The sequence below is a fragment of the Euwallacea similis genome, chromosome 7 (genome assembly GCF_039881205.1).
Source record: "Euwallacea similis isolate ESF13 chromosome 7, ESF131.1, whole genome shotgun sequence".
Taxonomy (NCBI): domain Eukaryota; kingdom Metazoa; phylum Arthropoda; class Insecta; order Coleoptera; family Curculionidae; genus Euwallacea; species Euwallacea similis.
The window spans coordinates 482,561-613,416 of record NC_089615.1 but is presented as its reverse complement, the minus strand read 5'-3'; the positions used below and the strand labels follow the sequence as shown (position 1 = coordinate 613,416).

Below are 130,856 nucleotides of genomic sequence, written 5' to 3'. Positions count from 1 at the left end.
AAGTACTGCCAATTTTTCTGCTGGTTTAATTGGTCAATAATTTTTTCCGATGAAATCCTGAAGGACATTTGTTTTAGCATAAACAAAACGCAATTTGGTGGTCACCGGTCACTAAGTCTGGGCAGTGGGCAGGTGCTTCTTGGCATCTGCTTCCTTCCGGAGGCCAACGCTATCTGGCGTTGATCTTCGATGTTATCTTCCCGTGCGCGGTTGGTAATTAGCCCCTGGGCCATGCACGAACCGTTAGGGTTTGGAGTAACAAACGACTTTAAAAATCCTCAGTCCTTTTGTACGTTCTTCATTATTGCTAGTGAGGTAAAAGTCAATATTTCCCAAGCGCGCCAATGGATCTCAAGTAGGGGGTGGAACATTTCGCTTCTATCTGATTAAAAAAGCGCGGACAATTTATTTCGCTCCAAGCCAAATTTATGGCCTATACTTAAAGTTGGCCGGGGATTTCTGGGCATTGTTTTGCCATTTATTTTATATAGGGTATATCAAAAAATAGTCAGGAGGTACAGGGTGCAGAGGAAATTTTACTCATTAACCAACAACACACCCTCTCTTCACAATTAAAAAAATTAAGTTGATTGTGACAGTAATTTGAAATGTCGGATATAGGATCATATGTGACGCCAGTTAATAGGTAAAGGAATGCTAATAGCAAAATTTCATTATTTTTAAAATAGCTTTAGACATAAAGTCAGAAAATAATAAAAACGATTTTCCTAATTTTGGAACATACTGTATATATTGAAATATTGAGTAAATTAAGGAAATTTCACATAATATTTTCTCAGAGGTCATATGCCCTCGGACTAGTTCCATATACGATTTTGGACGGCTCGACCTGCAGTCTGCGATCTCAGATGATAAGAGCGGGAATTTGAAGCCCTGCTCCGATCTTTTAAAAGTCCATTTTATATATTTCACAAATTTGTAATTCAAAATATTTATTGTTCTTCCGCTCGATGCCCCTGTGGCCCACCCCGTCAAAATGACAAATTTTACGAATATTTCTTCGGCGTCGCTTTCGACAGTTCGCCATGTTTTACATGAGAAGGGAATGCGAAGCTGGATGCCAAAATCTGAATAAATAACATCGACGCATGTAGATTAAGTTTCTGTTTACGTGGCAATTCAACGGTGACATAAAAAGTTGTAATTTAAGGAAAAAATCAATTTAAAGTGTTTAACGTCGGTGCCTGATCAAGGTTCCGATAAGCGCGGGAAAGCCGTTAGTCGGATAAAATTCGTTATCCGGCCGATCAACAAAACAAAAACGCGCGATCTGTCTTGAAAATTATAAATTATATAAAAATAGCCAATAATAACAACGGGTGGCGTGTCTTAGAACAATATTCGTGCCCCTCGGGGTTGTAACGTTAAACGGGGTACCTACATTATAGCGCACGCGAATTACCGATCGAGAGCGCAAACAAATGCTTGTTCACGCGAAACAACTGCCACTTACTACAACTAAGTCAAGTTAGCCTGATTAACACATTCTAATTTTGTTCTAATCACCAAAAATTTGTTAGTCACATTTGTCATGTCTCTTGTCATCTCTTTTGTTTCGGTTTGTAACTACTGACAGTCTTCTCTCTGTCATTATTGAGCAATGAAATACTACGGTTATTCTACAGGGTGTCCCAGGAACAATTTGAATAGGATACGAGTTTGGGCGTTCCTAAAAACTTCGCTACAACCGAGAGTTGTCGGGGACAAGTTCATCTATTATCAATTGTTGTTACTAATGACTGCTAAAAAAACATGATTCAAAAGATTTCGGCATAATTTTCCTAGGGTTCCATCCGGTTTTTCTTCCTTCCAGCAGCAGCAAAGTCTATCAGATTATTATTTGCCATCGAGGAACGATCTCACGACGATACATGAGTGCAGCGCATCTGCGTTTGGCTTTTTCTCCTCCAAAGTCCAAGTCGAATAGATATTTTGTAAACTGTTGTAAACCGAAATGAGTCGCAGAATTTTCTGTTTATTATTATTATCGTAAACCAAATGATGTTTTCGAAAACTTGAATTTCGACACCCTGTATCTCAAAAATTAGGCGATTGTTAAACAACAAATTTCACTTCGTAATTTATCGTGAACTTGTTATGCTCGAAAGTATAAAACTTTCCAATTTTAGGAAAAAAACTCTGCTCCACTTGAGTAAATGTCTTACAATATAGGAAGAATGCTGTTTTGCAAAGTTTTTTGTTTAATGCAGTAAACCATCCTGCAACTGTTACTTACTTAGTAACAAATATTTTCCGAAAGAGCAACTATTTCTACTAATCGAGCAAAAAAAATCTTAAATATATTCTGTAAAGTAGCGGATTTCTCAGTGTGTAACCAGCAATTAAACGGATATATACTTAGAATTTTAGTCGGTTTTGATTAATAGTGTGATAAGCTCGAGGGGTTCTGAAGTCACTGATTCAGAAAATTTGCGAAATGTGTAGATAAAATTCTTGCAAAAGCCATCAATTTTGCAATCGGTGTATGATTTAAAAACCAACGACCCTGACTGGCAGGCTTATTGCTCCATTTAAAAATATCTACGCACACATGAAAAACGCGGAGTTTTATATATGCAGGAAAATAATATTGAATGGGTGCCTATCCGAGCCTAACTTTTTGCAATTTTCACTAAATTAAGAGAAAAACAACCAACCGCGTGCGTTATCGGGCACAGTTGTCAATGGGCCATCATCAACCGAATTTGCCTGTTTTGTTTGCGATAGTGGTCCATTGTCTTGCCAACAAAGGCCCATCTACAAATTGCATTGCGAATCAACCAATCAGAAAGACATTGTGCCGATGCACTGTTTTTTGTTCGATGCTTAATTAATAAAGTTCAAAAATAATAGAACAGTTTGATATTTTTGTTGCTGTAGGCCTTCCGGCCGACGTGTTCACTCATTTGTGTTGTTCGAAGATATCGAGTTATTATTGTTGGTTATGGACATTGGTATGTTACATATTGTCTGTATTTGAAAATTTAAAATATGCTATCGTCACAACTCACGTAATGAACTTTGTTTGGATTCTCTGGTTTGATTCAATCCAAAATCGGAGGGAAAGGGGGATGGAGTTCAGTCGTATGTGATCCTGGAGGGAAGCCACCCCGGCACCTTATGCTCCGAGTCGGACGAATTGTGTTTAATATTTTTGCTCTGATAGAAATGTTGGAAAAGGTTGTTTTTTCTCTTAATAAATCTCCATTTGCGTAAAACCAGGAAGCCGATTTTTGGAATCTGAAATCGATGTCGGAGAATTGAAATCGAACTCGTGTATAGGGTTGATCCGTATATTTAGACAGCACCTACAACTTTTATTATAAAAAAAAAAGTTTAAATACAAAATTTATAGAGTTTTATCCTAGACCTCCAGAAAATGTTACGTAACACAACAAATGAATCACACAAAGTTAAAAAAGGACTCAAAGCCGGTAAATTCGTAATATATTTAAAATAATGGAACACTCTGCACAGGTTGATCCAAACTTAAAGTGCCAAACTTCACCAACGTATTATACATTTAAAAATATAATATTCAAAAAAACTCTATGCAACATTGGCCAAAAAATGCTTCGTAAGGAAAATACAGGGTGTCAATTTTTCTTTCCGATGCAACAATCCGGAGTAAGAAAATAAAAATCATTCAAAGTACATTTTTTAATAATATCTAATAAACAAAAAAAAAGATAAGCTTAAAAAGAAATCAGCATTCCTAGTATTTCATAAACAAAGTAATACTGAACGTACCGAGTGATCATTTAAATTTCATATCTAGCCAGCTGTGGAATTTTACATAAGAGAAATAGAAGATAAAAGTAGGTCGTAGATTGATGATGTGCCGCAAAATAACCTTAAAATGAATTTTTGGTAAAGGAGCCGCGTCAGGTTATGTTGCTTTATTTATTTTTAATTTGTAAAATTTGAATTAAACATTATTTTTTAAGAACACAAGTCTAATTGTTTGAAAACTTCACAATAATTGCTGAAAATGTTGACCATTCACTTCAATGCACTTTACCCGACGCTTCATACTCTCGAAGATATTGCTGAGAACTTTTAAGGTGACATTTGTACACTCTGCTCTAATCCGTTCCTTAAGGTTTTCGATTGTGTGTACTGGTTGTCTAAAAATTTTTATTTTTTTAAGTTGAGAATAAGAAGTAATCCAGTGGCGTAAGGTCTGGGGATCGAGTTGGGTAGATATGGTCTGTATGTGAACTTATCAAACAATTGACATAATATTCTCTTAGATAATTTAAGGTTATACGAGCTATATGAGCTGTGGATGTAGGTTACTTAGGTAACTACAATAAATATACACAAAAGATAATTGACATACGTTCTTTTCTTCAACAAATTGCACAGCCTATTAGATATGAAATTTAAATGATCACTCTGTATTTTAAACAAGATGATCAGTAGTATGCTTTTGTTCATTCACTTGTTTTTCATATTCTTAATTGTAAAACATTTGTAGCTTAACAGTTAGAATAGTCAGTTTAAAAATCTAAGTAAAAATGTCATTTTTCTTCACATTGAAGAGTACGCGAATATCCATTTTTATTTTTTTTATCGCTCAAAGATACAACCAGTGTATTGAAGCGGGGGGCAATCATTTTGAGGCATTTCTAGTTAATCAATAATTTTTTTATGTTTACGTTTATTTTTTATTTGTTTATCAGACAATAATAAAAAATGCTCGTTGAACAGTTTTTATTTTTTTACTTGAGAATGTTGCATCGGAGAGAAAAATTTACCCTTCATTTTCTTTATGAACCATTTTGCGACCAATGTTGTGTAGAGTTTTTTAAAATACTTTTTAATGTACAATACGCTGGTGAAGTTTGACACTTTAAATTTGAGTCACCCTGTATATATTTTTTAAAAATTGAGTGGACCTTTATTTTCTGATTTTAAAAATATATGTACATATAACATTCAATTAGTCATTTTTGTGGTTTTTTCAAATCGCAATTGCCATGAATAAATAAATATACCTAACGTCATTAATAATTTTAGTAATTATTATTTACTCGGCTGTCACATTTTCTTATTTTCAAGCGTAGAATAGGTTATTCGGAAGAAGAAAAGTTAGAAATAATGAAGTCTATAAAGAAAGAAGTCAAAATTTGGAGGATTTAAGAGAAAGAATTTAAACAAGTGTCGATTCATTAAATGAATATCCTAAATTTAGTTGCAATGCTTTGTTAAAGTTAGAGGAAGATTACAGAAAATGTTTTGAAAATAAAAGCGGACACGTTTAGTATTTGTGAATTTTGAATTTTCGTAAATTATTTATTTAAAAAAAATGCTTATCTTGGTTTCATGATATTAAAATGTAATTTACTTATATTAGTTCTAAATTAATTTATTGTTTCCAAGATGAAAATAATAAATTAACTGTTATTGTTATCGTTGAAAAGCCCTTAATGAGCACTTTCAAAATATACCAAAATTTATCTACGTCTATATTAAAAAAAAAAAAATTGGGGTCATTATCTCGAAAAGTAGGCCAACCATAAAATTTAGAAAATCGCACACATCAAGAGTCCAAAAAAGTGTAAAATTTTTATATGAAACATTTTTTTCAAAAATCTCTAATTTCTGATTTATTATGAAAATTAAATTTTGCCATTTTTTCAGGTTTTCCCCAATACACCGGAAACTTAAAAAAAGTTGGCAATACTGTTTTCGAATATTAATTAAGCCCCGAGTTTGACACATTTTTTCTAATTTAATTGACCTCGTAGCTCTCACCGTTTAGGAAATAGCAATGGTGTCCCATGGCATTTGGAACGTTCTGTATAGGGTGTTCTATTATAAATTTACCGGTTTTGTGTCCTTTAACTGTGCACGATTCATTTCTTGTGTTACGTATATAAAGTTTTTCTTTTTTTTTTTGAGAAAAGTAATAGCCGTTGTCTAAATATACGGACCAACCCTGTACATACTATATCGTTTTATTAAATAAGAATTCGAAATCTTTGCGAATAGCAGAACAGAACTGTCTCACATTTGATTCGTTTGCTAATTATTTTGACTTCGAAATAGGTCTACCGAAGTTTCAGGAATCAAAGTACATAGCAGGTATGTATTATGGCGAAAGCTGGCCAAACACATCTCGAGCTGTCGTATTCCTTTGTATTCTGCTATATAAAAGAATGGCCTGCTAGATGACTTTCTTTGTTAGAGTTCGACGTTGAAGAATTGTAAAAAAGCATTTTTTTGCGACTGGAATAGGTTTCTTGCTCAATATATAGAACAATCACCCTTAAATTCGATAGTCCAGTGGTGGCCTTATCCAAATGAATATTACTTTAAAAAATCAGTTAATCTGATTTAGAAAATTCTAGTTTTAAAGTTTAATTTATAAAACTTCAATTGTTGCAAAGTTTAGTATAAAAAACTTTTATTTGGTGTTTAACAATCTGATTTCGTTTTTAAATGCGTTTTAAAGTCGACTGTTAAGCACCAATTTTTATTCAAAAAAAGTTCAAGGCAAAACCGCATGAAAATTCCTTGATTTATGGCATCAAATCATGATTAGTTAATGTTGCAGTTAAGTAATAATGTTATAAGGTCGGTGGTGTGCATGGTAAAAAGCACCAGACTCACGCTATTACAAAAATAATAAATTCGCTTTTGAAACCATCAGGCAACGTAATTCAGGGACGTGCCTGAATTAAGTTTTACTTCCATCTAAGTAAATAATTATTAACTGATCAAAATATCAACTCCCGACTTCCTTGTGTTATTAAACTGACCATCATCCTTTAGAGCCTCGGGCAGATTTTGGGTGTTTTCGTGTGTCATAATTACAAAGTCAGACCGCCATATGCTGAAAAAAGTCTAACGGATACGAATATGCTAATCACTGTATAAATTAATATGGTGTTCACATGCATATGCATTTTGGTGTGCGTCCTGTTTGGCCGAGAATATCGTCAGAACTGGATATCGTGCCAACGAGTCAAACATTTGCATGATGATGGGTCAATGAAATTTGCTAATAAATCAAATAGAAAAGTAATTTAATTATTTTAATTACTGAAACAACGTAGTTTTTATTAAGTGTATTTGGTGCGTTAAGTGGTTGTATCCTTGCCTGACTTTAATGATCAAGTTAAGCGTATAGCTGCCTCCGCTGGATGTTCTCATGCCTGGCTTCTCATCACTATAAACCTAAAACTTACAGGGTCTATTGCATTTGGACAATGCTTTACCGGCATCGAAAACTCACTTGCACGAACGTAGTATAGTGGGCATATATACATAATTTTCCTTCTCTGTGGCGAGTTAGTCAAGTTTAAAGATTGTTAGATAATTTCCGAAATTAACACTATAACCACGAAGTAGCGGCTGTTTCCCTCTCTGTTCGCGTTTTGTTCTGCCTTAGAAAGCAGACAGACTGACACTTTGTTTGGTTGATGGTGTAACGTCGTTATTTTCAACAATTAGACAAGCTAGATTTCCTGGAAGAATGAGAATTTGCGATCATTAAATTCAGATAACGCAACTTGAAATTCGTTCATTTCGTTACTCTTAAACACCCTTCAATCTCCCTCGAAATATAATTTTATAAATACGATCCTCGAGATTTCCATTCAGTATTCAGTGAAATAAATCAGGTTTCCTTTTAAATCCCGGAATCGATCTCGAAATCCTTCGGAAATAAGTTTATTCAGCGAGGTGTGATGTCCACTGAAAATACAAAGACCCTCTCGAATAAGCTCGGGATCGACCCTTGTTTTCACACCACTTAACAATTTGGACATTCGATTGGGAACATGTTATAGTTTTGCTAAATCCGCTTATATTTCTGAGTTAGGAGATCATTTACATTTAAGGATATTTTAGGTATTTCAAGAGTGAGACAGTAATAAAAATGATAAGTTTTAACGTTGTGTAATCATGAATATAAAATAATGCTGAGAGAATAGCAGCCTTTATGGAGGAAAGCAAATCATGCCCGAGCGCTCGGGTCATGAATCAGATCGATCTTAAACAACAATAAATAAACATTAATATAACATTAAATTGCTCGTAAAATTATAAGTATATATTTCAGCGAGACAGCGAGTCCCAGGCTGCATTACAAAGTAGAAAACATTTAATATTGGTATATCGATGTCACGATTTCCGATCACGATTTGGAGATCTATCTGCACTTCCCAACTGCAGCAACAATCCCGCGGTCTACTGCTAAAAGGAAGCATAGTTTTCTGTGATATCATCGATGCATAGATATTTTATTGGAAAACTCTCGAAAACGACTGATAATTTAGGCGGAACTCAACTATCATGGTCCCGAAGAAGCAACAAGGCTCTTTTTGTTGCCATAGGCTACTGTTTCAAAATTTAGAAACGTGAGGCAGCACAAAAATCTTTTTGCCTCCACCTGAACTGCCAACTGAAATTGGCAATATTTCAACGTTATAGGGACCAGAGAAACATAAGTGCGTTCCATATATAATATAAAAATTTCAATATGTTGTTTCGTTAGATGCGCACCTATAGTTAACGCCAAATTTAAAGTCTCGCACGTCATCTATGGCGAAATAAAATGGCCACGTTGATTATGTTTATCTCGGAAGCAATATATGTCTAACTACTTTAGTTATCATTATCATTCGAAGGTAAAACGTATTAATTATTAAAAATATAATGAATGTGGTCATATAGGTATATGTATAATAAAATATAAACATAAATATAATCAAATATGGTCAGAAATTTTGATGTGACGTCATTTAGCTAAAATTCGATAATTCCACTGAGATGTAAACATGACCACTGGAAAAATTTTAAACCGACAGGGTTGCCGTCAATCGCTAAACCATGTGTGTTTATGTGTTGATTATTTTGTGAGATTATCTTATAATACCGGTGAATGTGTCTATTTTTGCTCTTATATTTTTTTCTTTAGAAGGTTTTGTGTTGTAAATAATTAAAAACATTTTCTTATTAAATCTTACGATTGACTGTTCTGAAACAAATTATATGTATATTACGTCAAGAATTTGTTCGGAAGTCTGGCAACAGAGTAAGGCAGCGCGACATAGAACTTTGATGACGTGTGAGACTTTTAATTTGATGTTTACTACATGGGCTTATTTACCTAAATTTTTTACTGCACTATCGGAATAACTTTTATTCAACGCTCCAAATAACGTTTAATGTGAAGTACCAAAGAAGTGATGACTTCTAGAATTCAACTGATTGTTTCGAATCAAAAATGATTTTAAGTGATGGTTTCGAAACTAAATTCATACTTGTCTAAACCACATCTGAAAATGTGGGATAAAAGGGTCGTAACTCTGTTTCAAACCGGACCACTGCCTGAAGCGGTGTTTCAGGTCCCTCCTCTAACACCCAATACTGACTTGTACCATTGACTCTTTAACACCTTGTAGAAGACACAATTCTAACAATGTTCAATGGTATTAAACCGCGAGGAATCAATTACCTACAATGTCTCAGTCGTTACCATCAACCCCAAGAAACGACATTATAAACATGTTTAGTACTTCAAGAGTACGTGACGTGGGGACACCTTCCGTGTATTTCGCGGATTCCACGGTACCACCACGTTGGTGTTGACGAGCGCTCCTCCCAGCGCAGCATGGATGCTGGGAAGTACCCGACCAATCACCAGCTGGTTGGAAAGATATCCGCCCGCTACACTGGTACTGTCGAGAAGATTTAAACGAGATTTCTCGGTATCAGCCAAGCGGTCTGGCGAAGATCGTGCGTGAGCACCATACAAGTACCATTAATTTCACGTTTGTCGCTTTGGATGGGACGTTCGTGAAATACCTATAATGGTTCCGCTGATTTTTGCTGATTAGACTTAATATGTTTATTTATAATGTTAAATGCACGTATGCGTGTTGAATTTATTACCTTAGGCATTCGAAGTATGTGCAAAAACTTATTATAAGAGAATTTAACAGAGTTGTAATCGTTGACGTTTTTCTTTTGTGCAGCTACCAAATTACCCCTAAACCCCGTGAATAAAGAAAGTTAAGTTTAACGGCAAAGGTGTCAAAAGATAAGAAACCGGTCATTAATTCTATATTATAGCGAGTACAGTTAGGTATTTAGGGACCAAGGTATTTGAGATTTCGGAGAGCGATACGTTAAAGCCACAGGACGGGATAAAAATCTGAAGGTTGTTAGGCCCTTTTCGTAAATATTTCCCGTGTACACCCCATTCATTAGTTTTCAAATTCCCAGAAATTAACAACGTCAAAATGGTTCTTTACGTTTTACGTGATACAAAGGTACAATAATTTCTTCCTGCGCTATCTATACACAAATGGGAAACAATGAAGATAGTGGGGGATAAAAATAACTAGAGCGAAGAGCACACATTCAAAATTGCCGGGTAGATAATGCGTTTTGTTCATCATTAAGATAGTATCTGTATCACGAAAACTTTTAATGGACTAGCCGACAAATTTTGGTCTAGGGTTGGCAACGCTATTTGTGTACATCGGTCGTGATGATGATGACACAGGAAGTGTTAATTATTTATCCTGATGGAAAATTGGCGAGAATAATATAAACTAATGTGGTGGTGAACAAACTAATTGCGATGGCAGCTTAACCTGTTTAATGATTGTGTTGGAATCGTTACTGAAATTGGACAATTTTGCTTTCAACTTTGCATGGTGGCTGGGTATTCGTTGAGCAATTTTGGTTTCGTTAAGTAATATGTTTTGCGCCTTTTTGTCGTCTTCTGGAACGAGAACGTGCAGCTAGCTGACACCAAGTTGTGAATGGCTCACCAACGGAGACGAATCGACGGTCGCCTTGAAGTCCCGGCCTCGGAATTTGGACCACAAGACCAAAGTCACCAAGAGCATCAATGTCGGCAACATGTCAGTTTTTGCAATGTAAAATACCATAAAGATTTTTTCCTTTTATGGTGAATTCCTGATCAAATTTCTTAAGTGAATTTATAGGGTCGTTCAAGTTTCCATTCGCTTAGTGCAAAACTGGATGGATATATCATTAAATAGGAACGCAAAAGGTAAACCAAATGCTCTATAAATTTAAATTTAGAAGGCGACGTTCGACGTCCCTTTTCTTTTCAGAAGTTCGAAGTTTAATAAATTTTGAACAGGATTTTAGCATAAAAAGTTTTTTTTATAAATCCTGAGTATTGATCTTGGGAGTTATTGATTAATTATTTTTTGAAAAAAAAACATAAAAATTAAGAACCACACGATAAATTATTCATCATTCTTATGGTTCCTAGACTAAATTAGAGTCACATAATAAAATGGGATCAAAGTTTCTATGTCGCGATTTAGAATGATTTGGCTCGAGCTATTCCCAAATTTATTTTGCAATTGACTTGAAATTTTCAGTCGTCCTGAATTATTTTAAACCATAACCGCGTGTTGGAATTCTTTAAATCCTTGCCAACGGAATCTCCTTATACGATGACGCTACAAAAGTAAATAAAAATGAACCATAAAGAATTAGTATCACGCGTATTATTAGTGATTAGACAGAAATCATTCCGTGGATAGGAATAGTACTATACCTTTGCAGAACAACTTACTGGACAAGCCTTCATCACAGCACATTAACAACATCAGTTTATGGGTGGGCCATTAGGTTTAATGCTATTTAAATACTATTAAGACCAAATGTCACACGAATACAATTATTACAGCCGAACAATCATTGGCTAAATATCAAAGCATTAAATGCGGGGGACACATTCCATTCTCAACCTACTTGTTCCCTACAAAACGTTGGAACAAAATTAATTTAAAAGGTAGACGTTTTTTACAAAGATTAACGATGCATTAAAATCAGCCACGATTCGTTTAGTCGTTCTTTTGTCTTTCGTTGTCACTGGTTTCGTCCCATCTCCCATCTAAATTAATTGATCGCTGGTATTTAGATGTAGAAAATTGGTTCTTGTATTTGGCCAGCTTGTTGGCTACCTCCAGCTCACCTTTATTTTTCGCAGTCGAATTAACATTTTTAGTAACTAAAATTTTAATATTTGGTTGTGTATTTGCCATGGAAAACAATAATTATTTCCACAATAAAGGAGGAAAGTGCTTTTTTTCGGGTCAATCGACGTATTAGTTGTACGACATATTGTATTAATGTCCTACGACTAGATCAGTCATGTGGTACTTGGAAAGTAGAAACTTCCACCTGAAGAACATTTCCGTTACACGGAGCAGCATTTCCAGTGCAACACGATGGCATGGCCAGCTCGATGCTCGGATTTGAATCCCACAGATACACTTTGGTACACTTTTATTTCATTACCTTGCACGGCGTGGAGCGAAGATTAGTTCAAATCGGGGAAAAACATTAATTGTAAATATGAATCGATGTTATCAAATAGCTAGAAGAACTTTTCCGCTACAACTAAGTTTCGGATTCCGATGCAATAGATAACCGACCTACGCTATACATATAGTGTATGTGCTCAATATGAAGTATAAATCTGCTGACTTATAAACTGGACCTCGACAAATAATTAAACGTGAGAATAGTTTATTTAAATCACCGTCAACTGTCCTGTGACACATTGAAATAGTATTGTCTCTAGCTGTAGTTAATGGGGTTTATCTGAGGATCGGGCTGGCAGCAGACGAGACCAGCAGGCTGCTGCTTCCTAGAAATCCTCCGGCCCGGTTGACAATTTATTTTATAGAGGTGGGTGTGTAGGATGCACAGGTACAGAAACCAGAATATACGAGGGATCGACTCTTGGTTCTTTGTTTTTCTAGAACTCATTTTTCCCTTCTAAACTGCATTATTTATACCACTTTACCTGTCACTCAAAGCTGTCATTTCAATCTGGCTGGGATCCAGAGCATTTGACCATGTAAATTCGGTCATGAAGCTGGAAAACAAACGCTAATTTTAAATTAATTTTTTTTTTCAAAAATACATATGAGGGGTATTATACAGAAATTGATAACTTTTTCATTAAAACTGCTATGTTGCATGAAAAGGACGTTACATGTTAAGGCAGACCCCCGGTATCAAAGTAAAAACAAAGATAAGGAATTCAGATAACATAGCAATTGGAATCCGTGTCCGAGGTTTTTGTTACAACTTGTACGCCACTGTTATTTAAACTCCCCATAAAGGATGCATAATTCTGTTTCCCATGCTGCGTGTTTTCATTAAAAATATAAATAAAAGCTCACGTTGAAAGACCACCACTTTATGGGTTTATGTGGTTTTAATTAGTGGCACTTCGGTTTTCACGTTCTTTAAAACTGCTGCTTACATGGTTATTTATTGGGAAGTTATGCATAAAGTTGTATAGCTGGTGTTAAGTACAACGCTCGAAGCTTATACTCCATGAAAGCAGAGGTTGATTTTATCAAAAATATAATGTTTGAGACAAATATAAATAACCAGCTTATATTGGTTTTAAGATTGAAGTGGTTTCAAGAAATTCAAACTTTTCTCTGGAAATTCAATATTTATTTTCTATTCAAGAGGATGAACATCTCTAATAGCTACTTTCCTTTACATGGACTGTAGCAGATTCTGCTAAGCTGCTTTTCACGTAACAAATAGCCCGCAATAACGTGAGTTTTCAGGATCTGGAAAAGTGAATTTCTAGGACAACAAAGCTCTGCGTAGTCGATTATTTCTGGTGAGCACTTAAGTTGTTCTGTTCTGACCAATAGATATTCCGAAATAACGCAACAATATAAACTATTGTATAGTCGACAAAAATAATGACACGACCACACAAAAAGTCGAATTTATTTGGGAAAATACGGCCAGAATCTCCCGGCTCTTATAAATTACAATTTGTCGAAGTCGGTCCGGTGGCTGAGCCCCATGCGGGGCTCCGCGGGACGCTCCACCTGACTTGGGCCCCTCTGTTTCTACGGCAATTGAAAATGGACACTTTAATCTTCCCAGCAAATCATCAATTGCGATATTAGGTAGATGTACTTCCACCTCGGTTAATTTTGCGAGGGGCGCCACCTCTCTCTTATGATCTGCAATAACCACTGTGTTAATTGCAACATTACTATCTAAAAATTATTTTACACAATTCGTTGATTGCATCACCTCGTTGATGTTAATTGCAATTATTGGGCCATAATAAACCAAGAAATCCAAATAAGAAACAAAGCATATAAACGAAGCTTAATTACCTCTCTCTAACAAATCATCAGCTTGTTCAACTAATTATTCATTGGACCGATCTATTCATCCAGCATAATAAGCATGACAATGCAAATCCTTTAATCTTACTTGTTATGTACGTATAAACAATAGATTTGTTATTTGGTTCTCCGCTATGGAGGGTGTGGCGATTGATTTAGTTGGGAAGCGAATCGTAAATTTCAAAGAAAACACAAAAGTGGGCCGCATCGAAATTTATTTCCAAAAACGCAGACTTGGACAAAACAAAAGGACTTTAAAACAATAACTGAGCCAGGTTTTAATGCGAAGGGTCAGTTCGAAGGGCCCGAATTGTGTCAAACAAGCCACAATAACTCAACAACTTAATGACTTGGGTCTAGACAGGTTCATGAACGAAAAATATTGCTATTGCCTTCAGGAACGACCACGGCAGCAATTCTAGGAACCCCTAGGAAATATATGATATAGGCCTAAGCTCCGTTTGGTTGGAAGTTAAAAAGGTTACGTGCTTGACTACGTTTTTACAGCTTTTAATGTCCACTATACATGTGTAAGTCAGAGTTAAAATGGAGGCCCGGCTATCACATGACTAATTACAATGTAAATAACCGCATCGGAAGCGCGCTGGGTGCGATAAAGGTTGGTGCCGAAAGTGAGATATTCAAAACGCGGGTGCCCTATCTAAATCGGCCTGTAAACACTTATTAGTAGCATCGAAGATGAGTGTAAAACACCTTATCTTATCACTAAGGCAATGATGATAGCATTAACATTAAAGAATCACAGAGAGGCCATGCAGTGCGGCATAGGCTATCGAAAGAATCTTAGCTTAGCACTCCGAATCTGAAGGTGGGTTCACATTATTCCTCTGTATATGTATGTCTTAACAGTTTCGTTAATGTGTTTTAAACGAGGAATGGTTCTGGTTGGGAATGGATGCCTGAAGATGTGCCCTTCCCCCCCCCCCCCTCCCCCCCCTTCCCTTCACCCCATGGGAATTCACTCTTTATTTGAAACGCGGTAGGCTATTGGAATCTTGATTTTTCTTCTCCACCCAAAGCCTCTTTTGCACGCTTTGCAAATTAAAAAAAAAATTGGATTGTGCATATACATAACTCGAACCATTTTGAACAGGCCCAACTTGTAAACCGACCTTAACTGTATTTTTGTCGTTCTCACAGATACATTTAAATCTGTCGAGCGTTGTCTCCAGGCCTGTCAGACCGCTCGCTGTCCTAAAAGAAAAAAAATATAACGCCTACTTTAAGCATTGCTACCTGAGTGTTGCATCAGAGCCCCATATAAATAACGGAGACACGAACCCTTATTAAGGTAGTTTTACATTACTGTGGTAACGCATACTACTCTGCGTTTTAGAGACTGGGGCAAACTCGCAAGCGTTACTTGAGTTGTTTACCCGACTAGTATGGAAATAGCTGTTTATGTAACTAGTTGGGGAATGCATAATGTTACGTAACAAGTGGGATTCGCATGGCTCGTCCAGCAACATCACGCGAGTATAGCACTTCCTACTGAGCTTCATACATGATTTTTTCTCGTTTTTTTTTTAACTCCATATACTGATGCAATGTGGAATGTCTTTTCTGCGAAAATCTTTGGAGCTAGTGAAATTTCATTGATTTCAAGTATTTCTCTAAAAAAAATTACCTCAAGTAACAGAGTCGTTCCTGCTGGTAGAGGTGGTAGTCCTTGGCAGTTTTTCCGTTTTTCTTCCTCTCAATGACGCCTGACACGAGGCTATTTGCCAACCATTCTCTAATGAGCGCCAACAAGTACGAAATCGGTAACGACCTGTTGTGCTGCAATAGCCTGAAGCTCTGTCTATAAAACAATACAAAACGAAATTACGCAATTGAACATTAATATTCAACTAGATAAGAAGTTGTACCGGCGGCGATATTTAGCATTAACAAATAATAACTCTAAACAACAATTAAAATCAATTTAAAAAAATGAATTTGTCTCGGTACGCGTAAATTGGCGACATGCCTGCTGTTGACACACCCTGATGACTGTGAACACGCCCCAGGTCTTGCTGGAACAAACATTGGTTTGAAAAACCAATCTTTCTACAGGAAGTTTGGATGCTCTGGCTCTGATATTAGCCAGTTTGCGTGTAAAACTGCAAAATTAGACGATTAATCATTGGCTACTTAGCGATGCTAAACTAAATAATCGTGTGAACTGACGGAATTAAAATAATCATTTAAAAATTTAATATATATGTATTAGGGGCTTTGTGTTTTGGTCCCCATATAATCATACCTTTGTTCACCTGAATGGGGATCCCGCAGTGTTAAAAATTGAACCATTACTGCAATCTAATCATCGGCCCATCTCATTTCTACCGAACAAATTTGGAGATGCTCCTTTATCCAAGACTTATTAGATGTTACCCTTTCTGAATTGGCTATTTAATCGTTCGATTAATGCTCCGTAAGTCGGAAGACGTAGCTCATCAATTCCTACAACTTTCTCCAAAAATTCTTCTCTAGCAGAAAAATCAATGAGAACCATTTAAAAACCGACTGAAATAGTCAGAAACCATCCCGAAATAATAAAATGCACGTTATCCGGACAATTAAAACCCGGATTCCGACAATAAAACAAAATCGAATCAATTAATTCCAGTTTTCTCGGAAAAATACATTAGTCGAACATTCGTATATACAAGAGTGGTGCGTTTCTTCGTATACCATTTAATCCTGTTTTATTTTTACATTGTTAGGACCTGGATGGTGTGTCCTCTACTTGGTTTTGGCTTTTTTATGCTCGTTACCGTGTTCGTTATTTAATTAACTATCGGTTACAGAGGCGGATTAGTTCTGATTATGGTTTTGACACGAGTTTTTCCAAACATGATGGGAAATATCTTACAATTATAATTTCAACATGAATTGACACTAATTTTAAGCTATGATTCAACAATTAAGACGAAAAATGAATTGTTGATATACAAGGTGTTTCAAAAAAGTTGTGCCAAACTTAAGGAGGTCATAGGAGACATTGCAGCAAATAATTTTTGCATAGAAATCCCTGGTCAGAAATGAGCCATTTTGGCTCCAGAATCATTTTGTTAACATAATGTTACAAATATAAAACATAAAATATAATGTTAGCTTGTTGACACCAAAAGACTTCGATATTTCATTTACTTTTATCAAAAATAACACAAAAAAAATAAAATAAAGGTTCAAAAGGACGACCCCCAATCTGGTTACATACATTTTTACTTTGAATCGTTGAATCGCGCGCCCGTTATAAGATGTGCTGGTCTTCCTGCACGAAAAGAGACGCGCTATCACTCTTCCCAACAGTTCCTCTTGGGTGGCTACAGGAGTTTGATACACTAATGATTTATTGTAACCTCAAGGGAAAAAATCCAATGGGCTTAAATCAGTACTTCGCGCTGGCCACCTGATAGGTCCTTAATGTAAATTGGACCATTTTCACAGGTAAAATGCAAAAAATTGTCGTTAAAGAAATAAATGTTGCTACGATTGTGATTAAAATCAATTTTCAGTAACTTCGAGTTGAATGTAATTGATAAACCTGTATCAGAAGACAGAAAAGTGTTTATTTTGTTTGTTTTTATTTTATTCACTCTGAATATCAATGTTTTTTGAACAAAGATGATTTTGGAGTCAAAACAGCTAATTTTTATTTAAGTTTCTATGAAAAAATTGTTTACCACAATGTCCCATATAACTTCTTTAAGTTTGGCATAACCTTTTTGGAACACCTTGTATATAAAAAAGGGAGTAAGAAATATTTTTTCCTTGTGGGAGGGCAGTAAATGTATATAATATGACATTTTTTAACCTCAAAGTCATCACAAAAATTCTACAAAACCCCTCACGATACCATCAATATTTAAAGCAACCGAACCTCCTTAAAAAGTCATAAAATTTAGAAAATAAAATTATATATTTTTTTTAATGTTGAAAACCGAATGAAAACTTCGAAGCGAGGTAAAAAAATTGACCGAAGCCTTTTTAGGAAACCCCAAATCCGTAAGTCAGATAGAAATCATTAAAAAGAGAGAAAACCTCCAGTGAATTTATAAAAAATAATATGGATTTCAGTTGCAAAAAACAGACTTAAATCAATTAAATCGACAACGAGTTTTGGCCAGTTTTGTGAGGACAAAGGATAGAGTTTTTAATATATTTTATAATACACCTGAATACTTTGGATAGACTGGACTGAATTGGATTCAACTTTCACTCAATGTTACTGGGAAAAACACTTTACTACAATTTCTATAAAAACATCAAAGATCATGCAAAACTAAAGATCTAGGCCTAAATTCGAACAAATACACAAATGCGTTTACTGTTCTCATGTTACTTTGCTCTTAGTTGAAATTTTCCTTATTCCATCACTGTCCATATCCTCTTTACTTTTGGTCCTCTGCTCTCGTTCCTATCTGAGCTCACACATGTTCGGGGCTTATCAGTGGTGGATCTAACCGCATAGCCATCGATAGGCGGTCCCTTATTTTTATTTTCTTTGAAAAGGCTTATTTAACTTAAATTAATCGGTTCGAGCAGTAATCAACAGCTCTGGGAAGGCATTTAAATTAATTAGATTTGGATCTATAGTTACTGTTTAAATTGTTGTTTAATAAGGACTATACGGTCTTATGAAAATGCTTTTCAGTTTTCGGTCACCAGGAATGAGGTCCAGGATCAAATCACTGACACCAGTCGTCCAGATTCATGAAGTTCATTTTTGACTCTATATTTCTTACCACAAAGTACATGTGCTGGAAAATTTGAATGTAAGTTCTCGTGAAGATAAAGAAATATTGGATAGAAAATTAATCTTAATGCTACTTTAATGCTTACAGGCTAAAACTTAACTTTAATTTTATTCGTTCATCCACTAGAAAAACGGCAGCAGGACAATGAGCCGAATTCACGTATAAATTCGACGAACCGCAAAAAATATGTCTACAGATTCTTTCTTCGTGTACTGGTGATGAATATTTCAGCAAATTTCAACAATTTTAATTTAGTCGACCATCTATTCGCCGGATCTTTAGTAGATTCCTATCCGGTGGGACCAGATTTCAAAGTGGCGCATCAGCCACCAAAAAAAGCCCACCTACGACAACAATGGAAATGCAGTGGCGGGTATAAAACGTTTTTGCTTTACGAACAGACAAACCTGATAGTCTCATATTAAAAATTAAAAAATCTTTGTACCAATAGCAGCTTTAGATCGATCTCATTTTGTTCCAACTCAAAATCTGCTTTTCCTGTAATAAAATTCGGGCGGTGGAGCGTCATCCTATTAAGAAGTATGAGTAAGTTGTGATTTTACGTATTTACCTTCCAACTTTGATTTTCAGACTCAGACCATTAAAGTGACTATTTTTATGATATGGTAGCGTCTCTCCAATAGTTACTTGCAAAGATTGAAACCAAACAAAAAAAAACAAACAACAACAAAACAAAAAAAAAAATAAATAAAGATAGTTAAATTATGAAGATTAAGTGAATTCACTGCTTTTAATATTTCAACCAATGCTGAGTTGTTTATTTCTTGATGATATCAATAGATATAGTAACTTCCCAACACTCTCTAATGATTTCTACTCATACTGTTTCTAATATTGAGGTTTGGAATTTGATTTCTTGGAATGGCCACTCAAGACTCCAGACTTGACCACTATACATTTTTCTTTTCGGATGGATACATTCAAGCTCTCATTCCCTAGTAGGAGATCTGAATACCTCTTTTGCTCCTTTTCGTTCAGCATAGGTAACATCTACCTAGACCGAGAGAAGAAGTATAGCAGAATCGAACTACAAACCGTTTTATCATAAATTATCATACGTTTATTGTACAAATCTATATTCGGACGGCTGCGGGTCCACAATATGAATACAAGGGAGCATATAAGCATTATACAGGGCAATAAAAAAGGCGATCGTGTTGTCAGAGACATTCATAAGTCAGTTGGCCAGCAATAAAGAATTGTGCGATCTGCGAGATGAATGCTGAATGCGCGATGGCCGATTTGTGTTTTGGCGCTGGACCTGCGACGCATTCCGCGTAAGAAACGGCGGCGCGCGACTTCTTTTTTGTCTTTGGTTTTTTTGAAAAAAGCCAGTGGCGGTCCTGGCATTAGCAATAAATCAACGGATCTTTAGAGCTTCCATTCCATTTCCAAACCTTAAAAGAAATGTTGTTGTCATGCAAATATCATCAGAAGAATCAACCAATTTTTGGCACAACTACGAAAAAGGATTTTTATCGAGAAGTCAAACAGAACTTAGCACATTAACTGAGGATTAGAAATCATTATGCAAAAAAAATTCGCATACAGACAAAGAAACTTTTGATGCTAAATTCCCAAGCGTTTATTTTTTAATTCTATATTTAAAATTTTAAAGCTGCATCCACAGTGGATGAGTTTATGAATCATAGTTTGTGTTCCATGTGAAACTAAATTTAGGTCAAACTTGGGTTCTTTTCGTCATTTATCAAATTAATATATTTCTAACACAATAATAAAATACTAAAAATCTTGATAATTGCGTTGACTATTTGTTTTTCACCCGAATTAAAACCAACAAAAGCACCAAACAACGTTCACACTATGATGGAATTTCAATGAATTCTTGCCCGGTGGTCACTCAAATATCTGGACAGTTTGACAACATAATTCACGAAAAACACCAACATTTTCATAAATAAACGTTTAATATGTACAAGAAGGCATATCTTCAATGCATACTGAACGAGAAAAGTGCAGCGGGGCCCATTATAAAGAAATACTTGTCAAATAGGTTAAGTTATGGATGGCTATTGAGGTCGTGATTATAATATTGAGATTTATTTTATTAAATTAACATCGTAGATTATCATGGAAGAAATTGAAGGACTACCCCTTCCGGATGGAAGGATTTAGTAGATCCTGGTCACTGATTTTAACACTCCATAAATTCGTGATTTAACTTTAAATTTGATTTTTACGGTAAAGGTTTTTCATTATCTTATAACTCATATCTCGGATATGGATGATTCTAATTTTAGATGCGTGTATCTATTTGATACGTGCTGCTGGGGACAGAGACAAATTAAACTTATAAAATTACATAAACTATTAGAGTAAAGTAAAGCAATTATTTATTAAAAATATAAAACTTCACATGTATCTTTTATTTGTTTCAAATATGAAAATGAGCAAATTTGTTTTTTAATTTGGTACCTCAATTAAAATTAAAAAAGCATTTGTGTCAACACTTGTAATAGTTTAGGTTTTTGAATAGTATTTACTTTTACTGAAATGAAATAAAACAATAAGCGACATAAGTAATGCAACTTTCACGAATACAATGTTTTGTTTAATTTAATAATCGCAAGAACAATCGGAAAACCACAATGATCGAACTTAACTTTATAATTGATAAGTTATCCATTATTGGCTATAACTTTTTGACATCGATGCGGCAGTGATAAAATTAAATTTTGGAGAGTAGTAATTGATATATTCGACCATTTCGTTTATTTTATCTACTAAAAACTGTTTGTTTGGAAACTTTGTAATTCGAATCCGACAATCTACCTGTTTTCATAGATTTTCGATGGGATTAAGGTCTGGTGAATGAGTCGGTCATTGTAGAACCTGGACATTATGGTCGTAAAACCACTCCTGAACAAGACAAGGTGAGTGTTTTTGATCATTGTCCTGTTGATACAAAAATTGAAGAAGCACGTCGCATTCAGTATAGGACAACATAACGTTTTAGAGTATATCCCTATATGCAAACAGTGCTTGAAAAAAAGTATTGCAACACGTTTATAACTTTCATAAACCAATTTTTTTAATGTTTAGACACGTATTTAAAAAAAGGCACGTATTATTTAAAAAAAAGGCATTTAATGTATTTTTAGATTTTCAAAATTTTCACCGCTAACCAGCTACCCCTACTAATTTTTTATTTTCAAATGGAAAGGTAACGAGTGTAGTATATTAAATGAAAGGTAATTAGTGAGATACAACGATATACTTAGAACTAATATTGGATCTACGTTTCCTTAAAAAAAGGAACATAGTCCACGTCCTCGAAAGGTTAAAAATTTTAAATTAAAAAAAATGACAATAAGACGTAGAAATTTCAAATCGTCTTCAATGTAAACAACTTTTTAGATGCAAAATATTTTCTTTTTCACAGAATTCATTAGTATTTGAATAAAGTTATTAGGCATCTACCACAGTTAGAATATTAAAGAAATGGATAGTTTATCTGAGCAGTAAAGAATTCAAATTTTAACCTTTTTGGGGTATGGAGATCGCAAAAAATCTAATGAACAGGTGTGTCTTGTATTTAATGAAAAATATCCAGACCAACCTATCGATAGAAGTGTAATTTGTCGGATTAATAAAAAATATCAACAACCTAGAAAGCTGCTTCAAAATGTGGAAGACTTTGAAGAGCAACTATCTGCGATAAAGCACTGGACATTTTTTTATCTATTGATTAAATCCCCATACAGTCTATCAGCAAACTTGCCAATGAATTTGATATATCTGCAAAAACAGTACGCAATTTTTTAAAACAAGAAAAATTTTATTGTTGTAAAATTTCTTTTACCCTAGAGTTATCGCCTGAAAATTTTGATTGCAGCATGAAATTTTATGAATTGATGTATGAAAAAGGCATTCAGGATAATAGATTCTTTTCTAGAATTTTATTTTCGGATGAAGTAACGTTTTGCTTAAATGGCTCAATTCATCGACATAATTGTCGTTACTGGTTAGAGGCAATCCTCATTGGATGTAGATTCAGCATAGACAACACCAGCAAACTGAATCTATGGAAGGGTATAGTTAGCCATCAATTTATAAGTCTATTTTCCGTAGAAGAGAACTTAAACGACGCATCATATTTGCACTTATTGCAAAACAAAATAGTTCCATCAATCACAACAATTTTTCCTGAAGGAAATGGGAAACAAGTAGCCAATGATATTGGCTTTCAGCAACATGATGCACCACTATATTATGCTATGATTGTGACAGATATCTCGATGAAATTTTCCCTCTGAGATGGATCGGTAGAAAAGTCTTAAAAGAATGACTGCTACGATCTCCAGATCTTACGCTTCTTGATATTTTTTGTGGGGTCACTTAAAAGGTTTTGTTTACAAAAATAGACCACAAAATTTAGATTATTTGCATATTAGACTTCAAACAGAATTAGAATTAATAACAGAAGTATCACTGGTTAAATGCATAAAAGAGTTGAAGAAACTACTGGGTCATTACCAAATTGTTACCGGAGCCAAAGCATTTATTGCAGGAATTTAAATTCTGCTAGATATAATAGTTTCTAAATGAGTAATTTTGTTTTGTATCTCATGATTTTATTGTTTAAGGAAACTCTAGATCCAATTTTAGTTTTGAGTATACCGTTGTATCCCTTATTGAATTACTTTTCATTTGATATACTACACTGGGTATCTTTCCATTTGACAATAAAATGTTAGTAGGGTTAGCTGGATAGGGGTGAAAAATTTAAACATAGAAAAATAACGCATTAAATGCCTTTTTTTAAATAAAATTATACGTGTTTAAGCATTTTTTTAAAATATCGGATTTATGAAAGTTATAAACGTGATGCAATACTTTTTACAAGCGCTGTATACAGTATGTCAATTTGAAAATGAACCACCATTGATAATTCGGTGATTATAGAAAATACGTAAATATGTAAAAACATGTTGATATTATTTTTAAGTGGGACATTCTTTAACTCGGTTTTCTATTAAATTTTATGTACCCTCTTGTGGGGGTGGAAACAACCATTAAAATTTTAAATGAGAAGGAGAGTTGAGATATCTCATTTGAAGGATCTTTCAATTATCTTTCTAAATAAATCTTTTTTTTATTGAAAGATTTTAGAAAAATCATGTCTAAACCGTAAAGCAAGCTCCGGTATCTACTATATAATGTAGAAAAATTGTGTATTCATATTTTAAGGATTCAAAATGTTGTCCATTATTTTCTAAACAATAATAAAGTTTGTCTTTAAACTCCATTTTAATACTCACAAAAACTTCTACTTGAATATTCCTATAAATAGTTAGCTGTAATTATGTTCTTCAATTTTTTCAAATCTTGAGGCTAGATTTTTATAAACAACAGATTTAATATGCCCACAGAGAAAAATCCAGAAGTGTTAAATTGGGCGATCACGGTGGCCATTCAATTAATCCTCTTCGACCAATCCCTTTGCCAGGAAACCTATCGTGTCATCAATGTCTAACAAGAAGAAAATAGTATGGTAATAATATTCCATCTTATTGAAAATGAAGATTTTCTTATAAAACGTTATTACCAGCCGCGTGAACTTGATTTTCTACATTCGTTGTTATTAATTAATCCATTATCTGTTCTAGCAGATTTAAGTAAAGCTCATCAGTTACGTTTTTCTTTGTGAATAAAGAACCAATAACGGCATGCCCAACAATACCAGCCCAAATATTTATTTTTTGTGGATACTGTGCATTATCTTCTCTAAATAGTGGAAAATTTTCATCGCTCCAGTATTGACAATTTTGTTTGATAACATGTCCATTAAGGAAAAAACGTATAGTCATTACCAAAGTGAATATTTTTTAAAATATTTTGGTTTTCATTTATAAAATCTGTCATTGTTCCACAAAATTGAATTCTTCTGTTAAAATCATCGTAAAAAAATTGTCGAAGGATTTGCATTTTATGTGGGTGAAATTTATTTAACTGTTACGCTTTCCTTACACTTTCGTGAGACATTCCTACGCCGTGCACCACAGTACAAAGAGAACTCTACGGTTTGATAACGAAAGAGCCTAAAACTTCAATTTGAACTTCTTTATTTAAAACACATATATGAACTCTTTTTTTGTTGACAACAGACCCAGTTTCAATAAACTTAGCAACTAATTCCAACACTTATTTATATTTCAAGTAGGTATTAGGGTTCCTTTCATTAAAAATTCTTACTGTTCTTAAACATTTTCCACATTCTCTTTAGATGAAAATAATCTCGGTTCTTTGTTGAAGTGTACATACAATTTTGAAAATAACATTATAAACACACAAACTTTAACTTGCGTATTAAAATTTACAATAATCAATATCTGGCAATTTTACAAAAAAGTCAAGAATTTCATCATCATTTTTTAACCGAACAGTTTTATTCTTACTGTTTTTTCTAGAAGTAAAATATTTAAATAAATGTATTTACAAATACAAGTAAAGAAATAAAAATCAAAATAATCATCTGTTGTTGATAAAATCTAGCCTCAAGATTTGGAAGGATTGAAGAGAAAAATTACAGCTGCAGTAGGGAAATTCAAATAGAAGTTTTTGTGTCCGTTTGAGTGAAGTTTGGAAACAGACTTTATTGTTATTTATAAAATAATGGACAGCATTTTGAACACTTAAAACATTAATAAACAATTTTTTTACAACACAATTGATACTGAAGCTTGTTTACGGTTTGGACATGATTTTTCGAAAACCTCTCAATGCAAAAAAGGTACATTTGAAAAAGTAATTGAAAGGTTGTAAAAAATGAGGTACAACTCAACTCCCTTTTCCATTTAAGATTTTAGTGGTCCTCTTCACCCCCCCTATAGAGTGCATGCAATTTAATAGAAAACCGACTTAAAGAATGTCCCTCTTAAAAATAAAGTGATGTGTTTTTGCATATTTACATATTTTCTATAATCATCGAAATATTGAGAATGGTTCATTTTTAAATTGACACAATGTATGTATATCCCTATACAAGGCGTTATTTAAGTACGTGGCAAAACTTCAAGGGATGATTTTTTAAGTGATTCTAAGGCGAAAAGTTTACATAAACATAGGTCTAGTAATGCTTCGTTTTCAAAATGCAAGATGTCAAACTTTTTTTTTAATGGTTTTTTTGTAAAAATCTTAATAATCACTTAGACGATTTTGTTGAAATTTGATATTTACTTATTATTAAATGTGTTTTTACTAAAAATGCGTACTATTTGTTTAAATATAGATTTAATAGTTTTTCTTCTTTGATTTTTCTTAAATTCCTGGTGTTAGCCTATGCACGCCACTAGCAAAAAGAGACACAAAATGTTTAGTTTAAAATTTTCCTTTGTATTACACTAAAAACTATCATCAAGTTTCATCATTATATTAGTTTGCGTCTTTTTGTTATTTAGCAGTATTTTTTAATATGTATCATTAAAAAAAAGTTTAACACCCTGTATCTTAAAAACAAAGCACTACTAGACCTATGTTTATATAAACTTTTCTTCTTAGAATCACTCAAAGAATCACCCATTAAAGTTTAACCATATACTTAAATAATACCTTGTATATTAATCGATCCATGATCCCATTTGTGAAGTGTAATGGCCCTAGTCCGATCCACGAAAAAGAACCCCATAAAAATATGTTATCTTGTTCGTGTTTCACTATTGGTGTAACATACTTTGCAACCTATGTAACCTGTGTAAATGTGTAACCCACGGTTTCTTGGCTGAATATCCTCTATACAGTTTCGCTTTGGCTAATCTGCGTTGAACAGTCTTTAGATGAACTTCCAAATCAGGAATTTCAGCAATTTTTCTCGAAACAGACTGCCTCGGATCTCTTTGAGACACTCTTTTAATTCTCCTGTCCATTCAAAATGCCGTTTTGCGAGATCTTTCCGATTTCGACATAATTTCTACATGTCCTCTATCGTTATAGCGATTGATCATTTTAGGTATATTGTGTTTCGGCAAGAGGAACTATCTGGAAATGGCAGTCATGCTCTTTCTTTTCAAAAAGGCATTTACAACTATTTTTCTTATCTGTATCTATGCCAATTGGCTTACTTTTTGGCATGTTTATTTCTGCAAAAGAAACGACGTATGACCTAATTTAAAATGTAAAATTTCTTCGCTAAACTCATTTTAGTTTTATGCCTTTTTCTGTATCCGAATTATCAACTTTTGTCGCGGTTATAACGTCTACGGTTTACAAAATTAATAAATTTTTGTTTTTTTGACATTTCAAAACAATTTCATGTCACTCGTGACGGCAGACTACTAGGACCTTTCAAACAGAAATAATTTTGATTTACGTCATTACTCATTGGCTCAATAAACTTTAAAAACTGTATTTTATCGCTGTTAGTTACTTCACTTTTGTCCGATAGTGCAAATATTTGAAAAATATAAAAAATGTCTTTGTGATATCACGTCGCCAGTCATTTGTCCACATTCTCTCACGCCTTCCGGCACATCACAGAAAGCCGCGGAAACATATCTCACCCCCGCATCTTCAGAATTGTTTTTATCTCATTTTTTTCTGTCATCTACGCACTCTGATGCGATGTTCATAGAGAATTCGTGCTTTGCTTCGTGTAACTAGTTTTTACTTTTTACTCACAAGTCGCGGGGGTCATCGAGGTCATACTGGACATCATTGTCTCGAAATGGCAGTTATAAATGCCGTTTAGAGCGGTTTTTCTCCTTATAGGGCCATAAGTATGCAGGAAGATTTTTCCGAGTTGACTTTGTCGGCAGTGCCATAAAGCGTTCGGTGTCGGGACATTTGGTGGAATTATGACGGTTTTTATTGCAAAATATGCCCGAAATCGTCAAAACGTTTTAATATTTTAGGATGAGGAAAATTTAAAAGGTTGAAAGTCAGTAGCTTATTCCTGGAAAAGTAAATTTATAGTGGCTTTTATTTTCTTCTCAATCATTTCTGTCCTATCTTATTTAACCTTTTTTCTATGACTGTTCAATGAATATGACCGCAAATAAAGTACCTAATAACTCACTTACAGTCGAAATACATGATCGATATCTGAACCTAAAATGAATTATCAGTGATCTGGTTTATGAAAACGGATCGGATAGCCCTGCAATGTATAATTTATTTAGTGATTTTTTTATCTGATCTGCCTCAACGAACCAAAACAGTCGAAGTAAACACGACCAGTTTCGAAGAAACGTTAGTGTTTATTATCTCATCGACCGCTAATGGAGAAGGGGTGGAGGTGTGAGCATCACGCTGGGTTTGGACAATCTCATTACGTCCAGGATTACTTGCACTTTCGTAGGTATGAATTCAAAACTCGTCATCACCATTTCATATAATGCGAACCTTCTACAGATCGAAATTGTCTTGTTCTGTAGCTTTCTTTTAAATCTACATATTATTCCTAACTTGACTGGACAATGTTTGCCGATAATCACTGCCAACCATAATAATTAATTTCTATTCAGATTGTCATTCCTGTATTAAGTGTGAAGCACGTAGCAGAAATACGCCTGAAGCATCACTAAGCAATCAGCTTCCTAGAATAAAGCTTTGTGATTCGTTAAGCGCCTTTCTTAAAAGGGAGGTGCATGAAGAAGTTCCAGGAATTGGTTATTGTTCAGAAAGTCACACGAAGAGTACTGAACTTATTTCACAGAACATCGGAAATGCATTGAGTTACAACTGAGGACGAAATAAATTTAGAATAATTCCTTGTTGATGTATCATTAATAAATAGAGTGGGATTCGTCGTGGACTATCAGTAATCGCACAGCCGTTTAGTTTTAGTTGTCTCACCTTGATTAATAACCGTCCTAACACGGATCATTAATATATGGTCTGCATAGATTAATATGGATTAGCTCCGGCAGATCCCATTTGAATTCTTTAGAGTCCGCTTCAGGAATTCACGAACGTATACTCTCCATCAAGCTCCAAAAACAAAAAGGCAGCCGAGTGAAAATAAAACAGAAAATAGCCAGGAGCAACAATACCATTAAAGACCAATAGAGACCCGATCCAATATTTAAATTATGGCCATTATAAAATGTGTATGGCAGCGAGTGCAAGGGAGTGTGACTGGGGAACCTGAGGCTACACTCGGGACTACCCCCTGAAAACCGCTCGATAAAAACTTGCTCTATATAATTATGTATTTTTTATACACATACTTAGCCAAAAGCGGTCTGATAGTCGTTAATCTTTAATACATAATTGATAGGTGCGTGGTGCCCGATAGAATTTAAGAAATGCTCTTGCAGTGGTTTTGGGCTTAAGGCGCGTTGTGCAGGAGGGCTCCACTCGTCGCTAAAAAGGACGTTTTTCATAAGCAACATTCCTCTTGGAAAAAACCGGGTATGCCGAACAGGATACTTTTTGAAGGAGTTTTCTAAGCGACATGGAAAAAACCGCATTTACAGAGCCTTTTGCGAATACATGCATCTTTTAAAAATTCCTGATAATCTCTTAACGAACACCAATGTTTTTGACGCACCCCGTTGTCCAATCTACTCAGAATTAGCCAAATCCCTCTACTTTCTACCCTCTAGCACCTAGTCTTCATTTAAACATTGTAATTGAAACAAATTCATACGAAAAACAAGAGTACAGTTGGTTTAATATTCATTACTTACCACCAAGCCCCTCGTTAGAAATTGAACCATTATCTTACACGACCAGACTTGATTAAAATATGCATTAAATTTGCAATAGAGTTAGTCAGGGTCCACATGTTCATACCAGAATTGAGCAGTAAATTGTTTGATTATCAGCATTCAAACAGACCGTGGGATTTTCAAAATTCAATTACCGCTAAACGAATACATGGCCAGTGTAGAAAAATGAGGAGTCGTAGTCGACGTGACAGCAGAATCACATTCCGAAAAAATAAAGGTCTTTTGATAAATTTAACAGTGGAAGTTATTCCTATTGTTGATACTTGAAACCATCAGCCGAAAGAGAGCAGAGCCACCATCAAGTTACATGACAAAAACACAAAGCCACCGTTTTCAATCATGCTCATCCTGAAAGGGCAGAGGCGTAGTGGCAATGGCAGTTATGAATTCCTTCAATTTCCTTTTACTTAAATGCAGGCTTCATCAAGCCTTCCTTATAAACCGCGCATTTTAACTTTATAAGAATAATTCCTTCCTTATCAGTTTATTTATTAAATATTGCCTTTCGTTCAGTGCAATTAGCGATTTCACTAATAAAAATTCAAAGATCTGTTACGACGCCTCACAACCTTTAATGATGGTTTTGTATGATAAATTTTGACTGTGATTTGCTGGTATGACGAGTGGTCACTGATCAAGCGGTCGGGAACAAAAATGAAAATTAATTAAAACATGTTCTGGTCTGCCATTCGGATTAGGAAGAAATGAATGGATGAAGAAGCAAAGGAGAACAATGATCGGGGTCCGTGTGACAATACATGATAGATCGGCGCGATTCCATCTCGCTGCAGCCGTTCTACAATGGGCCATTTATTTATTTATAAGTCCAATTTTGTTCTCATTTGAATATTTTCCTTTCCCTCTCTTATTTTATTCCTTTATCCCGAGAATATGTTATTAGATATGTAATCACCAATTTAATCATGTTTGGCAAATAAGCACTAATTTTTTAAATTGTCGTTTTGTAAACTTGAATTCATGGGTATACAGGATGTTTGATAACATTTTTTTGATGACATGGGGAGTGATTTGGAACCGATTTACCCTAATTTATTTCTACACAAAACTTCACAGTTTTCGAGATATGATTTTTTTGTGACTTCACAAATTTTACAAAATTTGAAATTTAGATATTAATAATTTCATTTCTAACAGTGCTATCGGCTTGAACTAAATTTATTCTGTTACGTGAATGTATGCATCTTCTAAATAAGCCATAAAAATTAAAATCTGGACATAGTAAGGACAAAAAAGAAGTGGTAAGTTAGAAGGAAATTAAGAAATGATAGAGTTTAAATTATGAAAATAAAATTTTATTCCAACTAAGATTCGTACAAATCTTTAAATGCAGCAAAAAATTATTTATTTCGTGCCTCTAATGGAGTATCACAGATCACATAAAGTTTACGAAACATAATAAATTCGGCGTCGTTTAAGAAAAAGGACAATAAAAATTAAAAATAATTTTTTAACCTTTTTTAAAGATTTTGTTCAAATTAAGCTCCTCTATTGCATATACAAGTTCTACACCTTCATCGAATTTTGACGGTAGTTTCTTGAAGTCGCATTTCTTTTCCCAATGTTTGAACTGCAAAATTTATTTTTCTTTGTAAGTGTTCTCAAAATTGAAGTACTTCATTGTAAACTAATGCTTCGGCAGGTCCCCAGACATAGAAATCTAAAGAAATTAAATTTGGGCACCTTACTGGCCATGCTAGAGGGCTGTTTCTACCGGTTCACGAATTGTCTAAGTACCTCTTAAAATTTCGCAATAGTGTACTAGAAAACCATCATTTTAAAATACTATGGATTTATCTTCTAAAAATTGCACGCCATTTAATAACTCCGGAAGATCATTTATTAGAAAGTTAAGGTAATTTTCTTCATTGAGGTTATCCGGCAAGTAATGTGACCTTACGAGAGTACTGCCAATACCGCCTGCCCAAACGTTCAGACTGAACTTTATTTGGAGAAATTAAATGGATGAAAACAAAAAAAAATGTGACTTCGAGTAACTACGGTCGAAATTCGAAGAAGGTGTAGAACTTGTATACGCAATAGTGGAGCTTAATTTGAACAAAATCTTTAATAAAGGTTAAAAAATTATTTTTGATTTTTCTTGCCCTTTTTCTTAAATGACGCCGAATTTATTATGTTTCGTAAACTTTATGTGACCTTTTTGATACACTATTAGAGGCACAAACTAAGTAAGTTTTTGCTGCACTTAAAGATTTGTACGAATCTTAGTTGAAATAAATTTTTTCTTCTAATAATTTAAACTTTTATTTACTTATTTTCTTCTAATCTACTATTTCTTTTTTTGTTCTTATAATGCCCGGATTTTCATTTTTATGGATTATTTAGAAGAGGCATACATTCACCTTACGGAATAAATTTGTAATAGTTCAAGTTGATAGCAGTTTAAAAATAAAGTTATTAAAGACTAAATTTAAAATTTTGTCAAATTTGTGAAGAATTACAAAAAAATCATATCTCGAAAACAGAGAGTTTTTGTATAGAGGAAATAAGGTTAAATCGGTTCCAAATGACTCTCCCGTCACCCAAAAAATGTTGTTAAACCGTCCACCAAGCATTCTGTAGATTGCTTACTTTTATGGAATAGTTTAGAATACTTGGTATCAGAAATCACATCCATAGATTGGTTGGGATTATAAATATTCAGGGCCATCGCAGAATCCCGATTTAAATCCATTGGATTTCTTTTCTTAGGGTTTTGTGACCTATTTAATCTTATTTCTAGTTTGTAAACATGACGCTCCAATTTCAAACTTGAGAAGCAATTAAAATCGACAATGATAGAGAAATGAATGAAGGCAATATTCAATGAAGAGAGGCGCCTAATTTTAACAGTATAGAGGTATTTAATTTATTCTGTTATTGACCATTCTCTCTCAGTTAGCTACTACCACCTATGAAGAACCTTAGAGCTTATTATTTCTAATGATGTTGCTTTTGTTGCCCCATAGGCTTCCGCCCGAAAGAAAAATCGTTCGACTTATTGAGCATATTGTTGAAAGGTAGTTAGCCCATATTAATTGCCTACCACCTGATGGGTGAAAATATTGGCTTATTTGATTCTTTTCCGAGAAAATATGAATATCGTTATGAGATTTATAATAAACGTCATTATCGTGAATATATGTACACACGTTACAAGTCGTGACTATCGCTGCCCACCGTGTAATGAGGAGGCCCGCCTGCCTGCTTATAGCACCAAAGATCTGGATCTTTGCGAATCTCTTCTTCGTCTTGTTAAGCTGGATCGTGCACGCTCTTTCTCTCTGCTTCCTCGAAAATTTTATTGCCGATATAATCGATGAATAATTGCGCGAACTGTTTGAAAAGTTCTTGTGAGAATATTGCCTCTATCCATGTTTAATGTTGCCTAATCATAAGGTGTTCGCCATAACGAGTTTATTTAAATCTGTTGTCAGTGGTAACGCCTCTTTCGCGCCTTTTTCTTTTTATTAACAAACGCTTGCATACGGAATTAATCTACAACATAACAGGTGTGAAATAAATATACAGCTATTAGGTTAGTCCCTTTGTAGTATTTCCGGGTTGATATGTTCTCGTTTTCGACTCCCGAGCTCTTCTCTCTCTAATCATGTTGATAAATTCTTCTTAGGTTTACCAGGAAGTTAATTTTTTGAAACTATGTGTAATTCAAGTTACTTCATTTGACTTGACATGAAACCAAGTTAAGTTAAGTGACCATTGAAGAAAAATGAAGATCGTCCGAGAAACAAATGCTGTAAATTACATGTCGATTATTATTTACACGGTCTGCCATAATTTCTCAAAATTCTAGACGTTTATCAAAATCCTCTTGATTTAGCTTACGGAGAGATGTATTTTGTAAGAATGAAATTTATACTTATGAAGAATTCTGGCGGCACATAACCTACTGAGTCCAGAAGCTTGTGACAATCCTCGAATGGATTGCGTATTGTCCTTTAACACTTTACTGTACAAATTTGTATGTAACAACAAAAAATAGATTTGTATTATTATTTGTTGTGTTTATTATATATTATTGTCAAAAAAACGCGAAAAACACATTTTAGATATTTTTTTGTTTTTGGGTAATTAAAAAAAAGGGTACTTATAAGCATCGTCAGGAATAAAAAACATTTATTCTGAACATTTACCCCAAATATCATTCACTAAAAATTAAATAACGCAAAATAAAATTCTTATAATAAAAAAAATTGTCAAATAAAATATATAAATAAATAAAAGTTTACAAGAGATTCAACTAACCTAAATTTCACACACGATAGTATGCACGCAGTACAACTTTTGAACTAATAACAATGACAGATACAAATATGAGCTCACGCATGCGCATTAATCCTAACGATATGTGTTTCTTGCAAGTATTGAAATGCAAGAGCGGTCGAAATGTGCTCAAATTACATAACAGTGATTGAAAATAACAGTATAAGACTTTTAAGTACCGTCGGGCATTAAAAGGTTAAAGTAACGTGGCCCAAAACACCAACTGAAGTAGCTTCATTATTGAAAATGCGTGCTAGATGATGTCCTCGAATGTGAACAGAACGAGTTTCCTTGAATTTTTCCATCAGTATCAATACGTATTTGTGACGAACAAACTTATCAAGACGATACTGGTTAACATTCTTGCAGCAGTCCTTGCGCGCTTGCAATTGGAGTAATAGAAATCCACTAATTCCACACGTTTTTGAATTGAAAATACCACGTTTGCATTTTAAATTTACTCAGAATAAATAAATTTTGGTCTTACCTGGTACAAAACAGCAAACCCAATAACTTTTTTTAATTGAAATAAATAAAATCTATAAGCGATAAGTAGAGAATTTAGAAACAAAATTTGAATTTTTTTCTTGCACGTTAATTTAACGATGACAAATAAAATTTAGATTTTTACAAAAACGTGGCGTTAAAATTATTTTTATCGTAGCCTGTTATAAAGAGGGTTCCGAGACCTTCAAAACTAGATGTCACACAATCCTTCGTTCCTATTCAAATTTAACGGGTTGTAAATCCCCTTTAGGGGGGCTGTTGGTTCAGATATCAAATGGATGTCAAAACATGTCTCCCGAGGGAAACCAATTGACATATTTCTGGAAATTTCTCCAAACACGATAGCATAAGAATATCCGGGGTGGCTCTTTTCATTGGAACGCCCTGTACGTGCCACTTATTAAAATAATTAAAGTGTAATAGTTATTTATGTCACGAGCCCAGTAGGTGACTTGTTATAGTCCGAGTTTTTTACGGATGAGAAGACGTAAGAAGACAAGGCTAGAAAATCAACAAATGCTGTTCCACCAACTAATGAACATGTATCATATATTATTTTAATTTTTGCTGTCGAGTAATTAACAAGGATTTTTCTTCACTTTCAAGAAGACGTTTTGGTCAGCCGTTGAATCGAGCAAACCCGAATAAATTTCATGTGTCGAAGAGAAAATATCTCGTAAACTAACCTGTGCAGTGAAGCTAATCATCTTAACTGTCTCATCTTCATGATTTAGTTTTCCAGCAAATGATTGGATTTTCACAAATTCGACTAAATAGTTGAAGAACAGGGATCTATTTGAGTTGATGTACTGGAGGATTTTAATGAGGGTGAATTGAATTTCAACTTTGTTAATGGCTTTCGCTGCGTGATACTCTCAGTAGACTGCATTGATGGTCATGGCTTCGCTCTGCTCTATCCGGTAAGTACGGGAGTAGTCCATTTAGAGTTTATGTAGAATTGGGAAGTTAATTAGGTAGTCAACATAAAAGTAGGAGAAGACGTAGAAAAATGCTACAATGATTAGTTCAAATGACATTTTTTGGGGGAAATGAAGACCGAGCGTCTTGATTTTGATGACCAAAGCTAAGGTGGCTCTTGGTACCCAGGTAAAATATACAGGGCGTGACATTTGCCAAGAGGCACTATTGTGATTTTCGAAACGGCGAAAACTACGAACTCGGTTGATTTTGGCAAAAATTTAGATCATTGTCCTCTCTACTTGCAAAGCATTTCTTTTCTATCAGTATTTGGTTTAACGCAATACTGCCTCATTAAACGATCAATTAAAATCAAGTCAAAGTAGACCATTGTTCCGATCCAGTTATACTTGAAGTGGCACCATTATTACATAATTGGATATTATTTAGGCCCGTCGATCGTCTATTGGCAAGCTTGAGAGCAACAATCTATCAGCATCAGCGAACCTTAAAGATTTTGAGATAAAATCTTAGATTTCTTCTCTTTCAACGGTGAGTGGTATCTATTCCGCGTATGTGAGATATGTCTGGTCATGTACGAAACACATTCCGTAGGACTCGGCCTGAACGTTAAAAATTCTTTCTCAATAAGTTTGAGCCCATTACAGATTACATGGGGGCTTTGGATATTGCCATGTAGGTGTGGGTCTTCGCAGGTTTGATGGAGTACATTCCTATAGTTGATTATATTTCTGGGGCCTTAATCTATAGGGTTCTCACGCTTAGTTACTAGTAACGTAAAATCACCCATATTCCATCTTATGTAGTACATAGACATATAAAGGCAATCTCGGAGCACGCTTGCAAGCATTGTTCGAATTGGCAGTTGAAATTTATGTATTGGCTATATGCATTCGTTTAAATTAATTGTTAACGTTTAACATAATGTACTATATTTTGCTTAGTTGACTGGAAACTCCTTTTTTGGCACGTAAAGAAATGTCTCTAGTGGTTTCCATCTGCACTGCATACCATAAAGGCAGAATTCAGTTGTAAGTTAGTTTCTAATGATAATGGGCATTAGTGATACCTAGGACTAGGGATATTGGTAAACTCCCTAAAGGTATTCCAGATGGAAAGTTGTGAAATTTAATGCGTGAAATATACATGATAGAATTCCTCTTTAGAGGGTTATAAACTGGAAATGTTGGGAGCTTTGTCTAATTGGGTTAAAAAAACATTGTTTATAAAACGCAAACCAGTAAACATGCAGCATGTTAAAGTTTTCGATATTTTTGATTGCAAGTAATAAATTCAAACACTGTTAAAATTTCCTCCACCACTGAGATGAAGTTGGATTGGGGGTTTTATGTTTGGATGAGAAATATGCAAACTGAGTAATAAATTCGTTTTGACTTGACGTCTCATTCTGAACACGTAGAGCGGCTTTGGATAAGATCTCCGCCAGTCTTAGTAGTTGCCGGGATTATGACACGGTTTGTGAATTAAACATTTGTTCTCATATGTCCCACTAGATATTATTTCAATATTCTCGTTTAAGATGGTCGAAAATTAAATCCCAATTATACCCATATGCTGAAGACAACAACATAAAACTTGTGCCCATTGCAATCGAGCCATATCATGATGTAAGTTTTTTTACTTATATATGTACTAAGATGTCAAGTACCCCGAAAGTTCACCATGTGACCCCCCCAGGAGAGTCTAATGCCAAACATGACTGGCGCTTCCAAAGACTATTGTGCGCTAACTGGCCCCTCAGCGGGACATAAGCAACTTGTTACTCTTAGTTAATTGCCTGGAAAAACAGTCATGTTACCTTTCTGATAAAACATTAAAAATTTACCTAATTCATCATGAACTTTTAAAAAAGATATTGCGCATACGCATCCTAAAGCTAGGTAATGTACCCAGACTGCATTTTGCTCACAAAAATTAAAGTTTATCTTGGCTGGAGCATACAACTTGATTTAAACTACACTGAAGCGATACATTATAAAATGTGTCATGCTGACCTATCAGTCCGTTTAGATGTAAAGAAGAGAACAAAACAACAGTTCAAATAGCAATCTTCCTTAAATTCCCGACGGGTTGAGCAACCTGCTGGTCCGCTGGTCGGTACGGCCTTTCAAGGTACCAGCGGGAGCCAAAGCTGTAACACATCCACTCCTCGTACAATGGTAATTATTAGCATGACATGATGATTCGGACGAGAAAAAACCCTCCATCGGATTAAGACGATGAGAATTTGATTTGTAAATTCCAATGGGATCTTGAATAAATCGTTTGTTTATCGCGACGCCATTTTTCATACTTAACGAGATGTCCGTCTTGACAGTCGAGAGTTAAATCTCGTTCATTGCTTGCGTATCTCATAAGTTTTATGAGAAAATGTACCGACAATGATTATTTGAGCCTGATTTTCAATGTGATACAGCTCTGGACATTTTGAGTGGGAGAAAATTCTGAATATATGTAAATGACCATATCAGCCATGTCTAACTTAGTTGGATTAATCCTAACCACCTCCTGTTCTTTTTCATTTATACCCACATAAGTATCCAGACCGAAGTACAGAAACCCTCGTAAAATTAGAATTAGAGCTACTTCGTACAGCGACAATTCTTAATTTATTCTAATAAATATTCACCCACTACAATTTCCCTTCACCATCCTGTCATGACTTTGTTCTATCGGCAAATGTATCATTATAGCAACAATAGTTAAGGATTTAATTCCGTTTAGTTAAATGCATTTTTAAAGTAAATGGTACATGATTAAGGTGGTTGAAACCAGTTTATTGAAAACAGTATAATAATTGTATAATAATGTGTAATAATCAATCTGCAAGACGGTGTAGGTCGGTTTATACACATATTGGTATACAGACCCAGTATTGAAACCGTCGCATAATTCAAATTAGCGAATCGCAAGTTCTTTCTTCACAAGTCTTTTTTTATTACCTAAAAGGTAATAGAATGGCTGCTTTGTGCAGCAAGAATTTTTAATTTATTCTAATAAAACCCCATACACTACAATGTCCCTTCACCATCCTATCATGATTTCGTTCAGTCATAAAATATACTATTACAAAAATACCATTTATAACTTTACTATTCACCCCTGTTTAGTTAAATGTATTTTTTAAAGTAAATAGTGTCTGATCGAGGATAATTTTTAAATCAATGTAATAATCATCCAGCAAGGTAGTGCAGATCCATTCATACACACATCTGCAGATATGCAGGACCAGTATGGAAACCGTTTCAAAACTTGAATTAGTGAATCGCGGGTTCCTTATTCACAAGTTCTTCTTATTTCCCAAAGTTTAACCAAATTGCTGTTTCGTACCACAAAACCCTAATTTACTATAATACCGTTCTCTCAATAATCTCGACAAACATATTTTCCCTTCACCATCTTATCATGATTTTGCCTGTTAATTTCTCGGGCTTCTGATTCCATAAGGATCTGTAAAAATTAGATTTTTGTTTCTATTGATTGATTAAAAAATGTTATTCATTAATTAATTTTTGTTAATTTTAATAATTAATTTATTATTATTGAATCAAAAATTGTTATTTGGCTGAATGTTGCTAATGCAACGGGAGGCCATAGAAATCTAGAAATAGGAAACATCAACAAGTGACAGTCTATAAGTTTGTATATGGTTTTTGGTTAGTCATAACCCGATTCTGATTCGTAACATTTTAATAATTTCAATAATAACTTTATAAGGATAAGCATAAACAAATATTTATTCTGTTTCCAAGTGAATGTGAAAGTGTGAAGACCTGCTCATGCTGAAAATGAAATTTTTGTCGACAAATATTTCATTCTTGTTCTCATATTCCTATAGGATCAGGGCTCTGTAATCTTGCCTTAGTGATTTCACATTGAACATGTAAAAAAGAAAAACTAAGGAACAAACACTTTCAGTTAAATACTAGCTTCCGTGAGAATAACTTACTTTCATAAGCCAAAAATGAATGAAGAAATAGATGACAGTGAGTTTTACCATGAGGATTTTACCACAGCCTCAGATTGGGAAATATTGGTGGCCCATATGGAAGAAATTATTAATCAGTGGAAATTGGATGATATGAATCAGGAAACCCCAAAATATGAATTATTGGGTTGGAAAGTTAGAGCAGAAAAACTTGTATATATTGACATGAATTTTGATTTTGTTTGGTATAAAAGAGAGGCACAAATTCATCAGTCAGATTCTACTCTCGAAAATCCTAAACATGTTCTGGACAAGTGGTATGATTTTTCGTTGAAATATGGCCAATCAGAAGCTCACAAAGATGTTTGTTTAAGTGAGTGGTATGGCCTAAATGAATTTATTGTTCTTAGTTCAGCAGGAAAAATAGAACTGATCAATAATGAACCCAAAACAAAAATACTACTTAGTGCCCTAACTGTCCTAGTTTCTAACTTGCTCCTTGATATTCCTTTATTTGTACAATTACAAGACAAATGGCAGAAAGTATATGCTGGAGTTTATGAATCAAATGGAATTCGAACAAATTTTGATATTGTTCATCTAAAAAAGGGCTTATATTATTGCCAATATTTAACAGGACTTCTGGATTTGTTTAAAACAAAGATTTGTTCACCTTGTGCTGTAGAAAATATTTTTGTCTCCTGCCAATTAACATACTTGTTGCAGGATTTTGGTAACTTTGTTTGGAGAAAGGAGATATCCGGTGATAGTATTGATGTTGAAAATTTGTATGTACTTCCCTTTGGTGTTTCAATAGAACCAGTTTCAGCAATTTGCTTTAAAACCACCTGGAGTAATCTTTCTGAACACTCAGTTATAGACACAGAAAGTCAGACCAATTTTAACCCGATGAAAGCTCAGAAGTGGCAATGCTCAGCCTTTTTTGAAAAGGAGCCAATTTGTCTGCTAAGTGAATGTTTAGGAGAGTTTTTGGAGATTTTGAACAATTTCTATACAGTTTATGATGTGTTGGGTGATTTTGCTGTTTCTTTTACACCAGAAAACAACCCCTTAGACTTATTGACTGAATCATCAGTGCCAACGATTTCAAGCCTTTTGGGAAGGGCTGCCAAATCACACTTCAAGAGACATGGCAGAGGTAATATTTTTATTTTTAACCTTTTTGCATTTTTGAATATATATTTTTCAAAAATATCTGGATAGTCTATAAAAAATCCTACCACAGATATCCCAGGTTGCAATGTGATTTAATTCCACTTGCCTTAATTCTTGAAAGAACAAGAAAAAATCCCAATTTCTTTTACCAACACCTTATTTTTATATACTTTCAATTGTCAGGTAATCCTCCAATCCAAGAAAACGTTCTCGTTCCACTGCTTTATTTTTTATTTCCCGACGCTGACGAAAACTCATATTTACCTTATGGAGTTAAAAATCGGACTGCATCAGTACATAAGAAAAATGAGGTAAGTGTCAAGATAGTTTTGTTACATGTCTTATTTTACTTATTTTTTTAATATTCAAAAATCATATTTGTTTTGCTTCGATAATATTGGAAATAACTGAGTTTCTCTCAGGATTTTTGGACAGCTTCATTATTACAACATAATTATTGTACATTTTTAACTTATTTTTAGTGTTCAAATAATTCCAATTTGGGCGTAATGTTTTATAGGTTTTTCAAAATAGCGAGGAGGAATTCAAAGGATTCAAAACTGGCACTGAGGATTCTCTGATATGGCGACTATCCATTGTTCTTTCTAATGCCCTTCAAACTCTTGGGGGTATAAGGGCATTCTGCCACATATGGTATGAGTTTGTTCAAGAAATGCGTTACAGATGGGAGCACAGCATGGTAATACCAGGGTAAGAACAATTTCTCTCATTTTTTTTTTGTATTGATTACTGCTGTTTACTGTGATATTCTTGTGGTGATCGATGTAGGAGTATACCATAAAGGTAATTTAAACTGGATTTTGTGTAACATACAAATACTATATTGAACTCAATACTAAAGGAGAGTTTAAACTTGTATGCATATAGTGACGCCAATATCAACTGGCGTGCCAGTAAATTAAACTCGCATATGTACAAATAGAACCAGTGTGACCACTCGCGTCATTAGATTAATACATGTGTAAACTTATCCTCAGTCTCGGAATCCTCATTTGTTTTCTTTACAACTTACAAATAGTATTATAGTACGTACGTGATCGTTACCTTAAAAGTAATATATACAATCATGATAATAACTTCTATGATTACTATATACTAATAACACTAATAATTAATGAACGTGTTTCCGAGTTCTACGTGAAAATGCACATAAAAGCAACAACATTACTCTAATTCAGAGGTAATGACTCGTCAATGCCTTGAGAGGTCTATCACTGAATATTATTTTATCTTGGAAAATACCTAGTATTCCAATTTAAAAAAAATCCCGCGGAAACATTTTCGAAATTTTCAAACATTTATTACTTATACTTATTTATGTAATAAGTATGTTTGGTAAGGTTTCATTAGATCAGTGAATTGGTAGCCGAGATTAAAAGCCACGAAATTTGATCGAAATGGTACTTTATCAGGGACTCGTTGAAAAGCTATCGAGTTTCCTTTAAGTTCTCTTAATTGGTATACCATTTTTTACTTAATTTTTTTAATAATAATAGGCATATATATTTTTTTATTTAATCAGAGGTGATTTATTTAGGGTTATTGTGGACATTAAAGACATTTCCAGTCCAAATTGGTGCTAAAACAAATTGAATAAAAAGAATGAATGAGAAAACGTTAAACATTTAATTTCAATGGCACCAGGGGATTTTTTTATAACTTAGCATGCATATATTATATTTTTTATTAAGTGTAAAGGAATATTTCCGATGTGTACAAAAAGAAAATGGTTAGAGAAAAAAAATTAAGACCTCATAGGTTTAGCTTTGCAAATATAAAAGTAAATGCGAAATATGTTATGCGTATTTTTTGTAACTTGTGATATTTACAAAGGCACCAAACCATTCCTAGTTGTTGGATTGCGTGCCATATAAATTTCCATATCATGGTCAGTCCAATTGTCCGAATTGTCGCAATAATTATTCAATGTATGTGTTGAACCTGCTGTACTATATCTGCTGCTTGGTCGTTGGTGATCTCGAGATCTTGACCGTGGGCGAGAGCGTCTTGAAGAAGACGCGATGGATTGAGCAGGGCCATGATGGGAGAGCATTCGGGTCGACATTCTTTCGGATTGCATCGCCAGAGATTGTCTCGAAAGCCTTAGATCTAAGGATATTTATTAGTCGATATTACCTTATAAAAAGTATATACGTACCTTGTCTAGACGCTAACAAATTATTTGGAAATGCATTAGACGTTAGGTATCTTCCTGAGTGATTTGAAAAACTGTTTTGTGACTGACCGTCTGCGATTGATCGGGCCTTATTTTTTGCGTTGAAATGAGACCTCAGTTCATCCAGTGAGGGTGGCTGTTCAACTGTGTACATCCTTGGTCGTTGGCTATGTGTGCTGTATGCGGAGACTTGATCCCAGTCCTAGAAGAAGAAAGAAATTACCATAGGTTCTTCAAGTTTGTAGTTCCAGTAATAGATACCAGAAGTTTTTCATCTCAAAAAATTATACGCAGGATATTACTCCATTTTGAAATTATATAGCTATTCTTAAGTATTTTCTGCGGAGCAGGTATATAGACAGATATATTAAATCTAAATGAAGCAGCTTTTTCCTATTAATTAACACGGTAACAATGATCGTTTAGAAGAACCCCATAATGGATAAATTAATTTACCTTATTATTGTTATAAGCACTCAGATTGGCCAATGAAGATAACTGCTCAACAGGACTTTGGGGCAGTGTGCAACAATTGACTGGCAAACCACTAATTGGCAAACCATGTTTAATCCCATTTAATTTTTGTTGATGAAGTTCTTGTAATTTTCTCGATCTTCTTCGAGACGCAGCTGTGGACATATGAAATATTATAAAACTCTAGAAAAATTAACAAAAACCATTGATGCTCTTGGAATATTAAAAAGAAAGTTATTAGTACTTGCAAGATTAGTTATGCTCTATTATATAACGCGTTTTGCTGCTTAATTGGGTGATTGTTAAGTCTATTGATTAAACAAAGGTAGTAGTAGATGAAAGCATTAAGTAAATAGCTAAATAAAGTATCAACCTACCGATAAATACTATTACCGCAACAACAATAGTTCCACATATGGCAGCGCTAGCGGCGATCGTTATTTTGTCCATATTGGATGATGCTGAAGAGACTGTCCGCACTTCTCGGCACTGTCTGTACGGTACATTCTCCGGTGTAACGTTTAGTTCTTCTAGAGAGACTACGCAGACGATAATGCACTCCTGCAAAGAAATGAATTACATCAGTCAAACTCTGAATGGAAGATCTCTTGATAACAAATAACAATTTCTTCAAGATATTGAACATGCATTTTAAATGTTTACTATTACTCTGTTCAAGTTTAACCACATTCCTATTTATTTACTTAACTGTAATACGGACGTGTTCACATCACAATCTCAATTGTATATGTTTCGAGTTATTACGGTTTTTAAAAATTATGTTATTGAATGAGTTTGTTTTATTATTAATACATTTATTTTAATAAATAATATTATTAAATTAAATATAAAATATGACAAAGTAATGTTTATTGTCTTTAATTATTGTACAGAGTTCCCCATATTAGACTATGTACTTTAAAAGGCAAATAAAAACTTTGTAATCAAAGTAAAACATCTTTTATTGGAGTAATCTATAGTTAATTCTATGGAATTTATTATTAATTTAGATAACTATTCAATTTATAAAAATTTTGTCCTCTAAATATCCTTTATCGACTTCGATGGAATTTTGAATTTTAAGTTAAAAATTTTGCATCACCTGGTGAAGTAAATCTCAATCTATTTTTGCAGTTTCATTTCGAATTCGCTCTTTTAGCTCCAGAATTGTTGTTGGAGGATTTTCAGAAACAATTATTTTTAAAATTTGTATCCCTGCTTGTTCGTCATTGGCGTGAAAATTCTCAAGACCAGTTTATCAAACAATTCCACAGTCCAAAAATCGTTGTTTGGTGTGGTATATCAACAATTCTGGAGCTGAAAGGGCGGATTCGAAATCAAACTGCAAGAATAGATTGAGATTTACTTCACCGGGTGATGCAAAATTTTAAACTTAAAATTCAAAATTCCATTGAAATTGATGGAGGATATTTAGAGGACAAAATTTGTATAAATTGAATAGTTATCTAAATTAATAATAAATGTCATCGAATTAGCAATAGATTACTCCAATAAAAGATTTTTTTACTTTGATTAGGACGTTTTATTTAACTTTTGAAGTGCGTAGTCTAATACGGGGAACTCTGCATATTAGTGATTTGAACCTGTTAAGATAATCTTAAGAGCTTTTAAGATTGATTTTGAAACTTACCTGAGACGGCACATTCTTGATTTTGAATTCTCGTTCACTGGCTTCCAGAGGTGGCCCTTGTTTGAATCCTTTATCGCCAAAAAGTCGATACACAACTCTAAATCCCAAGATGTTAGCTGTCTCAGATCCCCATTGAATTATTACGGAACTGTCGTGCCGAAAAGCATTCTTAACTATCACCTCCTTGCTGTCATCGGCTTTACTTCGCGAAGGAAATCCTGCTAAGACCAAAGGTGGTTTTGAAGTTGTTTTCCATGTCTGAGTAGATTTCGGTTTGATTTGCATTATCGTGGTCGTCATCTTTGTAGTGGTAGATGTTGAAGTTGCTTTTGCTGTCGTTGTTGAATATGTGGTAGTAGTTGATACAGTCGATTTACTTGTAATAGGTTCCTTTGTAGTTGTTGTTGTCGATGAAGAAGGCGCTTGTTGGGGTATTACTAAGTCGTCCAAATTGGCCGTGACAACAGTTGCCACGCCGACACTTTCCGGGGATTTGGGCTTTTGTTGATTTCTTTTGGGGCTATTAGATTCCTTTGGACACGCTAACTCACTTAATTGGATACTGTAGAAATTCCTATCTCTAAATTTCGCTGGACTTCCACAAAACTGTGGATTTCTTTCCCGTGAGGTAACCTGCAGGTCGCCTTCTTTAATCCACTCCAAAATCCAGGACAATCGGCAGTCACAATGAAGAAACCGCCCTCCTAGGCTAAGGCCTCTTAGGCTGTTGTTTAGATGTGATAATGCGTCATAAGGTATCGTAGTAAGAGGATTACCGTCTAAAGCGAGAAGTGTGATGCTTGGATTACCTTTAAGGGCTTTGTCTGGAATTTCCGTTAACAAATTAAATCCAATATCAAGAACTCGTAATTCCTGTAACGGACTAAGTGCCTCAGTAGGAAAATCAGGAAGTAGATTGTTCAGTAAACTTAAAGAGCTTAATGTTTTTATAATCCCGTGAAAGGCGTTGCCCTTCAGGTCTTGCAAAAGATTTCTTTCCAGGTTTAAGGCTGTCAAGGCATCTAACCCTGCAAATGCATTGTCTCCATCAGGTCCAGGAAGCTCTCTTAAGCTATTTTGTGATAGATCTAGAAAAGCCAGAGTTTTCATTCGTTGAATTGCTCGAGGTACTTGAGTTTGGCGCGTTCCTTTTAAATTCAAATTTTTTAAGCTTTTCTCTAATCCGCGTAATGCGTCACTATCCAAAGTTACATTATTATCCGACAATTTAAGAGTGGTAAGTTTGTGAAGAGTTACAAATGCATCCTCTGGAACTCTATTAATTCTGTTATGTGATAGATCTAATAACTGCAAATTGTGCATAGATTCGAGACTATCCACTGGCACTGCGGTTAGCTCATTGTCTTGTAAATTTAAATTTTTTAAATATTGTTCCTGCCCTTTAAACGCATCACTTTCTACTGTTTTAATTCTGCAACCGGACAACTGTATATTGTGGATTTTCAAATTTACTATAATATTGTCCTGAAGTGTTGCCACTGTAGAATTGTTCACGTATAGTAAGTCGATCGATGTCTGACTAGCATATTTATTTAAAGCCGAGAGTAATTTTGGCCAATTGACCATGTCGCACTGCACTGATAGTTCGTGTCCTAAATTGTAGGAACATATACACGACGATTGAAGGTCTGGTACTTCTCGCTGCCATGGACATTGCGCTGAAATAATTGAGACTAGGGTAGTCCATATCAGCACATTGAGGGGTGCAGGACTCTTCATTTCCTGAAATAAGAAACATATTTGTTTACATTTTTTCCATAAAAACGGTTAAAGTTATGAAAAATATTCAAGAGGTCCTTTTTCACAGAAATATGGAGCATTCAGAAAATTATTTTTATTAAAAAAACAGTAGAGTTACATATTTTTCGTTTAAAATATTCAGAGTCATATCAATGGGAATGCCACTGGTGAAATTGGACACATTGTTTTTTCCTTAAAAGGTGTGTCTTTACATTTTGTTTTCGCACCCCAATTTTCATAGAAATATTTAATATTGAAACGGACTTATTAAGAAATTTCTGTATTTCAGATAAGAAGTAATAATGGATCTATGTTCGTATAAACAGTTTTCCTTAAAATTTTCAACAGATCCACCCTTTGAATTTTTGACATAATATTATGAACACCTTGTATAATATAATATTGTGTTTCCTTTAATAAAGTGTTAGGCATTGATGGTCCCTACACATTCTGCCAAAATATGAAACGTCTTGTTTACGGTTGGCTTCCTTAATGTTAAATTGAAATTAGATTAGAAGAATATTTGAGCCTTTATTTAAGCTCATATCTAATCGTTATTTAGCTTGATTTATTTTTGTTATTCCTCGCTGGTTTTACTTAGAGTTAATTTCCTTGGGTGACAAATAATATCAGAATCAGCATCGCTGATTGCTTTTCTTAATCCTAAGATATATCATTTTTAATTTAATCTACTTTAGCCGCTCATTATAGTCAGAAGTTCAATATAATAAACTCTTTTCTTGTCGATTGGTGTTTAATTAACACTTAATAATGTAAAACTTCTTTATGTCTATACAGGGTGTTCCAGTTTATAGTAGCAGGACTTTAACAGTTGATAGAAGACCTTTTCTTAAGATGAAAATGTTATATAAATATATATTGAAGACGGCTCGGTTTTTGAGGTACAGGGTGGCAAACTTGACTTTTTTAAAAAAAATTTTTAAAATAATTCACTCAAATATTAAGACACAGCCATGAAATTTGATATTTTGGAATTTTTCGCAGTGCCGAATTTATATTTGTTAAAATTTTCGTCAAATTTACAGAGGGCGCCATATGCAACATACTAGTGAATATTTAAATTATGATAATTTTTTGTGCCTCCTTGTAGCAACTTTTTTTTAATCAAAATGGATTCGCCGTTCATTTTTTTCTAAAAAAGGTACTCTTGTTATAAATTGCTAAATGTCAATGTTTTCGAGATATTTTGAATTTGGTCCTTAGTAGTACGACTGGCTTCCACAAGGGAGTTGTGATTTGATAGTAAATCATTTATTTTGCCAATTTTTATATGTTTAATAAATGCTAAAATATTTTTTAAATTCATTTATCAACGTTATTAATATTATGACTATTACATTTAATATTATTTATTTATTAACATTTTAATATTTTGGAAAAAATTAATACCAAACACTTTTTAATTGTTAATTAATACAAAACAAAGAAGTAATCATAATCCAACTAATCTAAAAATTACTGGAACATCGTCCCACATTTTTTAAATTGAAATAAATGGAATTAACGCGTTAAAACCTGTAAATGAAATAATCATATAAGCACCGAAAATGACAACTGAGATTATTGAAGCGAGACTTGAACTGGTTGCCAAGCAATTGTCATAACTAGCAATAATAACACTAATAATAATGTCATTTATGAAAACTAAGATGATTATTACTATTATTGTTTATTTTATTTAGAAGTTTTAACGTGTTAATTTAATGTTAATTTAATTTCAATTTCAAAAATGCCATTTTATTTCTTGCCTCAAGAACAAGCCGATATCCATTTTGTATATGGGTTCGCAAATGGAAATTCAGCGTTAGCAGCTAGAGAATACAGAAGATTTCCAAATAGACGACATCCCCATCCTTCCGTTTTCGTTCAAATCCATAATCGATTTATGAATCAAGGTTTAAGGATTCTACCGAAAGATTTACCTAATCATATTCAAGCAGAAAGGATAGCTAGACAAATATTACAAGAATTTGACAGAGACCCCACAACAAGTATTAGACGAGTGTCTATTATTACTGGTACATCCCAAACAAAAATTTTTCGGGTATTAAAAGGAGACCATAGGCATGCCTACCATCGGCAATCAGTTCAAGGATTACACCATGGTGATGAAGTACTTAGACTGAACTTTTGTCAGTGGATTTTAAATTCTTTGGACAACAACAGGGATTTTTTATCTTGTATTTTATGGACCGACGAATCCTGCTTTACACGACGTGGAGTTGTTAATTTCCACAATCAACATATCTGGGCGCAAGAAAATCCACATTCTACTAGATCTAGAAATTTTCAACGGGAATTTAGTGTAAACATTTGGGTGGGAATTTTCCAAAATAATTTATTTGGACCCTATTTTTTACCAGATCGATTGAATTCTGTAAATTTTTTGGAATTTCTGGAAACCGAGCATGATAATATGTGGGACGATGTTCCAGTAATTTTTAGAAAACAGCCTTGGTTACAATTGGATGGTTGTCCAGTGCATTTTAGAAGAAATGTAAGAGCTTGGTTGAATACGAATTACCCCGGAAGATGGATAGGACGTGGTAGTCCTGTTTTGTGGCCTCCACGTTCACCGGACCTCACGCCCTTAGACTTCTTCGTGTGGGGCTTCCTAAAAGAAAGAGTTTATGCTACTCCTGTGATAAGTATCGAAGATCTGAAATTACGGATAAGAAACGCTTGTCAAGAGATACGAGTCAACCATTTAATTGAAATACGAAGGTCTATTGAACGTCGTTATCAACTTTGCATTCGACTAAACGGTTTTCACTTTGAACATTTACTTTAAATTAGAACTAAATTAGTTTCAGATTAGTTGGAATATGATTACTTCTTTGTTTTGTATTAATTGACAATTAAAAAGTGTTTGGTATTAATTTTTTCCAAAATATTAAAATGTTAATAAATAAATAATATTAAATGTAATAGTCATAATATTAATAACGTTGATAAATGAATTTAAAAAATATTTTAGCATTTATTAAACATAAAAATTGGCAAAATAAATGATTTACTATCAAATCACAACTCCCTTGTGGAAGCCAGTCGTACTACTAAGGACCAAATTCAAAATATCTCGAAAACATTGACATTTAGCAATTTATAACAAGAGTACCTTTTTTTAGAAAGAAATGAATGGCGAATCCATTTTGATTAAAAAAAAGTTGCTACAAGGAGGCACAAAAAAATTATCATAATTTAAATATTCACTAGTATGTTGCATATGGCGCCCTCTGTAAATTTGACGAAAATTTTAACAAATATAAATTCGGCACTGCGAAAAATCCCAAAATATCAAAAATTAATGTATACAGGGTGGTCCAAAAATCAAGTACTACTACCAACTTTGTCTTTTTAAATGGAAACACCTATTTTTTATTTCATTATTGAATTCTATGCAAAATACTAAGTGTGTTCCACGTATCATGTTCTATACCTAAACGCAACAGGTCTCGAGAAATTTACGATTGAACATATCAAAAACTAAAACTTTTCATTTCTTTTAAAATTTCATTGGTTTTGAAAAGGATCGATTTAATACAACATAAAACAACAAGCAACAAGTAAATTAAATGTTCGAATTGGATCCCATTTACTTCTTGACAGTAAGCAAGACGATGAATGAACTCCTTTTTGACATTTTGAAGCATTGCTGGAGCGATTGTTCTTATTTCATTACGGATTCTTTCTTTTAAGGCCTCGATAGTTGCTAGCTGGTTAAAGTATACCCTATTCTTAAGATAATCCTACAGAGAGTAACTAAAGGCGTGAGGTCAGGTGATCGTGCCGGCCATTCAATTTTATTCAGCCTTCGGGAAAAATTGTCATTTAAATAAACCCTAACATCAACGTGGCAATGAGGGGGCGCTCCATTATATTGAAACCATAAAGTATCACTGGGAACATCAGTATGATTTTCAATTGGATATATCTCAACAAGAGCGGCAACAAGATCTATGAGCAATTCTAAATATTTTTTACCTGTTAATATTCCGTTAATGAAATAGGGTCCTAAAACTTTGTTGCCAACTACTGCGACTTAAATATATTATATTAACCTTTTTTGAAAATTAAGTATGGGCATCCATCATCCAATGAGGATTCTGGGGCGCCCAATAACGACAGTTTTGTCTATTGATTGTACCGTTAGATGTAAAGGTAGCTTCATCAGAAAAGATAATATGGTTGATAAAAGTAGTATTACACCTCTCCATGTTAGCACAGAATTCAACTCTACGATTGGAATTATCTGCATTTAAATTGTAGACCAACCAACTCGTGGTAATTTCTATGAATGCCATTTATAAGTTTTCAAATATTTCAGAAGTGTGGCTGATGTCATTATTAACAGCCACTGCTCACAAGGTATTATGTGGATTTTTTTGTAGCTGCAATAAAACGTTTAATTGTACTTCTTTGGGTACTTTAGACCGATGCTGTAAATTCTCTCTAACATGTCCCAGTTCAGAAAACTTATTTGAAATTTTAAAAATTGTGGAGTGCACTAAAGAACCATCATCTGGATATTTAATGCTAAATAAAACACATACTTCTTGATGTTTACATTGTTTATCTCTACATCCTTTCATAATCAGAATTTCGATTCTCTGTGAAATGACGAACCATTTTGCAATAAATCAAAAACAACGAAGAACATTACTTGGCATAAACATAAACTGAACAAAAATAAACAATAAAAAAAAACATGCGGGTTCGCGCTCAAATAATTCCATGGCTTACTTGATCAGAAAATTTTTAGGACACACGGTAAATGAACAACGTCAACAATGTTCAATCGTAAATTTTTCGAGACCTGTTGTGTTTAGGTATAGAACATGATACGTGGAATACACTTAGAATTTTGCGTAGAATTCAAAAATGAAATGAAAAATAGGTGTTTCTATTTAAAAAGACAAAGTTGGTAGTCGTACCTGATTTTTGGGCTACCGTGTATACATGAATTTACCATCAAAAAAACTGCAAGAAAAAATAAAAATCGACGTGTCCAAAGATTTTGGCCGCATATGTTCGGCATCTTAGTTATATGAACTGTGCCATCCAAAACTTCCACACTGTATGTATCTCTCCAATTAAGGCCAACATCTTTTTTAATTCATTGGTTGTATTCGCATTTTGGAAAGAATTAACATGGTATTTTTATTAAAATTAGAAATTTGCTTGACTCTTGACATTACTCAATTGTTAAAGTTGGAATATTATATACGGTTCGACCCATTGTAACGGTTCTTAAATTATTATTCATTCCTAACTTGAAATTAAAACCAATATATTCGCACACTATATCCTCGACTATTCATTGATATCCTTCATTCAAAGCTTGTATAAATATTAACAACTACAATATCTTCATTTAAATTCAAAAGTTTAATGCAGGTAAATGTTAACTGACTATTGGAATGACAATTTGTAACAACAGTGCAGGATATAAAAGTATAACTGTATGAGATGACTCATGTCAAAAAGTTGCGATACGCTTACATTGTAAGTATGGTTTTAGGAGTATTGGCAGATAACTAGTGTATTTTAGTGACAAATAATCGAATATTTCAAAAATAATACAACTTATTAGAAGCATTATATTTGCTAAATATGCCCATAAAATGTCTACTCTTTTCCGGCTTATAAAGCAAACATTCTTTACTATGCGACCGAACATATGGCATGGTTTGCATAATATGTTTCTAATTTCCTTCTTCGTATAATGGTTTGCCAAATATTTGTTCACTTATAATGTATGTCATTTTAACATTAGATACGCCATGTATGAACGTATGAAAGAGGCTCCTTAACGTTGTGAGTTATTAGTACTAGATCTATTTTGATACTTTAATACAGAGCTTCAATTTTTTTTTTGACAAATTTTTGCACTTTTCGAGATTTCCAGAGGAGCTCTCGAACTTGTAAACATTCTGTACTGTGTATTTTCGTGAATCGATGTACATTAAAACTGAATTTTTACATTTCATAACCTAAATCTATTCATGGTAATAACTGTTGATAAGGACCAAAGTATTGTAAAAATCAATTTTACCACATCTGCATTATTTTATTTTGTGTAATACTAATATGGAAACACATTTTCAAGCAACTCTCTAATTTTGTTCTTGCAACTAACAAAATGTTCCATGGGAATGAGGTTTTCCTAGCAATTTTTAAGTATTGTCCATCGCTTTCAGTAATGACTGCGAGAAATCTAAACAAAGAAAATTGTTTGTTTTGGGTAACGCCATTAGAGGCCTGAATGAAAGAAATAATCACTTGCATAAATTACATCACTTCGAAATTTCGTGCGTAAACAAGGAGAACAGTTATTGAGAAAAATGGTGCACTAAAACGGAGTATGGTGAGATCTACCTGTTACCGTGTTGAAACGCTCATTTTTCACAATAGTTAACTGAATAGTTGACTGGATGTTTCGCCTCGGATTCGCAAGTCGTACGAATCTTCATAACATCAAAAATATGTTTTGGTTTTAGCTAGATGATTATTATTATAGTGTTATTTATAACTATAATGTAAATAAAATAGACCCAAATTATGTTTGGGAGTAGTAATCATGTATTTAAGGTATTAGGTTGTCTTTATTTCTCCGTTTAAGTATAGATTATTCCCCTCTCGCTCGCCTTCAAAATGAAATGAAAACCTTGTTGAAGAAAAGAATAAATGTTCTTTTCTTCTTATTTATTTCCAGTTGGTAGATGTATCTTTGGTCACGTTTGTCTATCACTTCTTACTTTAAATTACCGTAAGAATTTCATTTATGCGCGTGTATTGCGTCATTTACAGTACGCTGATTGTAGTGGTGAAAGGCAATGACGACATTACCAGCGTAGGATTCTTGTTGAATCTGACCATGATTATGGTAATTCTTTGAAACCTATTGACAATCCTCATCTTTAGTAGGCTTAAGAAAACGTTTTCTAATTCTGTTTTGATGTAGGTAAGATAAAAGGTTACTAAATTCTCGTTTTAATTCGCCCTGTATACGTTCCCTAACAACTACACTATTGGACAAAAGTAGAGAAACTTTAAAAACTTCAAAGTTTTTTTTATTATATTATACAGAATTTCGCAAATAATACACGTATAAGTACATACAAGTATAACAAACATTTTGTACAAAAAATTACCAATTTCAATCTGAAAATAAAAATTACATTCAAATATAAAAATAAAGGACTGGACAAAAGTAAAGAAACTCCCGAAAAATTAGTAAATATTCTAAAAATTGGTCCAGTAATTCCTTTAAAACTAGTAATGAGTTGAAAATCCTTTATTTGCTATGACTTCTTGACATCGTTTCGGCATTGACTCCAATAATTTCAAAATAACGTCTCTTCCAATGTAATTCCAAGACTCTTGTAGAACCCGAATTAATTCAGCCTTAGAGGATATCATAGAGCTGCGAACCCGTCTCTCTAATTCTTCCCATAAGTTTTCTATCGGGTTGAGGTCAGGACTTTGAGCAGGAAAATCCATTACCTTAACTTTTTCTTCCACAAACCAATCTTTAATTAGTTTTGATTTATGCTTCGGATAATTGTCTTGAAGAAATATCCAAGTTAGAGGTAGATGATCCTCAGCATATGGTAGCATTGTGTTTTTTAAAATATCTAAGTACACAAACCTATCCATGATAAACTCTACGATGTACAACGGACCCATTCCATGCCAAGAGAAACATCCCCATACCATGCAACATCCTCCGCCATGTTTGACTGTAGGTTTAATGTACTTTCGATTAAATCTTTGCCTTGGAGGACGATGGACCCACGATACATCATCAGAACCAAAAATGCTGAACTTGCTTTCATCTGAAAACAACACTTTTTTCCAATCTTCACTAGTCCAATGCAAGTATCTATTGGCAAAAGCAAGTCGGGCCTTTCGGTTCTTTCCGGATATTAGTGGTTTTTTGGCAGCTTTGTGACTAAATAATCCAATAGGACTCCAATAGGAGGAAAAGGGAAATATCCCTTAGCCTTCTTTGGACGGTTTTGTAGCTTACTTGGACGTTGCCTAGTTCGCTTAAAATTTGTTTTGCAGACTTGTGCGGGTGGCTCTGAGCAATTTTTTTGATTATTGCATCAAGACGTCTCGTCGTTTTCCTGGGACGGCCACTTTTTTTAATTGATTTTAATGTTTTACGACGTTTGTAATTGGAAATTGTTTTCGATATAACCGATTTATGAATGTTAAGTAACTTGGAAATTTCCACTTGCTTAAACCCTTTTTGATCAGCATTAACGATTTTTTTACGAACATCTTTGGATAAATGTTTACCACGAGCCATATTAGAAATACTGCAGCACGAATAGAGTGTTTACAGCTATTTAAAAATGAATGCCCATTGTTATAAACAAAATTCTTTAGAAGTTTCTCTACTTGTGTCCCATTAAAAAATTGTTTTTATCCAGGGGTCCTAAGAAAAAAGAAATAAAAGATTTCGCTTCTAGGCATCCTAAACATATTTATTAAAGGTATTTTAGAGCCCCAAAAAAAATTTTTAATCTTGTAATTTTACGAAAATATGACCCGAAACAGAATGTTTCTCTACATTTGTCCAATAGTGTATATATTGGAATAAGCAGTAATTTTTTTGAAATAAATCTGTTGGGCTGAAATTTTTATTAAATTTATTTTGATAATAATATATAATTATTGACGTTTTAAAAACAGTTCTGAATAATTTTTGCTTGAAAATTATAAACATTTCTGCAAGTAATACTTCTATAATAATAAGTAAGTACCTTTGTCGAAAAACTATGATAACTAAATATAGAAACAATAAAACAAGTGTTGCTTTTGTCTACTTTAATTAGAGAATAGATGAATACCGATTAATAAGCAATATTGCTAGCAACATTGCTAACATCATAACCCAAGATTGATTGTCAATACATCAAGTAAAAAGTAGTTATTCATAAAGTTAATCACAATGATGGTGCGTGGAAAACCTACTTCTCAAAAACTGCAAGAAATTGTAATTGATCACTTCCATAAAAGCAAAACGATATGTTAGATAGCTGTGAGATAGTTGATTGTATCTAGTAACGATCACTATTTTTAATATAGTTAAAAAGTATGGAGAAACAGTAAACATTCATGTTCGTGTTAAGACTCCAGGTCGGCCAAAAGTTGTATCTGATAGAAACGCGAGATAATTGATCAAAATATGTAAGTCTGGCTGGAGAAACACCTTGTTAGAAGCGACTGCAAAGTGGAACAATGAAATTGGTATGAATGTTTCCAGAAAGTGTTGTCAAAAGTATATCCACTAATGTGGTTTTAGCTTTTATAAGATGGGATTGATATTAATTTTCGTGCAAATTTTATACTACTTTGCTTGTAGGTAAAAGATAAACCATTATTAACAGCTAATCAAATAAGGAATCGTTACACTTGTACCAAATCAAAGATATTGTGGACGAAAAATGATTGGAGCAAAGTTATCTGTAGTGACGAAAGCAAAAAATTTGATGTTTATGTAAGAAATTTTCGAAAACGCGTTTCAAAATAACAGAAGTTTTCCATAAGGACTGTTTTCAAAGGACAGTGAAATTTCCAAAAGATTTTATGGTGTAAGATCGTATGTCGTCCAAAGACTTGGGACAATTACATTTGTTAGAAGGTATAATAAATGCACTTAACTATCAAAACATTCTTCAAAATGTGTTCCTTTCTAATGGAGAAAAATTATATTCGTCACGTGATTTTATCTTTCAGCAAAACGGTACTTCTCATATTTTAAAATCTACCAAAAAACGGTTTGGCAAAAATAATGTTAGGGTTTTATCACATCCTTCCAGTAGCCCAGGCCCAATGGACACGGTTTGGCATAAAATGAATCAAGAACCAATCCTCAGTGAATTTTGAAACAAATGCGTGTTAAATTGCAAAAAATGTGGGATAACTTTACCCCTGATTTATGTAAAAGTTCTGTGTACTCAATGCCTGATAGAGTTCAGGTAATTATAAAAACTAAAAGAGACTTTACATCTTATTAATTAATAGTAGTATTTATAATTAAAAATGTATTATTTGTTCCAATATTTAGTTGTCAGTGTTTTTCGACGTATTTATTTAGAAATGTTACTCGAAGAAATGTTTACAATTTTAAAGCAAAAATTATTCAGAACTGTTTTTAAAACGTCAATAATTATACTGGGTGTTTTAGTGTTTGATATTTCACAGGACGATTCCTTAGGTATTTTTAAGATAAAAAGTTCACATAAGCATGGGTCCGAAAGGCTTTCTTTGTCGAGATATAGAATGTTAAAAATTTATTTTTATTTTTGTTTTTTCTAAGTAATTTTTGAAATAGTATCGAATTGGGACGAAACTTGGTACTTAGAGGTTTTGTAACATGAGAAACGTAAATTGTATCTTAGCTTCACTCTTACATGTGGAGGGCGCTACATAAATACGTAAGTGATTTTAAACAAGGATCAAGTAGTATAGTAAGTTTATTCCGTAGTGTTGTTTTTGTGTAATAAGTAATAATAATAATCAAAGTAGTAATCAATTTTACACATGTTTTTAAATTTATTTAATTTGGTAATTAATTATTTTACACAATATTGTAGTTTCACTTTTTGAAAAATACACCCGTCGATTATTTTAATCAAAATATCTCGAAAACGGTTGTTCATAGCGACGTTTGATAAGAATTTTTTTTTTACATAAAAAATGATAAAGGAATTGTTTTTTTTACTAAAAAATATGATACAAGCATGCACGAAAAAGTTATAACTCTTAAAAAGAGCAAAAGACCTGTAGGTAGCGCTCTCTACATGTAAGAGTGAAACTAAGATAAAATTTACGTTTCTCATTTTTAAAAATCCGTAAGTACCAAGTTTTGTCCAAATTCGATACTATTTGAAAAATTACATAGAAAAATTAAAATAAAAATAAATTTTTAACATCTTGTAACTTGATAAGTAAAACCTTGCGGACTCATGCTTATATGGACTTTTTATTTTAAAAATACCCGAGGAATTGTATTGTAAAATATCGGATACTTATTAAAAAACACCGTGTATATTCCACTTTAACAAAATAAATTTACTAAAAATTTCAGTTTAAAAGATTTATTTTAAAAAAATTACTGCTTGTTCCAACATATAGTTGTTAGGGCTTGTAATCTTGAAGACCACTAGCAAGATATCCCAACAAAGATCGTTTATTAGTACCGTATTTATTTGTCTAAACATGAAATAATATAATGGATTTGTTTGAATATCAGCCCCTGAAATAATATGTAACAAAATTTAATCTAACAATTTTTTATTACTTTCATTAAATCGTGCTAGAGAGGCGTGAAAGTTGAAAAATGCCTTGAAAAACACGATATTTTAAAAATATGCGCATAAACCAATAATTATTATTATTGCTTTTCCAAGTGATCATAGTGGAACATGTTTAGGAGTTTTTTCAAGTTCTTGCTAGTCGCGTTCCGGATGTACCGGGCGAAACGAATCGTTCAATTGGGTTTTTTGTTTCCTTGGAACTCTATGCGGCAACTACTGCCGCGAATTTTTTTTATGTCCCTCTTAACCTACGTCATACAATACAACGAGATTAGATTTTGAAGTGGACATTTGACTAGAAAAATGGAGCTTTCTACAAAAATAAAGGAAAAGATATGTATCGAATTTGGGATACATAGTATAGTTGTGAATAGAACTAGGTTACAAAGAGCCGCAACTATGAATCCCGAATAAAAAATAGAAAATTGGTAGGTCATTTAATTAAACATTAGTATTCGATAGGTTAATATGAATACCGACATGAAATCTCACACGAGGTACGGCATGTTAAGTTCAGCGGCCTTCATTAAACCGGTAAAATAAGAATAAAAGGATTTAGCACCGTCAATGGCTGTTATGGAAATGAAGAATTTGCAACTGTAAAAAAATAAGAATATTTAGTAGTATTATGTTAAAAAAACAGTTCCTGGTCATCACATCTTTATTATCAATATGTTCACTTACACGTCATGCCACCAGGGTTATTAGAATCATTAACACTTTCAAGATGAAACTGCAAATAGAACATACATATAAAGCCGTACATGGCATTCTCTATTTAGCACTGCCCATTTCCACAGTTTCCGTTATGTTAAATACATATTTGTGTAAATTGGAATAACTGTCTATTATTACACAGAAAAAAATTATTATTTGCTAATATTCTCTGGTATAATACCACGATCTCAACAAACACATGGTAAAAATGCAACAGGTTGAAAATCGAGTGATATAAATGAACAAAATGGGACAGAGTAATTTACAGAAAGTATAATTTATCATTGTTTAAATTCAATATCCGAGTCAAGATAAGTAGATACAAATATTTAAACTGTAGGATAATTACACTTCTGAAAAACTACATGCATTAATTTAAAAGTGTGCTAAAATATGCATGTATGTCCTCATTGGATAAAGAAAAACGTTTCAAATTGACTGCAATGACCTTGATATAGATATACATAGAATCGTAAACATTTGGAAAGGAGCGTAACAAGTTTAGTGGCCTGAATGCGTATTAGAAGGATTGATTTAATAGATTCAGAAAGTTCATGTTGCTTTAAGCATTCCTATTGTCTTGTTTCTTTTCGTTTTTGACTGTCTGAGGGAATTCTCCTGTGAAATAAAATTATTTAAAAAAACAGGGGTTTAGCACGAAAAATCCGTCAACACACTTGAAAATGGGGTACCTTGTATAAGATAACATTCAAGACGACAATAAACGGTATTTCATTTCTCACTAGAGAGGAAAGAACGTTTACTCCAGAAAGAACGAAAGTATTTTTATCCCTATGAAAATTTGTTTATTTTTATTTTTAAATGCAACGCCTCTTTGTTTTTTTTTATAAAACAGAGCAATAGTCTAGGAAATATCTTTAGAGGAGTGAAGCGTACTTATGTCAAAGAAGGCTAAAACATTGTAAATATTTCAGACATTTATCCTTAGCACTTTTTGATATATTTATTTTATATTTTTACATGGCTATATTCATTTAGATTTACATAATGAGACGGGTTCATTGATTAGACCAAGGGTCACCAAACTCAAATCCGGCACTTGACACTTGTTCAAGCGGCCCGCGGCCAAATTGATTGTGAAAAAATTCAGTTATTCACTATTTTAAATATTAATGCCATATAAAAGCGAATAAAAAAATTTCAATCAACGAGCTTTATGTGGAAAAATGCTTAATTTAATGCACGTGATATCCATTATCATTTCTTCAGCACAGTTTATAAGAAAAGCTAGACTTAATCATAAACAGTTTTCTCGAATATATTGAATCTGAGTATGGCGATTTATTGTGCCACACTGAAGTGCAATGGTTAAGCCATGGAAAAGTATTAAAACGCTTCTTTGAGTTACGAAACAAAATAGATATATTTTGAATGGAGAAATAGAAGCCAGTTCCAGAACTTTCAGATCCCATATGGTTGTGGGATCTAGCATTTTTTACTGACCTAACTAAATATCTTAACTCCCTTAATGTAAACTTAAAAGGAAAAGGAATTGTTTATGAACTTTTTTCTATATTAAATTATTTCAAACAAAATTCCTTTTTTTCAAGCAGCAGCAGAAATAAAATAATTTTTCACATTTTCAGTTTTGCGAAAATTTGCAGAAAATTATGCAAAACAAATTACAGTTTCAGCTCAAAGTTTCATTGGAAAAAATTGTATTGTTCGAAAACGCACTACATATGTGGTTTAAAGATTTTTTTAAATATAAAGAAATGTTCATATTGTTCCAAAATTTATTTGAAGTAGATCCTGATGAGGTCGATGTGAATATGTAATTAGAATTGATAGATTTGCAATCTAACAATGCTCTGAATTCTCGGTTTAAAAAGGAAAATTTTATTCAGTTTAATATTATAATATAATAACATTTTTGTCAGTTTTTCAGTAGTGTTACAAATAAAGTTCAAGATGCTATACAAAAATCTAGGTTCGTATTTAAAAAAGAGTTCATTTGGATGTCTAAAAACGAAGCAATTTTTAAAAAACTTCAAATATTTCCTAAAGTGTATAATTTTCTGGTAAGTGTTTAATCATTATCTTTAGCAGATCAAAATCTAATGATTGATAAAATAAAAAATCCAGGCCCGTATTTTAAAACATAAAGTCGATAACGGTATCTAAAAAATGAAACGTTGTAGCTGAAAAATAAAATTAGTTTCTTGAAGAGCGTACAAAAATTATTTTGAGGAAGTACTCATGGTTTTTGAAAATAATCAGTAATAAAGTCGTAAAAAATAAACAAAAATTTCATTTTTTCGTTTTTTTCCGGATATCTCCGGAAGTAATCAGATAATGTTACATTTTTTTAAAATAAATTATTCAGTAAACAAAATGTGCAACTTTGCCTCCATTTAACTAATTTTGCATCATATGGGAAATTCTGTTACTTATGAATTTGGGTAAATTTTGACTTTGCCTTGGGTTTGTGCTTCAGAAATGATATACAAATCGAAAAACAAATAACTGTCTATAACTGTCAAATTGCAGTTTTTTTTTCAAACACGTTCAAAATCTACCACTGTTTCTGAAAATTTTGAAAAATCACTGAGGAAAGTTTCTCAGTTTCTTATTTTTTACCCATATGTCAATTTTCAACTTTCTCGGACGACTTTCATTTTTTACAATTTTTTTGTATTCCTGCATTTCCGAAGTATTCAAATAGGTCAGTAACCTTGTACGAATAATTACAGTATATTAAAGTAATTGTTTGAATGAGTATTCATTAGTTAAAGTTATAATAAATTTATCTTTGTAAAGAAAATCTAAAATTCATTAACGACGTTACATATGCCTTGATGCAAAGTTGATTCAGTTTATTAAAAAAAATCCGGTATTTCTTTAAAGTTTATTGACATAGAATTAGATATAAACACATATGAGCGTAAAGTAGCTACATTATGTACTATATGGTATATGGGTATGTATCATATGGGTATTGTATATCCTGTTCCAAACAGATATTATTTATAGACGAAAGTGAACTTCAAAACTTATAAGAGGCCATGAAAACATTTGAACGAAAGTTACCGGGGAAATCATTTTTCTAGGTCAATAAATGATCAAGTTATAAGTTGTCAAATTATCGTAAGTAATATGCTATCTTTTCAAGAAAAAGTTGAAATTGTGTTTATTTGTGGAGAAACTACACCTTATCGAGAAATAGCTGTTATCTTTAATGCTCGTCATTCAGGAAGAAATATACAGCAATTAACGGTTACTAAGATAATACGCGTACTTAATTTTAAGTTAACTGGTTCAATAGGTAATAATTTCAAAACGCCTCATAAGCTATCACAATATATACATATACGCTGAAAATGCAGAATTACCAATATGCTTGGATGCGGTTGACATCAGTTCAAGTGTTCGAGACATTTCCAAAAGAACAGGTGTAAAGTGCGAGAGTGTAAGACGCTTTTTACGGGAAAATAAATTCCATTCATGCAAGCCAAAATTTATAAACACCTTGAATGAACGTGATTTCGACATGAGACTAGATCTTATTTTTTGGTTTGAAGTTAAAAGAGAAGAAAGTTTTGATTTTCCTTATCACATATTATAGACCAACGAAGCTTCCTTCACATCTAATAGAGTGGTGATGTCACAAAACTGTAGATAGTGGAGCCAATAAAATTCAAATTTTATTATTAAATGTCACGATTAATATTCTTTCAAGACAAACGTGTGGTGCAGTATGTTGTATAATCAAATCATCGGTTCTTACTTTTTTTAGACAGAACTAGAATTCCGAGAACTTCTTAAATTTATTAAATACCGAATTAATCGAAGTAATCCATAATATGCCTCTGGTCGTAAAAAACACTTTGTGGTACCAGTGCGACAGTGCACCTATTCATAATTCAAAATACGTTAAAGAACGTCTTGCAGAAATGTTCTGGGGCAGAGTAATTGACTGCAACACAGAGCAACTCTGGCCACCTAGATCACCTGATTTGACCCCAATGGACTTTTTTTTATGGGGATTTCTAAAACAAAACGTTTATAAACAAAGACCCTTTCGCTATGTCGATCATCTTGAAAGAATTATTTGAGAATATATTTTAAACACAAGTCTGAAAGGTATCAAGAATTCAGTGAAAGATGTTTCTAAAAAGACAACACTTTGCATTGAACACGATGGTAGATATACTACGTGACAAAGAAAGGTAAACACCCATTAAAAACCATTTTATTTTGATAATTTTTTGCATGTTGACTTATCTTAAAAAAAAAGAAAGAAATGATCAAAATTTCAAGTTTATCTGTTAATTTTTTTTTTAGTTTCCATGGGTCGTTCCTTAAAAAAATATAATTTTGTTTAAACATTTTTGTTCACATTTGCATCGCAACTTTTGTGAAGTGTGTTGCAATCAGTCATAATTTTTACTCATTATGCCTAGAGTGCGTAGAATTGAACAGATCCGTCAGCTTAGTGACTTTGAGAGGGGGCGGATTGTTGGGTTGCGCGAAGCAGGTCTGTCGGTCAGAGAAGTGTCTAGAAGAACTAACAGATCCTTAGAAACCATAGTGCGGTGTTACCAGGCGTGGACTCAGGAAGGCCGTGGGCACAGAGCCAGAGGCACTGGGCGACTCGGAGGAACCACAGAGCGCGTAGATCGTCGATTGCGACTTTTGGCTCTTAGAGACCGATGTAGCAGCAGTCGAACTATTGCAAATTAGTGGTTTGAAGAACATGGGAATAGGGTTGGTATGCGTACAGTATATCGCCGAATACGAAGTTTTGGCCTTTTGTCCTATCGTCCGCATTGAGTGCTGCCTCTCGCTCGCGAACATCGATCTAACCGCTTACAATGGTGTAGAGAGAGGATTCAGTGGGACCAAGAATGGACTGAGGTGATCTTTAGTGCTGAATCCCGCTTCTATCTGGGGATGAACGACGGTCGGGCAAGGGTGAGAAGGCAACGGGGTGAAAGGCGAGATCCACAATTTGACAGAGAGCGTCATGTCCACCGTACTGTAGGCGTTATGGTATGGGGTGCTATCGCATATGGTAGCAGGTCACCCCTAGTTTTCATTAGAGGCAACATGACTGCCCAACGCTATATCCAAGAAGTGTTGGAGCCATATGTGATTCCATATTTTCGAACTATCCCGAACGCTATTTTTCAGCAAGACAATGCTAGACCTCATGTTGCTAGGCAAACAATAACGTTCATGGATCAACATCAAATCAACCGTTTACCCTGGCCACCTCGATCGCCGGATCTGTCTCCTATTGAACATGTCTGGGACATGATTGGCCGCAGACTGTGGAATTTACAGCACCCTCCACAGACTTTAGCAGCCCTTACTCATGAAGTTCAGATTGCCTGGAATGAAATACCTCAAGAAGACATTGACAATCTTATTAGATCCGAGCCCAGGCGTATCAATGAGTGTATAAGGAACCGTGGATGCTCAACACACTATTGAAAAAAAAAATGAAGTTCTTCCTCTGATCTTGCTGAAAATGTAATCATTGAATAAGTATGTGGTACTGAACACGTACAAAAAAAATTATCAAAATAAAATTATCTTTAATGGGTGTTTACCTTTCTTTGTCACGCAGTATATATAGAAATATAATTCAATTAATTGATTTCCATGGTAACTTTCGTTCTAATGTTTTCTTGGCCCTCTGATAAGTTTTGAAGTTCGCTTTGGCCTATAAATGATATATGTTTGGAACAGGATATACAATAGCCATATAATACATAATGTAGCCATTTTACGCTGACATATGTTTATATCTAATTCTATGTCAATAAACTTTAAAGAAATACCGGAATAAAATAACCTGAATATTTTCTTTACAAAGTAGATCAACTTTGCATCAAAGTATACGTAGCGTCTTTAATGAATTTTACATTTTCTTTAAAAATATGAATTTATTACAACTTTAACTAATGAATACTCATTCAGACCATTATTTTGATATACTGTAATTATTCTTATAAGGTTGCTGACCGATTTGAATACTTCGGAAATACAGGAATATAAAAAAATGTTTTAAAATTAAAGTCGTCCAAGGAAGTTGAAAATTTGCATATGGATAAAAAATAAGAAACTTTTTCCTTTGTGATTTTTCAAAATTTTTAGAAGTAATGGTAGATTTTGAATGTTTTTGAAAAAAAATTACAGTTTGACAGTTATAGACAGTCATTTATTGTTCGATTTGTATGTAATTTCTTATTATTTCTGGAGAACAACCCCAAGGCAAAATCAAAATTTATCTACATTCATAAGTAAAAAAATTTCCCATATGTTGTGGACTTTATGGATCACACTGTAGATACTGAGATATCATTGCTAATGCAACGAATTGGTACCATTTTGTATAAAACCAAAAAACCGTCCAAAATTGACTTATAGTCATTTGAAACATTTTTGTCTATTGATGCTTCTAAATCTAAATATAAATAAAATAATTGAAAGATTTACAAAAGAAGCACATCCATTACATTAAATGTTTGTATTTATGTGTATTTATTTGTATTTTTTGTTTGATAATTTTATATATCGTCATAAATACACCAATGGACAAAACTAGCGCACGACTTATAAATTTTTGAATATATAATTTTTTTGACACCTAGGCTTGTAAATGATGCATTTTCTTAAAGTATCAAGTGACACTGTACATTTTCAATTGTTTTTAATCCATTGAAACATTTATTTTGCGCCATTTGTAATATTGTATCATTATTGTCAACAAGTGTGATATTGTTTTGGATTTGATTTTGTGTGCACGTATCAAAATACAGTAGAACTCGACTGTAACGAACCCGTATTATGACGAACACTCGGTTATAACCAACAAATAAAAAAGTCCCGCCCAAGTTACTATAAAGTTAATGTATTTTTGTTCGGTTATAACAAACTCGGATATAACGAACTCTCGGTTATAACGTATCAATTTGTTTTTTTCGGGAGCTTTGAATTCGGTTATAACGAACCAACGAAAGATTCTTAGAAATTTCGGCGGTATATTTTTTTATTCACTTGTAATAACCATACTGCCAACTATACATACATACATATAATACTATACTATGTATAGCATAGGGTGTCCGAAAAGGTCTTATCATAAATTTTAGGGGTTATAGAAGAGGCTAAAATAATGCTAGTACTTCATGTAAAAAAAATACCTAAGGGCCTTCGTTACCAAGTTATTAGCTTCTACAGCAAGAAGTTAAAAAAGTACTTTTTCTGTAACTTTCAAACCATTATCATAGTAACATTTAAATTTGAACGGTTTAAATAACTCATAGTTATGCTTATTTTCATATGTAAACCGATGTTTTATATGTTTTTCTCATACAGGGAAAGTCAAAATTTTCCATTTAAATTCATCTTTTTTTTTAGTGGGTTGACGAAATCAGTTTTTTGTCTCATTAATTGATTCCTCCATAATTTTCCTATAAAAAAGGTATACCTTGTTTTAATCGATATCTTGTATCGTTTTGAAGAATCAAGTTTGAAAATTCGTTTAAGAAAATCGCATTCAACGGAAGATTGTATATTTTGACATTAGGTTAAAATAGAAATCTTAAATCAACGATTTTTTTTCATCGATCGCCTATAACAAACACTCAAATATAACAAACAACAGGCCAAGTCCCTTGAAGGTTCGTTATAGCCGAGTTCTATTGTACCTCCGACAAGAAAGAGTGAATATGATGTGGTCAAAATTGTCACCTTGATGAAAGAAGAGTATATCCAATGTGAGGTTGTCCGAAGGTTGGGTGTTCATCACATCACCATTAGTCGATGTCTCCAGCAGTTTAGGGAAACAGGTTGCCATAGTAGACGACCAGGACAAGGCTGATCAAGATCCACAAATCAAGTGGACGATCGTTCTATACGTCTGCAAGCTTTAAAAAATCGGTTTCTCACCGAAAATGAGATGAAAAATCGACTTTAAAATGCTTGAAATGTTACGATTTCTTCCAAAACAGTAAGAAGACTCAATGAATCCAGATTGAGTGCAACACACCCTGCAAAAGGTTCTTTCTTAACCATAGCTCACAAGCAAGCTAGGCTTAAGTTTGCTTTGGAACATGTCGATTGGGATTTGAATGACTGGAAGAGAGCTTTGTTTACTAATGAAGTCAGAGTAAGCCTAAAATCTTCTGATGGGCACACTTTTATCTGGAGAAGACCAGGTGAAAGATACAGCTAAGTATGTATGGTTCCCCAAGTGGTTTTTCATGATGGCGCACTAATATTTTGGGTTGTCATTTCTTTGGAAGCCTGTATGGACCTTGTAGCGATCCGAGGAAGAGCATTATCCTCTCAGAGGTACATCCAAGACATTTTAGAATAACATGTCGTACCTTTTGCACCTCACATTGGCGACAATTTTTTGTTTATGGACGATAATGCTAAATTGTACTGAATATCTGAACGAGGTTGGCATTCAATGTTTAGTGTGGCCGGCGCATAGTCATGACTTGAATGTGATAGAACATGTTTGCGATTATCTCAAACGACATACGAGTGCCGTTTGATAAGTCGGTGACGTTTTGAATGAAAGATTTTTTTTTCAGCCAAAAAAGGTTTTATTTCTCAACATAGTCACCTTTTAGCTCGATACATTTAATCCAGCGTTTTTCTAATTTTTTTTATCCCTTCCAAATAATAGATTTTATCGAGGTCTTCAAAATAGGTGTTTGTTTCAATGATGACCTCTTCATTCGACCTAAAATCTCTTACCGTCTAGCCTTTTCTTCAGGTTTAGAAACAGAAAATAGTCGCAGGGGGCTAAATCTGGAGAATATGCTGGATGGGGTAGCAGTTCGTAACTTAATTTATGGATTTTTGCCATGGTGATTACATACGTGTGCACCTGTGCATTATCTTAATGGACTAGTACTTTTTTTTCGCCAAATGCGATCGTTTTTGCTTTAATTCAATATCGAATCTGTCCAAAAGCTCTAAATAATATTCACCAGTGATCGTTTTACCTTTTTCAAGGTAATCGATGTGAATGACACCGCGTGCATCCCACAAAACTGTGGCCATCACATTGTTGGTCGACAGACCCATCTTAGTCTGCTTTAGTGCACGTTCATCTGGAGAAACCCACTGTTTCGATTGTTCCTTGGTCTCTGATGTGTTGTGATGGATCTACGCTACGACAATCCAACGATTACGGAACGGCGTAAAAATTCGTTTGAATTGCAGCTGAACATAACCAAACACTGTTTTGAAATAGCCACATTGGAGCGCTTATGGACAAGTGTGACCAATCACGACACCCATTGCGCGGATAGCTTTTTCATATTCAAATATTTATGTAAAATGTGATGTACCCGCTCGGTGGAGATGCCTGCAGCCTCAGTCACCTGACGCACTTTTATTCTCCGATCGTCCAATATCGTCCATGCATTTTATTGACAATTTCTGGCGTGAGGATCTCTTTTAGACGACGTGAATGTTCTACGTTACTTGTGCTGGTACGACCACAACGAAACTCAGTAAACCACTTTTTAACCATTGAAAATGATGGTGCACAGTCCTCATAATATTTATCAAATCTTTCCTTGGTTTCAATTACGGTTTCTTTACGTAAAAAATAATGCTTGATCAGCACACGAAATTCATTTTTTCTATTTTCGTCGAAATTCACGAGGTCGTCTGCTTTCAATGACTGTTAAATATAAACTAAATGACGTAGCTTGTTCAAAATTGACAGTGGTCTACCAACAGATTACAGTTGATGGGAATAGTTTTGCATTTAAAATTATTACGCGAGAAATTCAAAAAGTCACTGACTTATCAAACGGCCCTCGTATTCAACTACGAGATCCTGTTCCTGACACTTGGCTGAGTTGGAAAACGCGGTTCTTCAAGAATGGTACAATATGCACCAAGAATTCATCACAAAACTTTTTAATGGCTAGACGTTTGAGGGAAGTTGTTCGAGCTAAAGGCGGGAATACATGATGTTGAAACCGATAAAAACGAGAAATTCAATTTATTTTCAATATTTGTTATTCGTAAATTTTTAACAAAAAATCTAAAAAACCAAAAAAAATGAATTAACCCAATGGTACCCATGTTAACGTAGGGGAGGGGAAGTGATTTAATTACATTACTTCTTTTCTTAATAAATAAAATTAATTTTTGTTAGGTATGAGTTTTATAAAAATTTATTTGAAATTTATAGGTGTTGCACTAATTTTATCTATCAGTGTAATAAAAAATTCAACAAGTACACTGCGTGACATAGAAAAGAGAACACCCCGTAAAAATGATTTGATTTAAATAATTTTTGGTATGCATGTTGTTTACGCCAAAACAAATACTTCATTAAAAAGTTGAACAAATTTAATTGTTAAAAACTAAAAAAAATTTAATAATTTGTCGGTCCTCCGCGGTGTCTTTTACATTCTTGTACACGTCTAGGCATGGATCTAATGAGGTGATTGATGTCCTCTTGGGGGATCTCATTCCAGGCTAACTGGACAGCATAACACAGCATCGCTAGGGTTTGCGGGGGATGGGGTAAATTATGCAACCTTCTACCTATAATATCCCATACATGTTCGATCGGTGAGAGGTCTGGAGATCGAGGTGGCCAAGGTAGCAAATTGACTGCATTTTGTTGGAAGAAGTCCATAGTCACTCTAGCCACATGTGGTCGTGCATTGTCTTGTTGGAAAACTGGATCAACAAGAGTTTCCAGATAAGGCACAAGATGAGGTTCCAGGACTTCTTGGATGTATCGCTGGGCTGTCATACTGCCTCTGACGAAAACTAAAGGTGACCTGCTACCATATGCAATGGCACCCCAAACCATTACCCCAACAGTCTGATGGACATGCCTCTGTATTGCAAACTGAGGATCCCATCTTTCACCTCGTCTCCTTCGTATTCTTGCCCGACCATCATGCATACCGAAACAGAATCTGGATTCGTCACTAAACACGATGTTATCCCATTCCAGAGTCCCATGTATCCGTTCTTGGCACCACTGTAGTCGATTTTGACGATGATTTAAGGTGAGGGGTAACACGAGATAGGGACGGTAGGAAATCAATCCAAAATTTCTTATGCGGCGATAAATGGTTCGTATCCCAATGGGCCTTCCATACTCAGCGAACCACTGATCCGCCAGCGTCCTCGACGAGACGAACCTATCTCTTAGGGCCATAATTCGGAGTCGGCGATCTTGGCGTTCTGTAGTTCTTCGAGGTCGTCCAGTACCTGTTCTTCTGCCTGTTTGCCCTTCTTCGAACCATCCCTGACAGCATCTCACTATAGTGTTTACACTACGGTTCAATCTAGTGGCGATTTCCCTAAATGACAGACCAGCCTCTCGTAGACCCACTATTCGACCCCTATCAAACTCGCTCAATTGATGAAAATTTCGCTCTATTCTGGTTCTAGGCATATCTCTACGCAGTTTCTAAGCACACTACACTCCAATAAATGTTATTTTCCAGTTGTATTGTTGATATTTTATTGCAATTTTTATATTTAAAAAAAACCTAAAATTCCGAATAACTCGTAAATACGTAGATAAATATGAGTGAAATTTTGATCGTTTCTGCTATACATATAAACAAACATGCATACCAAAAATTATTTAAATTAAACCATTTTTACGGGGTGTTCTCTTTTCTATGTCACGCAGTATAATTTTATTGATATTATTTTCATATAAAACTTTATATCCAGCCCATCCATAGTTTTATATGTATGTATATTTACATGCGGTCTTATTTCTAAAAAATTTGGGGACCCGCGGATCAGACGCTTGAAGTAAATTTTGTTTAACGTATACGACGTATATACAGGTTGTCCCAAAAATGCATGTCAAAAATGGTATCATCAGATTATTTGAATCAATATTTTAAGATTTGATTAAAAAATAATTTTACAAAAGTGTCTGGTTTAAACGTTATTGACGGTCAAATTTCTTGAAAAAAAAATGTTTTTTGTTATATCTGAAGAACGTTTCAATGGATTTTAATAAAATCTATTGTGCATTTATTCATTAATACAGGGATTATGTTCGTGTTATATTCATGTTTAGTTGCAATATATTGGAAACCTATATTCAACCATAAGTCATCTAAATTATAATAAACAGTTTTTCTAGTGGCGCTTAAAGACAAGCCGATTCATATCACACATACATATACATATATGTACCTATAAACTATTAATTTGGGGAACTCGACAAAAATGCATACCTAGTAGTTATTATCGTATATTTTTCTTTCTAGAGTTAGTTTTTTTTTTAGAATAGTCTGAAGGTTTGTCGCATGCAAGACGTACACGATTCGTGGTTCTCTCTAATTTTTCGACAATAAAGTTATTTCATTTTAAGTTGTACCTCTCATTATCTCTCAAATCCAACACAATATGCAAGAGGTAAGTTCTGAACCATCTTCGTACAAAAACAACCAGAACTTTTCACGGTAGCTTCATCGTATTAATTTTTTTTCTAATGATATATTAGCCTTTTCTCCAACTTCTCTATCTTTTGAAAATTTCTCGTACGGTAATATTTCACGCCACAATTTTTTTTTTCTTATACAGAATATCATCTTGCCATCATTTCGATAATTATCGATACTTGTCAATGTGAATGATGATATCACTTATGGAAAATGTTATAAAAATGTATCAAAATATTTTGAAGTTTCTTTTGAGATCAATAATGGCATTCTCTAATGAAGAAATGACCAGTAAGTAACAGTAAGATCTGTAGTTAAAATTATACATTTTTGTGAAGATAACCTGACATCTTAAGTTGCGGTTATTTTATTGTTACATTTTCCATAAGCGTAATCAACGTTCACATCGACAAGTATCAATAAATATTGTAGTTAACACAAATTAGTGTTCTATATGAAAAAAAAAATTGTTTTAGGCGTGAAATGTTAACCGTACGAAAAATTTCTAAGAGGTAAAAAAGCTGGAGAAAGAGCTAATATATCATAAAAAAAATCAATACGTTGAAGCTATTTAGAGAAAAGTTCTAGGCATTTTTGTACGAAGATGGCTAAGAACTTACTACTTGCACATTGCAAATAAACATGAACGTTACATGAACATAATTCCTAAATTAATGAATAAATGCACAATAGATTTTATTGAAATTCATTGAAGCATTTTCCAGACATAGCAAAAAACAAGTTTTTTTGTCAAGAACTTTGAGCGTCAATAGTTTCTAAACGAGACATTTTGTTCAAATAATTTTTGACCTAAATCTTAATGTATTGACCCAAATAATCTCACGTCATTTTTGACATGGATTTTCGGAACATCCTGTATATAAGGTGTCCGAAAATATCATCGAAATATTTTAGGAGGTGATTCTAGAGATTAAAATAATAAAAAAAGTTTTTATAAACATATTTCAAAAATTACTTTTTAAAGGCACTAGAACCCCTTAAAAGAAGTACTCTGAAGATGGTTTTTTCGCAATATTTTTGAAAAGATTTGCGTTAAAATTATAAAATTCAATATACTGTAAGAGGTTGAAATGTGAAAACGTTTTTGTCTTAATAACTGCAGTTTTTAGTAAGGGCGTCACATACAGGAGGTCCTCTAAGTAAATGTTGCCCTAACTTTTGTTCTTGACATTTCTTAATTTTTGAAATCCAGTTACTGAATCGTAAATATTTCTTAGTAAAAAAGGTGCTCTTATTTTATCTTGTTAGGATAGACCGTTGCCATAAAAATGAGTTTTGTAAACCGTTGCAGGATTAGTTAAACAGCGAAATGCATCTTAATAAACATACTAGCCATCCTTGTAATAAAAATGTTTCTTTATTAGCCAACAATAACAAGACTAATATTATTAAAGATTTATCACTTTTTCACAACAAATGTTGAAAATGATCTCCGTTCATATCAATGCTGCCTCTAATTTTTTTTGTTCACAGAAGATCTTACCATGCCGAAAACATCAGGCTTACTTCTGATATAATCATAAGCAGTAAATACATCTTGCTACAATTCCTCTACAGGTTGTTTTAAATCCGATACGCTATTATTGCTATCTTTTAAGCGGCAAGAGTTATAAAGTCAGTTAATTAGAAAAAATGTGCCAAATTGAATACCCTTCAAGAACTGAAAACAATGTTGTCAAATGATTTTTAGTTTCCAAGCTATTATGGAAAGATTAAAATTTGGCCAAATATAATTTTCTAAATAAATTTAAAACTAAAGATTTTAATAATATCTTATATTTTAATAACAAATAAAAATAATTATTGATACCTATTCAGGTGCTATTTTTTTGCATTTCATAATCTATTATACTTTCAGATTCGGAAATGTTCTAAATTCAAAGTCTATTATTACTAATTTATTATTGATAATCTATGGCTTGGTTGATAATTTACTCGTTTACATACTATTTTTAAATAACATAGTAATTGCATTTTTTATTTAGAGCTCTAAGACCGGTGTAGTTTCTTGAGAAAAAATTAAGTTTTTTTTTTTAAACTAAAACGTCAGAAAATTTATATGTACATAATGTGGTATATCATTTTAAAGAGGTTACTTAGAACTTTTAAACATCTGCTTACAAATATACTTGTCCGTATTTAAAAAGCTCAAGTGTAATTTTTTCAAAAACTAAACAATATCTAAAATTTAGACATTTACTAGTTTGTAAACATAAGAAAACTGTGATAAAATTTTTGTGCTAAACATTTTACTGCAGAAATCCTTTAATTTTCAATTTATTTAAAAAATTATACGTATTTGATCAAATTTTATTTTTTCCATAATAACTTAGAAACAAAAATCATTTGGCAACATTGTTTTCAGTTCTTGAAAGAGCATTAAATTTTGCACATATTTTCTACTTAATTTAACCGACCCTCTTACCGTTTAAGAGATAGCACTGATAGAACGTCGGATTTGAAACACACCGTATGGCGCCAATTGGGACAGCTTAGGCCAATTATGGGCATGTTGCAGTTTAAAAATTAAAGGTCTCACTACACGTTTGCGTAAATGCTCCAGTGTAACGAAATATTAAAGGCAAAAGTTAACGGTAACATTCACTTACTATGTTTATTAAGATGCATTTAGATGACCATGTAACTGTGAATTGGTTTATAAAAATTCATTTTTCTGGAAGACTGTCTATCTTAATGAGATGAAATAAGAGAACGTTTTTTACGTAATAAAAAATTGGTAATTGAATAATTTGATTTAAAAAATTAAGACATGTTCTTATCCAAAAAGTTAGGGCTAGGTTTCTGTAAGAGGTCCCCTGTATGCGATGTCCCTGATTAAAATCTGCAATTATTAATACACAAAAAGTTTTCTCATTTCAACTTATTAAAATATACTGAATTTTATAATTTTAGCGTAAACCGTTTTGAAAATATTGTGAAAAAGCTATCTTTAGAATTCCTCCTTTAAGGGGTTCTAACCCCTTCAAGAAGCAATTTTTGCGGTACGCTTATAAGAATTTTTTTATTATTTTAATCTTTAGAATCACCTCTCAAAATATTTTGACGTTATTTTCGAATACCCTGTATGTGAACGTTAACTAGGTAAAACTCATGAATTTAATGTTATTTAACATCTTTAAACATTATTTCGTATATCTGAAACGATATTAACATATCGTCTATATAGAATTATACTGTCGTAAGTGTCAAAATTTTGAAAACTGATATTTCTTTTTTTCTTGAAGAGTTTAACACTAAAGCTTCATAAAAAATATCGTATGTAATAAGTTTTTTCTTTGTTAATGTAAAAAATTTGGAATTACGTAGTCGTTAAATAATAATAATAATCGTAATAGTACAGTTAAATATTTGGACCTCATTGTTTCTGATACAGGTTAAATGTACATACGACAGTATAATTCTATATAGACGATATGTACTCCAATCTTATTGGTGCTGAAATTTGGGTATTCTTATCTATTATGTTAAGATGAAGCTATACTGGTATACCCTGCATAATAAGTAAGCGATATAAGACAGCAATGTGTAGGTACCATTTTATAAGGAAGTTTCCATATAGACATTGCATATGTACATAGGTATTTTGGTTTAGTTTTTATAAAAGTGTAATTATCAATTCAAATTTAACATTTATTATTCATAACTTCCATTTGTATACTACTACATTAATCTCATTCTACTGGAGTTAATAATTCACAACTATGCAATGGTTAAACTTTGTTGATTAAACTGTGGCGAGGTGCAAAGTAAAAGGTATCGTGTTATTATGAAAATTAGCTCTTTGCAGTAACATCTAGTTAAATATTTGAAGGTCTCTGCAGCACGTACTGGTGAGAACATGAAATAGGGACATTAATTGCTACTTTTCCTGCTTGCAATTCGAATTAGTAGGTGGTGACTTAACGTAAAAGTGCATGTAACAGATAGACAGTGGGTTTGTGGTTCAATTACATTGACGGAATTACTAATCAAATAAGACATACGTCCCCAAACTTCCAAAAACTTCAAGTAACTTCTCTTAAGAATGAAAATTAGATGAATCTTAGAAATCTCTCACTATTTTGAAGAACTTTCAAATTTGAAAACATTTATAATGATTAATAATATTGATATCGGTTTTAATTACTACCCCAAAAATGTCACAGTCTCTCAAATTACTCTATAAATTTCCAACTTTTGCGAAGTTGCCGATCAATTCTGTAGTCTCCGCTACAAACTAGATATGTTTGTGAAGTTATTACTTCTTTCGGAAGTTTTGCAAATTATTTACTGGAACAACATTATATGATAAATGTCACGCAATGATCGACTTATAATATTATCTTATCTATTTCGTTCTATTAGATTTCATCCGAAAACAAAAGTCGAGGTGGAGTGCCTATTGGTCTTGGCTAGTTAATTCAGATCTATTTTCAGATAATATTACATAATAACTTGTCATATTATGTTTTCAATGCCTTAGGATAATCAGGTCACAGCAAGTGTAATATAAAATCTTGACTGTATTAGTGTGTCAGATGCACTGGTCGAACGGAACAGGTTTCTGTCTATCAGTAGTACCTACTGCGATTAAAAAACCGTTACTTTTACGGTATCGGAATGTCTGAGCATGCACGTAACTGGCCGTCCTTCCACTTTAGGCCTTTTATCAGAAACCACTTGAATCTAAGAACCGATTGATTCAGGGATATTGTTAACATTGCTCCTTAGTGACCAGTTTCCGATGTTAATTGGCTTGAAGCGCATTAAACTGTAAAAGTTAGTTGAATCTAAGCTCAGAAATATTCTTTTAATTAGTTAAGGGGCTGCCAAAGTAGTTTTTTTAATTTATTTTAAGGCATCTTATGAATAGGTTTTCTTACTATATGTATGTAAGTATGTTAAAAGCACTATACATGCTATCTTCGATAATATCAAGGTTATTTCAAGATCCGCATAAAAATCGAAATAATTGTTTTAAGACAATGCCCGTTCTCACCAACCTTGGAGGAGTGGTAAAATGTTAAATTAAAGGGTATACTTTTCACTAACTGCATCTTTATTATGCGATAATATGATCATCTTCAATTACAAAAGGTCAACTACTCCAGATTGTCTTGATGTTAAATTTTACATGCGTAACTAACTAGCAATTATCTGGTAACTTGGTCCCATTTTGAGTTGAAAAATACAGAATGTCCCACTGGGAACTGCCATAAGATGCTTTAGGAAAACTATGCATAGCAAAGTTACGAAAGGTTGGTAGTTTAGTAAGAGCTATGGAGCGACTTCATCTTAAATATTTTCAATCAAACAACGTCACATTTCCGGTTGTATCGGAAGTCGATGTTTGCTTATTTGAAATGGAACACCCTATATATTACTGCATCTTTGGATTTTACGTTCAATTTTAATACAAAGTTATTAATACATTGGCACTCTTATGAATAGTAGTTTTCAAGATATGTATATGCAACTGAATGTTGAAGGTAACTGGTGCAGATATTTGCAGAATTGCAAATTGTTAACAAATGGAAAGGTATTTTGTAACTTTTTTTTTGTTACAATACTGTAGAAGGTCCATGTTTTGATATACTGCCAAGCTTTGCTTAATATTTTCTATAGGGCGTTCACAAAAATAGAGCCAACCTGGACTCAAAAAATTATCAAAATTTAAAAATTTTAAATGAAACCCTACTATTATTTTGATGAATTATGAAAACTAAGTCGAAAAAGCATCTATGTTTACATTAAATTACCTATAGTAAAGTTGCGCAGTTTTTGCGTAATTTCGTTTTATAAGTTAATGCAGGCATAGTACATCCCTAATTCTAAGCTATAATGCTATAACTAAATTAGTTTGATATAACTAACTTTTTTATTTAAGTGTATATGACTTATGTCACATAACAATAGCATTTTGCTTGGTATTTCCCTTTTTTATAGATACACATGTCTATTATATTCGCATTATACCTTAGAATTAGAGATGTATTATACTTCCATCAATTTATAAAACGAAATTACTCAAAAACTATGTAACTTTGCTATAGATAATTAAATGTCATCATAGATTTTTTTAGACGTAATTTCATAACACATCAAAGTAATAGTAAGGTTCCATTTAAAATTTTTAAGTTTTGATCAATTTTTGAGTCCAGGTTGGCTCTATTTTTGTGAACACCCTATAGAAAATATTAGGCAAAGCTTGGCAGTTTATTAAAACATGGACCTTCTACAGTATTGTAATAAAAAAAATTACAAAATACCTTTCCATTTGTTAATAATTTGCAATTCTGCAGATATCTGCTCCAGTTACCTTCAACACTCAGATGCATATATCTTAAAAATTATTCAATTTAATATAGCCAATGTATTATAAACTTGTATTAAAACTGAATGTAGGATCTAAAAATGCAATAATGTATAGGGTGTTCTATTTCAAGTTAGTAACTATCAACTTCCGCTACAACCAGAAGTGTGACCTCATTGGAAATATTTTAAATGAGGTCGCCCTAAGATTCTTGACAAATCACTAAATTTTCGTCACTGGTATTCATCGTTTTCCCAAATTGTTTTATGGCGGTTTCCGGTGGGACGCCCTATAGTATAATATATTCTGTAACAAGTATGAATATATTATTTCTTATGAGTTTTGAACACTAGTTACGTAATTATGAATTAAACGGAATAGAAAATAACACTTTCTATCGCTGAACAATGGGAAGATGAGTTTTTGCAAATGTCATTTTGTTGGCCTTTAAATTACACAACTTTTTCGCACACGTGGCATGTATAAAAAAATTGGCTTTTCTGTTTTCTAACATTTACCCTTAATTACATTTCTTTCTTCATTTATTATTAACGATACACGTAATAAAATAAGGAAAACACAATGCTTTTCTAAATTCTCAAATTAAATATAAAAGTCCACAACCGGTTACGACCTACTTCTTTTTAAAATAATAGTTTGGAGCAGCTAATTAAGATGAATTTAGCTTGTCGTGCACTGCAATCAGTTTTGATCTAGATATAAGGATTTCAGGTTTGTTAGTGGTGAATAGAATTTAGCGGATTACCTTTCTCTTATCTCATTTATGACGCATTTAAAATTATGATTACCTGGCATGCATTAGTACAGCTATTTTGGTCATCAACATTTATTCTTTGATTGATTAAATTCCGGATATATTAACATATTCCACTGCAATTTTCTGTTCAATTAATCTAAAGACCGCGATATCATTTTTCCTTCCAAATAAGAAAGTGTGACAGTGAGCTCATTGTGCACAATGTAGTTTATAATAGCGTTTAAGAGAGTGCAATTAAAAGTCATGATGCGGAAAACGATGCGGTGTTTGGTTAATTTTAATCGGAACTTGACTTTGGTTGCCTCATTGACCGTGGCAATGTAACAAGTTCCTTGATTGAAAGTGAAGAAATAGACTGAAAAGACATGTGTAGGTACACGTGGATTTTAGCATTTTGTGAAACATGTGTAGTTATAGGAAAAAATTGTATCAACCGTGGGGAAAAAACCGTGAAAAAGAGCATCTGTCCTATACCGATCGTAGAAGTTAGGCGAAAATAACGGATTTCTGGGTATTTACTTAAGACTATGTCATTCGGCAAATGGTCTCCACATTGAACACTATAATGCGGTAAGCAGCCTTGACCAGGGCATTAAACTCTGCTGGCACAGTTGTTTACTTATGTCAAACTGTACACATAGCCATTTTCAGGAACGCCTTTAGATGTATAAAAAGGATAATTATTTTCTGTGTCTCAGGACAACTTTGACATTTTTATTTTATTAAGCCTTTGCGATAGTATCGTTCTATAATATGCTTTATCAACTCTTGGTTGATTTTTCCATATTAACAATAATAAACGCCATTATGACGTTGCGTTGCCTGGATAAAATCGGCCCAATGCTTTTCATTCATGGTTCGATGTATTTGTATTTGTAGTACAAGATCTGAAAAGCGGTTCGTTCTACTGAAAATAAGAGTTTCCCTTAAGAGTTATCAAAATACATATCTCGAAAAACAACTCTATTTTTTCATGACAATTTGGAAAGATTTCAGCTTAATATGTGTTGTTAGAAAACTTAAAATAATGACAGTTCATGAAATCAGGGTCGATCGATATTTGTTTTGGAGAAAATTCATATTTCGTTTTGATGATATGCAAATTCGGACTTTTTTTGCAAATATATTAATTACCTAGAATTTAACGTAGAATCTTCTATTTGAAATAACGAAATACATCTCACTTCAAACCCAGTTCCTATTTTCATGTTTAAAGAGTGATTTTTTGAAAATTAAAAAGGCATTTAAATAAAATGTGTTAATATTGCTTTGATAATTTTCACTAACTCGTCTTCAAACTCCCTTATCTTCCTTGGAGGGCGGCAAGTTTTTTATATGTACCGGACCGCTCTAAAGTCCCCCCCCCCCACTTGTTAACTTTTTCACAATTTTTTTATATTCAAAAGCAGCATTAAATAGGACACAAATACTATATTTTGACGTTTGTTTATTTTTGTAAATGTTGTTTATGTCATCGGTAGGGCAAATTGGCGATTTTTTTTAAATTAAAGTATTGGCTAAGTAACACCTCAAATTAAACGTGTTTTAAAACCACATTTAATGGTGTAATACAATTTAAAATCGATCGATTAGTTTTTGAGAAAAAGAGCTATAAGTAGTAAAAAATAGATTTAAAAAATACATAACAAATTTAGCTCCATAGTACGTAAATAATAAAAAAACTTGTTTGTTAAATAAAAAAAATAGTAAGGTAATTAATATCAAAAATGTATAATAGTAAATAAAAGAAGAAAATGTTTCATTGAACAATATTTTGATAACATGATAGTTTTGACAAGCTTCAGCAAAAATAAAAGCAAGCATAATTAACAAAATATTAGCACTTTTGGACACTACCTAACAATTTATAAAAATAATCAGAGCCTGTTTGTTAGCACAAACTCGAAAACAAATATCATTGTTATTATCATTTATTATAAATTATATAAATTATCTTATTTTTTTATTTCCTATTAAGAAAGAAGTCTTTTTATTGTTTTTGTACTATGAAACTAAATTTGTATATCATCTCTTACATTAATTTTTTTCTATTTATAGCTCTTTTTTTCAAAACCTAATCGATCCATTTTAAATTGCATTACATCATTAAATGTAATTTTGAAACTCGTTACATTTTTGATGTGCTACTTGATTCATGCTTCAACTTAAAAATATTTTATTATACTCTACCGGTGATGTAGACAATATTTAGAGAAATAAAAAAACTTCAAAATGCAATATTTTTTGTCTTATTCAATGTTGTTTTTGAATAAAAAAGTAATAATTTGTAAGAAAATTAACATTGTATCAATGTGTGTATGGGGGGGGGGGGGGGTAATTTTAAGTTGCACGGTATAACATTAAATCGAGCGTGTTTTTTTCCGGAATTCAATTCAACTAATCAAAAATGACCACATTATACTTTTTTAAATTGTTAATTCTTTTGCTGATTGCTCAAAATTGTTAAGGTTTAACAATAAATTTTGCAAAGCCTCAACCTGAAATGTAAAAAACAAAAAAATCATTAAATAATAAATGTTCAATATTATCAAATCATGGAAAATTTTCATCCGCATATTTAAATTTTGTCATGTCAAAGACCTGCATACATAATTCTGATCACAGTGATTTTATTTTCACATTGTTAAGGGTTAGTTATTAGTTTAGTAGCAATAAATTTAAATCTAGGTTATTTTACCAAACTAAGAAAATATTCACACAAAAAATTAAATAAAGGTAGTGTCTGGGTTTCCATAAACATTTACTAGTTAGTTTCTATTATATGATCAAGTCGAACCCTTAATAGTTATTTAATCTTAATAAATCTTACCCAATTTTATATCATTCTCTAAATCACAGTGAACATAATTCCATAGGTTAAACTAATCACAATCATATCCGCGAAGGTCAGAAATACTCTCCCGCTCGAGTCTCTGGCCGCAAGAAGTTCTTGTACACGACTACGTAGGACTTGCCGGTATTTCTGGTTCGATGGTCGAAGCGTGGTGCACCACCTGTGTCGGTTCTTCGTCTTCTAAGGTGTGGTGAAACTGTTTAACTAGCTTTGATTTATGATGTGTGTACTGCGATATCTCAGGAATGAGATAGATAATGGCGCAAGCCCTAATTTTTAAATATGATTGTTTCAAAAATGTTCAGACAGAATTCTCAGTATACGTAAGATGAATGTAGTTCAACATATTTTGTTTTAAGAATAGTTGCGCACTTTCATTTCAATTCAAGTCAGTAAGTTTTGAGGCAGTAAACCCCTTTTTTCTACAGTCAACCATAAAACACACTTTTGTACTTTGACGAAGAGCGCAAAATAATGATTTTACAAGGAAATTTACATGTTGACTAAGTACGTGGACATGAATTTTACCGCTTCCTTAGCGGTAGCGATGAATGCGTCGGCCGGGACATTTTTATTTTGCCGTGTTATTATGAATTATTTTGTTTTTTGGTTTGGATGAGTGTTTAAAGTTTCAGATCCCCTTCAAACCCCTCTATCGTCACCACCCGTTTACCTTTTCGTGTCAATTTTACAACTTCGTTAATAAATAAGCGTTGGTTGCCTTCTATCTAACTTTCTGACGATTAATTTTAAGCTCTGATCACTTTTCGGTCCCGCGTTCACCCTTGGAAATATTATACATAATTTCTCGTGCTCAATAGCTGTTTACCAGTGGACATTCGTCAACAATAACCGATATCGAGTAAATGAAATTCGCTTCTTGTACAGTGCAACAGGAAAGCATGCGTACCCTCCTCGACAATAGTTTATTTCATATAAGGGATCAAAATTTAAAAAAATCTTTTACCAAAATGATTTATTACTATATATACATATATAAAAATGCATATTAAATTTTAACTTCAACGAAACACAAAATAAATCCTTATTTTAATACAAATAAAAAAACGCCTAATTTCAACTAAAAAAAGTATGCGTACGAATACTACCTACTTACAGTATCGGACATAATTATTGCAACTTTTAAGAAATTAATATTTTACAAATGGTAATGGACGAAACAAACAATCCTCCTATATACAATTTCTATTCATACTGATCGTCAATAATAAACAAATAAAAACAAGTAAATAGACTGTTTTTCACAAATATTTAAAAAATCTGTTTTTTGCGCTAGACATAAATATTGCAACAAATAAGATGTTCATTTTTAAAATAGTTATTCTCTAAGTCTTGTACTGAAGAGTGGTAATTTGTCATTCAAGAAGTTATTTAAATTAAGATTTAACAATGGCAAGGAGTAAAACATACTCTTGTTGTATTCGAAAACGAATAATTGATGCCTATCAAAAGGGTATCAAACAATCCACAATTTCGAGAAATTTACAAGTTCCAAGATCCACAGTGTCGAGAATAATAAAAAGGTTCGTTTTGTTTGGTATTATGGTACCAATTAAAAATCCCGGAAGACCTAGAAAATCTACAGTAAAAACTGACAGACAAATTTTGAACATTTCAAAAAAGAATCCATTCCTGTCTTCTACAAAAATTCTGGCAGAAATCAGTAGAACTTCGGATTCCACTATCTCAAGTAGAACTATACAAAGGAGACTTGTCGAAGGAGGCCTTAGAAGTTACCGTCCTGCTAAGAAACCACTGCTGAGCAAGAAGAATGTCAGGGCAAGATTGCAGTTTGCACAAGAGCATATTAACTGGACACCGGAACAGTGGAAAAGAGTCGTATTCAGCGATGAATCGAAATTTAATTTATTTAAAAGCGATGGAATAATTCATGTGAGACGACCACCCAATAAAAGATCCAAAATTCATTTGCCCTACTGTGAAACATGGTGGTGGATCGGTTATGGTGTGGGGCTGTTTTTCAGCATTTGGTGTGGGGCCGTTGCATAAAATAAATGGCAGGATGGATCGATTCATGTACAGGGACATCTTGAAAAATGAATTGGAACCATATACAGAGGAATTTATGCCACTTCGATATGAATTTCAGCACGATAACGATCCGAAGCACACATCAAAAATAGTAAAAGAATGGCTAGAATCAAACAAAATCAAGGTAATGAAGTGGCCTGCTCAAAGTCCTGATCTCAACCCAATAGAGAACTTGTGGGAAATATTGGACATAAATATTATAGACAGAAATGTGAAGAACGGTGATGAACTTTACGAAAAGTTAAAGGCTGCGTGGAAGGCAATTAATCCAGAGATCATCAATCGCCTACTTAATTCAATGCCAAAAAGAATGGCGGATGTTATAAAGGCACGTGGGTATTACACCAAATATTAATAAATCGGGGCGCAAATGTTAAAATTTAATATATATTGTAAGTCAAATATTTTGTTGCAATATTTATGTCCAGCGCGAAAACGTTTTTTTTTTAAATTAGTACAAAAAAATGGGTTAACAATTATTTTATTTATATATATTGGGCAGTCGTTATGAATAGTACATTTATGCAAAATATGTATTGGATTAGTTTATTACAACCCTTTAAATAAACATTTTTGAAATGTTGCAATAATTATGTCCGATACTGTATGTTTAGCAATACATCTCTAACATCTGACATGTTATTGCAAGTTAACTTTTGTTTTCTGTGTTAGTTGTAATCTGACCATCATTGAAATAGGTTGTTCACTAGTCAAACATTCTAATTTCTAAGCATGGCGCCAAAAACTAAAGAGATATGCACTGAATTACGTGAACAAATCGTCAGGCTGAGAAATGAGGGAAATTCTCTCAACACTATTGCCCAAATTGTTAGACGGGCTAAATCTAATATCCAGCGAGTATTAGCAAACTTCACAGTAACAAGTTCATTCAAAAGTAGATCTAGAAGCGGCCGTCCAGCTAAAATAATTCTTCGCGTTAAGCATTATATTTAACGTTTAGTTACAAATAATCCCAAGACAACTGCAGTAGAAATTCAAAATACATTGAAAAATGATCACCACATAAATGTTCATCCAGGAGCGGTATGGGTTGTTCTTCACAATAGAAGTTTTTATAGTAGAGTGCCCAGGAAAAAATTATTCATAACCGATAACAACAGAAAAAAACGGCTGGATTTTGCACGTCAACATATTGATAAAACCAATAATTTTTGGAGTTCCATCATATTTAGTGATGAAAGCAAATTTAATTTGTTTGGCTGTGATGGAAAACAAAAAGTATGAAGAAAGGCAAACGAAGAGCTAAATCCCAAAAATGTCATTTCAACCATAAAACATGGAGGATCAGTGATGGTTTGGATGTAGTATATGTCTGCAGCTCAGGTGAGTAATTTGATATTTGTGGATACAACAATAGATCGCTTTGTCTAATTGAGTATATTGAAAAACAGTTTAAAGCAGTCGGCAAAACAACTGAGCCCTTCTAAGGGATGGTGCTTTCAACAGGACAACGATCCAAAACATACATCCGCTATTGTAAAGGAGTGGCTAATATATAACGTACCTAAACAGCTTCATTTTCCACCCCAGTCTCCAGACTTAAACCCCATTGAACATTTATGGGATGAATTGGAGCACGGCATTCGAAAGAGGAGGATACACAACAAAAAAGATTTGATGGACGCCTTATCTCAAAAATGGACTCAGAGTTCTTCTGAAATGACAAAAAAACTAGTTTTTTTCTATAAATAATAAACTAAACGCAGTTCTTAAGTCTAAAGGAGGACCTACAAAGTATTAGTTATTTTTGTTTTTTTATTTTTCGTGGCGAGTTGTCTGGTCCGCATACTTTTTTGAGTTGCAATTAAGCGTTAGGTTAATTTTATTAAAATAAGGATAACCTTTATGTTTTGTTGAATAAAAATATTTTGTTATGTTTGGTTATAGATCATTTTCTTAAAAGATTTTTTCCTATTTTGTTCACATATGTCAAATAAGCTGTTTTCGAGAGGGGTATGCACACTTTTCTATTCCACTGTATTTCTCGAATGGTTAAAAACAAATCACTATTAACACGTACCACGCTTTTCTCGCTCTGGTTAATTTGTAATTTATTTATACAGGTAGAGTTTGTTGCAGACCATCTCAAAATGCCTAGTAAGATATTATGGTTTACCGCTAGTTATGGTAAAAACCTCAATTAGTTTTTTACCAAAGCTGTAACGTACAATTGCGGCGTTAAAGATGAAGATGATTAATAGTCGACTGGTGTTTCTTATGAGCACAATTAATTCCAATAGACTGTTAATTTCACTAGTTGCACCTAGAAGAATAACGGTGAAGTGTAGTTTGTAAATTTTAAAGCATTCGACGGATTTATTTTGCATTCCAAACGAAAGCAAATTATGTTTTAATTTGCAAATGGGCTTGGAAGTAATTATTCACGGTTTAAAGGCGGAAATTAAAATAAAAAGGGTACTATAAAAGTTTCGTTATACTGGTACGATGCGAATGATACGTTTTGAAGGTCCAAGATAATGGGTATTTACTGCATTAAAAAGAATGTACATTAAGAAGTAAGTATTAATATAAGATTTTGTAACATCCACTTTCGGTTTGACTGCTAATGATTTAATTTCTTTGCAAAACCAATTTGTGAATTCTCGTTTATAATATGTAAAAAATTTGGATTTCATTTCAGGCTAATAAAATTGGTACACGTGAAATAGACACATTGTTATTATGGCCATTTTTTAACAATGTCCATTGTTGCGCATAACTTCCATTAATGTAACATGAATCAACATGGCCCAGTTCTCAAGGATTACAGTTACAGCATCTATTTTAGTAACACTTGAATAAAAGATTCTTCTCTTATTGTTCAATTTTTATGGAGCCTCTTTCTGAGCAGTGAATACTCAATGAAAAATAATAATGGTTAATACTATTTCGTTTTTTTAGAGTGACATCGGGTATGCCAGATCTGCGTACGTGTCTTCTGAACCAGAAGCTTCAAATGTTAAACTGTTGCCTGGAACGGAAAATTGCAAGAGAAGGTCAGAGGTTCGCATCAGCAGAAAATTCGGAGGATTCCGACGAAGAGTTCTTTGATGCAAATGACGATGTGGATGATGAGAAAAAGAGAGAGAAATTTCCTGACAAACCAGTTGGAAGATTGAGTAAATTTGGGGACATGAAACTACTGAATTCGGATGAACCGTTGTATATTCCGTTAACGCAGGATCCTGTTTTGAAGACGGAGGATCAATTGGAAGCAGATACAGGTTAGGCTTTATAGTACTATTTTTACTAACAGATTCCCCTCAATTCAGGCGCAACTGTTAATAAAATGAAGAAAGATGTCTTAAATAAATCATATATGAGTACTTTAAGAAGTGCTAGTTTTTGTAACAAGTATTATATTATTAATCTCTGTTCGTCACACAAAGTCAAGAATTTCGTAAATGTTCGTAAATAAAGTACTGATGCCGTGCGATCCAGTTGAAAGGGTCAACATTAACATTAAATTAAATTAATTAATAAAATTAACAACAACATTAACGGATGGGAAGTATATACATGTAAGATTTAGGTGTGGTTATGAGAAAAATGAAACAATACAAGTTTTGAGGCACTTCTGTACTTCTCAAGAACCAAGGCCAGAATGCATCTCGATACACACATCTTATCCATCCCCGAGCGCATCCCTTTTTTTAAGAGCATTGATAAGCCACATTCCAGGCTTTTTCTCATGATTACTTGACCCGTCATCAATTTTTCTCTCGCCTATGTTAAGAAATTCATAAACAACCCTCTATCGTTTTCTCACGCTTATCTTAGAAGGAATTTACGGCTAACCCCCATATCATTTTCACATGGTATTACTTAATAGTCTTAACATAAACAAGGAATGCTCACATACATATGATCTTTGTTGTAGAGCCAAAGTGCTGTGGTTTCGCAAAATGATTACCAATATAGTTATGGACTGGATAATCGCGTTTGGATCATCCTTTTGTCACCTTGAGTTCACACACTCTTTCGTGCAAAAGTCACCGACAACCTTCTTAACTTTAACTAAAGTTTATTGGTAAAAACTAATGATCTGTGTGTTAAAGAAATATCGCTGAATTCGAGCAAAAGTATGGTGCAAGCTAAGTGCCTAAAAAGGATGTTTGTCGACTTGGTTCTGATAAGACATTGATCTTAACAAATTCCCCACATATTTTTTTACATCCCGTTATCCCGTTTAGTTTGGTCATTGCAGTTGATTTTTTCCTTAGATATTTTGTTGAAATTGGGCTCAGATAGCGAAGCGTCCGAACTTAGAGCAAGAATAATGAGTGCCAGCCTCTTGTCAGATATGGAATCGTTTAAAGCGGCAAATCCAGGATCGATTTTGGAAGATTTTATAAGATGGTAAGTAAATGTGTTATCAAGTATCTACACACAAATGTTCTTTTTCTTTGCTTCTTACTATAATAATACATATGTATGTATAGGAAAAAAATGTCCAATAGACTACCCCCTATACGAGGATAGTCCCAGAAGTACCCGACTTGATATAATATAAAGATCGCGATTTATTTATTAAAAATTTGTTTATAATATAAAGGTCTAACGTTAAAAGTTTATGTTTCAAGTTTGAAGGTGCCATATTGATTTGTGTTTGTTTTGGAGTTGTTTTTAGTGAACGCTTTTAGAGATTTTGTGAAAATGGAAAAAATTAGTCATAGATACGTGATTCAATACTTCCATTTGAAAGATCTTAGCCCATCTAACATCAAAGTGGAGTTAGATTTTAATCTGGAAGAATCTGGCCCATTGTTAACAACTGTAAAATATTGTGTGGTAGAGTTTAAACGCGGTCGTACGAACTGCTAAGACGAACTCCGCAGTGGTCGGCCCAATGAGGTGATCACTCTAGAAATTGTGCTGAAAATTCACAAAACTGTACTGGAAGGCCGTCGGTTAAAATTGCGCGAATTAACAAACATTTCAAAAAGTACTGCATATCACATTTTGATCGAACTGACCGAATTTAGATATGGGAAAACTGTGTGCAAGATGAGTGCCGCGATTACTCATAATTGAACAAAAACAGCGTCGTGAGGATGTTTCAAGGGAGTGATTAGCAAAGTTTCGCAGCAATAAAGCCAAGTTTTTGCGTCGATTCATAATCATGGATGAAACATGGCTTTATTATTTCACATCTGAAACGAAAGAACAGTCAAAACAATGGACTTAAAGGGGAGAATCGGCTTCAAAGAAGGCGAAAACCGTTCTATCTGCAGGAAAGGTGATGGTGTAAGTTTTTTGGGATGTACGTGAGATAATCTTTATTGACTATCTCCCTAAAGGAAACACAATAAACGGAAAATTTCATTCAAATTCATTACAGCGTTTGAGTGAAGAAATTAGGAAAAAGCGACCGCATTTGGTGAAAAAGAAAGTCTTGTTCCATCAAGACAATGCACCAGTCCACACTTCCGTCATCGTGATGGCCAAAATCAATCAACTTAGTTTTTTCCCCACCCACCTTTTCCCTCACCCACCCTGTTTACCAGATTTAGTTTTCTTAAATTTTTTTCTATTTCCAAACATGGAAAAATGGCTCGGTGGAAAGATATTTACCAATAATAAAGAGACGGAGTCCGAGATTGATGCCTATTTTGAAACATTCAAAGCTTTTTACTATAAACAGGGTATAAACGCCAGAGAACATCGTTTGGGAAAAGTATGTCAATCTCAAAGAAAACTAAATTGAGAAATAATGTAATATTTTCCATTTCTTTTTCTTTAAGTATTAGATCAGTTACTTCTGGGACTATTCTCGTACATTGTTACTGGTTTACGTTTCGTTTAGGGAGGGTCATGCGGTACAGTATCACTTTTCGTTCTTTTTTGACGTAGAAAGCCTTTTCTTCAACTCAAAAATTAATCACTTTTGATTGAGGCTTGCGTTGAAACCCTTATTTAAGTTGTTTCTGCTTTATTTTCGTTATATTCAGCTTTTAAATATTTGTCCATATTTTGAGTGTGCTCTTTCATTCCGTAGGTATTCTCCTAGAGACTGGATCGAGGGGAACGAAGTGGATGAGAAGGGTCAAACGACGGGTTACCTTAGTCCCAGAATGCAAATGGAAAATAATATTTGGAAAGAAATGTGGCAGAGTGCTAGACCAATTCCTGCCAACAGACAGAAACGTCTGTTTGATGATACTCGCGAAGCAGAGAAAGTCCTCCAATATTTGGGTAAGTGTTAATAGTTTAAATCCTGGCGATTTTATATTGAAGTTAATTTTTCGTGAGAACGTTGGCGCTGTTGGTTTCATTTTTGGAAAAATAAAAATAATATATACCTTCAGCTTCGGATCTTTTTTAGATTTAATGGGTATAAACCAAATAGCAGAACTTGTTATTCCAACACTATCACATATTGCCATTTGTCGGTTAATTGATGAACTTGAAAGTCTACCAAACGGAACTCCTGATCAGTTTACTAGAATTTCAAACTTGGTAAAGCAAGGAGAGAGATTATCTCGTGAGACGAGATTTCAGCCTAAACGGTTTGAGTTGTTTATACAAGACGTTACATTTCTGGAAATGCAAATTTCGCAAATCTACTCATTACAATATAAGTTGAATCCACAGAGTTTAACAGATGTGGATGTGAATAATGACATAAGTAAGTATAAATTAGCGATAAATAATAGCAATCAGTGTTGCATTTATTTACATTTACCATTATTAGTTGTCTGTTTGTTAAATTAATTGTCACTGAGGTTACTGTTATAAATGTTGTTTTGTACTACCTAATTTGCGACTAGCAAAGTTTAACCTTCGTTACAGCTTTAATTTTAGTTTTCGTTTCATTACATTACACACATTATAAAAAGCAATGAGATCTGTTTAGAGAAAAAGCAGTATAATTGTGACAAAACATCGTACACCTAGAGTCACAACTAAGTGCATTATTACTTCGATGTTTTAAACATATGAAAGCAAAATTTAAACTTGTGCTGCTTTTTATCTAAACGTCTCATAGATATATGAATTGAATTTTTCTGTTTTTAGGTGAAATCGCTCTTAGAAGAAACATTAACATTGAAGATAAAGAAAATTCTCTGATCGGTTCTCGAATCATGGCAATGTTTAATGAATCCCAAAGACGTCTTAGTCAGTCTGAGCGATCTGATTCGTCCAAAGCCCCAGATACCCCATTTCCTATTCCACATCAAAAGGAGTTTGTGTTGAGAACTGATAATGTCCGGCCTAGTTTGCATTCAGCCAAATCTCCACAATTTTTGCGAGCGATTTTAGGAAAGAACGAGTTCAGGTTAATTGGAGCTTTTTCCGAGGATACTACTTTTTTCTAAAATAATTGTTTTGTATATTAACTAACTGAACATTGTGCTTGATTGTTATATAGACATCTTTAAATTTGATACACATGCCTTTCAATACATTGCCTCTCAAACTCAATTTAAATGTAGGAAATATGACAACCATAAGTAAACATGTTTTGCATCTTCATATATAAGGTGTACCATTGAAAACATTGCATCCAGCTTATTATGGATTACGATCAAAGTATTAGAAATTGCCATGATACGTCGTTTTTGATTTTAAGGGATGTTCAACATTTTAGCGTTAAATTTCGCCAAAATAACCTTTATCGAAGAGCTGCATTCAGCTGTATAATCTCAAATGACGCTATAGGTCAAGTGACACTTCGTTTCAGAAAGTTTTTAATTCTGATTGTCAGCAATTTTAGATATATTATTGTATATACAGAGCCTTCATAAATGTTTGACCACCATGTGACTAAAAATATAGACAACCAAATATACACTAATTGGTAACATTGTTCAATTTCTGACAATAAATTCACTAAATAAAATCAATTGACAATTCTTGTTTATAAAATTGGCTGTTGAGGGTTATGTTATTACATATTATTATTTGATATTTTGTATGAAAACCATTTTTGGTTTCAACTTTAACTGAACAATTCACTATTTTAGCTTCTAAAAAAGCTTTTTCTGATAGATAGGCGAAAATTGCAAGAAGAAAATCGAAAATCACAGAAAACGTGTTAGTAACAAACTGTCTCATAACCTTAAATTATATGTATCAAGTTTTTACCAATCACCATTACAACCAACCTCAATTTTCAAAAGAGAACTAATTAAGTTACCAAAGTTTACCAAGTAATGACAACTCAAGAAAAATCAAATTTAACATTGAAAGTTACGTAGTGGTCAAATATTTATAAAATTTCTGTCAATATACAGTGCAATTCAAATTCGTTGCTTACCATTGAGATCTCGAAAATCATAAAAGATACGAGGTCGTTTAAATTGGAGCAAAGTTGCGCATTTTCGAGCTTTGTTAAATGACGTTTTAAAATTTGAAAAATTTCGATTACTTCTGAAGATAATCGAAAAAACTGTCCACTATTAGCTTTTATTTTTTTAAAGTTATTTGAAGAGATTTTTAAAAATGAATTTCACTTCCTCATGGGCACTTTGCTCCTTTATAAGATGGGGTTATTTGATTTTAAATACAACGTTTCGGAATTTAGGCACCATCATCAACTTCGTTTTTTTTAATACGGACCTCAATTTTTATTGCATTTTTGGAAAGCCCTTCATTTTCTGAATTAATTGATGTATCACACTTGCAGTTAAAAAAAATTTTATAGTGTAAAATACATGTTTAATAAATAAAATAATGAAACACTACTAACAACTAAGGGTTGCCATGGTAACAATAAACAAAGTCTTCATAAGACGCTAGTTTTGAGATGTCAAAGCTATTGAAGAGCTTTATAACAATTATAAAACTATTAATAGTGTACTAAATTAAAGAAAAATATGGATTACACTAACGAAGAACGTTCATATCGTGACATGGTGCGGTTTTATTTTATCCATCATAGAAATTCTATGCATGCTAGTCAAACATATCTTCAACAGTATCCAGCAGCCGCATTATTCATGTTTCTGTCGGTTGGAATGAAATTTGGTAGATTACGGTGTATTTAAAAAGCTACGAAAGAAATATGGAGACAGGACTGACGAAGATGATGCCAATAAAATATTAGAACAGGTTTAATTAAATACATTAAGTTTTTTTTAAACACAAGTCTTATGCATTATTTAACTACATTTTCAGGTTATTGCACACCTCAATACATCCACTCATGAAATAGCATTTCAGCTAAATTTAGCCCAGACAAAAGTTTGGAAAATATTTTTAAAAAAACACTATAAGCCTTACAAAATTCATGTATCTCAGAACCTGCTGCTTGGGGATTTTGAAAAACGTCTAGCTTGATGCAATTGGCTAGCACAACAAATTCATATAAGAGACGATTTTCTCAATTCAATAATATGAACAGACGAGTATAAATTCATTAATTGGGGATTATTCAATCGGAATAATGAGCGTATTTGGGCCATAGAGAATTCGCATCAGAATAGGCAAATCAGGAACCAAGTGCGTTTTGGTTTAAATCTAAGGGCCGGCATTTTAAACGGCGAAGTATTAGGCCCAGTTATTTATGAAAATAATTTAAATGGGATGTCTTATTTAAATATCCTCGAAAATTATTTGTCAAGCTACTTAGAAAATTTACCAGTCAGGAAATTTTGCTTTTTATGGTTTCAACAAGATGGAGCACCTCCCTATAATCTAAGAGAAGTGAGATACTTTTTGGACAAAGAATTTCCCAGACAGTAGATTAGGAACCGAGGACCAGTTGAGTGGCCTGCAAGGTCTCCGGACTTTTCGTCCCTCGACTTCTACTTATGGGGAACTCTAAAAAATAAAATATATGCTGAACCTGTAGTAAATCTAAAGGAATTACGAGAGAGCATTGTTAACGCCTTTGTAACGTTAAGACTTCGTGCTAACAGTCGTGCCATTGCTAATGTTCAGCGACGCATTAATTTGTGCATTAAGCAACAAGGCGGTATTTTCGAACATTTATTATAAATTATTTATTGTTTTCCTGGTGTTCTGAAAATTAACGATTTTGTTTATTGTTACCATGGTAACCCTTAGGTGTTATTTCAGGTTAGTTCAGGTTCGTTATTTTATTTATTAAACATGTATTTTACACTATTACATTTTTTTTCAAGTGTGATACATCATTTAATTCAGAAAATGAAGAGCTTTCCAAAAATGCAATAAGAATTCAGGTCCGTATTTAAAACAAACGAAGTTGATAATGGTTTCTAAATTCCGAAACGTTATATTTAAAATCTAATGACGCCATCTTATAAAGGAGCAAAAGTGCCCGTGAGGAAGTGAAATTCATTTTTAAAAATCTCTTCAAATAACTTTAAAAAAATAAAAGCTATTTATGGACATTTCGGTTTTTTCGATTATCTTCGGAAGTAATCGGAATTTTTAAAATTTTAAAACGTCATTTAACAAAATTCGAAAATGCGCAACTTTGCCCCAATTTCAGCGACCTCGTATCTTTTATGATTTTCGAGATCCCAATGGTGAGCAGCGAATTTGAATTACCCTGTATACATACATTGAAAATTTTGCCCAAGTACAGTATATGCGATATGCGATTTTTAAAAATAAGTCAGGCTATTTTAGAGAATTCTAGGTACTGAAACGCAAGATATTCGTCCTGTAGATAACGAAATTAATTAATTTCAATATATTTTAAAATTTTGACATTAGACACTATCAAAATGTACTTATTTTAATTCTTTTACATATGCTGGGACATTATTTCAGTAAGTGCATAGTGAAAATGATGCGTCAGTCATATTGCGGTTCTTGCTTAATCCACATTACAAATATCTCATATAGCTCATTAAAATGCATTGGAGCAGTACGAATTAGTGAAAAGGAGAGGTATTATAAGAAAATAGGTCGCAGGACTATTGAATATAAAGACGATATTAAAGCTAATGCATGGGAGACGGCTTTGAGAACCATTTGAAAAAAATACCAGAGCTGAGACCTTTGCCTTTTATAGGAACGTTCGGAGATTTCTTCCCTATGTAAGTCAATAAGCTGCAAATTTTGGAATTTGCAACTTATTGACTTACATAAAAGACAATTTTGAAAGGTCCAGGTAAGGTTATCTTGAGAAAATAAATTTTTTGATTCTATTTCGATTTAAATTATTATTTCTTTTGAATGTACACCGTCCTGATACACATCTTCCTTCAAAATCATATTTACATTTCAAAGCAACAATAACATCTTAGATTAATCTCTATTTACACTATTGACTGATTAAATTTAGGGAACATTCCTATTCCAACCATTGTTAAAAATAAGTGTTACTCGACCGATTTCTTGTTTCTGCTAAAATTTGATAATAATATTACCGCCCTAATCTTTTAAATACGTTTTTGAAAGAGAATCGTAAAAATATCCATATTATAAAAAGTTATATGTTATCAGGCAATTGAAATTGAAGAGCAGCACGGGGTGAAATTCAAAGTGATAACCATGTTATCATTCATCATTGGCATATACTAGATAGATATACATTATACGGAATTACCTAATAAAATCCCTCCGGTGAAGTGAATATAACTTATAAGTTTTTACATTCTAGGTTGTATGAAAAATTTAGAAAGTTGACACATTTCATAGTCATATCAAAAAAGAGACCTGTAGTGTTTGTTTACTATCTTAATGATATCGAACAGGTGCGTATTTGAGTATTTCAAATTTGCATTTTAAGCATTTTGAAGTCATAAACATTACACAATTATTTACCCAAATACACCCTTTATTTCGGAAACCAAGATAAAACTCTACCAATAAATAAGACCTTGTTACATCTATTGAGGCATTTGATTAGAATCCCAAGAATTATAAAATATCAAAAATTTTGGCAAATTTTAAAAAACTATGATTTCGTTCCGTCTATTCTTATTGCATTCTTATTAAAAATGATCTGTTCCAAAGAGTTGGAGGAATCTTCTAAGTAAAGCCTGTGTAAAAAATTTTTATTTTTATTAAGTTTTATTTTTTTATTAATTTTTAATTAATTTAATAAAAGGATTTATTAAATTAAGGGACTAAAGCACCTAAAATGAAGAACCCTTCCCTTATAGGGTAAGCCAGGATCAAGTTAGAACTGAGGGATGCCTTAAGTCTTGCGAATGTCTGACTTCATTCATAGCTATATAAAAACGATGTTTTTAGTTTATGTAACGGCCACTCCTTAGTGGCAGATATCTTACTCTGGCCGTTGATTTGCGGTTGATTGGTTATGGAAATGTTAAAAAAGGTTTTAATTCGAACCCTTAGTAAAGAGAGAATGTTATTCTCAGTTAGGTTATATTGAGAATAGTATACAATTACACTGCTTCAACAACTGCCTCTTGAGGATGCGACCTTATACCTAAACAAAATGAACAATTTATCTCAAATGTAGAGAACATATAAGATTTATAGAAAGAAGAGGTGTACAAATTTAAGTTCCTGTTTTTATTTTAAAGAAATGAAGTGAAAACAATTTTATATTCTCAGTGCCATTTTAGTTTTCAAAAAAGATACTCGACTTCCGAAAATGTCATATTTCAAAAGCAGCCTGTATAAAACAAACCAAAACGGCCATAAAAAATCGAATTTACAAAAAAATAATCAACGTTCATGAATATTGATATAGGCAAAGTCAACGAAAATAGGACACCTTGTATGTAATTTAACTCGAATAACGTATAATTTCATGGTCTTTTATAGCCAACGCGGAAAACTGGTTCAATTTCCGATGCGTGGCAAACAAAATTCTAATGCAGTCAAGAACTGCTGAAATGTATGTCAGCAGCATGGATAATGTATCTAATGGATCCATCTCCAACATAAGGCGATTTTCCAAAATAGACCCGATGAAAGAAATTCCAGAATCTTTCCTAAATGAACTATATAAATGGACATTAGAGTCTATGGGGGTGATAGCTTTTAATAGAGATATTGGTGAATATTTCCTTCTTATAAAAATATAATTATTACTGTTTGCACTAACTTAAAAAAGCATCATTTTAGGTTATTTCGATTCTGAATTAGAGGAGATATGTAAAAATATTAGATATCTTTATAAAGTACTAAATATTTTTCTATTGTTTGCCAAATTCATTCAAGAGTCAAGACCCATTTTTCCAACTTCAATGAGCGGTGTATTAAGAAGTGTTGAATTATTTACAATTTTGATTCTAATATGTCTGACCACGAACTGAATGTTTTAGAAAGGCTAATGAAAACTGAGAAGAAAGTCGCATTTGCTATGGCTATAGATATGAAAATAACTGAAATTGACACTGTATACGATTTAAAATAATCTCATAACAGTTACGTAATGAAACAAACATTTTCTCTTTTCTATAGACTGGACGAACTATGGGTAGTGCATTATATTTCCTGATCAGAAACCCTACTGTTCAAATGAAATTAGGTGAAAAACTTATAGTTGCTATGCCAACAAAAACTTCGCCTGTAACAAAAATGTTAAAAGAGTCCTCATTTCTGAAAGCGATAATAAGAAAAACTACGTGATTATCATCAATTTCTATAGGTATCTTGAGAGTTATTGTAAAGGCAGTGCTTTCTGAATATAGAGTTCCAAAAGGAGTAAGCAACAATTTTGATTTCCCTAATTCGTGCGAGCTATGCATTTTATCGGGCCTTGATGATAAACGTTTTAAGAAAGCTAATCAGTGTATTCCTGACCGATAGCGTGGACCATAGAAAATCAATTATCTTATAAATACATACATATATTCACTCGTTTTTGTCTTTCTTGTCTTTATCGTTTGGATTTGGGTCTAGATTCTGTGTTGAGAAGAAATTGGCTATTCTGGCATTGGAGGTGAGAATTGCTGAGGTAATAATGAGGTAATAGACTTATCTGACAACCAACCAACAAAGGACAGTGATATTGTACGGGCAGCGGTAAAAACCGTTTTACGTTCAAGTGAAAACACTAATATAATATTATATTATACTTTCAGAGAATCAGGAATTTAACTTATCATGGAACTACCCAAACACCGCCTTTGGAACCACCCTAATTTATGGGATTATCGATCCATTTTATTATTATTTTTTTTTAATTCTCAAGCAGCATTAAATAGGACTAAAAATACTTTCTTTTCACAATTGTTTATTTTTCTAAATATTGCCTTTGTCACCAATTGGGCAAAATGGTCAATTTTTTAAAATTGGAACATGAGTGAAGTGATGCTTCAAATTAAAGGTATTTCAAAACTATATTTAATGGTTTAATGCGATTTTAAGTCGATTGATTAGTTTTTGACAAAAAGAGCTGTAAATAGAAAAAAATAAATATAAAAGATGCAATACTTTAGTTTCATAGTATATAAACAATAATAAAAAAACTTGTTTGTCAATAGGAAATTAAATAAATTATTGTTAATAGAGAATTAAAATAAATGTTCGAAATGGGCACATGCTCCTAACAAAAATGCAACTTGTTAACAAATTCCTGCCTTATATTAACGAAAGTTTATAGGTTAATAATAGATCAGCAAAGTTCTGTAATTCGACGTTTCTATTGCACTAAAAAACCCTATTTTCATTCCACTAAAAAACTAATTTACTATGATCAAAGTTGCAACTACTCGGAAAAAATTATATCGTTTTATTAGTTTTATTAATTATATAGTTTTATCTTGTGGTCCTAATGGTATCCACTTGTCTATTGCGTCAGGCGACTTTGCACAGGATAATATAATGGGATAATATGGGATGAAATGCAGATGAGCGCAGGATAACGCAGATGGTCCCATGATGATACAAATGGCTACATAACTCTTGTCATTTTATAAAATTAACCGAAGACTGATTTGTACTGCATTTTTACGACATATCTTTTCTATTTATAGTTCTTTTTTAACGAATTGATCAACTTTAAATTGCATTACACCAATAAATATAGTTTTGAATAACCTTTAATTTGAAATGTCATTTGGCCTATGTTTTGATTTTAAAAAATCGGCCAGTTTACTCTACCGAGAACGTAAGGGATATTTAGAAAAAAAAACAAACCTCAAAAGATGGTATTTTTTGTCCTATTCAACATTTTCACTGCCAAGTTGAATTTTAGTATTCATGGTATTTATCAAGATTAATGGTATTTTTGGAATTTCTCTATTTTGCATACGTGTGTTATGGATATTTGCAACAAATTTGAGTCAGTGGTACACGGTGTGTACCATTAACGGCGAAAAACACCGTTGGCTCCGCTCGAGGAAATCCGACGGTACACAATGTATAGCGCCGGCACTGAATGTGTTAATGCTGCTTTTGAATTAAAAAAAAAAATGATTTGTTAAAAAGTTGGAGGGGAGGAGGGGCGAGTTTAGAGCTGCAAGATATGTATAATGGTAATAGTTTTAGTGCTAAAATTGTGGGTATAAATTATTGTATGTACCAGAGGATTATTAGCATGCACAGGATGTCTCAAATTTGATGAATTTTACAATAAAATAAATTATTAATTAAAAACTATTTATTCTTTCATGATATTTCGGTATCGCTGACTGTGTACAGCAATAATTCGATTTAAATCCTCATCTTTAAAAAATAAGACCCGCTCATTTCTTCAGGTCACCTTGTCGCTTTTGTCACTTATTTACAATCCCACTGAGCCAAAAATGGGCCTTTCTTCATCGTAGAACAATGTCTGGTCTACAAAATGTTGATCGGCATCCAACTGTAAGGGCCAAATCTGACCTGGACTAAATGATAAAGTGTTCTCTAAACCTCTTCTACTAACATCCATCTTAGGTTTCGTTGTTCTCCCAACGAAGATAGATGAACGGGTAATCGTACGCTGAGGCGTACCTAATCGATGATTTGGAGAAAGTTGTTTCAACCTATTTCTCCCCTAGAGGACAGATACGTATGATCAAATCAGTATAAAAGCTTCTAGTATTATTGCATCGCTAAGCTCGATTTGCAACTGATTTTAAGGGCGGCATTTACATGAATCGGATTACAATCAGATGTCAAATCAACCACCGAGATATCCGAGCATACATTTTCTGTTCTATTTACGAAATTGTCGTATTATATTCAAGTTATTTCCCACTCCGTTTCCAGGACGACGGCAGGTCGATCTGCGCACAATGCTGGGCTGCTTTTCGCGGCTTTCCCAGATGTTTTTCAGCATGTACTGAATATTTCGTTGCGGGAAAGCGTCGGTAAAACGCTGCAATCTTCTTCCTTTTGGTCCACTGGCGTAGATCTTTACTAACTTGCCTTTCTTCCGTTCTTTGTCTGCATTTATTGTTTTTTTAAACCGGAACAGACTCTTTCCGTCCTAGTGTGATTTCTCAGCTCATGTTTCCGTATGGGTTCTAAAATTATGTAAGTAAAAGAATTCTGTTCCATGTACCAAAGCCCTTTGTATTGACCAGATAGAGTGTTCGGTAGATTAAGCGATATAACGGAAATGATTTCACTCCCATCGCAAGTAATGCCAGATTTTCACGAATAGATCTCTTTTTTTCTATTAGTGTTTTTCGCATCGAGGCTCGTAAAGGGTGTTTTAAATTTAAGTTACGTCATTGAAGTGTTGAAAATAATAAATATTCGGAGTTGAAAAAATAAAAGCAGTTTTACAACGTTTTTAAAAATCTCTAGAATTCTAAAACAATCCTTGAGAAACGTATAAATCATGGAAAACACATTTTTTAGTTCCCATTGAGATCGCTTGTTCCCCGTTACAATATATTACACAAATTCGATGTTTCGGCTTTTTGTAATCGTCCTTAAACCAACAGACATAGGTAACAAGAATGATTTGTAGTGAAGACGTACAAGTGGCAACAAATTAAATAACATCCATGATACTTAATTTTTAAATGCGCAAATTTTTAGAAACATACATATTTAAGGATGTTTATGACAAAAATCCTTAATTTTTAATACCCAAATATTCTTATCCCATCTTTAAAGAAATTTTTTTTTTTTTGTAAAATCTGTTAGCATTCGTTTAAGCGTTCATGGAGTCGCGAATTATTAGAGCATACAAAAATTTTAGAACAGTTTTTAACACTATTTCTACCGTGATTTTGTGTATGCGTATTTCAAACAAAAGGTTTTTTGATGCCTTTGCGTTGAAACGCAAATAACTAGAAATATTTTTTAATTATTAAAAAACACTCTATTTTTATTTTTATTTTGTATTTTATTTACAAAATAACTAAACATTGTAATATTATTATCCTAACAAACTTTCAGTCTTCATATATAAAAATTTAATTTTCATTATAAGTTTGCGAGCCTTCATCAATCTGAAAAATTTTTTACTTTTTCTATTTCTATTTTTTATTTATTTTTTATAATACTTCCTTAATTCTTGAAATTCTGGACATCTAAAATTAAATACAGTTTGTCCATTTAATAGCCCCTCGGACTTCTGTGAGTTTATTTGTGATTTCATAAAAAAATCAATTATGAGAATGTATATGAATCTAATGAGGGTACATTTTAAAATTAATGACAACCTTACAGGGTGTCGCAAAAAAGCGTGACATTATAAAGTGTCATTTTTTAAATGGGATTACCCACAGTTTTTTCACACAATAGAATTCTCCCTCGAAATTGTGTTAGTGCCTAGTTTTTTTTTGCCCTGGATGCACTGGCTCGGGGCTATGACGTTTTAAAAGATTTTTTTTGCATTTGCAGTGCCTCATAAACAATGAATATCACAGTTAACTTAAGTTAGATTTTGATAATTTCAGGATGAATTCTGGCGTAAGATTCCCTTAACAGGCACTAATACACATTTAGTCAAAAATGTATGCAGGGTGTCCACAATAACAACTTAAATTTTCACCTTTTCAACTTCAGTTTTCTTGATTCTGGTATAAAATAATGGCATATTTATCTTAAGAGTTAATAGAATTATTAATTATTCCAGGAAAACTCGCACTCGTGGCTAAGTGCCTGAGTGTTTAGCATGCGCTACCATGATTTGGATGTCTTTTGTTTTAAGTTTTCACAGCTCATGTACGGTTTTTTGTTTCTTCGAAATCTGTTTCTTTTAAAACTGGTAATCAAAATAAAGTATATGCAATAAGAACTTATTAGTATGATTTATGTAATTGGTTCGTGTGATGAAAATTGTTTATTAGCATCTCGGGTTTACGCGTAACGATTTCCTAATAGGAGACATCCTGACGTAAGGCGCCTAAAAAATCTAAAGGAGCGTATTGAACGGACAGGAAATGTTAATTATGAAAAGAAAAGTCGAAAGAAGAGGATCTTAGAAGAAGAAAATGAACTGGATATCACTTTGTCAATAAATAGAAAGCCCAAACATTAGCATAAGACAGATTAGTCAGGAACTGCAAATAGATAAATCATCAGTTGCAAAATGTTTAAAGGTCAATAAGTGTTCAATCCATATCATTTGCAATTACATCGAGACTTGTCTGATGCTGACTTTATTAGTAGAATTAATTTTTGCCAATGGATGCAGCAACAAAATAACAGGGAGGACTTTTTTAAATTAATTCCTTTTACTGATAAGTGCATCTTTCATTGGAATGAATTTGTTAATAGGCACAACTTTCACTATTAGGGAACAGAAAAACTCCATGTTATTCAAATAAACTATTTTTAACAAAATTGGAGTTTAAATTTTGGGCAGGAATAATCGAAATTATGTTGTACCTTATTTTTTGAAAGGACGAGTGACTGGAGATGTGTTCCTAAATTTTTAAAATCAAGATCTTCCATCACTATTAGATGATATCATGGAACGCATCAAAGATGAAATGTGGTTTCAGTTCGATGGAGCTCCACCTCATTTTAGTTTACGTGTACGAGAACACCTCTCAACGTATTTTCTTGAAAAATGAATTGGTAGGCTAGATTTGTAACAACAATACAGGCTTAAACTTTAAATAACGATATTATTAAATTTTGTTAGGTCCAGTTGCATAGCCACCAAGAAGTCCCGACTTAACTTCTTTGGACTACTTCCTTTGGGGCAAAGTGATATCAGATGTTTACAGAACACCACAGATAACGCGTGAAGATGAAGTGAGGATTCGAGAATAATTTCAAAACATTACTACAGAAATGCTTTCTAATACCAGAACTTTTTTCTTAAGAGTTGTAGAGTGTTTGAAAAATGACGAAAAACATTTTGAACAACTATTGTCCTAATTATCTCTAAAATATTTTACGCTAATGCTTGGGTTTTCTACCACTGATAGTGACATTCAGTTCATTTTCTTCTTCTAAGATCCTCTTCTTTCGACTTTTCTTTTCATAATTAACATTTCCTGTCCGTTCAATACGCTCCTTTAGATTTTTTAGGCGCCTTACGTCAGGATGTCTCCTATTAGGAAATCGTTACGCGTAAACCCGAGATGCTAATAAACAATTTTCATCACACGAACCAATTACATAAATCATACTAATAAGTTCTTATTGCATATACTTTATTTTGATTACCAGTTTTAAAAGAAACAGATTTCGAAGAAACAAAAAACCGTACATGAGCTGTGAAAACTTAAAACAAAAGACATCCAAATCATGGTAGCGCATGCTAAACACTCAGGCACTTAGCCACGAGTGCGAGTTTTCCTGGAATAATTAATAATTCCATTAACCCTTAAGATAAATATGCCATTATTTTATACCAGAATCAAGAAAACTGAAGTTGAAAAGGTGAAAATTAAAGTTGTTATTGTGGACACCCTGCATGCATTTTTGACTAAATGAGTATTAGTGCCTGTTAAGGGAATCTTATGCCAGAATTCATCCTCAAATTATCAAAATCTAACTTAAGTTAACTGTGATATTCATTTTTTATGAGGCACTGCAAATGTAAAAAAAATCTTTTAAAACGTCATAGCCCCGAGGCAGTGCATCCAGGGCAAAAAAAAACTAGGCACTAACACCATTTCGAGGGAGAATTCTATTGTGTGAAAAAACTGTGGGTGATCCCGTTTAAAAAATGACACTTTATAATGTCACACTTTTTTGCGACACCCTGTAAGGTTGTCATTAATTTTAAAATGTACCCTCATTAGCCTCATATACATCCTCATAATTGATTTTTTTATGAAATCACAAATAAACTCACAGGAGTCCGAGGGGCTGTTAAATGGACACCCTGTATATAGTCTGTCCTAGATAAGGATGAATGGTTTGGACATCTCGAAAATGCTAATGATAGAAAATTACTTAAATTATAAAAAAATTATGCAATTTAGAACCAATTAATAATCTGAATTTATACCAGCTAAATTGCGAATTGTACGAAGATATGAAAAAAAAACAGAATATGGCTGTTTTTATTTTTTGCAAATAATTCTTATACGGTTACACTTAGAGGAATGAATGTTTAACATTATTGAAATACTTTTTTGAGAACTTCTTAGCAGTATTACCAATTTTCTTATTAAATCCTTGCTTTCGTATTATAAAGTTTTAAATTTTAGATTTTCATATAGACATAATATTGAATATTTAAATTTTTAAAATCATCATAAAATTCCCTTTTCAATCATGTCTTACATTTGGTATTTTTCTCAGAAATTTTATGAATTATAGCCATTAAAATATTTTGTAATAAGTTGACTATGATTTTGACGTATAGCAATGGTACGTAAGAAATAAATAAATGCCATGGAAACGATAAAAACAGCATATTTATATTTGGACAATAATGATAGTTTGTGTAAACATTTGTTATAATTAAAAATTTCTATAAGATTCAAATTTAATCGTTTTGTTGTTATTAAATCATTATTTAATTTAATTTATGTTTTCTTATTTTACGTTGATTTCAAGAATAGGCATAAGTAAATATAATTATGCACACGTTAAAGAGGTTTAAGTTTTTACAACTTTAAAATATTTTCGATGGTTTCATAGCATTTATTTATTGTATACCATTGCTATAAGTCAAAATCCTAGCCGACTTATCAAAAAATATTTTAATGGCTAGAACTCCTAGAGTTTCTAAGCAAAATACCAAATGTAAGACATGGTTGAAAAGGGAATTTTATGACGATTTTAGAAATGTAAATATTCGATATTACGTTTGTATGAAAATGAAAAGTTTAAAATTTTTCTCCGAAAGTAAGGACTTAACAAGAAAATTGGCAATACTGCTAAAAAGTTCTCAAAAAAAAAATTTTATAATGTAAATCGTTCATTCCTCTAACTGAAATGGTATAAAAGTTATTTGCAAAAAATGAAAACCGCCAAATTCGTTTTTTTCCAGATATTTTCGTAACCATTCAGAATTTAGCCAATATAAAAACAGATTATTAATTTGTTTTAAATTATACCATTGTTTCCTAATTTAATCGATTTTGTATCTATTACCGTTTCCGAGATCTCCATGCTGTTCATCTTTATCTGGGATAGACTATGTTAGAAAAATAAACCCTAAAAATAAAAAGAATTACAATATTACGAACACTTCTACTATTTATATACTTACTTAAAATGACAATTTCAATGAATTGAAGATACTACGAAATAAATATGAGTATCAGAACTCCAACACAGTGTTGTACAATTATTTTTAGAATAAAACACTTTAATGATCTGCAGTAAAACGTAACATTACAAACAACAACCTAATATAAAAATCATACCGGAGATCTCCTTATTTCCTATAACAACTAAAATGGGGATCCTCTAATTTAAATTAGACTCGAAATAGTTTTGATATTAAGTGTCTAATGATTTAAAATTGGACAATGTTGTGAAATCGTTAGGGTGTTAAAAGACACTTCATGGTAGAAACAGTTATACCATACACGTACATATATTTAGCTCCAGGATGAGCTGAAGAAAAATTATACTGCGAAATAAATTTAATAATTATCATATGAAAAATCAAACCATTAATCTAGAGAAAATTATTAAACTTAGTAAATAATTTCAAGTAAAACTTTTAAAAGACGTATATTTACACTTTTGGTAGAAATAGTGTTAAGATACATTTTTTAAAATACAGATGAAATCTGCACAATTAATCTATTATTAATAAGGCCACAGAGTGAATTAAATTTTACGTCGCTTCTGGTAATGGAATATTAATTTTGCTAATTTGAAACGCTAAAGTTTGCACATAGGAGCATAAGTGACTAAAATCGTTATCGTCTGTCTATCAGTTGAGTGGTTCAAGTCTGTCATTACCGCAAGCGTTGGAGGGCCTATAAGGCTTGTCAATAAAATGTAATTTCAAACCATCAATTTCGCGGTAGTGGTATATTCGGGTGGCTGACAATACACTTTGGCTCTCCTTACGGCATATTTACGTAATCTAATCTGAACTTACGGGCCGGTTTATAAGGTGTCGGAATTTTGAGCTGTTGCTAACAATTTAAATGGATTTCAAGATGAGCTAAAAATGTCAAAATCAAATATCCAAGACAAAACTTGTTAAAAATGTTTTAAAGGTTTTACAAAGCAACACAGAAATTTCAGCAGATACCAAAAAATGTATGCAACTAAAATCAAGCAATTCTATAAAGATTTTACTTCAAATGCATATCAAATCATTATAAATTACACAACCACTTGATATGAGTAACTTCCGGCCTTCAAAGCAGGTTTAGCGATCAATTTTAAGGACATCGAAGTGAAGCAACCAGTTGACCGAACTTGTACTTAAATTAATTGACAAGTTTTTGACAGGAGATTGAAAAAGTGGTCCTTAATAATGCTTAGTCGTTTTTGTTTCAGGTTTTCAAGACCGATAAACTTCCCTTCCACTGTGAAGTAATGACGACATGAAAAAAACTTTTACTCTCTTTCTCCTTCTCAGTGCTGTATATTCGACATATCAATCACGCCATGAAAATTGTAAAATTCGCACCCTTTCAAATGTTATCACTCCAACCAGACTGAACAACAATATGACTGCATTAGTCACAAATATCGAGAGGAAACTTGGAGAGAATTCCCAGAACATGAATATTTCATTGACATTCCGAAAACTTTTATGGACCCAACCGGATATTTCCGGGCTTATTTTATTAAAGGGGAATGAAAGAATGTTGGCGTTGAACGTGCAGTCACACCTAAAGACATTCTCCAACCGATCTGCCGAGACAGAAATATTCTGGACTGCTTTTACATCGACCGAGGACGGATGGGGCAAGCCGATTAAAGAGTGCATTTTCTCTGGAGGACATTGGTTTTACATTTACGCCCATCGAAGATTAACGATAAAGATTGGACTGTTTTTCAAGATTGAACTAGATCAATGCGATGTTAATCTATCTGAAATATTTGGAGGGTTGCATAAATGTGATGAAACACAAAAGGTAACTATTCGGTTTTTTAAATAGTGTTTGATTAAAAACATCTATATAATTGAATATAGATTTTACCAAAAAAAAAATTTTTTTCTAAACTCAAAATAAAATCCATTAGATTAATACAGAAACAAAAAACGTATACAGTTCCAGCAAAGGGATTTCTTAAAATGTTTTTCTTAGTCTCTTTCGAGTCACCTTGTGGGGAATATCTGATTGCCCCGAATCAGCCTTTTATGCTTAGTCGTAGAAAAACGTAAGATAATCTTTTTGACTATGACTGTTTAAATTTGAATGTTGTGTTAAAATATTTTTAACCTTTTTCTCTGTGTGCATTTTAAAATTTGGTTCGGGAAATGCAGTCGAACACAACTCGGAATAAGTTTCTAATTAATTACATAAACATGAAAGAGAACCGCAGTCGACAATTTAATTACTCTAAGCTATAATTCAATTTTCTATGAAATTTATGGAAGACAAAATTGGGACCATTTGGATTATTATTTTGCCAATCCGCCAAACTTGCTAATGGTAGTTTACGAGTACGGCCAATATACGGATAAGTAGTATTATCGGTTATTAATTTGATGACACAGCGACACAGCTGAAGGGTAGCTGGGAGCTCTCATTAGTTTGACCGATAAAAGCGGCTTATCACGTCCTCAAAAACGGAAAACCGTTAATCAAATATGGGAAGCATTAATCAAATTGCATCATACTACTTTACCATAAATTTTGTCTGTTTTGTCATAGATTTATAAAACGTTTTTTGTTCACGTTTGGTTTGACATTCATATATTGTTTAAATATTAATGATTGATTATCTTCTTTGGAATTTGTAGAGAAAATGCCGATCTGTATCAATACGCTGTATATCACTGAGAAAAATATAATATTGTATTAAATTAATGACAAGCAATATTTCTTCCCTGCCAGTTATACATATATCGGTTCAAGTAGTGTTTTATTGCGGTTGTATTACATTCTTAATTGAGAATATACAGAAAAAAAGTTGATGTTAAGTTTTAAAGCTTTGTTATCCGAATACAGAGTGATAAAATTTAAGTTTTAATCTTTAGCGTACGCACGTCGTTAAATTTTTTAAATAGGGGGGAATATGAACAGGGTGTAACAAACCAATTTTTTTATGATACGCCACTGATCGTTCGTTGAATTTTTTGTTCAATTTAGAAATTATTTTTGAATTTCGTAATAAACCGACTTTTAATTCCAAAACAGTTAAAAATACAAAACAAATGTAAAAATCAAACAAAGTGACGTAACACGAGAAAAATGATCGTCCAGTAAATTTAGATATGCCCAATTTGGAAAACTTAGTACGTAAATAAATTTTAAGTTAAATTACATAAAAATTCTACTAGCTATAACAAAAAAAACCAAGAATCTTGAAATCCTTGAATGAAACTTGAAATCATACAAATTCAGACGAACTTTTTAGTTTTACTTTTCTAAATTCGCCCTGTGTATTATATTTATTTACCTAGTTTAAAACATGAATTTCTGCTACCTAGAGAGTAGACGCAAAGTTTGCAGCATTCCAATCACTATCATGTTGGACATAATAACTGATCACTTCTTCGAGAAAATTTTCTATTAGCTCTGTATACATATATTTTTTAGTGTGTTGGAGGACAGGACCCAAGGACCGATCGCAGAGGAAATTATCGTTGTGTTTGTCGTCCTGGATTTTTTTTCCCTGGTAACTCTACTCTAATTACTGATTCAGGGGTCAGCGGCGAGGCAATTGAAAGTGGAAGCATAAATTTTACAAGGTATGCATACGACCTGTCTTATATATTTGGGATGGTATAAAGTGCCTCCTAATCTGATCATTAACTAGAAATTCAGCCACAGCATTAAAATTCTCGGGACTTTTCCAATTTCGAGGGTGCTTTAAACGTTACCGACCGTTTATAATGTCTATTTTGAAGTACACATAGCGAGTCAATTTAAAAAGTAACCACCCTCGATATTTCAGTCTTTATAGGAAATATGTCAATATGCAAAAAATGTCGATTTTTTTCAAGAGGGTCATTCTTTAAGTCAGTTTTCTATTAAATTACATGCATCCTTTAGCAGGGGTAGTTAACCACTAAAATCTTAAATGGAAAGGGGAGTTGAGTTATACCTCACTTGAAAGGCCTTTCAATTACCTTTTCAAATGTATCTGTTTTTTTTTTTATTAGAAGCTTTTCGAAACATCATATCCAAACCGTGAACAAGCTTAGTTATTATCTGTATTGTAAAAAAAATGCTTATTAATGTTTTAAGTGTTCTAAATTCTGTTCATTATTTTCTAAACAGTAATAAAGTCTGTTTTCAAACTCCACTCTAACATTCACAAAAAGTTCTACTTGAATTTCCTTACACGTAGCAGTAGTTCTTGTTTTTAATCCTTCGAAATATTGAGACTAGGTTTTATAAACAATAAACGATTATTTTGGTTTTTATTTGTTTATTTGTATTTGTAAATAGCATTTATTTAAATGTCCTATTTGTAGAAAAAACAATAAGCAATTATTTACGAGAGAAATCCCAATTTCAATTTAAAACATAAATACGTGTTGGAATTAGTTGCTAAGTTTACTGAAACTATTTCCATTGTCAACAAGAAAAGAGTTCATATATGTGTTTTGAATAAAGCAGCTCAAATTGAAGTTTTAGGGTCTTTTGTTGTCAAACCGTTCAGCTCCATTTGTACTGTAATGCACGAAACAGGAATGTCTCACGAAAATGTAAAGAAAACGCTAAAAGTTGAATAAATTTCACCCATACAAAATGCAAATCTTTCAACAATTTTTTGATAACGATTTTGACAGATGGATTCAATTTTGTGAAACAATGATAGATTTTATAAATGACAACCGAAATATTTTACAAAACATTTGCTTTAGTGATGAATGTACGTTCTTCCATAATAGACATGTTAACAAACAGAATTGCCGGTACTGAAGCAATGAAAATCCCCGACTGTTTAATGAAGATAATACACGGTATCCACAAAAAGCAAATATTTGGGCTGGTATTCTTGGAAATGTTGTTATTGGTCCTTTATTCACAGAGAAAAACGTAACTGGTGGGTAACTTAAATCTGCTAGAAGAGATAATAGACCCATTAAAAACAACGAATATTGTAAATCAAGTTGATGCGGTCATTAATAGCATTTTACAAGAAGATCTTCATTTTCAATAAAATGGAACTCCACCACACTATTTTCTTCTTTTTAGACAGTGGTTATACGTTAGGTTTCCTGGCCAATGGGTTAGTATCAATTGAGTGGTCCCCACGATCGCCCGATTTAACACTTGGATTTATTTTTTGGGAGCATCTTAAATCTGTTGTTTATAAAATCCAGCTTCAAGATTTGGAAGAATTGGAGAGAGGAATTACAGTTGCGTGTGGGGAAATTCAAGTAGATGTTCTTGTGAATGTTAAAGTGGAATTTGAAAACAGATTTTAATACTGTTTAGGAAATAATAGACAACATTTTGAACACTTAAAACATTAATAAACCATTTTTCTACAGTACAGTTGATACCTAAGCTTGTTTATGCTTTGGATATAATTTTTCGAAAACTTTTCACTGAAAAAAAAAGTTACATTTGAAAAGCTAATTGCAAGACCTTTCAAATAAGGTATAACTCAGCCCCTTTTTCCATTTAAGGTTTTAGTGGTTGTTTTCAACTTCACTAGAAGGTGCATGCAATTTAATAGAAAACCGACTTAATGAATGTTTCCCTTGAAAATAAAATTGACGTCTTTTTGCATATTTATATAATATATTTTCTGTAAGAACTTAAATATTGAGGATGATTCGTTTTCAAATTGACACGCTGGTCGTACGTTAAATGCCATTTAGTTTTCAATGACCTAAATATATCTAAAATTTCAGTGGTTTTAACATCAATATTTTCCTTTGAAAAAAAATATGAATTTGACCACTCCGTACTATGGCTTGAGAAAATGAATCGAGGTCAACGGTGGTATTAATTGAAGCAAGAATCGTTCGAAATTTAATTACGAACTCATTAAAGTTTGATGCCAAAGGGGCCGCTAAAGCTCGAAAGAATGTAATTAAGTTAGAAATTGAACTTTGAAATATAAACTGAATAGAGTCATTCATAAGCGCAAATGCAAGAACATAAAATCTTTAATTGATTTAGGTCATCCATTATTAATCGCCTATAAGCTGGTTATATTAATGGCTCATTAAAATTTATGGTTCAGGTTGTAAAAATCTTGGATTCTAGCTCTGTGGGGGAGGTAAATGAGTACGTTCGACGTAATTTTAAATCGTTCTATTCAAAAACAAAAAAAGGGTTATTAAAAGTTGAAAAATTTTACACGAACGACCTATCTCAATCAATATACATAGATTAACTTTTGAAATTTTATAGGCAGACGATAATTTACTAAAGAAAACACATCTAATAAAACTTAGAATTGAGAATTTCAATATTGCTCATTAACGACTGTGGTGTGTTGCAAAGTGTTATCAGAGAATTTTAGAGCCGTTGCTACTTCCTCAAATGCTTCGTTCCTGAGTCCAGGGAGTTAAAGTTTGAAAATAGGTCTAGGAGATGAGAATTTAATGAAAGGTTAATGTTTAGGCTGTTTTCTCGTTAAGATAGTAAAGGAGCCGAGGAAGCCGGCTCTTACTTTACTACCGTCGTAATTTAAGAGTTTAAAGTTCAATCACGTTTTCAGTTACTGCGGATAAAATATAAACGATAGTCGATAAAGTGTAAAACGCATAGAGTTCATCCATGGAGCCAGTAATCATGCCTTATACCTAACGCCGTGAATACTAAGTTTGATGTCAATCGTATCTAATTTCTTACAAATACGGCACTATACAGGGTGTTTGGTAACTCGATACATTCCTTTAAGGGAGTGATAGAGCATGAGGTAAGGACTAAATTTAACCCAACTTACCTTAGTACTAAAGTAAATAATAATAACAAAGATACAGGGTGTCAAAGTTGAAAAAATAAATCATATTTTCTTTAATATTTTGCTATTTCTTCCAGCTAATTTTGTAAAATTGTGTATCCGGGGGTTTTTTGGGATGAGAAAAAAAAGGTATACTTTATTGAAGTCACTAGAAGCAACGGTTCCCGAAAACACTACATCTAAAGGTAATGATGTAAATATAATTTCAGCATTTATTGAATTATCGTAATAATAGTAATAATAATTACTATTATTACTAGTACTAACTAAAATATTTACTTGAAATAATAAAAAAATACAACTTCAGGTAACGACTTCGTATTACCATTAACAATAATTGGCATGTTGATTAAGCACTTGTCTTTGTATTCCAAAATGGTAGCTTTATTGTCAAATCGCGTTTCAACAGTTATAATAAACGCCAAATTTATAATAAAATCCAACTAAAAGTCTCACATGTCATCAAAGTTCTATATCGCGATGCCCTACGCTGTTGCCAAACTTTCGAACAAATCCTTAAGGCAATATACATATAATTTGTTTCAGAACAGTCAATCGTAAGATTTAATATAAAAAATGTTTTTAATTATTTACAATACAAAACCTTCTAAACAAAGGAAAATGTAAGAGCAAAAATAGACACAATCACCGGTATTATAAGATAATCTCACAAAATAATCAACACATAAACAAACATGGTTTTGCGATTGACGGCAACCCTGTCGGTTTAAAATTTTTCCAGTGATCATATTTACATCTCATTGAAATTATGGAATTTTAGCTAAATGACGTCACATCAAAATTTCTGACCATATTTGATTATATTTATGTTTATATTTTATTATACATATACCTATATGACCACATTCATTATATTTTTAATAATTAATACGTTTTACCTTCGAATGATAATGATAACTAAATAAGTTAGACATATATTGCTTCCGAGATAAATAGTATAATCAATGTGGCCATTTTATTTCGTCATAGAGGACGTGCGCGACTTTTAGTTTGGCGTTAACTATACGTATTTTCAATCTTATTTATAATATTGATTGAGATTTGTAATTTGAAATTGAATGGATACATTGAGCGAATTATTTACTGAAATGGCTGCTTTTTCGAATGTCGAATACGCCGATATTCTGTATGTTTATGGACTTTGCGACGGAAATGGTGCTGAAGCGCGTCGTGAATATCGTCGTTTTCCAAATAGACGTCTCTCAAACGATAGTGTTTTTGTAAATAGCTATCGAATGATTGGTAAAAGTGAAACAGTACACCGCAGTCAACGTGACACTGGAGATCCTCCATGTTACAACGTTGATGATGAAGAGCTTATTCTAAGAGCTTTCCAAGAAGACCCTACCACGAGCATACGCATTGTAGCTGCGCGTTTAAGAATATCGTAATGGAAAGTTTAGGCGGTAATGAACAAGGTACAACAATATCCATATCACTATACTCCGGTTCAAGAGTTGCTTGAGGACGATCCATTAAGGAGAATAAACTTCTGCAAGTTCATCTTAAATCCTGAAATGGAATGTGAAACTTTCTTCAAGAAAATTTTATGAACTGACCAATAGAAGTTTGATAGAGAGGATATAACTAACTTCCACATTGTTCATTACTGGGCTAAACAAACCGCATGTTTAATTAAAAATCATAACTACAAAACTAAGTTCAGCATTAATGTCTGGCTTGGTGTCATAAACAATATGGTAATCGGACCTCATTTTCTGCCAATTATTTTAAATGGTCAAACATACGAGGAATTCCTTATTAATCATCTGCCGCCACTATTCGAAGATGTGCCACTAAATGTCCGTCAGAGTATGATATTCAAACATGACGGGTGCCCTGCTCATTATCGCCGAACTGTAAGAGAGTTACTGGATCAAAGGTTTCCGAATCAGTGTATCGGAAGAGGAGGCCCCATACAATGGTTTGCAAGGAGTTTAGATCTAACCTCGCTGGACTTTCACGTATGGAAGAATGAAAGAGATGATTTATGCTCAAGAACTACAGACAAAAGAGCAATTAATATGGTGTATTGAAGAAACTGCCGTAACTCTTAAACAAACATTTTTGGCTAGAGTAAGTCATGCAGAAATTAGAAAAAGGATATGTGCGTGTATTAAAAGAAGAGGGCATTACTTTCAACAAGACCTTAAATAGTTAGAATAAAGTAAATATTACTTTCACAGAAAACAGGCAACGGTCCTTTTAAGGACTATAATATTAATGAGCATAAAGAAATTCAATAAATGAATAAATTATTTTTACATCATTAGCTTTAGGTGCGTTTTTCTCGGAAACCGTTGCTTCGAGTGACTTCAATAAAGTATACCTTTTTTTTTCATCCCAAAAAAAACACCGGATACACAATTTTACAAAATTAGCTGGAAGAAATCGCAATATATTAAAGAAAATACGATTTATTTTTTCAACTTTGATATCCTGTATCTTTGTTATTATCAACTTTGGTACTAAGGTAAGTTGGTTTAAATTTAATCTTTACCTTATGTTATATCACTCACTTAAAGGAATATATCGACTTGCCCAATACCCTGTATAGACTTACTATATCATGTGTTTCAAATGTCTTGTAGCTCTAGGTAAAACGATAGAAAAATGCCAGGGGAAAAGATATACCAACATATTTCATTAAAAAAATCATTTATCACTAACAACAACAACCTTCTGAATTCTTTTGATTCTCCCTGTATAAGCAAATTAAATTACACCAAAAACAACGCAGACCAGCGAAATGCGACGGGCCATGTCAGCAATAGTTTAATCATTTAACAAGTGGCACTATTATCAATAATCAGACACCATATTTACACAAGGCGTTATGAATCCATTAAATTTCAATTCAATGAGCTTGTTAATTTTCCATCAAACGGCTTGCTCTTCTGATTTCAATTATATCAAAATCGATTTCGGGGGTGCATTTCAATTTAGTGTTTGCCTAACTCCACTGCAGTATTTATTTAAATTGGAAGGCTGCCAAACTTTCCTAAAACTGAGGAACACCGATCACAAGTTTAATATAATTTTGCTTGTAGTTTGTGAAGTCTGCCAGGTATTTCAAGCGAAATATTTTCAAGTCATTTAGCACGAAGTGCTGATTATTTACATACTTGGTGGAAATAAGATATTGGAAATAATTTTTTATTAAAAGTAACTGATATTTTTGCTGCTTGCGGAAAGTCTTTAAGCTACATATCTCGATACAACTACAATTATATATTTACATATAGTATAATTAGGCGATATTATATAAATATATATATATATATATATATATATATATATATTTATATATATCGAGTAATATCGATTTTAAATAGCATATGCAAAGTGTCATGTAACGTGAAAAAAAAAACTTTTTAAAAAGAATTAATTTATGTTTGGAATTAGAAGGAGATCATTTTGAGACATTTTTATAAAATAAAATAAATAAATAAATTATTATTTACTTAATTAATTTAGATAATTAATTTTTCACGTTACATGACACATTGCACATACTATTTAAAATCGATATTTCTCGAAAACGAGGCCTTATTTCGAAGTCGACAAAAAGTACCTTTTTAATCTAGAAAACCATGCTTTTTCAATATATGTAGTCAAAATGTAGGAAAAATTACAATCAAAAAAGTTAGGGCTTAAAATGGCCTAAGCCGGCCCTGTTTAACACACATCTAAATAAGATTTTTAAATTTAGTTTAAGTGTTTTGATTTATCATAAAAATCTGAGTTAACAGTCCAAATTTCATAACTTTACCTCAAACCGTTTCGAATATATCGATAAAAAATCATATTCAGGGTTCACCTTTTAAAAGGGTCCAGCTCCCTTAGGGTCCATTTGTCGACCTATGCTTATATGAGGTTTTCTATATATTTTTGGTCATACAATCATCCCTTAAAATATTTACCTCTAATTTCCGGACACCCTGTATATTATATTATATAGGTGAATGTTTCTATTATAATAATCACATATTCTGACAAGATTATAAAACGTTATACACTAAAATATGACATTATTGTTAAACAACCGTAAATATTATTAAAATTGAAGATATACGGTATACCCCCGGATGGGGTTGCCAAGGAGGGAAAGTTTCTTATTTTTCATTTCACGAGAAAAGTGAATTCGTCATGAAAGTTTTTGTTTGTTCCAAAACAGACAAATAAGGTCTCGCTGTTTCAATTTTGCTTTTCGTTACAAAGAAATATTGAAAATAGGTTCATTTAGTTGAAAAATTTTCTAAGTCCCAAAAATTAATCCTATATTTATATTCATGGCAATCGTAAACACAATTTAAATTGAATAAGCATGTTTGTCGAAAGGGCAACAAGTTTTCCTGATACAATACTAAGGCAAAGGTAATAAAAGAATTCGTCGAGTTATCGAGGAGTTTAATCAAAAGCTTCCGTATATTTACATCTCAAAGTGTGATGCATAAAAATTGATTAAGAAATTTTGAACTACTGTTCCGTATTAGATGTAAAAAAAATACATTCTTTACCAATGGTACTGTTTCATCTCATAGGAGATTCATCATAGGAGGTACTGGAGCTGCCACAATCCCTATTTACAAATCGGCAGTAGTCGGTAATATTCAGCTAAAATGAACGTACGCAATTTGGGAGAACCGCATTGGTTGAAATGGCCCTGTTTTATGGCCATCGAGCAGCCCTGATTTGACTATGGCAGATTTTTACCTTTGGGGCCGTTTAGAACAAATAGTTTACGTGAATGATCTTTCATCGAATGCAGAACATTTAGAAGCAGAGGATCAGAGATGTTGTGACTTCTCGAAAAGATCCGAAGAAGTTATAGTGAACTGCGTGGAAGACTTGAGCTGTACATTTAAGGATGTGGTGAATGGATCGAGTAAAATTTTTATTTGTAGTTTCTTCTTTTTTATTGAATTATTGTAATAAATACTTAATAAATAAAAGTTTTGATTACGGTTTCCATGAAAACGATAATTAATTTTTTTACTTATTTTTCGATATTTCTCTGTAACGAAAAGGAAAATTGAATCGGTGAGGACTGATTCATCCATTTGGGAACAAGCAAAAATTTTTATGGACAATGCATTTTTCTCGTAAAATGAAAAATTAGAAATTTTCTCCTCTGGACAACTCCATCTGGAGTGTATATTGGTAATGTCTGGAAATATTAACATTTATCGAATATGTATAATGTTGATCGTTATTGCCTTAATTTTTAGGTGCCAGCCTTGTCCGAATGATTGCCCGGACAAATGTGGCAAGAATGGTATTTGCTTAGTGAACCAAGATCCGTATCTTGGGGCCTGTATTATTATTATACAACTAGTTAGTATGGGAATTGTACTATGTTTAGCTCTCATCGTGTTTAAACAGCGGAAAACGAAGGTAATTTTAGTTGAAGTTCTAGACTTTCTTCTTTATGGAAGAAAGTAGGGGACGTGACGTTATGTTGTATGTGTATGAATTGTCATCACCTTAAAATTAAAATATACATAGTTATTTTTAATACAGAATCTATTGAGGCCACCAAAGAGATTTCGCTAGCAAACTTCAAACAATATTTTTCTACAATAATTAAAGATATTTTGATATAAAATATAAGAAAAAAAATTTATACATCTCCACGTTCTCAAGATAACAATGTACGTTTCTTCTAGAGATTGTTCTCGAAAAAACAATTCTGGAAATATGTATATTGAAATTTACATTAGCTAACAAAGGATACCTGAAGAAATACTTAGATGTATTTTTTCTTGTGTTTCAGGCTATTGCAACTGGTATGTGGACCATTCTAGAAATAATATTGTTAGGAAATCTTATTCTATACAGTACGGTAAGTGAAACCAAATATCTACAGTATTGCAAAAATTATCCAAAGAATTCTATGGTAGATTCTACTGATCGCTCGTGGCAAAAAAAGAAATTTTCTAGACAACTAGCTTGGCAGTGAAATGTCGATTTCTAGTTTTGCCATTAGTTTTTGTAGCTTAAAAATATACAAAATAAAATTATGAAGTTCTTAGAGCAGTCCTATCCAAACAGTATTAAACCGGATGTAGTCCTCGCTTTTAGATTATTTATTTATCAATTACTTACTTCATATCGATTGCGATCTATAAACTGTAAATTGGGTTATCATGTTTCAATCCGCACATCGATCTCATAATTTAGATACGTGAGGTACCTAACTTTTTTATTGACGAAACACAAATCGGTTTAAATCGGTGAAATTGAGTAGAACTTTAAGCACAATTCACTCCATTTTCAGACTTACGAGAAGTTTCAGAATTACTTAGATATCCGCAAAAAAATGAAGATGGACGATTATTTCGAAGCCATCAATTTGTATCCCACTAGATACCCATACACTTCTTTATTTTCATTTAGGTAATTGTAAGAAGTATGAAGCCATCCATTATACGTTGTTTATTGGAGCCCTGGATAAGGGAGATAGGCTTTATTGTATGTTATGGTGCCATTATTTTAAAATTGTACCGACATCTTATTGAATTTAGAACGAGAAAAGCTCATCGATGGGTAAGTGTTTTAATAATAATATTCACTGCAAAAAATCAAGAACGGGGCCGATCTGAACGCTGCAAATATTTAAATTTGATTAGTAATATCAAAGAGATAATTATTTTTTATATTTCAGGTAGTCAAGGACACCGACCTCCTAAAATATTTGTTAATAATGATTTTGTCTGGATTAGCTTATATGGCAGCATTCACGGCTCTTACACTGAATTTCGTTACAGAAAATTATTCTGTCCTTGAGGTTCTGCAAACTGACACTGGAGAACTATTCGAGGTATTCTTACACGGTGATATTCTAGCCCGATTATTAGAAAATGTATGCAAATTTTGTATCATATTTGCATTCTCTATTAAGATGTCAGTTCAAGGTTATAATATAAATTCCCATATCATGTGTAACATTTCTATGAAACATAAACACATAAAAAAAGTTCAATTCCGGAACTTAACGCACCATTACTTACTTTATCATGATGGATGTTCTTTATCATTTTCTATCAAAAAGTTATAACTAAATTGACAACTTTTTTTATTGAAAATCCGATATATTTAAATTAGCGATTTTAGTGTGCTTCCTATGAACTCTATCGACATAACATTTTTTAGGGATGTAAATTTTTATGGTGGGATTATGTTACCGAAGTTGGAGAGTTAATGATCCTCGTTTTTGGGATCCACCTTGCATATGCTAGCAGAAATGCGAGAACTCAATTTCACGTAAGTAGATAACCAACAGAATGAGATCAGTTGGACTTTCACCATTTTGTTTTGATAATAATAAATCAATCACATCAACGATCTTTCGAATCAACTGTTTGAGAAGAAAAGACGTACTGCACAATCATTCAATACGTCTAATAATGGGTCTTTAACACTTCTTGAAGGAAAAAATGCCATTTTTTGTTCTAATGTTATCTCTGCGACTCTATGATCTAATTATCGTATTAATTTCAGGAGAGAAATTTTCTATGTGCAGTCACGAGCATAGAATTAGCAACAAGTATAATATTTTACGCTGTCAGGATTTCAATCCTAAATGAGTTACATCCAGATATGGTATTAATCATCTATTGTGTCAGATCTCAAATTTCCCAAACAACATCCCTTTTTTTGATTTTCTTGCCAAAGTTTTGGTATCAACAAAAACAAGTAAGATCCCTAGGTCAAGAATATTCCTGCAGATTTCCATTAGATGCCTTTAAGGTGAGACTGGTAGGAAGGAATACCTTCGTCCGTGAGTTCGCTTAATAAAATGGTGCATTTTTCTATGTTTGCAGGATCCACCTTCTCAGAGAAGTTTATCGGGTAACAATAGTGACGTTGAAATAGGCGAAATAAGTATAGCGGATATGAATCCAGATGATATTAGAGCAGAGCTTAAGAGATTATATCTTCAATTAGAAATCTTCAAGGCGAAAACTATTTGTAGAGATAACCCCCACATATCCAAAAGGCGTGGAGGTAGAAAAGCGCAACATAGAAGATTTAGTTTACAGGTAAAAATACCTTCGGATTTAACGTAGGTGCATTATCTTCATTCATAAATCGTTATAATATACAGAATGATTCATTAACAATGGGACAACCGAAAGTTGATAGTTTTGAATATACAGGGTATCGAAAGTTAAAATTTCAATTCGTTTTTTTGCCATTATTCTGAAAATATTTAGGTTAGATATTTGAAAATTTATAAAGTTATGTTTTTTAAGTGATAATATGTTTTGTATTTTCCGCGTTGTTATTAAAGGATGGCACTTTCAAGTGTATAACCTAGATATTTTCAAAGCAATGGCAAAAAAAATTGATTAAAATTTTAACTTTCAACACGCTTATATCAACTACTATCAACAATCAACTTTCGATTAAGGTATATTTTCTTCAATGGTCACCATTTGACGTGTAATGTCTCCAACTTTCGGCTGTCCCATTTTTAATGAATCACCCTGTATATAGTATATGTATATAGACATATTTATCTCCATCGTTGCCTTGACAATTATTATTATTGTCTCCACAAGCCAAACATTCGCAAAGAAAAGATATTTATTTTGATCTTCAAAAGTTGTATAAGAACGTGAAAATCGCTTGTCTTTAGGTAAGGTGAGTGAAACTATTTTCTCAGGAGATAAAATGGCATTTTCGGCCCGTGACAAGAAAATCGATTTTTTTCTATAGGAAGTAGAAAAATATTTTCAAATGTGCATTCTTAACAACCTCTAAAATACAATACTTTTGATAGATTAATCAAACTGTGAACTGCAAAAGTGTATAAAAGTTTTTTTCCTTAACTGCCGTAGTTTATGAAATAGGTGGTACGCAATGTTAAATAGATAATCCTGCAACCTGTAAATATTCGCAAAAAACGCAAATGTTTTGCGCGCATGTTTGATACACACATTTAGCTTAACATAAGCATTCATTTTGTTCTACCATTCTAATCTAATTATATATATACTTTTCCATAGAAGAAGGGGAGCAAAGAAAAGGTAAGAAGAACAATGGTAAGTCGCACATGTAGGTATTTAGTCAACACCGGGTGATCGCAACATCCGGATCAACCTCATTATTTTTGGTTGCTTCAAATAGTTTGGATTAAAATCATTTTAATTATTTTAAAATTATTTTATCTGTGGATATTTCACAATTCCAGAGCTTACATTCGAAGCACAAGGATAGGGATCACAAGAGGGACCTTGAGACCGAAATTATGGAAGCGGAACCATCCAGAACACCAGAAGATTCGGTTTGTAGCACTGAGGGACCCAGTGCTATTTATGCCGACCTGCCATCAACTAACCAGATATTCTAGAAATTTTGACAAAGTTGTTTTTTAAGATATTGCCATATTCACCATTGAAAAGAATATTGAGTAAATGAAAATTGTTCTTAGTTCAAATGACTGTTGTTGTTTTGAAACATACGTATATTTGATATTAAAAAAGGAGAGAAACGAAATGATATTCCACATCTGGAAATTTGTTAAACGTTGTGTAATCCCTTTTGCATTTTCAAACAATTTCGATTGATGTGGTGATTGATCATTATTCTGGGAAAAGTGTTTTTATGGGATATTTATGAAAGATTTTATTCGAAAATCTTTTAAATATTTCTGCTAACCGGTCTTCTAATACTGGTTTGATTTCATCAGCTACAGTTTTCCAGTTGTCATTTAGAAATAGGTTTATCGCATCTCCTAAAACACATGTAGTTAATTTTACAAAACTAATTTTATTCTCCGTTATTAATTCAATTCTACCTAATTCTTCATTTCCATTGAACAGGTTCTCAAATCTTAATCGGGCATCTCTGATATCGAAGTCGATAACACACTCCGCAATATTGAAAAATTGCTCGCCATCTTTTTCTATTCTATTTGCCTTCATAGTTACAACTGCGTCAATATCAGCTAAAATTGCACGGTTTGGATTAATTAGCTAAAATAACAGATAAGTGTGTCTGTTACTTGTTAATTTTTTAGATAAATGTTGACTAAAACCAATATTTATCTAACAAATATTCAGATAAAATAAATTAAATTAAAAGATTGAAATTTTAGGGCAAAGAATACATCAGAACATTTTGAGCAAAAAATATGATTTTTTACCCATATTTAGGGTCAGTGGGTAAGTACTTACTATAATTTCCAAAGCTCAATCCTGATCCGACTATTGGCATCATTAATATTTTACCACTCATTGTATAGTTGGTTTTGACAGTCAATTCTGGTAAAAATAGCTTAAATTTACATCTGTTTTTATCTATATCAATCCTAAAACAGTAAGTGTGATAATTTACACCCCTTTATGTTTAACATATGTATATGTAAAAGATGTAACATTTAACCTGAAATATCGAAATATTTGAAATACTAGGCATTCTATAAATAAACGTTTAGTATCAAACTTTAATCACTCTGAGAGCGAAATATGTTGGTGCTAAAGTTAATTCCTCTCCACCCCCCGCGTAGGCGGAGCGAGGATTAATTTTTTAATTTCAAATGACAACACCCATTTTTTTACAAATTCGAATATACGTATAAAAATAAGAAAAATTTGTCTGAAATATTTTTTTCGATTTAAGTTAGAAAACATTGTAATTAACGAAATTCCATTTTTTTTCGTTTATGATTTAGTGAAAAATTTGATGATATCTGCTTTAGAATTAATGAAAACGTAAATTTTTGTATAGCTTTTATTTAAATTAAATGTTCAAAATAATGTCACCGAACTTTAATGCATTTGTTTTTCCGTGCTTTAAAGGACTCCACATCTATGAAGTATGCCTTCTGAAATATTGGTACAAATGTTTATAATTCGTAGAATCATATCCTCATATGTCGTTGATATTTTTTTATAAATCTAATCTTTAAAGTATCTCCACAAAAAGAAATCCAATGAAGTAAGATCTGGAGATCTAGCAGGCCAATTCACTGGACCAGATTTGCCGATCTATCGACCATTCAAATTGCGATTAAGAACTTCCCATGTCATCGCAAAATGATGAACCGGACAACCGTCATGGTGAAACTATATATTCTGACGCACTTCTAAGTTTGAGTCCTGGAGTAATATGAGCAGTTCATTTTCCAAAAAAAATTCCAGTATATTTCACCATTCAGATTGCCTTCAATTATGTGGGGACCGAAAAGTTTACTGCTAATGTTTCCACACCATATGTTGACAGTTCAAGGACGCTGGTGCTCAACTTGTCGAAGCAAATGCGGATTTTCAAGCATGTTATGCCTATTAACTGTATCATGATTTGTAAATGATAAGTTGGCAGAGAATAATATATAACGGAAAATTGGGATTTCGTTCTATCTGTCCAAATGCTCATGCACAAAAGTCTAAATGATTTTGAAAATCTTCCTCATGAAGCTCTTCGCGTAAAGAGATATGATAAGGATGAAACTTGTGCATCCTCAGCATTCTTCATACACTCATATGAGAAATTCCTGATAATCCTGCTATTTCTCTTGTGCTCAGTTGGGGATTAAAAGCCACAGCACGTAGGACCGCAATTTGATTTTTTCCATACACAGTAGCAGAGCGACTGCTTTTCTTCTGATTTACAGTCCCTTCATTAATAAATGTTTTAAACACACGATAGAAAGAAATCCGGTATGGTTGAATTTCAGGGAAACACTGAACGTAGAGTTTGACAGCATTATCTAAATGCTTACCAATTTCTGTCCATACACTAAAATGATTTTGATTTTCACTTCTACATATAGTCAAATACTTCATTGTGGAGCAATATTAACAACAGAATGTTTAAAAAAAGATATTCTGTTTGTAACATTTTATTATCATAGAACTTTTTTGTCTCAAAATATGTTTTAAAAGTGATGGTTGTCATTTAAAGTATGAAATGAATTTCGTGAATTACAGTGTTTTCTAGTATTACTCGAAAAAAAATATATTTCCGCCAAATTTTCCTTATTTTTGGTCGTGTTATCCGAATCTGTAAAAAAGGGGATTGCCATTTGAAATTTAAAAATTAACCCCCCCCCCCCCCCATACAGGGGGTGGAGAAGAATCAACTTTAGCATCAATACATTTCCCCCTTAGAGTGATTAAAGTTTGATATAAAATGCCTAGTATTCGAAGTATTTCAATATTCCAGGTTAAATGTTACACATTGTATATACTTTAAGAGCAAGTTTATACATATTTATAAAGTTAGAAACTAATAACAAATAAGTCCAATTTTTATTAGACGATAAACTGTTGGAACTAATACATATTTACGTGAATGAGCGATTGAAGATCTTAACTTCATTAACGCGTGAGCACAGAGAAGGTAACAGTTTCGATTATTAATCGATGTCAAATAGATTTTTCCATTAAATAACTATTAGCGAAAGAGAAGCAATTATTTGCATATGATCACATCAAAGTTGTTTTATTTTTAATGTTTTATGTATTTAGAATGGCTGCTTTCAATGATGGTTAATGATAAAAAAAATGTCGGAAGTTGTAGGTAAAAGATTTTTACATAAATATACAGGGTATACCAAAAATTAAATGTGGTTTTAAAATTTATTGTTTCAAGTGAAAACCTACATAAATACATTTTTTTCACTGGGTAAAAAATAACACTATTTTATAGTATACATACCTCAGTAACTCATAACTTACTTGGCATTTTTTATGAAGAATTTTGTGGGACCGAATACTTCTATATTTCTGTAAGTTGACTTAATAGATACTGGACCCCGACCTTGATCGAGGACAATTTGTGGTATGATTAATGGTTCACAACTGGGTATTCCAAATTCGGGAATCCCCTTGGCCATTAATGGTCGTAGGCTTTCAATTGAGTCTATGAGACATTGTTTTAGGTTCGGATCTGACTTTGAACAAAGTCTAAGGAAAGATGCTGAAATCAAGTAAGTAGATAAAAATAGATACACCAATTTCTAAAATTGTAAACTGGTAGACCACAATAATTTGAACTTGGCTGTTTAGGAAGAGAATTTCAAAGACGTTCGCAATGTAGCATGGAAGGATAAGTGAGAATATATACAGTGTATATAGTGTGCCGGGTTGGAATAACTATACGCGAGTAAAAAATATAACACTTTTAAATTCTCGATAATACAAGAGCGGAAGTAAGGAGCAAAGACTTTTTTGGTGTAAATGTAAGTGTCTGAGAAGACGTGTTGAGAACGTTTTTACTAGTTCTAATCTTCCTTTGTAGACCTCCCCTATACTATATAGTACATATATGGACTTCTTTAAAGTACGTTAATAAGGGTAGTTTGAACAGTACTGAATCCTTTGGCTTCAGTTAATTACAATTTGATGGTTTAGCTAGATCAGACAAAGAAATTGTATTTCTAAATAAATATACATTCTAATTATGTTGTAACATTGCCCTTAGGTTTCCATGAGAAAGTAATACAAGTAATGTAAGAGAAGAACATATGGGCGTAACCTCGGGTATTTTACACATACGCCAACTACCCATTGTTTTCAATTTTCAAAAATCGAATAAAACACACTAAATTTTTATTAAGTGTATTTGATTGTTAAATCGCAAAGAGAAAATAAAAGGTGCATAAATCAATAAATATAGGAAAAATAGTCCCTTGCCAAACGCGATTGATCTTTACCCACCTTGTTTCGGGAAAATAGCATCAAGTAAATAAAAAATATTGTTTACCTTTTGGGTACACTTATAATAATTAAGATATTGCAAATTTCATTAATTACTCGTTATGACGTAATAGTTTTTACTGCAAATATTCCTATTTAATGATTTTCAATTCTAACTTACGTAACTCCGGTATTCCAAATATACAGCTCTCACTTAAGAATATTGCACTTATAATAAGGTACTTTGCATAATTGATTATAACCATCTTCACTGAATATGCATTTAAGTATAATGAAAAGGTCTTATAGATGTCATCGAAAATTGAAATTGCTTTGTAAATATATATATATATATTAAATAGAAAATATTATATCACGTTGCTTGCCATATTATGTTACCTACATAACACACGTACTATAAATAATAAAAATATGCTGGTGCTATGGAAATTACGAGGCTCAGTAAATAGAACAGTATTTTTATAGTATCAATTGACTTTGTTACATTTGTTTTTACATTACAATTTTGAAATATTTTTTTTATTCCAAGGCGAAGCAAATGTAGCTCCATATTTCGCACAAGTTTTGAAAAATTTTAACTTAACTAATATTTCATTACTGTTAATTTCAACTTGATGGATGTATAGAGAGCGAGAAGAGATCAGTGGACTTCTTTAATTTTCTAGAAAGTGGGAATAACGTAGTAGTGATTCTTGAATTTAGAAAAACTGAAACTAGCAATTCTGCCATTTTCCCCATTACGTTTGTATATTTTGTATGCGCATACAAGCAATTTGGACAAGGAGCTAAATCACCAGTAAATCTTTTTTTTTGTCTCTAAAAGTAAAGCTCGTATGTATTATGTTAAATACAGCGCTTGTAAAAAGTATTGAAACGCGTTTATAGCTTTCACAAACTCGATATTTTTAAAAAATGCTTAAATACGTATAATTTTATTTAAAAAAAAGGATTTAATGCATTATTTTCGATCTTCAAATTTTTCACTCCTATCCAGCTACCCCTACTAACTTTTTATTTTCAAACGAAATTACATATATCCATTGTAGTAAATGAAAGTTAATTTTATAATACACGATACAACGATATACTCAGAACTAAAATTTAATCTGCAATTTCTTAAAAAAAAATAGAACAAAGTCCATATCTTAAAAGAATTAAAAGTATTAATCTTTGCTTCAAAAATAGACAATCCATCCTTATTTCGCTTTAAAAGAGAAAGAAAAAATGACAATAAGCTGTAGAACTTCTAAATTGTCTTCAATGTAAACAGTTTTTCAGATCTAAAATATTTTGATTTTAATGGAATTCATTAGTAGTTCATTTCAGTTTGTTAAGCGTCTAACATATTTAGAATATCAAAGAAATAGATTGTTTACTTAAAAAAGAAAGAATTGAAATTTGAATCTTTCTTCAGAGGTGTATCTCATATTTAATGAGAAATATTCAGACCAATTTATGGATAGAAGTGTAGTTTGTCGGATTAATAAAACATTTCAACAAACTGGAATTGTGAAAGCTGCTCCAAAATGTGAAAGACCTCGAACAGCAACTGGTGACAATAAAATACTAGACATTCTTTTATCTATCGATCAAAATTCCATACAATCTACCAGCAAACTTACCGATGAATTTTATGTATCTGCAAAATCAATAAACAATCTTTTAAAATGAGAAAAATTTCATCCATACAAAATTTTCCTTACCCAAGAGTTATTGCTTGAAGATTTTGATCGCAGAATGAAATTTTGTCAATTGATGTAAGAAAAAGGCATTCAGGATAAAAGGTTCTTTTGTAATGGATCTGCACGAAACTCAGGAACACTTTCGGCAGATATTTATTCTACTAGTTATGACACACACACACCTTAATCGTTTACAGAACTAAAAGATCTTGGCATTAAACCGACAATTCAATAAAGAGAGTTGATTTTGAAAGAGCAAGAGTTATGAGGGAGAGATAAATTTCAGGAGCGTCGAGTTATATGAGTCTCTATACAAGTTTGAAGGTATTTTAAGTATTAAAATATGGAGGTAATACTCATAAGCGTACACTGTTTTAAGACAATTAACAGGACAATCAACAGTTCGTAACTTTCTAAATTCTTAAACTGTAACATTTAAAGAGAATGGTAAGAATGATAATTTACGGGGGTGTTGCAATTATACAGATTTTGGCTAAACGTGGATTTATTTAGACTTGTCCTGACAAGGAAAAAGGAGTGAAAATTTCTTTATGTAGAGTAGCCATTATTGAAAGATAATCGATTCCCAACGTATGGCCATCTCGGGCATATTACTAAAATACTGGAGTACTTAGGCGTAGCCTAAGGGTACATTATACCTTTCTAGAAGTTTCTTTTCGAATTTTCTCGTTTTGCTTAAATGGATCTATTCATTGACATAATTATCGATACTGGTCTACAAATAATCCTCATTGGATGTAGATTCTACACATAAAACATCCGCAAAAACTCAATATATGGATGGGTACTATCGGCCACCAGTTCATGGGCTCATTTTTCATAGCAGGAAACTTAAACAATGCAAGTAAACAACGCAATACTTGCACTTATTGCAAAAGAAAATAGTTCCATAAATCGCCCCAATTTTCTCTGGAAAAAATGGGAAACCAGTAGTTAATAACATTTGTGTCCAAGAAGATGGTGCACAAATACATTATACTATGGTTGTGAGAGAGTATCTTGATGAGATTTTCCCTAAGAGATGGATTGGTATAAGACACGCAATATAATGGCCGCCGCGAACTCCAGATCTTACGCTTCTCTTTTTTTTGTGGGGTAACTTAAAAGGTTTCATTTACAAAAACAGATCACAAAATTTAGGTGATTTACGTCTTAGAATTTAAACAGAATTAGAATTAAAAAAAAAAAAATAGAAGTAGCGAACAGAAGCACTACTGGATAATTGCATAAAAGAGTTCAAGGAACGACTTACTTAGTCATTATCACATTGTTACTGAAGTTCAATTTAAGTATTTATTGTAGGAATTTCAATTATTTTTGATATGATAGTGTAGGTTTTTATATCGTTGTTTGATTTTGATGTAATGACGGATATACTATTTTGATTTCTGCTCCACGGATAATAGGTACAGATGAGCTACTCGAAAGAAAGAGAACCTTTTAGGTTCGGGGTGTTCTTAAATACTAAATCTAAGAGTAATAAAACAGTGTCGTACCTTGCTAGAGAGCAGTTATCAATTTATGATACCACCTGCGACATTACAACGGTACTAATAGCATTTGGTCGATACTTCCTCATGAATGCCGACAAAGCACAGCTGTACTTCTCACCAGCTCCGTCAAAGAGTGGTTTGACATCAATCACCAAATATCAATATTACACAAACATAACGATCGCAAAACCCTCTTAATTGACGAGAATATTTCCAACCAGGTTGCGACATACATGGGTGTCCTAATGGGGTACAGCAACTCCCTCACATCTCTTTTCATCTTAGAACTAACAAAGTCAACTTAACTAAAGTTCCACTAAACCTTTAACTAACAATACTAACGCTATTATTATGTACAATTTAGCGATTTCAGGTTAAAAATTGACGTGTTTTTGGAAATTTTAAAACAATAGATAATTCAAGAGTTGTTTAGGGTGGTTCGTTTTGAAATAAAAGCACTGTATGCGCTCGGAGATGGTTAACACGGATTGTATGGGAAGGACTTTCCTTTCTTGATTTTTAAAAATAAAATAGTGTTCCAGAGACTTACGTTTGTTTTCTTTTTGTAAAAAAATAAACTTAATCTGACATCAAAAATGGGAAAGATTCGCGAATAGTACTACAAAGTGTTGAGAATTATTTGTACAAAAATAAAGTGCACTGGTTTTGTGTGTGCTTTTTGGTGTGCAGAATAAGTACTTCAAGATAGAAGAATTGACCAATGTTTTAATAGTTGTTTTTTGCAAAATGCAACAACTGTGTCAATAAGCCATATCTGCGCTACAAGGGCCATCTCTATCAGTGGACATTTTGACCTTCGATCTCTCAAGGAACGATGCGGGGGCAAATGGGTGACATGACGACGTGCAAGCACTGACGACCAATTTTACCTGGACTGATTTCGAACAACTTTGCCCAGCTGCGAGCGCTCTGAAAAGCGACGCAAAGAAGTGGAACAACAATTGGTATCCAACAAAAAAGGATTAGGCTATTTTTCAAGCGTAAATTTGTCAGCTTTATCTTGTGAGAAAAAATCTGAGTGAGAGTTTATATAAGGCAAGCTTATACAATAGCGATCAAATAGCGGGTAATTGTGAGTGTCTAAGGCAGAAAATATCGTTACTGAAATCTTTATATTTTACGTTAAGCGACAGTTAAATAATTAGGCTAGTTATTGGTGACATAACCGACACACATGTTAAAACAGGATTTTAATAGCAGTGTCGGTTCTATTACGACATTACTCAATATACTTTTGTTAGTAACTATCAAATTAATAAATAAGACCATCAAGCTCAAAAAAGGGTCTTAAAACGTCTTCATTTAAATCTATTTAAATAGAACGACGAAGAAAGAGTTTGTTATAATTGTAATAAGCCTGGACATATAAGCTAAAATTGTTGAAAATCGTGTAAAAACAACACTACTTCTGTAAGTAATTCAGAATTAACAGAACTTAAGAAAAAAACTTGTGATATCGGTAAAAAGGTGGGCACGTTTCTGAAAAATTTTTCTTTAAAAATAAAAGATAAGGTAACTGGTTAAAAAAAATGTTTGTAGGATCACAGTTGACTGTTGGTGTATTCTTGTAGACAGGTGTTACTTTTACATTCGATACATGTTAGATAGTAGGTATTATCCTTAAGATTGATATACCCTTGAGGTACGCCCCTGGTAGGCATTAGTTGGAGTATGGGAATTTCCTATACTATGCTTGGTCGACATTGGAAATCCCTACAATAAATTTGGTCGGCATTGGACCTGCCTGTAATAGACTTTGTCGCCCGTATAGTTTCAGTTCCAATTCCCAGCTAAGACGCCACGGTTTAATGCGGCGGATAGTGCAGATGGCACCCTAGCCAAGGTACGCCCATGGTTTATCATCATGGGTTTTAGTATTTAAGGATTTGCAGGGCACGTACAGGCTCTCTTTGTCATTTTGAAAAGGCTGAGAGAGTGCGAGGAAGGCTTAAAAACCATCCCCGATGAACAGTTTGGGTTCAGAAAGCAACATTCTGCAGAACTTCAGGTGCTGAGAATGACAGAATTCATCACGGACAGCTTTAACAGGAAACAGGCTGCAGGAGCAGTACTGTTGAACATAGCAAAGGCGTTCGATAGAGTTTGGCACAATGGCCTATTGGTAAAGATGATAGACGCGGGATTCAAAATCTCGCTGGTCAAACTCGTCGGAACTTTTCTCCGAAATAGGACATTCCGGACCAAATTGGATCGACATCATTCGACGTACAGGGCAATAGAAGCGGGAATACTTCAAGGAGCGGTACTATCCCCGTTCCTGTACAATATCTACGTGTCAGACCCTCCTAAGACAGAACAAACACAACTGACACTATACGCCTACGATACGGCGATACTGGGTAGATTCTGGAATGGAACAACGCTGGTCAGATATCTGCAACAAGAGATCACAGATTTGGAGAAATGGTTTTCGAAATGGAAAATCGACATAAATCCAGAGAAAACCTAGGCCATCGTTTTCAAACGGAATAGAAAAATCAGGACCGAAAACCAACTGGTG

At 32.9% G+C, this 130,856-nt stretch overlaps 4 protein-coding genes and 1 pseudogene across 8 annotated transcripts; 3 read left to right on the top strand and 2 right to left on the bottom strand.

Moving 5' to 3' along the window:
• Positions 1–39,137: 39,137 nt before the first annotated feature.
• On the top strand, positions 39,138–90,579 carry Rab3GAP1 (RAB3 GTPase activating protein subunit 1). The gene is made up of 8 exons (XM_066391722.1): positions 39,138–40,535; positions 40,736–40,863; positions 41,073–41,263; positions 86,102–86,424; positions 87,424–87,559; positions 89,199–89,395; positions 89,526–89,828; positions 90,218–90,579. The coding sequence occupies exons 1-8, from the start codon at positions 39,413–39,415 to the stop codon at positions 90,517–90,519; spliced, it is 2,703 nt and encodes a 900-aa protein (XP_066247819.1). The 5' UTR covers positions 39,138–39,412; the 3' UTR covers positions 90,520–90,579.
• haf (leucine-rich repeat and fibronectin type-III domain-containing protein hattifattener) lies at positions 41,320–81,291 on the bottom strand. The gene is made up of 6 exons (XM_066391723.1): positions 81,083–81,291; positions 44,875–46,617; positions 43,601–43,784; positions 43,206–43,378; positions 42,732–42,951; positions 41,320–42,682 (listed from the first exon to the last, which is right to left on the bottom strand). Exons 2-6 carry the CDS (start codon positions 46,612–46,614, stop codon positions 42,399–42,401), a joined length of 2,601 nt encoding a protein of 866 aa, XP_066247820.1. The 5' UTR covers positions 46,615–46,617; positions 81,083–81,291; the 3' UTR covers positions 41,320–42,398.
• A 2,498-nt stretch (positions 90,580–93,077) lies between the features above and the next one.
• LOC136410106 (cytochrome P450 CYP12A2-like) lies at positions 93,078–97,259 on the top strand (annotated as a pseudogene).
• Positions 97,260–99,133: 1,874 nt separating this feature from the next.
• smog (G-protein coupled receptor 158 smog) lies at positions 99,134–120,896 on the top strand. Of its 5 annotated transcripts, none has more exons than XM_066391727.1 (12): positions 99,134–99,520; positions 105,878–106,461; positions 108,094–108,245; positions 116,680–116,845; positions 117,225–117,293; positions 117,848–117,997; positions 118,116–118,271; positions 118,604–118,714; positions 118,952–119,200; positions 119,275–119,493; positions 120,466–120,483; positions 120,648–120,896. In XM_066391727.1, exons 2-12 carry the CDS (start codon positions 105,925–105,927, stop codon positions 120,804–120,806), a joined length of 1,986 nt encoding a protein of 661 aa, XP_066247824.1. In that variant the 5' UTR covers positions 99,134–99,520; positions 105,878–105,924; the 3' UTR covers positions 120,807–120,896. The 5 variants fall into 5 exon arrangements, with proteins under 5 accessions (XP_066247824.1, XP_066247822.1, XP_066247825.1 ...); XM_066391725.1 differs by having other exon boundaries at positions 99,135–99,520; positions 120,466–120,498; XM_066391726.1 differs by having other exon boundaries at positions 99,136–99,520; positions 120,463–120,483.
• LOC136409894 (protein takeout-like) lies at positions 120,504–125,426 on the bottom strand. Its single transcript, XM_066391742.1, has 5 exons — positions 125,279–125,426; positions 124,138–124,378; positions 121,633–121,766; positions 121,254–121,403; positions 120,504–121,190 (listed from the first exon to the last, which is right to left on the bottom strand). Exons 1-5 carry the CDS (start codon positions 125,361–125,363, stop codon positions 121,039–121,041), a joined length of 762 nt encoding a protein of 253 aa, XP_066247839.1. The 5' UTR covers positions 125,364–125,426; the 3' UTR covers positions 120,504–121,038.
• Between the last annotated feature and the right edge of the window lie 5,430 nt (positions 125,427–130,856).

Coding starts and splice junctions, on each gene's coding strand:
- Rab3GAP1 (XM_066391722.1), top strand. CDS start 39,413: ATGAATGAAGAAATAGATGACAGTGAGTTTTACCATGAGGATTTTACC. Junction 40,536..40,735: donor CTTCAAGAGACATGGCAGAG/GTAATATTTTTA, acceptor TTCAATTGTCAG/GTAATCCTCCAATCCAAGAA. Junction 40,864..41,072: donor CAGTACATAAGAAAAATGAG/GTAAGTGTCAAG, acceptor AATGTTTTATAG/GTTTTTCAAAATAGCGAGGA.
- haf (XM_066391723.1), bottom strand. CDS start 46,614: ATGAAGAGTCCTGCACCCCTCAATGTGCTGATATGGACTACCCTAGTC. Junction 43,785..44,874: donor TCAAGAATGTGCCGTCTCAG/GTAAGTTTCAAA, acceptor ATTTCTTTGCAG/GAGTGCATTATCGTCTGCGT. Junction 42,952..43,205: donor GTGCTTATAACAATAATAAG/GTAAATTAATTT, acceptor TTCTTCTTCTAG/GACTGGGATCAAGTCTCCGC.
- smog (XM_066391724.1), top strand. CDS start 105,925: ATGAAAAAAACTTTTACTCTCTTTCTCCTTCTCAGTGCTGTATATTCG. Junction 108,246..116,679: donor GGAAGCATAAATTTTACAAG/GTATGCATACGA, acceptor CTTAATTTTTAG/GTGCCAGCCTTGTCCGAATG. Junction 120,499..120,647: donor AAAAGGTAAGAAGAACAATG/GTAAGTCGCACA, acceptor TCACAATTCCAG/AGCTTACATTCGAAGCACAA.
- LOC136409894 (XM_066391742.1), bottom strand. CDS start 125,363: ATGGTTATAATCAATTATGCAAAGTACCTTATTATAAGTGCAATATTC. Junction 124,379..125,278: donor ATTTGGAATACCGGAGTTAC/GTAAGTTAGAAT, acceptor ACTTGATTTCAG/CATCTTTCCTTAGACTTTGT. Junction 121,191..121,253: donor CAATGGAAATGAAGAATTAG/GTAGAATTGAAT, acceptor CATGTGTTTTAG/GAGATGCGATAAACCTATTT.